The 144179-nt window shown below is 34.4% G+C and overlaps 1 protein-coding gene across 1 annotated transcript; it reads left to right on the plus strand.

Moving 5' to 3' along the window:
- Positions 1-22818: 22818 nt before the first annotated feature.
- On the plus strand, positions 22819-91653 carry GABRA4 (gamma-aminobutyric acid type A receptor subunit alpha4). The gene is made up of 9 exons (XM_079154079.1): positions 22819-23380; positions 23766-23884; positions 37838-37905; positions 38953-39173; positions 39335-39417; positions 41884-42027; positions 45059-45211; positions 51298-51557; positions 86032-91653. The coding sequence occupies exons 1-9, from the start codon at positions 23295-23297 to the stop codon at positions 86563-86565; spliced, it is 1668 nt and encodes a 555-aa protein (XP_079010205.1). The 5' UTR covers positions 22819-23294; the 3' UTR covers positions 86566-91653.
- The last annotated feature ends 52526 nt before the right edge of the window (positions 91654-144179 follow it).

Here is a 144179-nt window from a genome sequence, read left to right on the forward strand (position 1 = left end):
ATTGATAGATTGACTGATATGAGGACACAATGAGTTTTCACTTAGTGAGATGTGAAAGCACGATTTTTGTTTTTGATTATTATTATTATTATTATTATTTTAACCCTAATGGTGTTGCTTTAGTGGATTTTGAGTTCTGGAGTTTCAGTTTCAAATGATTTTTATTTAACCTCATTAAGACTTAAACTGAATCAATATCAGAATGAAAATCTTGAAAGTTTAAAGAATTTTCAGCAAAAATAAATTTTCCTTCTTATAAAGAATAATGTATATGCACTTTATAAATTATCAGCAAAGAAATAAGTCAAGAGATAAAGAAAAATTAACATTATTTTATTGTGACATTTGTCTTATTGCTAAGAACCAGAAGCATGAGAAATTGATTAATTAGAAAAGGTAACTTATTTTTAAAATAGCAAAAACTAAATAAAAACATGGAAGAACAGTGGGAAAAGTAGGAGATTCTATTTTGGACAGGAGAAAAGTCAATAATTCGATCTGAATGCCTGAATTTAAAAATAAATTATCTATTTGAGTTCGAAAACAAAACAACCAATTATTCCAATCATATTCTGAACCTCTCCTTAGCAACCTGTGGATGAACATCCCAGGGTTCCAAAGAATTGCACAAAATTTGACTGAGAGATTGGTCAGTTTTTGTTCATGAAATAATCATGAGGGTATTAAGCCACGAAGGCACTAGGTGTCTTCCATTATTCCATCGACTGTTAGTGGTCGAACTAGGAACCAGGATGTGTATGTGTATAAGAAACAAACAGATTTTATTTTTGTTTTCTGTTTGTAGTTATTCTTTTCTATTTTATATATTCCTATTGGTTTACAACGTGTTTCTGATGTCTTTCTTTGGAAGCCCTTATGTGGCTTCCTGCGGTTGCTGTCACAGTACAATTTTCACAGAAATCTATCTCCTGCTTGGCAGTATTTCCCTGATATCACACAGCTGTATTGTTCAGTTAAGAAAATGTTCATTTGTAATTTTTCCAGGGGCTTGAGGAAATACACAAGTATCACAACCATTGATCAAGGATCATTTGCAATGAGTGTAACTTCACAGAATCACAAGACTTTTCCCTGACAGTTATGTCCCATCAAGAGCATGTTGCCAAACAAGCCTCTTGACATGTTGAATAGTAATGCAATTGGGGAATTTAGCAATGTGACATAACACTCTCATGTTTAAGTGGAGAAGCAGTGAAACATGTAGAATCTGTATGGCACACAGGCCTTGCATCTAGTACCTCTGGCACAGAACCCCAGAGCACCACTATTCCAGATCCCTCATTAACCCTTCCTCCAGTCTAAAAGAGTATTAATTCTGGTATTCTCGATTTCTTCTTTAAAAACAGTCCATATCATTTATTAAAAGTGTACAAACAGAGAAACAACATGTATCCCATTTGTTTACAATAAAAAAAAGTTAACATTTCTAACTATAACAGGTTGAAGGAGCTAGTTAAAAATTGATACTACTCTCATCTAAGCCAAGAAACATAATTTTTGTTCATTATAGTCTCTGCATAAATACAAATTCCTCACCTACAGGAAAGTAAGAGATGTGCCAGGATGTGATTTTTCTTTCCTTTAAAGAATTGTTAAACAATTCTATAGCTACTAAATTGCTACTATGTCACTTTAGTGATCAAGTCAAATGATCATGATTCTCCAAAAATGTATATAACATCTTTATTAAAAGAGTGGAAACTTTTAATAATGGAAAAGTGATAGAGAAAAATAGGCTTGGATTTTCATTCAATACCTGAGAATATGACTTTTTTTTTATAGGACAAGATATGAAAGCAGCTTTTTCTCAAGAATCTTTGGTTATTGTAAATCTGCCTCATGATCAGTTGACTGTACCATGTTATACCTCGGGAATATGGGAAACATGGTCCTGTCTTTTTCTGTTATTTCTATTATTTCCCCTCTTTGTATTCCTCTGGTAGTTACACATACCCAGTATTTAATTAGCATTGAGCTACTTTCATATTCTGTATAAGCCAGAAGCAAACTTTTTCCATACTGGATCCTCTATCTTCAAGTGCTTCTCTGCTCATCTCATCCCTGTGAACATCAAGGTGCAGTCATCCTGAACATTCCAGCTGTTGTAGCATTTGGTTAAAACCTCTATTTGAATGTTTTTCTGATAATTATACAATTAACTCTCTCTACATATTTCCTGCAAGATTGTGATCTCCAAGAACAATGTCAATGATAGAATATAGCAAAAAATCCTAGTATATTATAGGAGCTCAAAAGTATGACTTGAATAAATAATAAACAAATAAATATGTAAATGGGGCTAAATGAATGAATAGAAAAAATAAATTCTCTTATTGATCATAAGTAGTCAACATATTGCCAAACTTTGGGCCCATATCTACTCATAGCTTATGTAGTATATTGATAAACAGTAGGCAAATCTCTGCAAATTAAGGAAATAATCATTGGCAATACTTTCTAATTAATTCTCTAAAACCATCAGGTATAATTTTTGCATTTCAGTGATGAAAGCCTTTATGGTGAAATTTCATGTGAGTCTAGATATGAACCAGAGGTAGCTTTTATGGTTTGCATATGTGGTGTCCCCTGACAGTTCATGTATGAGACAATGCAAGAAAGTTTAGAAGTGAAATAATTGGATTACAAGAGTCTCAACCTAAGCAGTGCATTAATCCACTGATATGGATTAGCTGTGCAGTAACTTTAGGCAGGTATTACTGGAGGAGGTAGGACCTTGGGGTGTGCCTTTCAGTTATATTTTGTCCCTGGTGAGGGGAACTTTATCTCTCTCTCCTTCCTGATTGCCATGTCCTGAGATGCTTTCCTCCTCCACACCATTCCACCTGATTTATGCCTCATCTTGGGGACCAGAACTATGGAATCTGCTATTAGTTTTTAAGAGTTCTCACAAAACTATGGAAATATTAAAAGTACAGGATAACAAATCCAGAATCAGATCTCATAATAATTATAGACATGATAGATTATGGAGGCATAAATAAGAGATTATAAGATTTAAATGCTTTTAGAATTGATCAACCTTAAGGAAAATTAAGAAACCTGGATACCTACTTCACAGTATAGACAGACATATCCAATGTGAGATAATTGAAAATCCTTGTAACTTTTAAAATTAAAATGAAGGTGGTGAGCTTTTTATGATAGTCATTTAGAGAAGGATTCCTTAACTAGGTACAGACAGCATAAACCATAAAGAGAAGAGTCATAAACCTGATACTTTCAAACTGAAAACTTCCACATGATACTTCATTAAAAAGTATAAAAATTATGTGCAAGGAAAGCATTTTTGCAAAAGATAATAACTAACAATAACAACATCAAAATAGAATCTAGAGTTAACTAAGTGTCCCTTGAGCAACTGAGGAAATGACAGCCAAATCAATAAAAGACCAATGATAGATAATACTAGAACTAAAGGAAGAGGGATTCAAATGACAATGAAATATGAGAAAGTTTCTTACAAATAACTAATTCAAATAAACTGATATCATCTTTAGCATTGATTTCTAGATTTTTTTAAAAATATGATACTATGAGTATTCCTAAGAATGTGGAGGAATGAAAACATTTAAATTAATTACTTTGAGGAAAAATTAGGCTTATGTGGTGTTATGGTTTGGACATGAGGTGTCCCCCAAGAGCTCACATGTGAGACAATACAAGGAGGTTCAGAGGAGAAAAGATTGAGTTGTAAGAGTTTTAACCCAATCAATGATTTAATCCCCTGATAGGGATTAATTGAGTAATAACTGAAATGGTAGGATGTGGCTGGAGGAGATTGGAATTGAGACATTGCTTTGAGGTATATATTTTATATCTGAAGAGTGGAGACTCTCTCTCTCTGCTTCCTGATCATGCCAAGATGCTTCCCTCTGCCACACTCTTCCTCCATGATGTTCTGCCTCACCTCCAGCCCCAAGGAATGGAGCTGGCCTTCTATTGACTAAAACTCTGACACTGTGAGCCCTCAAATAAACCTTTCCTCTCTTTAAATTGTGCTGGTCAGATCATTTAGTCTCAGCAGCGAAAAAAGCTGACTAAAACGTGGTAATCCTGGAAATAGGGCATAGTCTCTAACAAACACCAAAAAAGTCATTCTTCAGAGAAATTCATACGTAAAAAGTGACATGTTCAAGAATGTTTACTGTTCTTTATAGTAATGGAAAATAAAAAGCAAGCAATATGTCCATTGACAGGAAAATGAGCAAATAAATTGTGGCCTATTTGTAGAATGGAAAATTTTGTATGAGTCAAATGAATGAACTATAATTTGGGGACAGACTCTGTTATGGATTACCAGTACCCACAGGTTTCTTGACTTTTCTCACCTCCCTTGCAGTTATAGTGACCTTCTGACATGTTCTGAGAAATAGAAAGTGAAATATTACAGGTAACTTTTTGGCCAAGATAGTCAAATATCTAATGCACTGTCCCTTCTGTTCTTTTCCTTTGTCTTCCACTTCTATGAGGTGAAAAGGAAAGGCAGCTAAGATAGTGGAACCATGTGATTTAAGAGGCTCAGATCCATAAGTCACCATATGCAAAAAAGTTACTCAATATTTCATATGAGTAAAAAACTTTGAACCTTAGATAAGGATGAAATAAACAACTTTTATTTTATTAATTTAATAATTTTATTAATTTATTAATTTAATAATCATGACAACATTGAAACCCAAGTAGTCTCAAAAACATGACTTCAATTTTAAAAAATTTTCATGATACTGTGTATAGAATATTGGAACCATAAGAAATAATGTTGCATGCTATTTATTGTGTATTTACATATATGTAATAATAATACATAAATATGCATGGAGTGATAAGTTACTTTTAAAAATGGAAGGCCAACTGTGGAGGGGTACTTGGGAAGCTTCAATTATATGTAATGTTTTATCTATTTTTTTTGACAAAATTTTAGAATTTCATAGAGCTGAGCATAGAAGAGCACTTGGATGTCTGTTATTACATCTTCTGTCATGGCTTTTTTATTTTTCTCTTGGTATGTTGAGATATTTTTAAAAATCAACTTTCAGTGGTTGGGAGGAGTTTATATAGAAGCCTATACACTATGAATAGTTGGTGTGAAGATTTGTACTTACACATTCATCAAGCATGTAAAATTAGATTAAGGCATCAATCTTAAAAACTGAGAAAAGGCACTTTGTCACCTTTATGGAGAAAAATATATATTAATTGGAGAGTATAAACATATGAGCTGCCCTAGTATTGGAACAATCTGAAACAATACAGTTACGGCAAAGCAGTGTTTGGTCAGACCCATAAACTGTGGCATATTAATAGAACATACTTACCTTGGATGACATATATGCATGCCCACAAATCTTCTCCCTGGGAACTGCCTGGTTCCTGTGTCTGGTCTTTCCTGTTTCTCAGTCAAGCATGATTATTTGGTGCACCCTGACCTTATTCTGGCCCAATCCTGCATTAAATTTCAGCCCTAGGCAAGCAGGGCTCAAGTTAGAGGTTCTCATTTCACATGCATGCTGCTGCCAGGTTTTCCTAGCAGTTGCCACCCAGACAGTTCACAGTTGGGCTTAGCACCTCTGGAAGTCCCCTCAGCCAAGAGCAGGATCACAGGTCCAGGCCCAGCTCCCACCTAGGAATCCTTCCTGCAGCAACACTGAGAAGGGGAGGCCTCAGGCAAAATCAGAAAGTCTTAAAAGTTTGTCTTAGCCTCCAAACTCCTCTTTCACTAACTTTCTGACTTCATTTTTAGTTACCTTGACCTTTGAACTCCATCCATCATTGAAACTGCCAGCAAACTCATGCCCTCATTTTCACTTTGATTAAAATTTATTCACACCAATGTAACTCCCTAATGTTTTAACACCTTTAAGCTTTGTACCTCTAGCTGTAGAAGGACTTTCTCTCCATCAGTGGCAATGAGTTAAAAAAAAAAAAAAAAAGTGTCAGGTTAAAAAAATTGAATGTGTTAGTTATTAATACAGCTAACACTTTGTTAATGCTCAATATGTCCCAGGCACTTTTCAAATTGTTTTAACATGTATTAGCACATCTAATCCTTTTTAACAGTTCTATAAAGTAGACACTTACCATTGTCCTTATTTTTTAAATGATGACACTGAGGCCCCTATTGGCGAAGCAATGCTCCCAAGGTCAAGCAGCAAAGAAGTAGGGTAGTCAGGAATAGAACATTCACAAATATTCCATCTTTGTGAAGGAGGAATTGGAAACTTTGCTACAGAAAAAGAATATATGGTAATGATATAACTCACAAAAATAAGTGGTATCAAGAAAATGTGGCAACATTTCAATTGATCTTATTTATTTATTCTAATAAAATACAGATAAGCTCTGCTAGTCATATTTCCCTCATGATTGTGCAACTCCATAATTGCTGTTCAGTAACTCAAGGAACACTGGAACCTCTGTACTGCCATTAACTAACTGTGGGTATGATCTTTGTTGTGTTACTTAACATCTCAGGTCTTTGATTTCCTCACCTGTAAATCAAGGGTGGGAGGCAGGGAACTCTGATCATTCTAAAAGTTCTTTCTGCTCTAATATTCAGTGAAAGGAGCTGGTTAATAATTTTACTACATTCTATTACAGTTTTTTGCTCAGGTAACATGATCATCTGATCACACCCTAAATGATAAATAAGGATGGGATGACTTTGGTCCTAATGTATGCTGTTCAGTTTTGAGCTTTTATTCAACTGAGTGTGAATAAAAATGAAGTCACAGTTTTCTGTTGATGCAATTCTGTAAACTGTAGAGTGCTATTAAGATGTGAGACAGCTGGAGTTCTGACAAAGGGGTTGAGGCTAGCTAAGTTGGCCACATTGAAGTGACAAGCCTTTGAAACATTGGCACAAGAAAATGGGCTCCGAGGCAGTCATGGAGAGAAAAAAAATCTCAGACTCTGAGAGGCAGCATGGACAGGAAGGTAAGGAACAAATTGGTCTCAGTGAAGATTAGTGTCAAGTGTCTAAATTCTAAAATCAAGAATAGTGTGTCCATGGGAGGTTGAGGCAGGAAAATCTCAAGTTTGAGACCAACCTCAGCAATTTAGCAAGTCCCTAAGGAACTGAGCGAAACCTGCCTCAAAATAAAAAACAAAAAGGGCTGGCAACATGGCTCAGTTAATACACCCTTTTGGTACTAGTTCAATACCCAGTTTAAAAAAAAAATGTGGTCAGATGATCAGGGAACATCCTTGTGAGGCCAAAGAACAAGCAGGAGCCAAAGATTCAAGATCCAAGGTGACATATAGAGAACTGTACTGGGAAACTCCAACCAAGGAGTCCAGCAGTTATGCTTATGGAGATTGTACTGCCTGGGCCAGAAGAACCAGGAAATATTCAAGTTCAAATGCAGTTTACCAGCAAAAGACTGAGTCTCCAGGAAGATGGAGCAACTAGAAAGCATGTTCAGAATCAGATACACTGTAAAGGCAAACTGAAGTCTACTTCAGAACATTGTGAGGAGCTGCTTTAAATGACTATTCAGATATTCTTATAAATGAGAGATTTTGACCTTATCAATATTTCTTCATGCAAACTCTTATTTTTACTTTACCTCACTGTATGAGAGCCCAGAAACAATTGGTTTTCACTGTAGTCACTATGTTAAGAATGGAGATTGAACTTGATGCTTATGGGAAAGAAATGTCATTATAGTCCTTGCTACATTGCTTTTTACTTATTAAAAGGAGGACAAGCCAGTGTGTGCCACTCATGAGAAAACTTTCTTGAGTATGCACTAAGGCTAGAACTGGCTGAGCATCTGTAACCAAACAGCTGAATTATCCAGAGGTCAGCAGAAGCCTGGTTAAAATGTCAACTCTGATCCATGTAAAATATTCTCTGTTTATCAACAAGGGCATGAGTAACAGCATAGTATATTCATGTTTTTATAAGTCTACTGAATTGGAATGAACACTTCAGTTGCTTATGAAATGATGACTATCATACCATTCTTAATTTTTATTTACTTTCTAGTCCAGTCTAGAGACCACTTGGGGTCTCCATAGAATTAGTCTCTGGCAAATACATGGTGTTCCTGGGTCACACTACCTTAGCTGATGGACAACTCTGAAACCCTCCAACTTAAGTCACTCCATCCAATCAACTTCTCTATTCTTGCAACTGAATTCCAGAGAATCTTCACAGATGATTCATGATATGGATGGGCATGCTGTCTGGCACATGACCTTTGGTATCATCTGCTCCTCCCCACCATTGGGGAGGGGGGAGTGGTGCTATCCTCAGTAGTCTTAACCCTGATTTCTGTAACTGGACTCATTAACTCTCATGTTCTATTTTTGTTTCTTCTTTAAAAAATTAAAATTGATGCTTTTTCAAACATAGACATGTTAAGTTAAATATATCGTGTTGAGTAATAGTGTTGAGTGCATTTATATTAGGTGTTATTAATTAAAATTTTATGAGTAAACCTGTGAGGTAAGTATATCATAATGACAGTCTTTTTAAAATTCCAAGTATAAAGAAAAATATTTAACTTTTCCTCAAAGGATAGTCAATGTCAAATGCTTATAAGTGCACATTCCTTATTTTCTAACACAAACTTTCTACTCATTTCTTTGCAATCTCATAATTAAACAACATTTTGTTAATTACTTATAATTTCAACTGTGTATTTCAGATCCAGAACACTGTTCTTAGTTTGAATACAGAATGCCCTTGACTGTCTTATAGTTGCTATCAGTAGCTCCCTGCCCTCAAATCTCCCATGTTCTGTATTAAAATGGGTGACTCCCTCCCTACCCTGCCACTTTAACCGAGACAAAATTTTAGGAGCTATTTCTTGTCAAAGAATGCTAATTGTACCTATCTTACCACCTAAATATTTCTTGAATCTTTCCACTGATTTCTATGCCCATTGCCACTATTCTAGCTCCAGCGACCACCCTTACCTACGATAGTGAAGTGCTAACTGGCCTCTGTGCCTCTACGCTTTTCCTCACTCCTAAACATCCTTTACCCAGCCTACTATCCTCACCTCCCATCACCACAGCTAGTGATGGCATACAATGCAATTAGGATGTGAACACCTCAGTGAGTTTTAAGCCTCGCTGTGATCTGCATCCCACCTCATGAATACATGGTGTTCTTGCCTCCCATCCTATCTCTCAGCCTCTTGCACCAACTTTTCTTGATTCCCTAGAAAGATTTTCCACTTATCTAATTTCTATGGACTTCAAGGTTAATTTCACAATGGTCAGAGAATGTACTTGGTGTGATTTCAATCCTCTGACATTTATTCTGGTTTGATTTATACCCAGGTGCTCATGTCCGTGTAATGGTACATGTTACTTGAAAAGAGTACATATTTTATAGTTATTTGATGCAGCCTTCCTTCTCTGTCAATAATGTCCAGTTTGTTAATAGTGCTGTTAAAAGCATCCATGTTTCTACATTTTTTGGTCTATTTTTTTCCACTTGTTAGTGAGAGAGGAATGTTATAATCTCCTACTAGGACTGGAGATATTAGTTTTTTGAGTACAATGATTTGGTTGTAGTTTAAATGTGTCCCTCAAAGGTTCATGTGTTAGAAGCTTTGACCCAGTTTGGCAGTGTACAGGTGGTTATGGAACCTTTAAAAGGTGAAGCCTACTAGGAGGGCCTTAGAGCAACCTGTAACTTGCTCATGGAGGGAAGTGTGGCACCCCAGGCTTCCTGGCTTCCTGTTAAACACTGTGATGTCTCCCTCCTAAACAAACTCCCACCATTGTCATCTGCTCTGAGGTATTGCAGCCAAAGAGGCCCTTGCCAAACAAACCTGCATCCTAATGTTTGAAGATTCAGTCTGTAAAACTGTAAGCTAAATAAACTTCTTTTCTTTACAAAGTTAGCCTATCTCTGGTATTTCGTTATGGAAACAAAAATGGACTTAGTCGGTCAGTGCCCTTTATTTTTTTTAGCCATAAATTCAGGTAGAGACAAACTCAAAACAATTAGTATTCTGATGAGTTTATCTCTTTATTAATATGAAATATCCCTTTTCATCTCTAAATACTTTTTATAAAGTACTCTTTATCTGATATTAGTTTGGGAACAACAGGGTGTATAATTTTCCTTAAGTTATCTGTGTTTTTACATTTAAAGTGAGTCTCTTTCAAGTGGCTTATATTTGAACTTTTTTATTATTTAGTCTGACAATAATTATCTTTTAATTCCAAAATTTACTTTTATACTTCAGGCAATTATTGAGATATTTGGGTTTAAATCTATCATCTTATTAAATTTTCTATTTGCCCCAATTATCTTTGTTATTGTTTGAGTTTACACATGGCAGAATTCTGTGTTTCAAGAAGAGCCGAAAATGTTGAAAGCAATGTGCTAGTTATAGTCCTTATACCAAACTTGAATATAATGTATTGTGAGGGTTGGTCTTTGTAATTCCCTATTTTAAAAGCATTTTGTCTACAAGATAATCACCTGACCCCAATTCAAGTCATTGTGTTTAAAAATAAGTGAAGAAATTTGATTTTTCGATGATTTTGTGTCCATGATGTAAAACATGTTATATAGTCAGTGGATGAACAAACCTATAAAGGTCAAATTCTATCTTTACAGTATTATATGGTGAGTTTTTAATACAGTTTTCATTTATTTTTTGTTACTTCAAACTTTGTGGGAATATGCACTCTAGAGAAATTAGTTAGCATTATACTATGTCAAGTATCTTTCCCAAGAGCCAGATTTTTTTCAGAACAATATGACAAGGGTCTATCTGTGGTATTAGGATGGGCTTATAACATTTCTGAAAGCCATGCCAATAGAAAATCAAAATCTATGGTCACAAGTTGACACGTCAAGTAAAAGGAGTTTTTTTTTTTTTTTTTTGCAGTACTGGGGATCGAACTCAGGGCCTTGTGCTTGCAAGGCAAGCACTCTACCAGCTGAGCTATCCCCCCAGCCCCTTGTCAAGTAAAAGGAAAAAATATTTTCATCATGACTGTGTTGTAAGAAATTCAATTGCAGGGATTCCATTCTCAGTGAACATCAAAATGAGTCAGAAAAATAGTATCTGATTTTATCAAGCTAGGAAATATAAAATGAAATTATTGTTTATTACTAGATGAATTGAAATTACATAATAAGTCTCCCCAAATCAGAAACTTCCACGTTCAAGGTAAGTTAAAAAAATAAAATAAAATAAAAAAGAGGAAAAAGAAGAAAGGAAAAAAGGAGGAAAGAAGAAGCAAGAGAACTTTCATCTTCAGAGGAAAGAGTTAAAGCACTGTAAGTTGACTAGATGTTGGCATGGTTGTGGGGAAAAAGGCACACTTGTACATTGCTGGTGGAGTTGCAAATTGGTACAGCCACTCTGGAAAGCAGTGTGGAGAATCCTCAGAAAACTTGGAATGGACCCACTTTTGATCCATTTATCTCACTCCTTGTTTTACACCCAAAGAACTTAAAATTAGCATACTACAGTAATGTAGCCACATCAATGTTTATAGCAGCTCAATTCACAATAGCATGACTGTGGAACCAACCTAGATGCCCTTCGACAGATGAATGGATAAAGAAACTGTGATATGTATACACAATGGAATATTATTAATCCATAAAGAAGAATAATATTATGGCATTTGCAGATAAATGGATGGAATTGGAAAATATCATGCTAAGTGAAATAAACCAATCCCAAAAAATCAAAGACTAAATGTTTTCCCTGATAAGTGGATGATGATATATAATGGGGATGGGAAGGTGGGGGGATGAGAGAAGAAGGGAGAAACTTTAGATTACATAGAGGGAAATGAGAGGGAGGGGAATATGAAAGATGGTGGAATGGGACAGACATCATTACCCTATGTACATGTATGATTACATGAATGGTATGAATCTACATTGTGCACTACTATAGAAACAAAAAGATGTGTCCCATTTGTGTACAATGAATCAAAATGCAGTCTTTAAAAATAAAAATTAAAAAATAATAATATTTTGTTAAGATTAAAACAAACAAGCAAACCAGAATAGAGAGCGAATTAAATGAAGACGTACTTTGCGTAAGCTCCATAAATTTCAGTTTCTCTTCTTTAAGATTTAGATGGAAATATCTGGTAGTCATTACAGAATCAAAGAGAACTTGCAGAAAGAAAATTAAAGTGTTCTATGATTGACCAAAAAAGCAAACACTCCCCTCAAAAAAACCACTGTGCTTGTATCTTCAGTGAAGCTTTAACAAGCTGTCACTAGGTGGAGGTTGACTGTTAGTAGTCTACATTTATGAAGATTGAAATGTTTGCACTTCTTCAATACTAACTCTTTAATTCTTATTCCTTTCAGCACCAAATGGTTTCTTTTCAGATACTGTCCTGAAACCAGGAGTTTGCTGTATTATCAGCATTCATTGACATTTAAAATCTCACTGAATGTTTGCTTCTTCATCAAGCACCACTCTTTGTGAACCATTACAGGAAGGTTCCTGTATACAGGTCATTAACCTCAGGAACCACCAAGCCAGGTTGTGTCTGGCCTCAGACTACCCTTGCCTCAAGCTCTCTGTTTACCTAAGTGTTTGTCTCTACCTGCTCCTAGGCCTCTCAGTATCCACTATTTCTGTTTATGCTTTAGTGGAAAGTAAACATCCCTATATGCTAGGAAACTCTACAGAAATGCCAACACTATTAATTTTTAAACTTTCAAATGCCCAAAATATTTTTTCCCTAGAAATACAATTTCTAAACCAAGAAAAACCGCATGATATGGCATCATATACATAGTCATAGAAGAAAATGGGTTCTGGATTATACCTGACACATCTTATTTGAAAACAAATTCTAAAGTGATGGTGTTTTTATGGTGGTATTAGATGGGTTTGACATAATGTACAGGTGGAGTAGTTAAATGTGAGGTGTTTTGAATATGTCAAAAACATGCTGCTCAGCCCTAAAGTATACCTCTTAAGAGCTAAGGATGCCAGAAATTATACCTGAGTCTATCCTTTTTTGTCAAAAGTTTTTCTCCCTGTCCCACAGTACTGAGGTTGAACAAAGGGCATTTTATACTGGGCCACATCCCCAACTCCTTTCATTTTTATTTCAAGACAGGGTCTCACTATATTGCCCAGACTAATCTTGAACTTTCTGTCTTCTGGCCTCATCCTCCTGAGTAGCTAGGATCATAGGTGTGAGATACCACACCTCGCCAAATGTAAAAATAATGATCTCCAATTGCTTATTGTGCTCATGATCTTGGCATGCATGCGTTTTTATTTTCTCAGATTCAATTCCTAGAAGCGAAATGCCTAGAACAAAAGCAATGCACTTTAAATAAAAAGTTTTAAGTGTATTACCCTATTGCCCTATAATATAATTAATGATTTCCAAATTTGCTTATTGATATATGTGGACTGGGTCATGGATCAAATACAGTATAGCATTCAAATTCCTTAAAGCACATTTTATTTTTTGGGCTCACAGCCCTATTTCCTATAACTAAACTTCCTCTTAAAGGTAGTCAGGGATTAAACCAACAGAATAAAAATCTTACTGAATATAGAGTCAGAAAACTACATTCGAATTCTAATACTGGTTATTAGTTATGGAAACTTGGGTAAGTCAGGTATTCTCAGTGAGAGCCTTATTTTCACACTTAATATGATGTGGCAGATGTAGGTGATTTCTCTGGGTTTCTTTTTTGTTTGTTTGTTTTTAGGTAGGCTTTGCAATTCTATTAGATCAATGGAAAATATGAAAGGTCAGTATGGACATTTTATCTTCTCCAAAATCAAACTCTTTGCTTGTCTTAGTGTCTGTTAAGCCAAAAATGTGAGAGGTTTCCTTTAGTCTAAATTTTCTCAATAAAAATGAACTTCCTCCTGGATTCATTCCTTATATTAAGGATGTACTAAATGTGTAGAACTTGGGTCTTATAATAATAAATAAAGCTCCATCTCCACTATTGAGAAATGCAGACAACCACGACAAGAAACTACTAGGGAGTGGTGGACAGAAGTGCAGTGGAAATCTCTATGGGCAGAAGCCAGAAGCCTTACCGAGGTTGGTACAGGTTTCTTGTGTGAGGTTTCGTTTAAGATTTAAATAGATATAATATTTTCCAGATAGATAAAATTGGAAAGATATTTCTGGGGCAAATGGCATGTGAACATGCATGGTTGACTGAAAGATTTAGTAGATCCAGAAAAAGTTGTTATATTTAAAGTATTACTAAAAGCAAAAATAGTCTTATCTTTTTCTATTATAAAACAAACAGAAGTGATTTGGAAGTCTTCTGCTATTCATAAATCATATATATTAGACATTCAACTTTTGCCCATTATAAATCGTTTCCAATAAATAACTTCATACTGTACTTTTTATGGTAAGGAAAATCTTCCAAATCCTTCTTTGATCTTTATCCTCATGTATTTTTAATATTTGTCAATAATACTGAGGTTCTTTTCTGTTTTGAATAATGACATTCAGTTCCTTTAACTCTCTTTTAAAATCATGGTTAATGCCACTCCACGCAGTAGCCACCAGATGGTAATGAAGAGCAGTCTGGCTTTCTAGTTTTTTGAGTACCAAATACATCACTACCGTGTCTTGTTCAGGCTTCAAGGGTTTCTGGTAAGTTAGTGCCAAACACTGTGTGGATTTGATGGCAGACTAGTATACACCTGTGATACTTTGATTATTTAGTTTGTGTGCACCTGATTTGGGTATAGCTTCTGTACTGAAAACTTTAAAATACTAAAAAAAAGCTATATAAATACATACCATCCTGCTCTTCTTTAAAAGTTGTTGATATTTAAATATTTGAAAGACCAATGTAATTTTGTGTAGAATCATTAGTGAAAATACATGCAAACTTCAGGTTAATTTAGTGTTTTCTTCTGATTGTGAATATATGTGAAGTAGGATTTCTTCATATCACCAGTAAAAAAATAAAATAAAATAAAATAAAAATATCCAATACAAATACATATAATAGAATTGCAGAAAATGCATAATAAATTCCACATCCTTGCTTTTTGGACTTAAATTACCCAATATGCTCACTTACTGATGTTTTCCCAGAAGTTTATAAAGTTGTTTGTGATATTCTTGCAAAAGCTTAGGCTTCTTATTATTTTATAAAAATAATTTGGGAAAGGTGTTTTATTTGAATGTTTGTATTCTCCATAATTTGTTTCTTCTATTGTTAAAGTTTTGTACTCTCCAAAGTTTTTATAATAAGGATGCATTTTTGTTTGATTAAATAATTAAAGGAATGAGTTTCAAATACATTGACTAATTTATAATCTAAATAATGGCTCATGTATATCTGACATTTATAAATGCTTATATATCATGAATCCTTAACTGTATCACAAACTACTACCCATCTCAAAACAAAAAAAAAAACAAGATAAGGTGGTAAAAGATAAAGCTCATAGTTCTGTAGAATTTCATATCTTCTTTATTTGGGGGTGGGGCTGGGGCTGGGGATTGAACTCAACAACTGAGCCACATCCTCAGTCCCATTTTGTATTTTTTATTTAGACACAGAGTTTCACTGAGTTGCTTAGCACTTCACTTTTGCTGACGCTGGCTTTGCACTGTCGATCTTCCTGCCTCAGCCTCTTGAGCCTCTGGGATTATAGGCATGTGTCAGCAGCACCTGGCTTCATATTGAATTTTAGACTAACTCAGTGGCATCTGAGAGACAAGAAAACTTTGACAGTGAATGGACACATTAACAATAGAACCTAAAATACAATGAACGAAATTAATCTTGCATTCCCATATCACTTGTGTTAGGGTTCTCCAGAGAAATAGTCAGTAAGGGTACATATTTATTAACTATCTATTCATCTATTGAGAATTGAAGAAATTGACTTATGACTGTAGAGACTGTGTTATAGTTTATATATAATGTGTTCCCTAAAAGCTCATGTGTGAGACAGTGAAAGAATTTTTAGAGGTGAAATGGTTAGATAAAACCTAATTGGTGGATTAACCCACCAATATGTATGAACTGGGTAGCTATAGGCAGGTATGGGTTGTGCTGGAAGAATTAGTTCACTGGAGGCATGACTTTGGGGTTTATATTTGGTCCATGGTGAGCAGAGTTCCCCCCTGTTTCCTGGTTGTTATGTTCTGAACTGCTTTCATCATCTTGAAATTATAGAGTCAACTGATCAGACTGAACTTCTGAAACCATGAGCCAAAGTAAACTTCCTCCTCTATGCTGTTCTTGTCAGGTCTTTTGGTCATAGTAATACAAAGCTGACTAAACAGGCCAGAAAATCCTAAATATATAGGGTGGGCTGACAGGCTGAGATCCAAGAAAGAACCAACGGTGCAATTCAAGTTCAAAGAACATCTTGGTTGAATTCCCTTTTGTGGGGGGTTCAAACTTCGTCTATCAAGGCCTCCAACTATAGAATGAGATACACCATGGGCAGTGTGAGAGATCAGGAAGTTTTATAGTGCTTTGTTGCACAGCAGTAGAACAATACAAAAAAGTAATGCAATGAACTCCCATGACCTTACCACAAGATCTAGCAAATCAATATTGTGGACAGTTTGCTTCAGATAGACTTTTTCAATGAAATAAGGCTTAACATAAATAGTTGAAGCAGTCAGTGTTCCTGACCCATATTCCATTCTTCTTTCTTCCTCACCCCAGTTATCTACCATCTTGAACTTTGGTTTGTCTTTCCATGAGGGTTTTCTTAAAATCTTTTTTAATTTGTTCTTTTTAGTTATATATGACAATAGAATTTATTTTGAATAACTATAAAAGTGTGAAATATAATTTGTTCTAATTCAGCCCCCAGTGCTCCTTCCCCTCCCATAGTTCCCTTTCCTTCTACTCTACTGATATTTCTATTTACTTAGAGTTTATTTTTTTAATTAGTGTGGTGTGGATGGATGTACATGATGGTGAGATTCACTGTGGCATATTCGTATATGTACATAGGAATATTATGTCAGAGTCATTTCATTGTCTTTCCCTATCCTATCCCGCCTCCCTTCCCTTCATTCTTTGTCTACTCCACTAATCTTTCTTCTACTTTTTTAAAATTCCCCCTCCATATTTTGAATTAGCATCTCATGTAGGTTTTTCATCTCACTAAATTTATACCTACAAGCAATGCACAATGTTATTTTTCATGTTCTAAGTTTTGTATGAATGATTTTTTTACTGAAGCTATTATTATTCTTTTTGCTTAATTTGTTTACATTATATTCTTGGCATATATCCATATTAACACATATACCTTATTTTCTAAATTTTAATTGCTATATATACTTTGATTTGGATAAGGTTTGAGTGTGCCCCCAGGGTCATGTGTTAGAAATATGGTCTCCAGTGTGGTGATACAAGAGGTGGTTGATCCTTTAAGAGGTAGAACTTAATGCAAGGAATAGGTCACTTGAGGCATTGTTCTTCAATGAAATTAAGATAGAGTTTAAGATTAAGGTCTTTGTGGGATTCTGGTTAGGTATTGTGAGAAGGCTGCTATAAAACCAAGCCTGGCTGGCCCTTCTTTAGTCTCTCTGATTTTCTTGTGATCTCTCCCTTTCACATGCACTCCTACCACAATGCCATTAGCCATGATTTGATGCAGTCAGAGGGGCCCTCACTAGAATCAATGTGATGCTATTTGGTCTTTCAGTCTCGAAAACTGTGAGCCAAATGAGTGTCTGTTCCTTATATAGTACTCAGCTTCATGTATTTTGTTTTAGCAATGGAAAACCAACTAATGTAGCATAACACTCCATCTAAACAACAACATAGAGCATTCATCTCTCTGCTACAGGACATTTCCTACTGTTACAGACAATAAGGTTTATTTTAGGTGTTTGTTTATAAAAAAGTTTGAGAGTTTCAGTAGTCTATAAAATAGGCATGAAATAGCTTGGTAATATGGTATCTCTTGATACATGACACAACAAAATATTTATCATTAAATTGGGAATTGGAAACAAATTTAACAGCAAAGTTTGATTTGGGTCACAATTAATAATACATAGATTTCCCTCACTAGCCATTAGTATTAGGGACTAAAAAACAATATACATCAATTGATAATAGATGATTTTTTTTCAAGAACTTTGAAAATGTGTACACATGCAACACATATACATGAATGCAATTAAGAGAAAACTTATTCTAATAATTAGTACTTTGTATAAAACTTATGGAATATTTACATATAGCAATATTCATGATTATTTGGAGCAGTACTTCCAAATATACTCAGAACTCATTCCAGAATTCAAATTCTAATAAATAAAATAATGCTTCTCATATTATTAGCCATTTGCAAATAAGCCTACAAAGTATTTGTTAAATATATTACTGAGATTTTGGGACCTTAAAATGTACTTTTTCTACTTATAAAATATTGGGACTTTCAAATCAAACTAAAGTTGATATTGGAGAGCTAGTATTTTGTATTATAATTTAAATTAATATGGTATCTTGGAGCTCTTTTAGCATGGATATACTGTCTCAATGTCCAACTTGACTTTGGATAATTATAAAAATATTTAATTAATATTTTAAAATACAAACTACAATAGTTGATTTTCTAAATACCATGTCTAGAGGTTATTCTATAAGATACAAGCATCACCCAAACTATATTTCTTTTTCAAATAATCACACGGAAATAATTATGTTTGCACTAACTGCATGGTTAAAAAAACATTTTTAGAGCAATATCAACTGATATTATAAAATATTTCTTCAAGTAAGAATTTGATAAATTCCTTCAGATTAGAGAATCCTTGTAGGATGTAAATTTCTACAGCCATAATGGAAAACAGTATGGACTTTTATTTTATTTATTTCTATGTGGTGCTGAGAATTGAACCCAGTGCCTCACACGTGCTAGGCAAGTGCTCTATCACTGAGCCACAACCCCAGCGGAAAACAGTACAGAGATTCCTCAAAAACCTAAAACTAAAACTACCATATGACCTGGCAATTCCTCTACTGGATATGTGTCCATAAGAAATGAAATTAGCACCTTGTAGATATATTTACATGCTTTAGACTTATTGTAGCATTATTTATCATTGCCAGGATATGGAACAACCTGAGTATTCATTGATGGATGAATGGATAAATTGTGGCGCATATATATATATATATATATATAACATATATATTATTTATTATTCATCCATATGTATATAACTACATATATATGTATTCTTGATCCTTATAATAAAAGGTACTATCATTTGCTATGACATGATGAACCTGAAGGGCATTGTGCTAAGTAAAATAAGCCAAACACAGAAAGATGAGTACCAATGATCTCACTTATCTGTGGAATTTTTAACAAACTGAACACATAGAAATGGATGGTAGAATGGTTGCCCACGCAAGGTTGCACATGGGGAGGAAATAAGGTGACGTGACCTTAACGTGTACAAGCTTGCAGTTATTTAGGGTGAATAAGTTTACAGGTCTAATGTACAGCATGGTGACCATAGTTTACAATATTGTATTATATGCTGAACATTTATGTGCTCAGAGAGTAAATTTTAGGTGTTCTTACACCTCACACAAACGAATGTAACTATGTAAGGTGACGTATATGGTAATTTGGTTGATTGTAGTATTCATTTCTATATACATATATGTATCATATTGTACAACATAAATACACAAACAGTGAAAAAGAATAGAGCTAAAATCTACAACCGATGATAGTAGGATAGGCTAGCATACAAGTACCATTTCAGGGACAATGTCATTATAATAAAAATAAGGAAAGGCATAACCAGAGAGCATCATATCAGTTCTTATTCCCTATACAAATAAATGGGACAGAGAATGGAATTAACATAAAATAATCAATAATGCCTATATTCTTGGAATAGAAACGTTGCAAAGTCAGTCCGCTTCCATAAGCCTTCAGAATTTAAAGCAGTAATTAAACCACTATCCTCTTTAAATGGATATAATTGGTTCAATATTTACCAGAAAGAACTAACAGAAAAAAAGAATAGGTTGAACACTTTCAGATTACTATTCACTTTATTACCACTCAAAACATTTGAGAAATTGATGACAAATGGGACAGTGTAGCCACAAGTGAAACTTAAGGGCTGCATAATATAGAACCTGACAATGGACAAGCTCATAAAATGTAGTGGAGATGTTTATGACACATTAGTTTCAAATGTTTGTTCACTTACTTGTTTGAATGTTTCATTATGTGTAACATCTTTTATACTAAAGCATTATTCCATATAAGAGTTGTTCATAGTATGCAGATCTGGCGAAAGTTATAAAAACTCTCACAAGAAAATGTATTTTTTTTTACATGATAACAAGATCTCATGTTCATTTTCAGGGCATTTCTGAAGTGTCTGCTAAGACTTTAGCCATAAAACAATCTGTGTTATTTGCATCCTGTCACATCAAATATAAACCTATCTGTTAAATCTATAAAATGTGACTGGCCTACCATAATGATATTTGAAAGAAGTGTACTTGGACCTAATTCAAATTCTGCTAAACATAGCCACCAAAGACTTTCAGAAGGTATGGTATATTTTAACACTTTCTTAGTTCGGCACAGCTATACATCAGTCAGAGGAATTCACCCAAAGTACTGGCCAACATTAGTAGAAAGCTCATACAGAAAGCAAAAGCATATTTAATGATGTTTTAAACTTAAGGTAAATTAAAATTGCTTTGAATGCTGGATTGTTTAAAAGAAAACTCACATTGATAAGCAATGTATTTTTAAATAAGATTTCAGGCAGAAAAACTCAGTATATAACTTCATTAAGTAATACAAAGCTAGCAAAAGTAAAAGGCTGTGAAAAAATTAAGAGATATAAATACCTTTACTATTTTCTCTAACTAAACTATAAATACTATATATACTATATGTATAACATTCTTTCTATATATACCATATATACTATATATCATAAACCAGTTAATGAAAATATAATTAGAAGTAACTACACTTAAAGGAGGATCACCATTTCTATTTCAAGGGATTAGTTTCACATATTTAAAATTGAAAATTTAAATACATATGGAAATTATTTTTCACAAGGTCATTATTTTGTTGTTTATTTTTAATATGCATATTTTAAAAACATTGTATGGGAACATAGTTCAAAAAGACTAATTTCAATTTTAGGAAGTGTAGGAAAGTATTGATTAGAGCGATAAAATAAGAAGTAATATACTAATGATGTATTATGAACTTTTATGTGGAAAATATGTAGACAGGTGTTTTCATGGCATATCTAGTATTTCAATTCTTTTTCCCAAAAAAGAGCTTGAATTTCATCTGAATTAATAAGATGGATCTAGGACCAAGTGAGTCACTGATTATAGTGTTCATTCAGTATGTACTGTAACAGTGAATAAAAATTACCCAGCTTGGACCTCAAGGAGAAGAATGATACAGATACAGATGAAATAAGTAGGAAGTATAATAAGTTCTGAGAAGACAGCAGTGCAGAATACAGAATATCAAGGGAGCAGAAGCTCTATTACATGCTCTGGACATCCTTGGCTTCCCTTTTGGAAGAAAACTGTAATCAGGAGATTGGAACCAAAAAAAAAACCCCAAACCCTCTCTAAAATAATGTTTTCTATTTTATTCTATTTTATTTTGGGGGTACGGGGATTTAACCCAGAGAAGCTCGACCACTGAGCTACATCCCTGGCCCTTTCTTTAATTTTTAATTTTGAGACAGGTTCTCACCAAGTTGCTTAGGGCCTTGCTACATTACTGATGCTGGCCTTGAACTTGTGATCCTCCTGTCTCAGCTTGCTAAATCGCTGGGGTTATAGGCATGGGCCACTGCGTCCTGTTCCAATATAATGTTTTATATTGCCCACTAGTCATCAAAATTTGAACATATCATTAAAATCCTAAACAGAATAATTGATGTCTAGTTCCAAGGACTTAACATCATTGATCAAATGCAAATTTCCACATGCATCTGTATTAACGTGAAAGACACTTTCTCCCTTGAAATCTGTAATTGTTTTTAGAAGATCTGTTGGTACTTATTTTTATTCAATAGAATCCTAAAGGTATATAGTGCTTAGTTGTTTTCCCTTTCAAGTCATAAATGAACTAACTTGCTCCCCTACATTTTTACTTCTGTCTTTCTGTGCCTCCCCCGCAAAAAGTCTCACATAGATACAAGCTTTTTTTTTCTTTTTCTTTTTCTATTTTTTTTCTCTTTTCGTCCTCTCCCTCTCCCCATCTATCTTTCCCCTTTCTTCCTTCCTAAAGCAATCAATCTCCAGAAACTTGTCAACTTCATTCTGACAGAGAAGTGTTGCAAAAATTGAAAGTGATTTTGACCCGTGGTCGCTGTCTGCACCTCTCTTCTTCCTTCCAGAAAAGGATGGAACAGCAAAGTGGAGGCCCTGCGTGTGCTGGTGGGCGCCGGCAACGTAAGGAAATTTGGTATCTTTAAAGTAATAGCTTGACAGATGCCTTAACTGCAGTGAGTCCACTTAAGTTTGGCGAGAGTCGCCTAGGTAGTTGAAACCCCTATTATCAGGAGGAATCTCTTTTTTCCTTTTGTAACCACCGACACTCCTCCGCCCCCTAGCACCTGAAGGGGTGGGTCTCAAAGACTGTTTCTGCCCAAACTTGATCCCCTTTCCCCACTCACCACCGCCTCCCACCCGGATGCCCAGAAATCCCTGTCATCCCGCCCTTTCTCCACCTCCAGCACTGACAATGGGTACAAACAGGTCCTCGCACAACCTAATAGAGAGGAGCTTCATTGGTTAGATCCAAATCCCGGCGGAAGAGAGGAGGACCAGCCGGGAGAAGAGGAAGCCAAGCTCCGCTGTGGGCGGAGATACACCGGGTGAGGGCTTGCAGACCTCCAGAGGGGCGAAGGACCTAGGTCCTCGTCCCCAGAGTTACAGGTTGGAACAAACTTGCCTGGCTTTGCGTCGCAGACGCGTCCAAGTTAACCCCAGTACCTTGATGTGCTGGCACGAAAGGGTGAGGAGCGCACACATAGCCCTATATACACATTGAACGCTGAGAGAGAAAAGGAGGGGGCGAGGAAAGGCAGGTTCCGCCTCCCCTGGCCGGCGTGCACACACACGCCCACCGCGGCTCGGGCTGGCGGAGCGCGGGCGAGTGTGAGCGCGGGCGAGTGTGAGCGCGAGTGTGCGCACGCCGCAGGAGCCACTCTGCCCTCTCCTCGCACCCTGCTCAGGGCATCTTGAGAGCCTGGAAAACGTGAACAGGCATAAAGTATGGCATGTTGCAAAGATGGTTTCTGCCAAGAAGGTACCCGCGATCGTGCTGTCCTCCGGGTTCAGTTTCGCACTCCTGCACTTCCTGTGCCTGGCGGCTTGGTGAGTTCTCCGGGGTCCTGGGGGGGGAGGGGTACGGGGAAGGGGGAGAAGTAGCTAGCTTTTGGCTCTCTCTGTCCGCCCACCCCTCCCTGAGCAAACTGGAGCTTCTTTACTGTAAAATCATGGGCTGAAGCCAAGCTTTTTCTATGACCGCGTAGACGCGGAAAGCACAAGGGGCTCCTGGTGCAAGAAGAGTGTGGGTACAGGGGTGCGGGTTGCCAGGGGTGCGCTTTTCTGACCATTTTGGTCTTCTTGCATCCCAACCCCCAACCCTGCCTCTAGCATGGGGCAAGCGACTATTTCCCTAGAAGGCAAACCTGTTTCCACCTGTTCTCAGATGCATTCTTAAAATAATCCTTTCCGCCCCCGTTTTTTGCTCTTGCAGTTTAAACGAATCCCCAGGACAGAACCAAAAGGAGGAGAAATTGTGCCCGGAAAATTTTACCCGCATCCTGGACAGTTTGCTCGATGGTTATGACAACAGGCTACGTCCTGGATTTGGGGGTATGAACTATTTTAGATGCACAAGTGTGTCCTGTTTGTCCCTTCCTAATCGGTCTGTCTGTGGCAAAATCATTAAGTATGCTTTGAGTGCAAAAATGAAAAAATTCTCTTTCTGCCCCCCCATCCCCCTCAGCCAATTTTCCCTCTCTCTTCCTCTCCTCTCTTGGTGAGACCTATGACAAGAAGACCGCCCCCATCAGTACTTTCCCATCTCCCTGCCCCCTCAGAAGCTTTGCCTCTCCCCCACACTAATTACCTACCGACCTGACTGCAGGGTAGGGATGGTTGGGGAGAGGGGAGAGTCAACAACAGATTTATTTGAGAGCTTAGCTGAGATTGCCCTGCTCCCTGGGAACTGAGTTTCCCTCAACCTGGCTACTTGGCCCAGAGCAGGTTGCACTGGAGGCAGCTGATCTGAAGTCCCTTGTTCTCCCACGTGTCCCTTTCTCTGCCAAAAGCTAGGCCTGTGTTCTACCTAGGGCATGAATCTGGGGCACGAAGCTGACTGCTTTCCTAGGGAACCCAATCCATTCCTGTTCTCTTCTTTTGGTGAGGTGGCATTTGCTTCCCTCCTGAGATGTTGGTCAGAAAAGAGTCAGCTTTTTTCTTCTTTCAAATATATATATATATTTCAAATATATATATATATATATATATATCCCCTAACAGAATCAGCCATTAACAGTACTGTGGCTCTCTTTCATATTAATATTTTCTTTGCATATATAATGAGAACCTATGTGGCAAGCTTTGTGCTTTATCCTCAAACAGCTTCTCAGTCCAGTTCCTTGAGGATAAGTGACTTGCTAGGATCCCACTCATAGGGTGAGCCCACCTCTTCCAATGGCAAAGTCCTTGTTCTTTCTACTGTACCAATTATCCTTCAGCAAATGAATTGAATAAGACATAGACTCTAGTTTGAAGGAACTTATGTTCTTTCAACAGTAATAGTAGTACCAATAATAACAACCACTAATTTTGTATTTTTTAATTAAATTTTCATGTAGACCATGCATTTTTACAGATATTCCTTTGTACCTCACAGTAGCCCCAAGAGCAAGCCATAACTTTCTCCTTTTTACAGATGAAGAAATCAAGGCTTGAAAAATTAAGTAACTGCTCCAAGTTCACAGTTAGTAAGTGAAAGGGACAGGATATGAACCAAGATCAGTTTGTGTATTTAAAAATAAACCATGTGGATTGGGATGGTATTATATACAAAGTGGTGTGATCAATATCACATAATATTAGAAACATGGAGGAATTTGATGCTTCCTATTGAGGGTGTATAAGAGAGATGGTGGGAGACTGGAGAAGGTAAAAGAGCAGGGATCAGGACAGCAGTAGATATGAGGCAGGAGGAGTGTGGTCCCAGGTTAGAAAGAGTTGTTGGAGATAAAGTAGTTGGATGGAGTAGAGCTGATGATTCTTTGGAGTCTATCTAGGGTCATTCTTCTCACTTAACAGAAGTGGCAATGAGGACAAGAAAGGATTTAGACAAGGACACATAGCATATTAATGATAGACTGGGATTGGATCTTTTGAATTCCAAATGATTTTTTTTCTGGATTTTATTGAGAAAGTTATGGGAAGCCACTAAGGCATTAATTCAGTAGTTGTGTGTTGACAGAGATAAAGATGGATGAAAAGGATGGAAGTTTTTTTCTGGTTCTTTTCCCACTGCCACTCCAGGGATAGGTTGCCCACACTGCATTTGCCTTCATGCAAATCTGAAAAGAGGCTTCATTAGAGAAGTGAATCATTTGTCAAGGCATGATCTTTTATAAGTGACTGGGAAATTATCATTTTAGGTCAAAAATAGTTTTTATGGAGAATGTTTCAGATGATGTGATGCCATTTAAAACTATATCAATAAAAGGATTTATTTGCCCAGAGAGGTTTTAAACTTGACATTTCAAGTAAAAAAAAAAAAAAATTAACAAAAGCATCAACTCATATATAGTTTAAATATGCATCAGAGAACTGATGTACCTGAACATTAATGAAAGTGAAAAACCATAACTGGAACTATATGGTTCTAATAATTAAATGTTGAAAGTTAAAATAATATCTGTCTATTTGGTTTCAAAGCAGGTTGTAATTGAAAAGGGAGAAGGTATCCATTGGATATGGATTTTTTTTTTTAGCCATGTGCTCTCTCCTATAACATTATATAGATAATAAGAGGAGTGAAAACTATCTGTGTGAGCCAATTCTGGGTTTTGGTTAACTACAATATTGCTAGATTTCTCAAGGGCATTATTACTCATCTTACTTGTCATTGCCAAGAGATCTGCATTATTTACCTGGAGGTGCTTTCAAAGCTTTGTGGGAAGGGGTTGAATTCTCCCTACTTTGAGGGTTGCAGTTAATTAATGATTAGAAATTTACTACATAGTACAGTGTTAGGGTTTTTTATTTTTATCTTGCACTCTGCTCATAAATATTTGTGGTAGATGTGATTCATTTTTTAGAAATAGGTCATTTTCTAAATGTGTACTATTCCAAATGTGACAGATGAATAGTAATTATCACCTGCAGAAAATATATTATCTGTTTACATGAAATTGTAAATGTGCACCAACTGAAAATAATAAGAAGGCTCGTTGTTAGCACAGACTCTTGGATGCTATAAGTTTGAACCATTCTATGACATTTTATACTTTGTGGAAAGTTTAACATTTTATAAATAAGATGAAAACAATTCAGATTTTGACTGGTACACTATAAATATGGATTGACTTCCTGGTTCCTTTAATCCTACTTCTGCTCTTTGTGGAACATTTACTTTTTATCTGTTTATACAACTTTGCTGTGTTCCATTTAAAATAAAGCTAAAAGCAAAGATTTGAATTGAAATTGGATGGTTTGTGATTGCTCAGTAGGCCAGGCAGGGGTTGAAATAGATTTGGAAACTAAATTACATATTTTTAACTCAGCAGCACAGCTTGCAGTGGGGAAATAAAAGGAGCTGAAATGGTTCTCTTCTTTTCATCTCTCCAGGATCTCTTCTCCCTTGTCTCCACATTCTCCCATTGGGGAAGAAAAGGGGAAAAGGTGAGAAGAGAAGGAAGGAGGCATGTTGAGAGAAGCTGGAATGGGACTTCAGAAGGGATATGGCTCTTTCAACCTCTGATGAATCAGTTCCTATCATGCTGAAGTAGCTCGAACCTGCTTAGGAGTGACGCACAAGTGAACCCTTCCACAGAGAAGCTAGAGAATCATTCCTCTTTGTTCTGATCCACTTTCAGAACTGTTATCTGCCTTCTTAAAAATGCATAGCTAGGAACCACTGACAGATAGTTTGGGAATCTTACCCTAACTCTATTATGCAAGGTTGCTCATAATATAGTAGGACTTCACATTAGTGGGGTCCTTTACAGTTTTGAAAACATTTTCATATGCAATATTTACTAAGATTGTCACATTAACAAAGACATAAACAGGGAAAGCCTCATTCCTCTCTTAAAGAATAGGTTGGGACAAGATTCAGTGAATTGCCCAAGAACCCTACAGTGAGTAATAGATGAGGTTCCAAAATCCAATCCAATCTTTAAATCCTTAGGCAGCTGGTCTATTGCTAGATCCGTTTCTGAGGCTTTTTGCACAATCCTATATATCAGTAATTGAATTATCCTGAAAGTGCCTTCTTGTTACTCAGTTAAATAAATTCTTGAGATAAACAAAACTATATTTTCCCCAAAGGTGTGAAGTGAAACTCGGTTCTTCCTTCCTTTCCTGGTACTGGGAATTGAACCCAGGGACACTCTACCACTGAACTGCATCCCTAGTCGTTTTTTAATTTTTCAATTTTTCAATTTTTTTTAGATAGTCTTACTATTTGCCAAGACTGACCTTGAACTTGAAATCCTCCTGCCTCAACCTCTGTGATATCTGGGATTACAGGAGTATACCACTGTACCTGGTGAAATAAGAACTTTGATTCTAAACATTTTATAACATTTAAAATGAAAGTGAATACAGAATCTTCTATTCATTTAGGTTAGCTTGAAATACTGTCTTACAAAAATCAAGTTTTTCATAAAATATTTTCAAATGATTTATATCTCATACTCAAAATGAAGTTCCTGTATCATGTACTAGCTTTATTAATTGAATGTCAACAGAGAACATATTTTTGAAAATGCATAGACATAGAGAACATTTCAACTCCACACAGAAATGTAAAGCTTCATTCTCTTCTGATTCCTTTATTCATTTATTCATCTACTCATCTATTTATGTGCATTGAGAGCCTACTCTGTGTCAGGAGCAATGCAAGATTGTGAAGATATGATTCGGATCCAACATAGGCCCTCATAGACTTTATGGCTTAACAGTAGAGAGAAATAAAAATAGCAAAGAAGAAAATAGCAAAATAATGAAATGAAAATGCTATGGTAAAAGCTAATAGCATCTAAGAGAGAGAAAAGAATTTGGATGTGGGATCTATTTTAGATAGAAATGGTAGTCAAGTAAGTTTTTCAAATTAAGACCTACACATGGCAAGCATGGAAAATGTAGGAGAAAAGTTATTTTCAGGCAGGAAAAAAAATTAAAAAGCAAGTGCAAAGTCTAAAGGTACATAATAGAGAAGTGTCATGTAGACAGTGAAAGGGAATTGAACCCAGGGACACTGGGTTTGGTGTTTGATCTGCCCATAGTCAGAAAGCAAGAGCAAAACGTACAGAATGAAATTGGGATGCTGAGCAGAGTCCAGGTCATGCAAGACCATTGGGGATGGGGTAAAAAAAAAAAAAAAAAAAAAAAAAAAAAAAAAAAAAATTATTTCCTTAGTGGACTTGGAAGGTGTTAGAGTTCTTTAAGAGATTGACATATCACTTGGATAGTAATATGATCCATCTGGTTGCTATATAAGGAAAGGCTTAGAAAAAGAGGCAGGGCAATATTGGAAACAAGGAGACTAATAAAGAAGTTTTTGTGGGGAAGGGTAGGGGAAGTTCTCTCAGTTAAGTTGATGTACATGGAAAAATATAGACATAATAAAAATGGGCATAAGTGGAACAAGCTGGGGTACTTTTTATAGGTTTAATTGGACAAAGAATTGGTGTTAGACTTGACATGGGAGGTGGTAAACAAAAGGGAAAATTTTTAAAAGATTTCTTGGTTTCTATTTTGAGAAACCAGACGTGGATGGTATTATTTAAAGTTAGGGAGGATTACCCAACTTTTTGCTCTGACGAACTCACACTCTAGTGGAAGAGACAGAAAAGAAGCATCAGAGATAGGTGATTTATAGTGCTAGATGTTGGTGAACTGCCGTGGAGTGGTTCATTAAAGCAGGGGAGGAGGTTGCAGCTTTACCGGGGTAGTTAGGGAGAGTTTATCGAGAAGGTTCTATTGAACAGTGATCATAGGCAAGAGAGCATAACCCACATTTGGTGGGGTCTTCTGGAGAGATGGAATTCTAGGTGCAAACATGCTAAGCAAGGATGCCAGTGCTGCAGGGAGGAGAGAGAAGGTGTCAGTGTGATGAAAAGATGAGGTTGTGCAAAGCTTTGAATGCTAGTGAGGATGTGGCTTTTCCTCTGAGTCAGAGCAGACATGACTTGAGGAATTGTAGCAGGGGCAAGTCCTGCTAAAGACTCACTTTGCCTGCTGTGTTAAGAACAGGCAGTCAGAGGCAAAGACAGATGTGCATAGGTTTTTCACAATAATCCAGGCAAAAGATGATGAATACTTTGTCCAAGCTGGTGGCAGAGAAGTGTGTCATTTTCTAAGAAATGATTGGCTTCTGCCCATATTTTGAAATTAGAGTCAAATGATGACAGCTAGAATGTGGGATATGACAGAAAGGAAGGTGTGAAGGCTGACTTCAAAGTTTTTGACTTAAACACCCAGGAAAAATGGAGTTGTTAAATTATAGCAGAAGCAGACTGGGGCATGATGAACAGTTTATGTGCATAAGTTTCAGATGCCTACTAGAACCAAGTGGTGATGAACCTGGAATTTAGGGATGATGGGCATGTCAACATACATGGTAATTAAACTCAAAAGGCCAGAGAGGTCACCAGGGGGATTAGGGGAGATAGAGAAGAGGCTCAAATATTGAGCTCTGATGCTAAAAGGAGAGAAGAAGGGAAAAGGAATCTGTATCCCCAAAGATTGTGGAGATATGGCCAGTGAGGCATGACAGCAGGAAAACAGAGTGTGTGTGAGTAAAACAACAACAACAAAAAAAAAGGGTTTCAATTAAACACTTATGACAGATCAAGTAAGAAAAGATATGAACCTAAAATTGACCACTAGATTTTGCAGTGTGTGTATATTCAATAATTTTGGCAAGAACAGTTTTTTGCAGCTTGGTGAATGAGAAAGTCTGGGTACATTCAAGAGAGAATGAGAGAAATTTTCTTCAGGTGTTTGTATAGGAAGTAGAAAAATGGAATAGTAGATGCAAATAGTAGATCAAGAGAGCTTTTAAAAATGGGAGAAATATGATTACTTTTAAAATTGGTGGGGAAAATGCTATACACGGGGAAAACTGATGGTATTGAAAGGAATTTTTGTGAATATTAAGTATGAAAACTGGATATAATAGATGATGAAGTAAATAGGGAGGGAAGAATTTGAGGCAGTATGTATAGATTTTCTTTTTCATAACTTAAATATGAAAGGAAAGAGACACAGAAGGTTGCCTGTTTTAAGGTTAGAAATATGATAACCTGTTTGTATACTATTGGGAATAATCTAGTTGAGGATAATTTAATATTAGAGTGGAAGGAAGGGGCATCTGAAAGAAAGATCCCCTGTAGAAGACAGGATAGAATCTGGAACAAAACTTACCTTCTTATGTTCTCAATTTACCAAAACCAAACAAAATATAATTAGTTATATTATTCCTGGATTAATGCAGGAGTATTCAGAGGTGAAAAGATTACATTATGAGTGCTGTAACTGAATCAGTCTGCCCTAGTTTGAATGGACTGAATGGGTGGTAACCGTATGTAGGTAGGATGTGGCTGGAAAAGGTGGTTGCTGTGAAAGGGGCCATCTTCCCTGTGGCCTCTTCTCCTTTCTCCCCTTCTCATTTCAATGATTCCTGGTGACCATGAGCAGAATAGCTTTTCTTTGCCATGTCCTTCCACCATGATGTTCTGCCTTACCTTAGGCTCAGAGCCTTGGAGTTGACCGACCATGCACTGAATCTCTGAATAAGCCAGAATAAAAACTATCTTCCTCTAAGTTGTTGCCGGGTATTTCAGTGCCAATCACAAAAAAAGTGACTACCACAATAGTACTATCATTATATTTACAATTTCTTTAGGGTAAGGATATGAAAAATGCATTTGGCGTTTCCTGAAACAGGCACTGTGAAATACAGACTGTAGGATATTAGTAAATTGGTGGATATTTAGATAACACTTCATGACTTAATAGATATTTTTCAGATAGAAAAATATGACAGCTTGCACTTATTTCTCATTAAACATTGTTGCTTTATAGCAGGCCTTTATAAGTGTATTTATTCTAATAAGCCTCAGGTGTACATAAGTGATTTCTTGCATTAATAATCCTTGATTCGTGACACATTCTTATTGACTCACACATAACCTTCTTTCCATTCCTCCATCTATCTATCCATCCATCCATCCATCCACTTATTGAAATATAATAAATGTATCAACTAAACTGTTAACCAGCACAAAGAGTAGGACCTTGACAACTTTTATTCTGCTACGTGCTTCCTTCATTCTATCTTCCTCTCTTCCCATCCCAAAGTAACCACCACTCTGAATGCTTTTTGAATTTATTTTCAATTTATATAAAAGTTATCTTTTGTTTTTAAGGTATATTTTAAATGTTTAGTTGTCTTGAATTGTCTGTATTTAAACTTTTGATGTTTATATACTTACTTATGTATTGCTTAGATTTATTCTTATTGCTGCATGTTGTTATAGATTGTTCCTTTTGACTGCTGTGTGATATCCTATGGCATAGGAACCATCTTGTTTATCTTCTCTGCTTGGCAGTTGACTTTTTGCTTGTTTCCAAGATCGAATTGCTGTGAATATTCTGTCCAGATTTCCTGCTGTAAATGTTTTAAGAGGTTTTTTTTTTTTTTTTTTTTTTTTTTTTTTTTGCATACATATCAAGGAATGGATTTTTCTGGGTCTTCAAGTAAGTGGGAGTTCCACTTGATGAGATAACGCCAAACTGTTTTCCATGATGAGTTTTTAAAACAAAAGTCCCTTTTACAGTGGACATGAGATTCAGAATCCAAATATCCTTTAATGTCAGGGGAGAGTGTGTGTGTGTGTGTGTATGAGTTTCCTTTAGAATACTTGACATGATAATTTTATCCTGAAGAGATCTGAGTTGTTCTGAATTTTTGTCATGATCTAATGTAGTTAAGTATTCTTCTTCAGTAAATTGTTTTTATATTTTCCCACATTTTATAGTTGCTTTTCTATGCTTTTCATATTCATTTGGTGGCTTTAATTATTTGCAAAATAGACCAGCATAGAAAGATAATATGATAAAAGAAGCATTAATCTTCAATGTCTCTTAAGTAAAAGAAACTTCTGGAAACCTATAATGTTTTCTGGTTTCTCAGCAATATTAATGGATATCTGTTGTCATCATTTAATATTGAGGAAAGCTTTATTTTTGTATTTTTTTAAATGGTGGGAAAATTAGTGATTTATGTATATATTTCACTCGAGATTCATTGTTGTTTTGTCTCTTAAGTACTTGAAATCTCTTAAATTTTAGACACACTGGTCTTTTGGAGGATATAGGTGGACACATGGTGTGCACGACTGAAAAGCCAGGAATGTTTCCTCAGGTGCATAGCTGGGGAGCCAATGTAGAGAACAAGAATTGACTAGTTTTAAGATGAGGAAACTACCTGAGGGCTTCGTCATGATGTAACAGCAAATTTGATATCATTATTGGACATGAAAGTATGCAGTGATACCCTAAGCCAGCTCTGTGACTGCTAAAGTAAACAGTGAAAATTTATCTGATACTTTGTTAATTACCTTCACTCTTTCCCAGCAAATTAGAATCATTATTAGATGTAAGTATTTTCCTGAATTTGCTCTTGCTGGTCTTGGCTTTTTATTTCTTTGACTTGTTAAAGACCACCTTGCTTGCCTTACAAACAATACTTTACAATCCCTTAGAGGATTACAGTAATTCCCCTCACTCCCCCACTAAAAAAAAACAAAAAAACAAAACAAACAAAAAAAAAAAAAAACAGAAAAAACGAGAAAGAAAAAAAAAAAGAAGAAAAACAAAATTTCCCTATTATCAAAAAATAACAAAAATAACTAGGATTTTGTAAAAAACAAGATGTCTTTGACATTACACGAATGCATGTAAAATTATGGGAAGAAGACTTTCCAAGCTCAAAATTATCTGGTTTCTATGTAATTATGCTCTTAGTAAGGTTGATTTGAACATCCTAAACAGTGGTATTAGAGGAAGCGTCTCTAAGAATTATTCTTAATTGCATAGCGACCATTATTCATTGACAACTGATTTATCAGAAACCTATTACATTTAAGGCTTTGGATTGGTTCTGGGAGAGAATACAAATATAAATAAGACACAGTTTCTGCTTTAATCTGGAAATATTTTTAGCTTAACTGATGCTGCAAATGAATCTCATTTTTTCCTTTTGAAGGGTTTTAATAATCACTTTTGAGATGATATTAGAAACATAATGAAACATAGTTATTCAGTACCTAGTATGTGCAGAGCACTGTGCTAGTTGGGTGTTGAGAGAGGATTGAGATTTTATCTATGAGATCTGTAGACAGACTCAAGCAGACTGAAATAAGAATAATAGTAAAAGCATAACAAGTGCTGCAGGAATATAGTTTAGAAATTACTCATGAACATAACAGGAAATATAGGTATCACATATAGACTAGATACAAAATTCCACATTTACTTGAATAATTATTAAATTATTATTTAATGACATAATGCAATTTAGTAAAGCTAGAACATATTTTGGAGGTTGATACAAGAGAGTTAGCATTCTGGCTTTGGCATATAGTGTTTGTCTTCTTGTGAGCTCAGTTTCCAGATGCAAATAATTCTTATGATAATATCACTTTAAAGCATATTGTGAGGATTAAAAAATTTAGAATATGATAAGTTTCACATAATAGATCTTCAATGAATAGTAATTGTTATTTCTCTGCTTATTGTACTTTGAGGAGAAAAAAACCTATTCCCTGTCCTCTGTAAGCAGTTGCACACATAACTGCCCCTTGCTTTGTCCACTCTTTATCTCCACTGCCACCTCCCTGGTTCAGGCTACAATCGTCTATCAACTTGCCTAGAGTAGGAACTGTTCTTCTACTCTTGCCACCCTATAATTATTGACCATACAACTGCCAGCATGATTTTGTAAAAAATTTAATTCAGTCATATAATTACTTACTTTATGCCCTCTGTGGCTTCTCAATGATTATGGGATACAAATAAAAATTTTTTTACAATAGCCTCCAAGAAAAGTGAGAGCTAAACTGATATCAGAGGAGGAAAACCCAGGGAGAGAACATAGCAGGGGAAAAATGATTAACCTCTGTATTTACTTTTTGGGGCTGCCATAACAAAATATCTGAGACTAGGTGGCATAAACAATGGAAAATTTATTTTTTCACAGCTCTGGAGCCATAAAGGTATCAGTAAGGTTGTTTTCTTTTTTGTTTTTTTTAATTAATTATTTTTTTATTTTTTACAGACTGCGTTTTGATTCATTGTACACAAATGGGGTACATCATTTTGTTTCTATGGTTGTATGGTTGTACACGATGTAGATTCATACCATTCGTGTAATCATACATGTAATGATGTCTGTCTCAGTCCACAATTTTTAAGGTTGTTTTCTTCTAAACCCTCTTTTCTTGCCTTAGCGATGGCATCTGTTTCCTGTGTCTTTACATGTCTTCCTTCTGTGTATGTCTGTGTCCTGATCTCTTCTTGTAAAGACACAAGCCATTTTGAATTGCCCAGCCTTGTGACCTAATTTTTATGTAATTATCTCTTTAAAGGCCTTATCTCCAAAAATGGTGGCACTTCAGGGAACTGGGAGTTAGGACTTCAACATGTGAATATGGGAGTAACATAATTTAGCTTGTAGCAACCCTGTCTTTCACTGACATTTCTACAAGATCTCTTCCATGTAATTTTAACAGCAGTCACTGTGACATACGTATGACCTCAGGAATAGCTGATTTACTGCACCTGGGCTTTTTATTTGATCTTTGTAGCTTCAGTTTCTTGTCATTCTCTTCCTCCCTTACTTTGCTTCAGCCCTACTGAATATACTGAGACCTCTCCCACCTCTTAGGTTTTTCCCTTGTCAGTCTCTCCACCTGGAATCCAGTTCTCTCAGCTTTTCTTAAAGGCTCATACTTACCCTCTTGGTTTTAGGTTAAAAGTCACAGCTTTGAAGAAGCAGCACTGAAAGCAAATCTATAGTGGTCTTCCCAGTCTCTCTCTCACCAGCCTCTTACCCACTATCCCCTTAGAAATGATAACATTTTGCTACTTATTTCTTTACTATTTATATGTGACTCCTCTCTGGTAGTGTGTTAACTGTTTAGGGATGGGAACCCCTCAGTCTTGTGTCAGGGCCTAGCATAGCTGGTGTTCACACTAATGTTTTTTGAGTGTCCAAATGAAATTCCTTTACCAATCATATGCTTTCTGGATCTCACTCAATCTCAAAGATGCATGAAATCATATATGGCAAATACTGGATAAAGTCACAAACAAATACTGAGGTTGTCATTCTGAACACAAAACATTTTTCAAGAACCATTGAAAAAGTAGTATGTTACATAAGAATTTGGAGATACTTGTTATTATCTTGGAATGATGATAACCACAAGAATGTGCATACACCCACACACCTTACAACAAGTTAATAATGAAAATATTGACCTAGTTCTTCATTCTCCTGGAGTTCCCCCACTCCCTCAGGAATACCTATAATATTAATATGTTATAGGATATAGTGTTGTAAACACCATTCTAGAAAACAGAAGAACAGTATCTGTAAACAAGAGTTAAACTGAACAACCTCGCCTAGGAACTTAGAGATGCAGATTGTCAGGCCCCATCTTACACTTACTAAAACTGATCTTTGAAGTAGCTTTTGGTTTTTCAGGAATCTGGTCAAATAGTCCTTTTTTCAGGACATAATCAGTATTAATTGTTTGAAATCTATCTCCCTTTGCCCTGACTTGCAATGGCATGGTATTTCTTCTGTTCAACACTTTTTGCAGTTGTCTTTAAGGAATTAGAGTGATTTCTCCTACTCTTGAACCTGTTTGAGTGAAATTGCTGTCTCCTAGGGTTCAATACACATTACAAGCTTCCTGGATTGCCTAATTCTGGAACAATTTGACTTTAATGAGCTTATTACTACCATGTTTATTGTTGTGTCCAATTTCTAATTCAAATACAAATTTAATTAACTTCTCTGCTTTCCAAAGATGTAATTTTTAACAAGTAAAACTCATGAGAAATCAGCATGATCTATACTTTTTCCCTCATCATACTTAAAAAGGCTTTATTTTTCTTAGGATACTTATTCAATAAAGAATTTTGTCAGTCTTCTTCAATTTATCTTGTTTTGTGTTTATGTGGCCCAATCTTCATCCTTTACAGGGGAAACATTTGGATTCATTTTTATGAGGCTAGCTTTAAACCTAGAGCATTAATGATACCAATTGTTCTTTGCCTTATTTTGGCATAAATCCAATTTCCCAACCTTTATCCAAGGGAGATATTCCATCTTGATAGCAGATGTTATTATTTCCACTTATGGACTATCTAGCCTCTGGCCATGTAGTGTTAAAAACCATCATTTAAGGAAATGATGTTCAAAAGGGCAACAATTTCTATATTAATAATAAAATGCTATATTATCTATAATAATAACTATCAATATTGAACACATTATATTGTAGCAACTGGGAAAAGTGATTTACATATCTCAGTTAAAATTTCTAATGGTCATCTTTATCTATGAAGGTATCTATATAGGTAAAATCTTTACCTGTAAAGAATTCCAAGGTCATACACTCAAAGGTGTTAGAACCCAATCTGAACTTCAGAATTTCTGATGTTAAGCATCATACCTAAACCCAGATTGTGGCCCTGTTCCCTCAACTAAAATCGGTGTCAGCCATATTGTCCTCAATGGCCCCAGAACCAGTTTTACTAGGTATAGGAAAATTTCAGCAGTGACCATTATCAGGAGCATGAGAAAACTAATATGGAAGGAGTACTTTCATGAGTGAGTCACTATATTCAGCATCTCAGTTGAGCAATTTCATTTGATCTCCTTTAAGTCTTGCCTGATCCATGTGGTTCCTGCTATTGAGGGGTTAAGTAACTTGCTTAAGATTACATGGAGAATAGGAGGCAGAGCAGCAATAGGAGAGCTAGTCTTTGAGCCCAATCACCAGCGAATGGTGTGCTTATTGTTAAAGGTGACATGAATCATCTGAACAGTTTACCAGTATCCTGAACTCTTCAAAGATGCATTCTTTGCAGCCATTACAATTTTTCTCCTCTTCATTCTTGTGGCCACATTTCCTCTTTTTAGTAGCTCACTTCTTTCTAGAGGCTAATCAGATGATGAACTATATATATAAAAAAATAAAAAATAAAAAAGGCTAAAAGCCTTTGTGTCTTTGTGCTGCATGTTGTAACAGTGCCCAGGGGTGATGTATCTTTGTAGAAGCAAAGTCCTGGTAAGTAACTGGGGTTTCTTTTTGCCCATTAAGTAAACATTGATTTCTGGTTTGGTTTACTTTGGTAGAGACTCATTATCTCACAGAAAATTTTAGATGCTTATAAAAATAGATCATACCTGTGTTTACTCTTTAATTATCTAACTCTACTAGGCTGTAAAATTGGTAATTATTTTTTCACACATATTTACTTTACACCTACTAGGTCCTGTTACAGAAGTGAAAACTGACATATATGTCACCAGCTTTGGACCTGTTTCTGATGTTGAAATGGTAGGTATTTGGGAAACAATGTACCTTTTGGGGTTTGAAAGAACATTCCAGAAACAAGGCAATTAAAATTTCTTTTATGGTCCATCACACAAAGCTAGAAATTCAAAGAATAACCAAATTAAACTTAAAAGTTTACAAAGAGTATGACACTGAATTTACAATTCAGCCCCAACGTTTGAGTATTTGTTGATTTAAAGTCATTCTCAATGAGAGAACTTTCCTATTACGAATTCCAAAATGCAACCCAAAAATATGTAGTTTTTTTTTTTTTTTTTTTTTTTTTTTTTTTTTTGCTCTTTAGAAAACTATTGAGGAAAAGAAAAATTAGAGATTATAATTAGTTTTGGTGTGAGCTAATTGCATACACTATAATATAGTCCTTATTGCACTTGGTGTTTCGTGTTGGCCCAGTCCCTTGCTGCCCACCCCTTCCCTTCTCCTCCTCCCTTGCTCACATGCCTAAAGAGGCTAGAATACAAACATTGGTCAGGAAGAATTTGTTCATCCACCTGTGCTATTTTATTTTAAATGTATTTAGTTAACAGAACAGAGAACATACTTCATCTTTTTCCTGACCCTAGTCTCCTAATGATTTGAAATGGTCAGGTTATTTGACAAATTTTGACAAACTTTATCAAAACACTATTTTACTTCATCGTAAAAAAATGCCTACAATCTTATGATTAATCATATAATCATATGTGTTACACATTAACTGATTTTTGCTATCTGGTTTAAAGCAAAACACAAGTCTTATTCCCTGGTGCTGGTACTTTTATTAAAGGATAGTCATTATTACCAAATGATTAATATGTGTCATAATTTATTTCCTATAAGCATAGACAATGAAGGGATCCAGATGGACATCAGATACTCTAATTACTGAGAATCTTTTTACTCTATTGATTTAAGATAATTCCTGCTTCTATTAATTTCATTTGGGAAAGTCTTTTCTATGAGTGGGAAGAGGCTAGAACTTAATGCATTTTCCTGCATGTTGATATGTAGCCCTCTGTGATTTGAATATGTCACAAACTCATTTCCCAGGAGTACACAATGGATGTGTTCTTCAGGCAGACATGGATTGACAAAAGGCTAAAGTATGATGGTCCCATTGAAATTCTGAGGTTGAACAACATGATGGTAACAAAAGTATGGACCCCTGATACTTTCTTCAGGAATGGAAAGAAATCCGTCTCACATAATATGACAGCTCCAAATAAGCTTTTTAGAATTATGAGAAATGGCACTATTTTATATACAATGAGGTAATCAATTTTTTCTTTCCTTCCTTTTATCCTTTTTTTCTTCTTTTCTCCCCTTCCTACCTCTCTTGCTCCTATTCTTTTTTACTTCCTTCCATTTTAGAGATATATAGAGTTAATTTTAATAAAGGGTTGATTTTACTTAATTGCATTTTTTATCATAGACTCACCATAAGTGCAGAGTGCCCCATGAGATTGGTGGATTTTCCCATGGATGGTCATGCTTGCCCACTAAAATTCGGGAGTTGTAAGTTACAAATGAAAGTGTTTGAATTTCTGATTATCTCACACAAGTTGATGTGTGTTTATGTGTGTGTGCTTGTGTATGTGTGTTATTTTCTCATAATATAGCATTTAAATCATTATCCATGAAAAAATAATTGTTCAAGTTTTGATTTTTTGGAGACTGTTAGCTGGTATTATATGTAAAGAGTTAAAACTTCCCTTTTCCTTTCCCAAGACAAAAACCTACTTGTACAGATAGCTTGAATGGATTAATAGGTCGAGTCATAATAGGTTGGTGGCCAGTGGTGAAATTTAGGGATCTCTGAACTTCATGTGTTGGTGGTGTAACATAGAAAGTACAAATGATTTTTTTGTTTGTTTTAAATAGTTGTTGCAGGCAGAGTTGTTTAGTTGTTTGTAACAGATTTAGTAAAAGTCCAAAGAAGGCTCATAACTTCCTGGTATGACATCAGTTTAAACAAAAATCCTATCTTGGCTGAAGCAGGACACAAGAACAGTAGGGGGTGGGGAAGGTGGAGTCCAGAGATTATAGTGCCTTGTAGACCACATTAAGGAGTTTGAATTCTGTCCGAAAGTTCAGGGTCAGGAGTTTTGAAAGTTTTATATAGAGGTAAGTCTTTGATTGACATTTCATATTTTTTACTTTAGCTCTCCTATGGAGAATGGGTTGTAGAGATGCTAAAGTGGAAGAGAAGAGTTGGAGTCTGTTGTTTTAATATACGGCAAAGATGATGATGGATTAGGTTAGGATGGTATTAGAGAAGCAAGTATGAAATAGATGTATCTGGGAAATTTTGTAGTGATGAAGGAAGAAGGATGAGATGAGTGGATAGGAGAGAATATAAGATTCCTTTCTTTAAGCTCCTTTCTCTAAGATGGTAACAAAATGTGATTGCTCTTCTAAGGTCTGCCTCAAACATTCGATTCAATCAGAATCTACCAAAAATAGATGCTGGCTTTTACTATTGCTTCAGACTCTTAGTTGCACTGATTGTGAAACTTGCCTGCTGTTATCGTTGCTCATTGCTTAACTTAATGAGAATCGGCAGTCACTCTTCTTTTTATAACCCTAGTAATCATAATATTCAGTGGGCTAACTCGAAGCTAGAGAAAGTCATTTGCTCCCTGACCAATGAGTTAATGAGAGAAGATAAAAACAGAAAAATACACATAAAGGGTGATCTCATTGGGGTTAGTTTTAAAACCCCTTTGTATTATAATAATTTAAATTTTATACAAACTAGTTCTTGTCTAAAAAGGAAGTCTTTTCTGTCTTCCACCCCCTCTAATTCTCAGATAAAGCACTTTTCTGAGTGACCTGAACATAGTTGGTTCTCAGTCATGCTTTGTATAAAAGTAGAGAAATCATACACTAGTGACTGATGTTTTGGGACTGGGAATTTAAAAAGGAGGCACATCATACTTAGCAAGTAAGGGCCTTACATTTTCTGGAAAGAGAAAAAGCATGTTTAACTATGTTTACAATTCAGAGGAAAGAGAAAAACCAGGAAAGAAAAGGCTCTTGCTTAGCAAGATAGGATAGCTAAGAGAATACCTGATTTAAAACATCATCCATAGGACATCATGTACAGGGCTTTAAATATCTGACAAAGCGTGAGTATGCTTTAGCAGATAAATGCTGACATATTACAGGATAATGCTAAATGACACCACAGCCTCAGAGTGTGTTTTTCAAGGTTGCTTCTAAAGAGAATCTGTTTAGGTATGGACTCCTCTTGTAGAATTAAACAATTCCCTAAGACCTCCTGTGTTCTAGCCATTTTAGGAAGGTTTGGGGTGGGTGTGGGGAATAGCACATGATTCATTTTGGTTCTTTTGAACTTATTTGTGTGTGAGCCAAGCTATCTGTTCTGGGTAGACTGGTAAGCAAGCAGCTGGTCTCCATTTGCACTGAGCACCGAATAATAGAAAATGGGCTTAAATTGCTGCTGGGAAGAATTCGTTGAAGATAGAAGGGGAAATGTCCTGATTATAAGAGTTTAAAGGTAGTGGAACTGGTTGTGTAATTATATTCCCCGGAGAGCTTTACAAAGAGCATAGCCGGTTGTCACTGTAGAATGGTTCCCAAATAACATGGTATTACCCAGAGGCAGAGATGACCCCTGGAGACCTCATGACCAGTAGGATTTGTTTTTGTTTTGTTTTTTAGAAGCGGTTTCTGGTACATTTGAAAATGGCAGATGCATTAGGATGGAAGAAGTCAGTATTGGTTAAGCACTAGAAGAGAGAAGTATTTGGCATAGAAACAGTGAATCCTGCTGATTTTGGCTATTTTGTTTAATATGTATAGATTTCTAAATTGCAAGCATGTTTGAGTAAATCGAGTTGAGTGAACATTGTTTTCATTTACCCCATCTTTTTTGAGCACGTTGTGTTTTAAAGTGTTGACCATCAATGCTGATAAAGGAGAACCCTGGCGGTAACCACATTGCCTGCTCTCATTCAGATGCATATCCAAAGAGTGAGATGATCTACACGTGGACAAAGGGTCCTGAGAAATCAGTGGAAGTGCCAAAGGAGTCTTCCAGCTTAGTTCAGTATGACCTGATTGGGCAAACTGTATCAAGTGAGACTATCAAATCCATTACAGGTGAGATGTTTGATAGTTGCAGCCAATATGGTGTGTGGCATCAGCAGTATACTTTTTTCCTGGCTTCATTGAAATATGTAGTGTTTTCAGGAGAACAACAAAAAGTTTCCAGAAATAGAGTTGATGCATAAACCATAACTCAGAATTTCTTTATTTATATTTATAAACTTATTTCAGTTTAAAATAAATTCTGAGTTGGTGAAATGTGAGAAGTGAGTTGGTTTCTTATTCAGAAACAAAAAATCAGTAATCAAGTATGTTAAAACTATTTTCAACAAAATTATGAGACAAAACCTGCTATGTTGGTGCTTTTCAAAATCTCTTTTTTTATGTTGTCCAAGTTTATTATGCCACCCTCCCCCTTTTTTCTCAAAGTAAAAGCAAAATCTAAAGATTAATTTCAAAGCATATTAAAGACAGAAATTAGAATTGTCACTCAAGTGGATGGATGTCTATTATTGATGATTCTTTGTCTTTGGAATATGAATGGAAAGATTGTAGGATTTAGTCCTTATCTTATTTAATGGGGAAGAAGCAATAAGATTATTGCTTATTCTAAAACTCTTCCTTATTAAATACACATATAAAGGGACAATGTTTTAGTTGGTGTCTAGTCCAATTTTGTTCTGCTGTAATAAAATATCATGAACTGGATAGTTATAAAGAACAGAAATTTTTTTCTCACAGTTCTGGAAGCTGAGATGTTCATGGTTAAAGTACCATCAGATTCAGTGTCAGGTGAGAGCTTATTTCCTAGTTCATAGAATAGTATCTTCTTTCCTCACAAGAAGAGAGCAGGGGACTCACATCAAGAACTTCTTTTATAAAGGCAGTGATCCCATTCATGAGTCCCACCTTCATGATCCCAAAGCATCACACTCCTAATATCACCTCATTGATGATTAATTAGGTTTTAATATAAGAATTTGGGGGAAATGAATATTCAGGCCATAGCCACAGTTAAAATTCATTCAGCAGCTCCATCTTCCAGGCTCCTGAATTCTTTCCCTATATTGATTCATTTATTTCTCTTAACCACCTCATAAAGTGAATACTATCACCAACTTCATTTTACTAATGAGGAATATATAAATACAATGTATTTAAGTAACTCGTTTGAGTCATACAGATATTAAATGGCAAAACCAAAATTCAACACAGGCATTCTGGGTTCCAAAAACTTCAAAATGTTGTGAATGTCAGATCAGGATGTTAAAATTGGATTAGTAGAAAATGAATGGTTATCATCAGATCTAGAACAAAGTTGTGAAATGATGATGTATTTTTTGTTTTGTTTTGTTTTAAGAAGATAATAAAGCAGTGATGTGAAGGCATGAAGACTCCAAAATGGTCAAAATCGTACAGGCAGGAGTGGAATAGTGGTTGCCAGGGCCTGGGGGGAAGGTGAAATCCCCATGACTTTATCTTCCCAACCCTTGTCATGACTATCTTTTTGGGGACACCCTCTTACACATCAATTATGAAACTATACAGTGGCCTTCCATTATGGCAGTTTGCCCCTTGTCTGTCCAGGAAAAAGCTTTTTTTTAAAGATATTCATGTTCTAATCTGAATGTCAAAGGGTGCAAAATTTCAGTTGCACAAGATATTAAATGCTAGAGATTACCTGTATAGCGTAGTACCTGTAATCAATAATACTGTGTTAAGTACTTAAGAATTTGCTAAGAGAATACACATTAAAAGTTCTTTTCACACACACATACACACAAACATAATGAATAAGATGATGGAAAGAAACGTTTGAAGATGGTGGATAGTTTTGTGAAAGATTATGGTGATAGTTTTATGGATGTATACTTATTTCCTAACTAATCAGTCACATATAGTAAATCTATACAGAGTTTTGCATGCCAAACATACCTCAATAAAATGGTTTAAAAATTAAAAATTAAAATGGAATGGATATAATTGGTTATGGAAAAATAAAATCATTGTATGACCTCATGCTAAAAAAAAAGGTATTTGGCCTACTATCTATGAAAACTGCTTTGGGTATATCACACACTGCTATGAAATCAGTGGTACTACTTCTCTTCTAGATTCCCATGACCTTCATCTTCCCAATACTTGTTCTGACTGTCATTTTGGGGTCACCCTCTTCACATCAATTGTAAAGCTATACAGTAGCCTTCCGTCAGGATACTTTCCTCTTATCTGTACAGGAAACAAATTTTAAAAGATCTTCATGTTCTAATCTGCACCGGAATTTAAAACACATCTGTGGAGATGTGAGATTTCTGAACCTTGGACTTACAGTCTGTGAATAGACTACTGCTTCCTAAATAACTTCCTTAATGTGTCCTTTCAGATGTGATGGTAAAAATATTCCTCAACAGCTACTAGAAATGTTAGGGTATGTTTCAGTTATTAGTTTTTTAGGTTATGTTTCTGTGCTATATGTCTGTTTACATTTGTAACATTTAGATATACAGTTCTTTCCTAAAATCAAGGCAACCTTTCCCTAAGATTGTATGTGTATATGTGTATGAAATACACATAAATGGAATATGTATATATATTTGTATATTGTATATATGAATGAAATCTATATATTTCATTTCTGTCCAAAATTAGCTTTATATTTATTTGTGTGTGTGTGTGTGTGTGTGTGTGTGTGTGTGTGTGTGTGTTTCCATTTCTTTTCCTAGTGGGTTTTTGTAAAGTTGGGTCTAAATTCTGCTGTCAAAAAATGGTGAAAATGAAAGGTAATTGCTTTAGCCATAATAGGTCTTCAAAATAGAAAGCATTGCAAAAACTTTTAAGAAGTTATAGCCCAATTTAGTAAATTACTTAAGCTCTACACAAAATAAAGTATTTTTCTGAATAATGATCTTCAGTATCATCCATCCTCCTGCCATGAGGAAACTTTGTACTTCTTGTTTGTATCATGCACAAAGATAATTTATTTGCTCAGAGTACTGTTTGTTAGTCTGAAATACAATCATGAAACCATTGAATAATTACCTGCAGAATCAATAATGTGGTTTTTTTTTTCACGTTTTCTTGGCAGGTGAATACATTGTCATGACAGTTTACTTCCACCTAAGACGGAAGATGGGATATTTTATGATTCAGACTTACATTCCATGCATAATGACAGTGATTCTTTCTCAAGTTTCGTTCTGGATAAATAAGGAATCAGTTCCAGCGAGGACTGTATTTGGTAAGCGCAATTCATTTCTAGGATGTTTTTGTCTACATTATATAATGTTCACGATTTATAAGAAATATGAATAACTGTCTAAGAAAATTATAAACATGAATATATCAAGCTTTACTGAATACAGAATCACATAAGCTTTTATTTTTATCTAGCCAATACAAAGTAATAATGCTTGAGGAGATACGGGTAGTCTGTCACTTCCTCTGGGGCCAGAATGGATTTCCCTTGTTGAGAACCAGTCAGGTAAAGATGAGCTGTAGACTGCATATAATTTCACTTTTGGTAATATTCTTGGGCTCCTAGCATAATGCTGTGTAATTGAATTAAAATTATATCTAGGTGTTAAAATGAAATGCACTAAGAGCTTAAAATAAAACAAATAAAAGTCATGGTTGAATGAATATGAAAGCCTTAGAATAACTTAGCTTTTAATGAAGAGGAACAAAATGCAATTGGTTTACATTCATTGAACCGGAGGGTATTATATTCTGAGTTTATAAGCTCATTATTATATTCTATCTACATAACCTTTTTGTGTGAACCAGTATTTTTTTCTTTTAATTGTGGTCTCCTTCATATAATGTTCTAAACCATATAAAGTCCAGAACATGTGCACTTAAAGATTTTTGTAACTATTAATACATCTTTTACAGATCAGTCATGCTTTTACATCACAAAAAGATTTGTAATTATAACTATTTAATTTTTATCTTTCTCTATTATTTCTGCATTTATTGTGAGCTAAAGCATTCAGTGGTGGGATAAGAAGGAAAATGATCAGAATGCCTCTGGAAAAGATATAGTCCTCAAAAGAGATGAAGGTTTCCCTTTGCTTTTCTGTTTAGAAGCATCAAAGCCATGTGCAAGGTTTCTTCTCAAACAATAGCTGAAGAGATGATGATAAGAATTGGAGGAAGAGGAAACCTTTCATTCTACTTCTTTATTCTTTTAGAGAACTGCTGATAATGGTGTTTTAGTATCCTCGATGGACCTGAAATATTCTAGCAGAGGTATTTCCTCCATAGACAACCACCTCTTTTTAATCTTAGGCTCACCTAAGAGAGTATTTGTGTGTCAGTGGAGAAACTCATACCAATATGGAAGCAGGATATGATCTCAGCAAGACAGTGAGGAAGTATAATATCAGTACCTACTTCACAGAGTTATGAATGTTCAATTAATGAATAATTTCATACATTCTATGTATGAAAAAAATTTTAACTACTAAATATAGGTATGAAAATGAAAGAGATAAAACAACATATCTTAATATTGAATGCTAAGAGATCAGGGTTTAAAACCCAAATCTGCCACTTACCTTTTGGGTTCAGAAAATTGTGTTAAAACATCTCTCCCTCATAGACTTAGAGGGGATTTAAAGAGTTAAGAATAGTACTCAGTGCAGGACATCTGGAGTACTTTTTATATGTTAGTTACACTTTCCCATCCTCTCTTGCATAAGGGAGATTAATTTTTTTTTAGAATTGATTGTACTAGTTTTTTAAAGAAAATATCTGTATTTCTAGTGTGTACTACCAGGCATTCTGAAGTTCTTGGGTCTTCATACAGTATGTTCAGAGGCAGCCTGACTGTGCAGGAACTTTCTGCAGAGGCTAAGCACTAGATTCAAGTCCCTTAACTAATCCTACTACAAGAAAATTAATAATTCAGGACCTATACTCATTAATAAATTTAAAATCTTGTTTCTATGTTTCTATTAGGCTTTACAATTAAGGAAAGCAATTGTATGCATATTATCATACTACTTTTTATGGTTTTAAAGAACTAGAAAGAACATGAACAAAAATTACTATTTGCGATGAAGAGGTGACAGTATCAGAAGTATAGACTTGGGTTCTAACCCCAGGGTCTATCACTTACTGGCTATGAACTTTCAGTGAGTTACTATTGTCTGTTTCCTCATATGTTAAAAATGGACAAATGACTGTACTTACCTCATAGGGATGCTGTGAGGATTAAATAAGTTTGAATAAGGCATTTGAAATAATTCCTAACACACAATTTATATGGTTTAAATGTTGTTTATTAGAGTGACATTCCACATTGCCCTCTCTCTTGCTTGATTGGTTGATATACGTGGCTTTCTTTTTTTATTGACTGTAAAACCATCAGCTACTATCCTGTTTCCTTTGTCCCCAGATAGTAGAAATCCCCAGTGGTGGAGGGAGGAATAGCATTGTTTACAGCCATACTCAGTGTTTTCTATCTGAATATAATATTACAAGGAAACTGTGGTATGTAATGAAGGGATTAATATTACTAGTACCAGTGATGAAAAGATTTGCCATATACAATTGGGATTATCTGTTTTAACCTTCACAATCATTCAGTAAGGTGGGTATTGCTAATTTTTAGAGATAAGGAAAATAGCTTTAATATATTAAGAAGCTTGTATCAGTTTGCATAATTATAAGTGGTGGACCCAAGACATTCCTCTCTATTCCCAGTAGTGAGTAGGACTTTTCATTTGAAATTTGTCCCTGTTTGTGCCTTGTATCAAAATACTCCTTTTGATTGATCAAGAAAATTATGCCAATAATTACATCTTCAAAGACCTAAGGTACATCAGGGTGGTAATTATGACTGTTCAGTGAAGATTTAGAATGGCATTTTCCTAGGGAAGTAAAGCTGTAAATATTTGGGGGTATAACCAATCTATTTCATATGAGATTTAAGTGAACATTAATTCTAGGCTAGTATTTTTCTTCCTTAAGTCTCATTTCCCTCTTCACTCATAAGGAGAGGATTTGCTGGGTCAGAGTTGTCATTTAAGACCATGCAAAACCAAATCCCAAACGATCAGCAGAAACCTGAGAAGCAGAACATGCTAAATTCTTTATAAAGGACTTCTATCTCCAAACTTGTATGACTCCTTAAGTTTTCTAATTATTCCAGTGTGGTAAAACATTAAACACAAGTAAATGCCAGCTGGCATATCTAAATCATTGCTATTTCATTTTCTAGGAATGGCCAGCCAAAATTTCACTCTTGTGTACGGTCTTACATATCCTTTCTCAACTCCTGGGCCAGCCAATATGGTGCATATTCAGCCTTCTAAATGCAAGGACTGGCATCGGTACTTGAACGTATCAAAAAAATCATGGCTGTGAAAAGTCAGCAAGGCATTTACAACGAATGTACTGTCTTTCTAGATGCAAAGGAACTGTGAATTCTTAACTGAAGGACTGGTTTCTGTTTGCTGTTCTACTGGTGTTTTTTTAGTCAAATGCTCTACCTAAAGCCAGAGATGCAAGTGCTTTCTTTATATTTGAACTCCTGGTGGAAAGAACTTTTTAATGTCTAAAGAGATGGCGACCTTTAAACATTTAGCCCACTTTTTATGCCAACTAATTTCAAAATTTTGCCAACAGTCTTAAAATAGGAACTATAATACTTGGAGGGCTATTGCATAAACTTGAAAATCAAGCTGATACAAAACACTGAAATAGAAAAGAAAAGCAGCCACATACCCAGCCTTCTTTTTTTTTTTTTTTTTTGGTTATTGGTACCACAGCATCATTTATGTCATGAGCCTGTTAATCTGTCCTCTTCTAAAGAATTGGATGAAATTTTTGGATTCTTACCTCAATAAATGTCGTAGTCTTCTATTTACTCAATATTAGGAAGGGAATTTTTTCACATGACAGAGAACATGAGGACCACCACTTCTGAGCCTTAGGAGAAATTATTCTATGTAAATAAAGTTGAAGAAGCACAGGGAGTCTTAGGTTCTTTTTTATTTGAATGTGAATTTCCTTTCTGGTTATCACATTAGGGTCTCTATAGAATTTTCTAAGTACTGAGTAGTAGTCTTATTTAGATTATACTCATATTTTATTTCCACGTGCTTTCATCATCATTTCTATCACATTAGAAGAAACATTACTGCTCACATATCTCAGAAAGTTGGAGAGCAGTTTTGCATTCCAGTAGTCCATTGCATTTACATCAGATGGATGAGAAGAAACATTTTCAATTTATCTTTAAACTTTGAGGTTAAAAGTTTCTCAAAGTTATTTTAGGATTTATTCCTAGAGCTTACAGCCAGCATTAGAATGCTGTCATTTTTCTGAGACTGAAAATGGGAACTTAATTGTTTGAAAGTCTCTTTCAGAAACAAAGACCAAGAAATTCATGATCTTTTATTGTTAAATATATGTAGATATATTTGAATAAACTTATTTGAGCATTTATTTTGGGCTCTCGAAATGCTATAAAATCACAAAATATTCCATATGAGGGAATACGATCATATTCTCAAATTTCTTTCTCTGTATAGTTTATAGAATGTTTTTGAAAGATCTGTAGCTCATATGCTGCATGGTTGCTCCACGATTTCATGTCCTAAGCATTGAATATTTAAAAGGAGACTGAAAATCAAAGAAAATGGATTGGTGAGGAATTGGAAAAATGGGTTTTTATTTACTATGTATTTACCCTGTGCCTGGCACTAGGTGGAATATTATGTTAATCCCTAATGCTGTATTCAATGTGTTTGCCCTCAATAAGAGCAATAAAGTAGGAAACAAGGTTTACATATGTGGAACAGTAAGGGAATAGCATAAGGCAGGGCATAATTAAGTGCTTAGTCAAAAAGCCAGTATTGTCTCCCCTCAATCAAATATGGCTATCCTTTTATTGTCACACTGGTTCGCTATGTCTTCATTTGAGCGTGCATTATTTGCCTTTCAGCTGGGGTCTGCCATGGATTGGAATATACAGTTTAGATGCCTGCATCACTGTTGTCATCATTGCCATCACCACCACCATCATCATCATCCCTGGACACCTGGGTGTGTCAACTTTAGGACCTTCATAGGCATTGTGTAGAATAAGTTCAGATGGATGTAGTGAATCCTAACAGGATTTTCTGGGCTTAACTAGAAACATGGATTAGATAGACATAGATAGAAAAGGGGACAACTGTGGAAATGTTAGTATTCTTGAATAATGTATTGCTATATAGTACCAGTGGCAAGTGCAATTTTTCTCCTGAGCATGGTGGTCTACCTTGTCTGTAGGCTGAAGAGGATGTCTTCCGGGAGGTGATATTTCAGAAGCCTATTGATGGAAGAGAAATACCTCTGTTCTTGTTGCAGATATTTCCTGCCAACTATAAACAGAGAATAATGAGCACCCAAGATGTTTTAGAGGTCAAATTGCTCTAGAAACCTATTTGTATAGGACTATACTTTTATAATTTTAGTAAATTAGGTTCCTGAATAACTGGTAAATTTATTATTTTAATTTCATAGTTAATATTCAGTTGAAAACAAAGATATATATCATTTGTGCTTTTTCTGGCAGCAATTCTCAATAGCAGTGGATCATTTCTTACCTAGGAAATTCTGATGCTCCCATTTAGGAGTTTATTGTTCTCAATGTTCCATGCCTGGTGGAGAGTCACTGCTTAAATAAATCACTCTCTTGCTAGGTGTATGTGTTGATTCCATAAGTATATTGTCTCAGATTCCAATAGCAATTCACTGTGTGCTATATCCTTTACATACTTTTAATTTTTATAGCAAATTCAGTAGGTATCAATGAACTCATTTTGTCCTAGCTTCCTAGATATCATATTTGCCGAATGTCCTGTGTATAGGATGGCTTATATATGTAAAAGATGTGCTATTACCCCAGTGTCCTATTTATAGGACAATCTATTTTCATTCTTAAAAATAATAAAGAATATATAAGCTCTAGACTGTGATTTCCAACCAATTTTAATCCACCTGTGTCAATTTTATTGAAATATTTGCAGAATTGAAAACTTGGGACATAATATGGGTTCCAATCACATTGAGCAAATGATTAGAAGGGCCAGGAATTGAATCATATATGTTTCTCATTCCAAGCCTGTGCTAATTTCATTGAACCACTAGGACTCCAATCCTTTGTCAGCAATGGTATTGTATGAGATGTTCTTAACCTTGTTCCTCTTAATTCTTTTTTGTTTATTTTGTGTAGAAATAACAGCAAGGTGTTTTGTCTCTTTGTTTTTTTTTTTTTTTCCTTCTTTTTCTTTCTTTCTTTTTTTTTTTTTTTTTTTTTTTCTTGCCTTAAAGGAATAACCACGGTCCTCACTATGACCACACTAAGCATCAGTGCAAGGCATTCTTTGCCCAAAGTGTCCTACGCTACTGCCATGGATTGGTTCATAGCTGTCTGCTTTGCTTTTGTATTTTCGGCCCTTATTGAGTTTGCTGCTGTCAATTATTTCACCAATATTCAAATGCAGAAAGCCAAAAAGAAGACATCTAAACCTCTTGCAGAAATTCCACCTGCTCCAGTACCAAGAGAAAAGCATCCTGAAGTACCTCTGCAGGTATTTGATTTAATCTCCTTCAGCCTATGTTTTTAGCTCCTTGGTCAAATTTGTGTCAGAACTTGAAATTTGAGTGTCGATTTCTAAGTAACTTAAAAGTCCCGGAAAATATAAAAGTTATTTATGAATTCAAACTTTAAAACAGATTAATAGCTTAAAAATTAACCAGCTCTGTATGAGGTAGACATACTTGATGCTACTTTTTGTTTGAAAGTTCCCTTCAGAATGAAAAGTTTTTCACAGAAAGGGGCAAAACGACATATGTACTATTGTGAGTAACTTGTGAAGCTCTTTGAGTTGGTTGCAAAGGCATTTTAGTGGAGTTCATTGCACAAAGTAAAGTAATGGCTTGTAATGTGACCCCACACGAGAACTATCACATGGCGTTGGGAGGGACCTGTTTCCTGGTATTAAGTAAGAAAACAAAGCCAACAAACAGAAGACCCATAATTGTGGTTGATGTACATCCATAATTCAGAATTTTTGCTCTAATGGGATATATCTAATAGAATGTGGAAAGCCTAATAAGAACTACTGTAATTTATATTTGACTCATCAGGATTCTGTGATTTAAAAAAAAAATGATCATGGTCTTTTTCTACATAGTCTCTAATTATATAAAAGCAGCAAGATCTTCATAAAACAAGAAATCAAATGGGCATCCTCTCTTTTTCTTTCTGTTCCTCATCCCCCTCCCCCACTGCTCTGTGCTCTCTCTCTCCTTCTCTTTCACTTTGAATCCACTTACCTTTCTCAAATGAACAACCAAATGTCTGTAGTCACCTATGCACAGTGTACTCTAGTTGCCACAAATGATCATCTAAAAATCCTTTGAACTGAATATGCCAAAATCAAATCATCAACTTTATTCTCTTCAAATGACAGCTCAGTCCTTTCTTCTTTCATTCATTCGCCCACTCATTCAACAAATATATATTTAATGCCAGCCGTGGACCCAATTCTGTTTAAGAGTCTAAGAATCATTAATGTATCAAAATATCCCAACATATACCCTACAGAATGGAGTTTATGTTTATTTGTGTGAGTTGAGAAAGGGAGGCAATTAAAAAAATAGTAAAATAGGTAGTGTGTTAGATATAGATAGTGCTATAATAGCAGGACAGCACTAAAAGTCAGGAAGTATGGGTGCAGAGTGAGAAGGCTGGCATTCAGCGCTCAGAGAGGAGAGGACGGTTGAACAAGTGAGGTTAGGTGTCCACCCTGGCAGGGATTAACTGGTCAGGGTCCTGAAGTTGATAGCTCTGCTCCTACAGGGCTCTGGATTCTGGGTCTCTCAGAGTGGCATTGAAGCAGATAGGAAAATGAATGCCTTTCCACCAAGTTTAAATAGCTTACCTTTTCTTCTAAGTGAATCCATAATCAAAATTTTTCAAAATTATCAGAATGCATTTCATATACTATTTTCAGTTTAAAAGTACTGATGGAGTATGAAGTTTTATTTTCTTTCCTGTTCATAGGAAACTTACTGCCTCTTTGCCTTTTATTGTTATTTCATTTTGTTTTGTTGTGTTGAAGCTCTGGCCAAAGAATCCTATTTATAGCTTCTTTAAAAGCATGATGCCTTTGATTTATTTTTTATGGTTTCTGTTTACTTATTATTGATTCAAGATTTTATTTTAATTCCATTATTCTTCAAGTTAATTGTTATGCTTTTTTAGCTTCTTGAGTTTGCTTTTTCCTAATTTATTTTCACTGTTTCTTTTACTGCAGTAAGATTTTCTTTGCCTACAACTCTGGCAATAATCAATTTCCATACTATGATACTATATTTGTTAAATATTCTGTAATTATGTTGTTGCTTTACTTTTTGAGCTCAGAATTATTTGCGGATAATATCAACATTTCCAAGTGAGTTTTTTCATTTACTTAGCTTTGTTGTTAATTTTTTGTTGTGTTGCATATGTTCTGAAATATTGCATATGCAGATTTGAAAGTTAAAACATTTTCATTGTGCCCTAAGTCATGCTAAAAATTTATAAGTCCTTAAATCTAAAGGACTTTTTAGTTGTCATATCAATTTTACTTAAAGCACTATTTTTCACTTTTAATAAGTCACTTCTAGTCTTCAGTTTTTCAAATGCCAAGAAATACATGAAAAATTCTCTCATGAACTCTTATGTTTTGAGATTGCATTGACTTTTTTGCATGTGAACTGTTTTTGTTTTGCTATGACATCCAAAATTTAATGATTCACAACTGCTGTGTTTCCCTATCGGTCCATGAATACATCAAAAACACGTTATATTTTTCTCTCATATAATACCTTTCCTCTCAAAGTCAGTTTGGTCTGATTTTAATTTTTAAAATTTGCTTTCTATCTTTCTTCTCCTTATCCCCCTCCTCCTCTTCCCTTTCCCTCCTCCCCATCTTCCTTCTGCTCTTTTTTTGTGGCGCTATGGATTGAACCCAGGGCCTTGGTCATGCTAGGCAAGCACTCTATCACTGGGTGACATCTCCAGACCTGATTTTACATTTTTTTATTTCACTCTTTTGTAATATTAACCTTTTATATTTTTTGTTATGTTTTTATTGTTAAAGTTTTCCTTATTCTTATTTTCCCTTACGCATTTTCCCTTACATATTCTGGAGGCTACATGTCCTATTTTCATATGACTAGTGGTTAAAATTAAGTTTTAAAACAATGTATTTGAACTTGTGAATTTCTAATAATGTGAAATTATAAAATCTACTGACTGCCCCATGTAAATATCAACTCCTCCAACCTTAGGATTCCTCTAGTTCTAAAGCTTCTAGGTTTAGAATTGTATTTTTATGTGTAAATGTATAAACATCTGTGTTTATAAGGAATAGAAATAGTTCCCTTTTCATTTTTTCAAACTGATGAGACTTATTACACTGGTGATATGGTGAAACATTACAAATATTTAAAAATATCACTTGTAATCAGAATAAAACTATTCTGCAGAATTTCTAAAGGTGTGAAAAGAAACCAATAATCTTCATTTGCTCCCTGAAGCATATCTCTTAACTACAGCAATTGCCATAACTAGTAAATGCTTGATTGAGCTCATCTGACTGGCTAAGTTCATTCTGATTAAGTAGTTCCTTTCTGCAGCATGGTGCACATTCTGCATGCACATGGCATATCCAAGGTCAAGAAGATGAGATGTATTTGTGAAGGGCATAGAGTCATAACATTTATGCATTGGGAAAGACTTTAAAACTAGTCAAAATACTAATCATATGCCTCATGTCCTCTACATTGTGTGACTTTGTATGTGTTAGGGCAATTTACTTGATGAATATCTGTGTTCTAATTACAGTGATTAATGGGTTGGCCCACCTAACTTCCTGAGTCCAGCTCCTTTTCAGAGAACAGCTGGCTTTAGAGTGTCAGTTGCCATTGAATGGCTTTAGTATCAAGTTCAGATTGGAAGGTTGAGAACACATTAAACATAAGGGGGAGACTATGAGAAAGATAGATAAACAGGGAAGAAGAAATCAAGAAGGGAAGTTGGTTAAGAGCAAAAGTTTTCAACATATTATGGGAAAGAAATATTCTAAGAATCTGCTAAGGTTTGGAATTTCAGTAGAGACTCTAATCAGACTGCTAAAATTTGCTTATTCAAATGTGTGTTCCACTGTGTACCACTATTTGCTTATTTGAATGATGCTGACTTTGCTTAAAATGTGTTTGAGCCCCTCATTTGGAATTGACTTCAGAGTTTAATGATATTTAGTCATTCAGTAGTCCTTTGGGAAGCTCAGTAGTGGTTTGATTCATTGTCACCATATGTGACCTATGGACTGTTAATGACCTAGCAGAGGCTTATGGTGGCTGTTTCTATTCTCTGGGAATTGGAAGCTTATGGTTTATGGAATATTCATGAAACAGGAGAAAGGGCCAATTGGCAGAATGTAAGAACAGCTATCAGTAGCTTGAGTTATGTCTTTGGGTTTCTCAGGAGGCAGGGCAGATGTTTTGTATCTGCTCATTGTTATCTTAGTTCTGCCTTTAACTTTATCAATCTAATACTTAAATTGAACTCCATTCTTATGGCTTTATTCTTCCAAACCCTTACTACTTCTTAAAGTACTTACTCTTCCATTGATGGAGTTGATTTGGATGAACAGAATGGTTTGAAAAGTGAGTAACTATAGAATATAAAAAGAACGCTTTCTTAATAAAATCACATTGTAAAAAAATATTTGAAAATGTATTCTTTATAATTTTTTGGCCACAAAGTATGCAAAAAGCCAGTGATATTATTAATTGAACTCTTACTTTGTGTCAGATACTATGTGATATGCTTTACATGTGTTACTTAATTCTAGCTGACAATGTCCTTTACAGATGAAGAAACTGAGGTCTGTAGTTATTAAGTAATTTGTCCATGATAATACAGCTAGAAAATAAAACTTATATTACAATGAATTCAGCTGTGTCTGATTGCAGAGCTTGTTTTCCCAAACTCTATAGCATTTGACTGATGATATGTCTAAAAGAATAGATATTAGAATGCAGGTGTGTGTATATATATATATATATATATATATATATATATATGTATATTTGGTACATATATGAACAGATATAGATAGATAATGATCAGCCCGATACTGGGTCTTTTTGTCCATGTTCCTATGAATAATGAATAATAATAATTTCTTAATGTTTTCATCTGACGATAATAGGAACTTTCACAGGCACTTTATTTATAATTTAATTCTAATAATGTATAAAATATGTCCTCTTTTCATTCATGTTTTGCCAGTATGGAAATTATTAATTAAGAATTAAATAATTTGCCCAAGGTCTTCTGTCTTGTAAGTGAACCCCATACTTTTCAGTCTCAAACCCTAATGACTGATTAGACATGTTGGGTGAGGGATATGGAAGATGAAATAGATGGTGGTGGCATCATTCACTAGGTCGGGAAGAAAAATGAAGTACATTTGATGAAGAAGCTGATTAGTTCAACTTTTGGAAAGGGAGATTTCAAAAGCCATACATTTCCTCCTTTACCACAATGGTGGTAAGTTTCCTTTTTCAAATTACATGTACATATTTCTGTAATGCCTGTATCTCCTTTTCCATCTATTTAAATTCTTTTTCTCTTTATTTTTATTTCATTGTAGATATCCTGCATGGCCTTTTTCATTTCAAAGTGTTCATAGATTCTTATAAGGCTATGTGCAAAAAATAAAGATCTGTTTCCTCTGCTTTTAGTCTTTAAGATGACATAAAAAAGAATATATAAATAATTCAAGGTATACCTTACATTCCGTAATTCAAGGGCCCTCTTAAGAATCTCCTTTTTTACTATCCTCTTTTCAAAGTCAAACACTAGTCTTATTTTCCATATGGTGTTCTTTTCTGAGTGAGCTCCAGAATATCAAGGACATGGTCTCAAAGCTCCACATCTATAATGTGGAACAATAATAGAACCTTCTAGAAAGACTTAGAGTGAGGATTTCATTGCATCATGCATGTAAAGTACACAGTATAGTACTTACTGCCAAGTAAATGCACCCATGATTATTACTGTCCTTAATTTCATTAAATATTTTCGACATTTAAAGTATTCATGACCTCATTTGTCACTTTATAATATTCTCTCATATTTCCCTCAAATTGTTTCATATGTGAATGCTGTATTTGCCTACCTAGGCCATGAGTTGGTTAGTAAAGTGGATTATGATTTCATTTTATTTTCCCACATACTATACATACAGCACATGCTATAGTTTTTAGCAGTAACAGTTGTCTATTGATTGATTAGGGATCAACTATGGGAATCAGACAATAGGAAATGTGATACCTCTGAAAACCAGCATATTTGTCTCTAAGTTTCAAAAACATGTATTTTTATATAAAATTCATTTTTTTGCAAATAAATGTGAACATAAGGCAGATGTTAAGTAATGAGTTACAACTCAATCACTATAAGCTTTTAGAATAGCAATCATTTGTAGCCTTCTTTTTTTATCCTTACTATTTTATTTTTATTGTTACATAATAATCGTACATATTTATGTGGTGCAATATGATGTTTCATTTCACATATACATTGTATATGGATCAGGTCTGAGGCACACTTGTCGACAGTTGGAGTTAGCTAGCAGGCAGCAATAGAGAACTAAGGATACTGAAAATAAAGCAAAATGAATAACATGGACAAACTACACATGTAGCTGTGCATTATAAAAAAAGATCATTTTTATTGTATTTTGATCATCTTAGTCATACCACTTTCACAGATTAAATACTAAATACAATGATTTTCCAGCAAGCTCCACTCCATTCCTGAAGGGGGATGGACTAGGTCAGTTTCAGATTTTCATTTCCATCATTCTCAAAACTCCTCTTAGAAATGCTAGTCTTTAAATAGTTTAAGATAACATGCAAAAAAAAAATGATTTTTCCATTGGTTCCTATTTCTTTCATTTCTTAACTTACTTTATAGTCTTTTTTCTTGGCAGTTTGAAAAAGGACATGAAGCAGTACTGACAGTTCATTTGACATTTAGGTGTGCTTGTGACAGAAGTTTAATGACATTCTTTAAATCTTATATAAATAAGTGCCTCCCCAAACTCATACCTTTTTAAGTACAGAATGTTCTGTAGTTAGTAATGCTCTTTAGGCAGTGAGTGATTGTTTAATTGCACAATTATTAAACTGTATGATTTAAGTGTCACGAATACCAATTATGTTTCATCTTCAATCATGTTTTTATGTTAGTTTTGTTATTTTTTGAGGTGCACAGATATGATATGCTAATGCATGACAGCAAATCTCAGCTAGACAGTATACAAGCATCTACCAAGCAGCTATTGTGCACCCGCAAGGCACTGAGGATTCAAAGAAGACACAATGTATTAATTTAGTGACAGAGATAGGCTATTAATTTTGTGAATGACTATATTTAGTATATAAAAGTATGGTCCAAGTATCAGTTTTAGAATGATTCAAACATACTTATCCTAGTGTGAACTCATTTTAAATTTTTACTGCTACCTTACGACTGTTAAATACTGATCCCTTTATTAAATTACATACTGGAAACTATTGTAATCATGGAGTATTTATGGAATACCTATTATCATTACTTCATAAATATTGTACTTTGTTCCCTACTATGAAGGTAGTGGGGAAGATAGACATTGAGTAATTAATTTAAAAACAATGGCAAGCTAATATTCTGCAGAAGACATAGAGGTGGCACTGAGGAATTAGAATTAAGCTGAGGTATCAAATCAGTCTTTGAAATGCAAAAAGTGACAATGAAGGGCTGTCATTCAAAATGACAAGAGGAAGAATCAGTCAATTTTACTAGCTTATTGAAACTTTATTATGCATATTTTGATAATTATTGGTAATGATGTCACATGGAAAGAAAAATAACAAGATTAGCATAATAATTGAAATAACCTATTTCCTTTTTTAGAGGAGACAATGCCATAAATTTAATGTTGCCTTAGTAAGACTGGTTATATTAGCTAGGGTTTAAGGAAGAAGACAACTTGTCAATCAAGAATAATATGGTGGATCTTGTAAGCATATGTGGTATACCTACAGATATAAATGATGTAGATTAATAGTAAATTTGTTCATGTGTTTTTGTGTACTCTGTTTACAAATATTATGGCAAATGAAGAGACTATGAAACATATTTAGTATAAAATTTGAGAAGGTAGCATGTCACCAAGATCAGTATCTTGGGAGAATGCCCATTTATTGCATACCTACTATGTGCTATGTGTTGTGCTAGTTATTGCTTCACATGTGTTATCTCTAACCTTCACAACAAATCTTAAGATGAGTTGTTGTTGTGCACATAACTTAATGACTGAGAAAACTGAGCCTCAGTGAAGCATTCTGGTAAGTTGCCTAGATCATATGTGTAGTAAAATGGTAGAGTTGGATTTGAGCCCCGTCCGTTTGGCATCAGAAAGCTGGATGCTTTTAGATGCATGGTGCTGCCTCACCTAGAAATAACTGCAGGCAGACCTTAAGATATTTTGTCTGTATTCTCATTTCTCCAGTGCAGCTTTGATCATACAACCCAATACTTTCTTTTCCATTTCTCCATCTATTAAAGGATAAAGTCATGCAAGGCGATAGATTCCCTTCTAATTTAAACAATCAGTGTCACTACAAACTCATGCATCTGCTCTGTAAACTAATGCAGGTTTACTCTTTAATATGTATTTAGTTTAGTACACTTGTATTATCAAGAGCTGATTAGAAGGAAGGTAATTCTTTCTGGGGTCATTAAATGGGATCACATTAAATATTCAGGTTATTTTATGCTCATCTATACAGCAAAAATCCATACTACTCCAACAGCAGTAAATGCATCAACTGATGCACTAACCACATGCCATAGAGTATTTTAAGCATTTTATATATATTAACTCATAATCTTCACAGCAATCCTTTTTATAGATGAGGAAATTGAAGCCCCAAAAGGTCTAAGTGATTTGCCCAAAGTCACACAGCTGCTAAGTGACAGAGCCAAGATTTAAATCCGGATAGTCTGCATCCAAATGTATGTTCAAAAACCAGTACAGACTCCTGCCCTTCATTGCTGCTGACCTCTTCCCAGCCTCCTGGTACATACCTGCTCTCAGACTCATCCCCAGTTTTTCTAAAGGTTGTCTTAATGTTCACATTGTTGAAAGTGAAAGCAGTACTTGAAAATCTATCCCCTTTATAAGCAAGTCATATCCCTTACCCAGTAGTTTATCAAAGTCACAGGAAATTAATACACTCCAAATCTCCAGCTTGGCATAAAATAAATGTGGATTTTATTAAGGCTAAAAATCATAAATTTAATACAGTCAAGTAACAAACTATAGATTAACCAATTCATATTTTTTCATATTTTTTGACATTTTAAAACCTCGAAAAAAATTTTGATTTAGAATAACCTACTTTACATGCATCAGTATCAATATATCACTTAGGTTTTTGTTTATAACATAAATTCAAAAGAATCATTTTAAATGTTGCAAGAAAAGTTCTAAAGAAGTTCAAGAGGCAACTTTTGCCATAATGGAATTTATACTACATCAGGTGACAGAATATAAGAGGAACAAATGTCCTGTGAGAACCAAGGGATTGTAAAGAAATGTACTGACCTTTAGGATATGGGGCAAAGTGGAAGAACTCAGAGTGGTGTGAGGTGTGTGTGTGTGTGTGTGTGTGTGTGTGTGTGTGTGTGTGTGTTTTCCAATTTTTTAATTTGTTCTAATTAGTTGTACATGAGAGTAGGCTGCTTGGAGCAAAATAAGCCAAACCCCAAAAATCCAAAGGCCAAATGTGTTCTTTGTTATGTGGATGCTAATTCACAATAAGCGGGGTGGATAGGAAAGAAGAGTTACTTTATATTAGGAGAGGGGAGTGAAGGCAGGGGAAGGGTTATGGGGGTAGGAAAGATAGTAGAGTGAAACAGACATTATTACCTCACATACATATATGACTGCATGACCAACATGAGGTGTGTTTTATTGATAGCACCTGAAGGAGAGGAAATGTCAGCTACTCACTATAAATATCATTAGTTGGCATAGGATATTTATGGAGTAGCTTAAGGATCATTTTAGAATTGCAACATAATTTATAAACTACTAGCATATTGTTGGAATTTTTATTCCTCCATTTACTTTAATACTTCTCCAGCATATCTGGCACAAATTTCTTAAGAATATAGCAGGTGATCAAGAAATCCTACTTTTTGATTTTAGTCTTCATGTAGCTAAAATATTGAGTCTTTTGCCAGAGATAGCAATTGTGAATGAACCATACCTTTCCATTGGCAAAGTTTTATTATTAAGTATTTTTTAAAAGGTATTTCAAATTTTTATTTATTTGATCTTTTTCTGTCTATGTCAATAATGTGAGTGGGCCAATGCTTCTTTTTGAAATGGAAAAACAAATCAACTTCAAAATACACAACTCCTTTAAACATCTTCCCTCAACATTTAGTTATATTTTCCAGCAAGTTCTAGTCCCTAAGCTACCGAGTAAAATTATTCATTCCTTCTGGTTTATTTGACTAAGCTGCCAATTTTCCCTTTGCTATTTTGAGGAGCTAATTTTCCCACAACATAATATACATCGCTAAATTTCCAGCTTTTTGCTCAGCCTCAGATGATTTAGCAGTTTCAAGAAACATCAGTTTGGGTATGACTTATTTCATTTCACTTAAATGAATTAGAGGACATTATGTAAGAAAAAAACGTCTTTGGTAAAAGAAAATTATTATGTATTTTTTGTAAATTTTCCAACAATTTTAAGAAGAGAGTACTTTCCATTTAGATTGTAAGGCGAAAAATGCATTCCTTAATATTTTCTGGGATCTCTAATTTCACAAGATATTTGTCCTGCCTACATTCTTTGCTTGAATAATACACCATATGCTTTCCCAAACTGTCTTTTGCTGCCCTTATTAGTGATCCTGAATTTTCACCTTCCTCTTACTTATTCTATAACACTTATTCTTTCTCTTTCAATTTGTAGCATTTAAGCTTTGACTTTAATTTTTATAACTTTGCTACTGTCAGATAGATGATCGGTATGGGAATTTCTATATCCTTTCTAGTCTCAAGGTTCTCAAACAATATAGTCCAGTGAATCTTTCTTCTCTGTCAGGTTCTCCCATTCCTTTTCTCTCTCTTTTGGGCATTGGTTAGCTCAAACAGATCTCAGGATTCAAAGAGGAGAAAGTCAACTTCTCCAAAACAAAATGGATATATTATCATTTCTAGTTTAACACAATATAAGTACATGTGAACAATTGGGGTTCATCTTTTGGACAGATTTAAAAAGGAAGCATTTCGAAATGATGAGCTCTGAGACCCATGTTTAGTGCAGGCCCTGACACCCAATATTCATTGACTAAGTCAATGAATGAAAGAGTGAATGAATGCCATGTGTTTCCTGACAAAATATTAATTATAACTGAAAAGTCCTAAATAACAGCTATATCTTAGGAAACTCCCAAACCCATTCCAGTAACTGTTAATTTTTTTCTGAGATCCACTCAGGGCTTTGGGAAAACTGAAGAAAGCATGTATACCTCTTCTGTTAACCCCAAACTACCTGATTTCTTTGGGAACTCTATGAAGCAAGTAATATTCCTGTGCATAATTGCTGTGCCTGTGCCCTTTGGCTTTATTGTGTGGGTTATCTCTGTTTCCCTGTACAGATGGGTAACTGATGGAAGGTGACAGTAGTGCTTACCTCTGATGCTCAGATTCGACGTGGAACACAGTGCATGTTCCATGGTTCGGTGTGAAGGAAGAGTGTAGTAGATTCTTCTGAGAGCTGGTGTGTTTGGAGGAGCTCTGATGAGGGCATAGTGTTTGGAAAGTGGGAAAGGCAATTCCTGTGTGGAGATCAAAAGGTGCTTCTCCAGTGAATAAACTGGGCAACCATTTTGTGGGAGGGCAGTGATAAGTAGACATCATGGATTGGACACTTGGCCTTCAGAAGTCGCTCCTTCCATAAAGAAATGAGCCTGTGATTTTTTTTTTTTTTTTGAGATAAACCAGGTGTTATTAGGTAGAACTATATGAAAATGCCATTATTGCTGATCAAAATGGCTAAAAAAGAATAGGTGGAATATGATCTTTAGATGTAAAGATGAGGCCTCATTCTGACTTATGCTTTCTTTTATCAGGTATTTAATGTTGATAGTAAAATAATATTTAAAAATAAAAATTGTCCCAGTGATGATAATGACTAAGGTTTCTAAGTTAGGCAGGTAGTTTGTTTCTAAGACAAGGATGTTGTTGTTGTTTTTTTTTTTAAATTTTAGATTCTGGTTTATTTTTAAATGAATACTAATTTCAAAAAGTAAGATTTAATCCAGGATGTTTAAACTGAGAATATGAAAACTGTGGAGCTCTGCTCCTCAGCTTGGAGCTGTCCAGAGCAAATCCTTGCCTGGGCATCTATCCGGATGTTCTCTGTGGGATTGTTTTGTTTGTGTTTCTTTCTTGCATATATTTTATTTCATTTGACTTGAAGCAGTAGAGATTTGTATAGATTGTGAGCTTCAGCAAGCACTCTCCCTTGTCCTTAGCTCAGTATTGCTGCATCTGCAAGCAAGAAACTCACTTTGCTAAAGCCTTAGCTGATCCTGGAAAATGTTAACATGCTGTCTGTCTAATGTTTGCCAATGGGCTGATCTAAAAATGGCACCCAGGAGGTTACCTATTATCTGTAGAACAAGACTACTTTGGGACTTAAAATAGATTATGGTCAATGGGGACCTGATCTGCTGACAGAAAGTTATTTTAGTATCCAACAGCAATTTATAAGAATAGAATGAGATTTTTCTATAATGAGCTATGTTTGTTTTCTTTTAATTAAAAACTGAACCCCTTCTTTAGTAGCTTTCAGTATTTAATTTTTCTTTTATTTTTCCCACAGTGTCTCTTTATGATTTGCATTCACTTTTAAAATAAAATAAATTGTTTTTGCACCTTTGCAATGAGTAATATTAACATTGCATAATGTTAGCATTGTATAATACTAGCTTTGTAACACAGTCAAATTTACTTTATCAGAGTCATCACTGCAAATGTTTGTAAAGCAGTGTATCAGTGTATCACTGAGATCAAATATGACACGACTTTAAAAAAATGACCATTTCTTAATGAATAATATATTTTTTCTATATGATCTTCAGATTTCTAAATAATTGAAAATGCATTTTTTTCAACTAATATACAATGAATAGGTTGATCTTGTCATTGTTTGCCTCTAATTGCCCAAGTTTATGACCACTGTCCTTGTGGCCTACCCAGTAAAGCATTTGTTATGGACAGAAGTACCGTAGTGGCTTGATCAGTGGATTAGATAGTCACCCTCTCAGAGAAAGATCTAAAAGTCTGTCTTCTTCTAGCCCTGAAAATTTGCTGAAGTATTTAACCCCAAATAGTAATCTAGGCATATATAATTGTAATAGGCATGCTTTCATGGGGTTAATGGTTAAAATGACAATTAATAGAGGATCTCAGGATCTCATGAGACAATTTTAGATAATTATTGTCTACAACTAACTTCCTGATTGCAGTCCAGTCATTTTGTGGCCATTAAGCATGACTAGATACTCACAGTTCCAGAAATCAAGCATTATGAAGTTTTTTAGTTCCAAAACATGCACATGAAAATGAATAGAGAGAGGCAGAGAGGGAGGGAGGGAGAGGGAGAGAGAGAAAGAGAAATTCAGATCTTTATTGTGCTGCAATATTTGTGCAAGGCACAGGCCAACTGTTCTATAATGTAAGACAGATTAAGTACTGTTGTTTTATTCTCAGGGACTTTTTGTTAAACTGTCTTTGTCATTTTGGGGGAAACAAAAGGACAGAGAAAGGAGTAAAATTTGAAGTGGAAACAAGTAGAGAGAAATCACAAACACAAAAATGAGAAGAGAAATCTTGAATAACATGTCCTTTCTTCTACCTGCTAGAATCTACCTTGTACATTATCTAAGCCCTTCCTTTTCTATGTCTATTCCATAAAGCAGCAATGGAGGGTATCCTAAAGTGCAATCATAATTGTTGTCCTGAATGAGAATATATGCTGGATTTATATTAGGAGGAGATAAGTACGAAGCCCAGTGTTACATTCTGGAGAGAGCACTGTTGCTTGGATTATGGTACTACACTTGATAGGCCTGATTTAGCACTGTCTAGAGCAGCCTAATTCATTATAGAGCTGTTCGTCTCAGAAATTGTTACATGAAATAAAACATTACATATGCTCATTTCAGGCTAATCTACCCAGCACAGTACAGTGAGCACAATCATATACCCTCAGCTATGCAAGCCATGAGATATAATTTTTTGCTTTTCTTTTACTAGCTCACCCTAATGTTCTTCCCTAGTTTGAATGCTCTCTACAATTTGATTATTGTGTTTACTCCCCTGTGTTCTTTCTTCGTGTCATTAATATCCTATTTTCTGGCTGAGGGTTTCTTTATTTGTGATAATAGTTTGATAGATTTTCAAAGGATAAGCAAATGTGATTATTTTAATGGTTATGGTACTGATTGTATGTTCAGTTGAGATCTTCTGGCTGTTTCAATTCAGGCTGATGGGGTTCATGTCAAGGCCTATCTACAGTCATTATTAGAACAATTTTAAAGAATGAAGAAAAGATAGAAACATTAGTCAGAAGTCTCTTGATATATTGACTATAGATGATGGAGTGAGATGACAAGATTACAGCTCCAAGTGGGCTCCATGAAATGACCCCTTCTAATTGCCATTTGCTTGGTGCTACTATTTCCAGTACACAGTAGGGTGTTCCAGCTGACATTCCCAGCATCAGCCACCAGTCATGTAAGTGAGGATTTCTTCAGGGTGACTCCAGCCCCAACTCCTCTGATGAAACCACACTAGACAGCCTCAGTGAGAACTCTCTAGCTGAGTCCAGTCAACCTCTGAACCCATGTAAGATGATTTAAAATTATTGCTGTTGCATTAATCCACTGTTTGGGGATAATTTGGTTTTCAGTCCTACGTAACTCAGAAACACCTGTTTTTAAGTCAGTCATACATTTATATATTGACTCTGCCTCTTGCTAATGGGGTGATATCATCAAGAGTCTTAAATTTTCCCAATTATCTTTGTTCATCCTGCAAAAATTTAATCTGAAATACTGCTGGTTCTCAATAAATATGAGTTTCCCTACTTTCCTCCTTCCTGCCTTCCTTCTACTTCTTCTTTCCCTCCTTTGCCTCCTTCTTCCCTTCCTTCCCATTTAAATTCAACTGAGTGCAGCTGCTTTTGTGGTCGGCCATTTCAAACTGGAATATGTTAGTGCCAGGTGTGGATTTAATTGGACCTTTACTTAGAACACAGGCAGACAGAATTCAGGATGCATTTTTTTTTCAGTGAAAACTGCTGAATCACTGGTTCTAAAATCAGCATAAAATATGCTCAGACCTTCCACAGTGTGTGATGTGATCAAGTGCCTTGGGCAAATGGGGTAAACAAAATTTTTAAAAAGGAATGTTTCCATCAGTTCATGGTGAACATTATCTGAATTCAGTTCGGGCGAAAAAAATATCTTAAAAAGCTAGATAAAGGAAATGAAGGCATGAGCAACATGTTATTTGTAGGAATGACATACATTATCTCCTTGGCAACTGCAGGGTGGCATGCAATTTGGCAATCTATGTTGTGTCATCTTGGATGCCTGGAAGTCACTGTTTCCTACAGAAACAAAGGAAAGAACAACATGAGAAAAAGAGTTCTGATTTTAGTATGCTAGAAAAGTATTTTAAAACTGAAGGACCAGCAGGCTTTCACAGTACATCTAGAATGCCAAATGGCATTACATTTATATTTATTAATTGCACATTCTTTAGAATATGAATTCAATTCAAAAAACTTTTGGCCCTGCTAAGCTTTTTATTTATGCTTTGTGATCAAATGATGATTTAAGACATTTGCATGGAACTTTCAGTGCTTTTGAAAACCTCAGGGTCTCAAACTTATACCCTTTCATTTATCCATTCATTCAACAAATATTTGTTAAATGTTTAATTTGTGTCAGGCACTGAGCTAAATATTGAGGCTGTGTATACCTTTTACCTTACTTGTGTCTTAAAACCATCCTATCATATCAATGGAATATTGTACTTTTCTTTATTAGGAGTGAGTCAGTAATTTAGCAAGCATTCACATAGCCCCAATTCAGAGACCCTATTATACTGAGAGCTCAGAGTTAGGAAAACTGAACTGTAGTGCTCCACAATATTTGATAGGGTGCAAAACAATTCTCATAATGCCTTTTCTTTAGTCAGTGATTTCTCAGACCTTTCATAGGTATGATCAGCTTGTTTTCATCAACAGCTTCCAAATAAATGACTCCAAAATATTTATAATGGTGATTCACATTCCATATAATTTCATTTGATAGGTCATTTGACTGAAATGGAATGTCTTAAATGAAGGAAATGCAGTTTGTCATATAGCTGGCTAGAATCTAAAAGTTTCTACTTTGATGATTCAAAGAATCATCATTCCATAAGGAATCATCCTTATGGAATCATTCCTTATGGAATCATCATTCCATAAGGAATGCCACAAAGGCCTCCTGAAGGGTTACCAGGGGACTGCTTATCACTGCAGGAGGAGGATGTGGCTGGTTTACAAGGGATGGAAGCATCACATCAGTGTTGGGCCAGAATCATCACTAGGCCACTGGGATTTTTTTTTTTTTTTCCTCCAGAATAGTGCTGGAGTAAGGATTTCAGGTTTACTGTGGAGCAGACACTTGTGTTCAGTCATCAGCTCTTCCCAAGGATGGTGTTACCTCCCACTGATGCACTTAGCATTTCCAAAGTATTGCTTTTACTGTTTATTTTTCATCCATTTCCAACCTCATCATAGTAGAAAGTGAGGTATTTATTCACTTTTCTGGGGTCTCTTAAGGAATGACTTCAAGGCCGATTGCTAACTTCCCCCAGACTCTGATGAAAGTGTCTGCAGGCTGACTTTCTGATGTGATTTCAGGTGTTCCTCTAGCTCAGAAGAGTAGAAGTCATATGCCTGATTTTATAATTTTAGTGTTAAAATTAACAACCAGATTTCACTTCCTGAAATTTTCTCCCATAGGGGCTTATTTTACTATGTCCTCTCTAAGAGCAGTATTTCAGCTTAGAATTTTCTTGGGTTTGTGGAGATATTCATGGAAGATTTAAATAGCATTGCAGCTGTACAGAAAAGCTGTTCTAGTGTGTGCTTTGAAAATCAGCTTTTCAATAAACGATAGCTTTAGAACTATGATTGAGAGGGGAAAAAAATCAGTCTTGTTAAACAAGCTATTGCAGCTACTGGCTACATGTTCCAAGCAGTTGGAAGAGGAGACTCACATTTCTCATCATTTGCTCTTGGAGAGGCAGGTTGGTGCTTGTGGGTCTCATGCCTTTCCTGAGTGGCACCAATGGGCAAGGGGAATGTGGAGGTTTATCCAGAAGGGACCCTCTAATGCTCAGTAGCAATACTTATCAACAGGCAGATGTGTGAAACAGGAGAGGAAAAGCATTTCATTCCAGTTATCAGTTAAAAGTCCAGGATTGACTCATTAAACAGTCCATTAACTACTGTAGTGGCCCAGGAAGTATAATCTGGATAGAATAAATGACTGTCATCTGGTTTTCAAGTGGATTTAAATGTGCTGCTTTTGGCTATATCACTTTGCCAACTACATATCTCCTGAGACACATTGTGTGAAACTCATTTTTGCTGTTTTGAGTATACAAGAGGGGATGGTTTTGTTGTTGATTTATTTTAGTACAGTTTGCTCATAATTTATTTATTACTTCTTCATTTGACTTATTTTTTTATTGAATATTTCCTAGTGTTTGGTACTGTGCTATTTGATGAGGAAGGGAGGCTTAAAGAAACTCACAGCTGGGAAGGGCGCTGACCCAGCATGCTAAGTGCCAGAATACAGAGAACATTAGGATGCTGCGTGAAGATATCAGAGTCCTGATTGGAGTGTTTATGGTGGGGACTCTGATGGGGGTGGTGGAGTGGCAGGTTAAACTTCTCAGAGGAAGCAATGTTTAGATTCTATCTTAGAAGATATAAAAGGGAGGCAAAGAAGATGGAGGAAAACAGACAGTAAGAAGAGAATGTGCTGAGACCCAGAAGCAAGGGAATATGGCTCACACTGGTTGAATTTAACCAAGACATCCTGGTTAGAATCCATTTGGGTTGCCCCCAAAACTGACTCTGTTGCAAGTAATTGCTCGCAAGCAATTTATTTTTGAGGTGATCCCAAGAAGTACTATGAGTCAAATCAGAGAGAAAGGAAGAAAAGGTGCTCCAGTGTCATTAATGAACAATTTTACTGCTGTGTCCTCATCCTACTGGAGACCCCCATATATGATGAATAAGCCTCAAAACTGTCCATTGGGTGACAGGAAGTTGGGGTACTAGTTTACCATCTCTTGTCTCCCATTGATAGTTTCACTTAAGTTTTCATTGAAATTTCATATATTTAAGGTATACAGTATAATATTTTGATATATATGTATATACTAAACTGATTACTTGTCAGCTAATTAATATATTCACAGTTTCACAAGTTACCTGATTTCTTTTTCTTTTGGTGTACACATAGTGAGAATAAAAAGTTTTCTCTATTAGAAAATTTCAAATATACAGCACAGTTTTATTAACTAAACCAGGTGAGAAATGTTGAATGACTTTACAATGACTGTGGAGAACAGTCAGATGGGAAAGATATTGAGAAAGCTGGGAAAAAAGGCAGAACGAAGCAAGAATAACTGAAGTTTTGTGACTTGGAGAGCTACTGGATAGCATGCTAATTTATATGATCTGGAATACGGCAGGAAGGATATATTTATTTGGACAAGTATATTTTATTTTACTCATTGGATAGAAATATATATGTCCGTATATTTGACATATAAATATGTGTGTACAGATAGTTGATAAGAGCAAGAATATCAATTCTCTAGGAATAGTAATTGTTAGCTGTTCCTCAATTTGATACCATCAGGGCCAAGAATAGTGCCTGGAACATAAGTAGACATTTAATAAATATTGGTTGCATATTGAATATATCAATGGATAGATGGAAAATGAATAAGTTAAAGTTTGGTGTGCGTTTAGGATACCTGTATTGTGTCCTGCTGAATATATGGGTCTAGAGGTTAGAAAAAAATTGGAGGAAGTAGATATAAATTTTATGATATTGACATAAAGATTGTAATTAAAGCAACTGGACGGCTCATTCGCTGAAGATTGAGAAAACTGATGAGCACCAATGTCATGGCAAGTTAACATTTTAGGATTATACAGAGGAAAAGCATCCCACACTAGAGACTGAAAAAGGTAAATGAAACATCACTATAATGTGGAATTATGAGAAAATTTTTCAAAAGTAAGGAAGTGATCAAGAGTGCTGAATGCTACTGGATGTACATTGCAGATTTTACAAAGTGCCACCTGGAAAAAGCCAGAAAAATTTCAAAGGAAGGATTGGAGAGGAATTGAAAATGACTAAAAGAAGAAATGACATGCAGAAGTGAAAACAGTAACTGTAGATAATTTTTTCCCAAACTGGTAATGATAAGAGAGTAATAGGTGGAAGGGACCAAATATTTGAGAAGTTTTACGAATTGCTGTTCTTCTTTACTTATTTACAATCTGAAAGAAATTTTGTCATGCTATATTTTAAGAAATTACAAATATTTTTTAAATGACTAATATGATTAAATAGAATAATATTCCCAGGAGTCTTGGTTTTATGCCTCTCTTGAAGCATCTGTCAATCCAATGGAAACTTTGAAATGGGAGCCCTTCATGATCTCTTCCTACAATTGACAGATCTGGGCAGCTTGGGTTTTAGCTAGTGATTAGCATTGCTCCAAGGAATGAAGCTGATTATCTCCACCTAGGAATAGTAAATAAGATGAATTTTTAACAGGGTACAGTGCATAGGTTACCATATATTTCCAACATTTTCTGTGGAAAGTTACAGTTTTCATTTAACATCCAGTTCTGTTTAAAAAAATAATAATAATACAGTGAATATCTGAGTTTAGAAATAACATAAACTTCTATAGTAATATTTTATTATCTATAATAGAATGTGATATGTTAACACAATAATAATATTTAACAAGTATTGGTCATTGACTATGTGCTAAGTGGTGAATTAAGCATTCTGATGTTCTCCACCAGTATCTCTAAGCAGTAGTTGTCATTATCCCTACTGTATCTCAGAGGAATTTGAAGCAAGGATAGGCCAAATAACTTCCTCCAAGGTTACACAGCCACTTTTCAACAGAGTCCAAATCTTGATCAAAATCTCTGGTTCTGACTTTAGTTTTTTTAACAACTATTAATACTGCCATATAAAAATGATAATGAAGGATAATGATATTTGACAGCTTTAGGTTTCAGGATTTGTTTTGTAGATATTGAAAAAGGGCACATTTTCCTTGCTGCCTACCAACTATTTGGGTCTTCTACTTTCTGGCCTGCCTGGCTGAAGTGGTTATCTTGGCAGTATACATTAATGTGCTGATGAGCCATTTGCCATAAATTGCAACTCAGCTACTGGTTCAATTCATGCTAAATTTGCAATCTGCCTTTACTGAAGTGCAAAATTGGCTTTCTTGTCATAAAGTGGTAAAACATGCAAAATAGTCTAATACCTTATTTTCTAGCTCAAGGAAGATTAGCTGGGCTCTGAGAAAGTTTTTAAATTTTTTCACTTTGGATGAACAGCTGTTTCCGCACGAGAGCCTTGTTAAGTGTTGAATGGTTTTGATAGTGCCCCATTGGAAATTAGAGCTGATACCATGGAACTTACCACAGGGGACAAGTAAATTATTTCCTGGAGAACAGCCAAATGGCTACAACTATTCAGAGGGTTGCTACTTGATAATAATATAAGCATTATGAAATGTCACAGTAGAACGTGAATTTGTTCTACTGACTTAATGCACTGTTTTACTGTAGGTGGAGTAGATCTGTAATGAATTGTGTTAACAGAATAATTCAACCTATACTTTCTGACCAATTTACTAGGCTTCCATGCATAAAGACTAGAGATGGCAATTGATTTTAAACATAAGAGTTTATACAAATAGATGGCTTATTGAGTCTTCTGCTGCATGTTCATGTGTACATGCCTGATCTTGTACATCATTGGACACGTGCATTGCTAAACTTAATGCAGATATTTATTGGTAGAAAATTTTACCATTAAAGACCCATTTTCCAAGTTGGAAACTAGAGCTGGTACTCAAATTGACACTGTCTTTCCATCATAAATAGAGGTGAAGTGGCAGTGTCCTATGTACAAAGAGAAAAAAAGATGATTCCATCAGTTTTACCTTATCTTTTAAAGAGCAAATTTTTAAACACCTTTTTTTTTTTTTTTTAAGTGTTTTGTTTAAACTTAAGGGAGAATTTTGTGGAAGCAAGTTAAAGAACAGTTCCTCTCTTGCAGAAGGCTATCATAAAAATATGTTTGCTATATAGAAGTTGTAGGATTTGAGTGGTGATGTTGATTCATTTGAAGACAACTTGAAGAGAAGAAAGTTTCTTCAATTAGGAAAAAACCACTAAGCTAAATTGCATTTGTTGTTAAAATAAAGTGTTCTGTAAAATAAACCATCAAAATGTAGGCCTATTTCTCAATATTTAGGTTTGAATGTAAAGAATACTGTCATACAAAATCTTTAAGGACTTCATGGCAATGAGCACCAGAGTAGGAAGAATATTATGAATGGGAATAAAAATGATCAGTGGGAAAATCTAGAACACTTTTCACAGATTCTAGCTGGAGGGATTATATAATCAGAGTAGGAATTTTGTGGGATACAAAGAATTAATATCAGTGTTTGACTTATAGTCAAAACTACATACATGTAAATCATATTTAAAGCAGGAAAACCATGCTGTTTATAAATGTCACTTATGTAGTTTGGAAGTTTGCAGACATATCTTGTGACTTAAAAAAAAAGTCCCCTAAATATATGTGTTAGCAGTTTCCAGCAGCCTCCTGAAGTGGCTTGGAGTATGAGTTTAGGATTCAAGTCCAACACATTTTAATTGGGTAACCCTGGGAGAGGTACTCAACTTTTCTAGTCTTCAGTGTCCTGATTAGGAAAATGAGAATATTAATAGTCTCTCATGAATTGTTGTAGGAACCGGGTGAGATTATTTGTGAAATCCACTTAGAGTAGTGCTGGACCTCTCATAAGTGCTCAATACATTGTAGAGAAACTAATGAAAATTCAAGGTTTTTTTTTTTTTTGTCTGAAAAGTACAGTTATTAGATTTTAATCAATTAGGGTATAATATAAAATATTGTCTTAATTTTTTATTTGAAGAGAAAAATAGAGTAAAGAAAGAAAGGGAAGTTAGGACAAACTCAAAGAATCTCAAAGTTTTTCTTGACAAGGAAAATTTTTGGTCTTCTTTATCTTTATAGTACTGAAAGAAGTCTTGGAAAATTGTTCCCACTACCACCAGCCACTTTCTTCCCTTTCCACTTATCCCCTTTTACCAGACTGAGCCTTACCCATTCCTGATATCTTCACCTAAGTGTCAGTTTCACAAAGAGACTTTCCCTTTACTCAGGCTAAGTAATGTACTCCCTGCTTCCTCCTGCTTTCCTTTATGGCATTTATTGATTATCATAATGTTTCATAATTCCTGGAAAAAATTTCAAGGGCTATAATATTTCTCCCCTCTGTATTCTCCAAGTACAGAAAAATAAATTGAAATAAAATTAGTCACTCAACAAAAATTTATTGAATGAGTAAATGAATGGGTTGAAACAATATATTGCCTATGATGTTAATTGTGGATATTTTTTACCCACTTAATTTTTATAGTAAATTCCAACAAATATGAAGACTGAGACTTGAGCATTTTTTCCCTAAAATCAGTTGAGATTATTATCGATGTTTAGATTCAACAGCCAAACAATGGCGAGAATTACAAAAAAATTCAGTGAGGTTGTCAATTCATGAAAAATTTCCTTTACCATGCATAACTGCACTTTTACAAAGGGACATGTCTATTAGTGCTTGATCTGTGAGTTTTTCCCCCCAGCTGAAGTATGCTGAGAACCCAGTCTTGATAAATGATTGTCTTTTAGACAGTGCCCCTACTGTCTGCTGATGCAGATAAATTTGTGACATAGACTTTTGCCATGCCAGCCTTCTGTAGGATTGGCATAGTCCTGAATCTTTCTGTGGCTATTTATCATACCCAAATTTCATTATGATAAATCATATCAAGTCTACATTGAAAATAAAGCATTGTTCAAATACTAATTTTGAATATGTTTTTTCTGAGTGTTTTGATGTTGAACCAAATCATTTTCACAGAATGATATGGAGGTTTTAGAGGGAAATTTATTCAGCCACCAAAGTTAGCATTTAAATATCTAGTAAAATTTCATTTTAAATTTAATTTTTATTTTTTAAATTTATTTTTTACTTGCATACAACTTAAAAAATGAACATATTTTTGGGTACCATATTAAGTTTTGATACATATATACATTGTGTAATGTTCAAATCAGTGCAAAAATATCTATCTGCTCAAACATTTATCACTTCTTTATGTCAAAATCGTCCAAACTCTTTCCTTCTAGCTTTTTCAGATGTACAGTATCTTATCATTTTTAGTCACCCTACAATGTGTAGCAGTAAGAAATTTTTGCAATGTTTTATCAGATATCTACATATGTTTATTCCATTATTAAGGACTAGAATATCCTTAATATAAAATGTGACAAAGAAAAGTTAAAAGTTTTGTTAGCAATGATATTTTCAAATATTAAATGAATAAGTGTTGTAAATGCCAATACACATACTTAGTCAGACATAAAAGTTATAATCTGAAGAGGTAAACATATTGAGGGGAAAATGTTGACTAATTTAAAAAAGAACTAGAGTGAGTCCAAACTAGAAGGTTAAATAAAAGCTCCAGTTAACTATATTTTTCTGATTTGGGTAAGGAGGGATTAAAAATTATTCTAGAGATTGGTGGAGGAATCTTATATCTAGTCAATAATGACCATTTAGGAGGAAAATATAGGTGCCCCCTGGTGGATATGAAAGTATTTTCTTTCATCAAGGACAGGTAAAAATATAGAAAAGATATTTAATGTGTAATTATTGTCAAAACCATCTGTTTCTCTGCATATCTTGTGTCTTGGCTCTACCAAGGATTTTGTAGTTAACACAAAAGTATACCCACATGGTGAAGAAAAGAATGAGAGAATAAATTAGAAACGAAGTGTTTGAAAGGGGAGAGAGCTGCAAAGTTGTTCAGATTTTATTTTTTCCCTATCAAAATGGTAACATTCACTATTTTAGAATGTTTAAAATCTGCATTCTGAATTTAATTTTAATGATATTAGATGATTCTGTTAATCTATTCAGGCTGATGTGATAAAATACCATTAACCTGAGTGATTTCAGCAACAGAAATTCATTTCTCAATTCCAGAGGCTGAAGATCAAAGTTCTGGCAGGTTTCAATTTCTGATAAGGGGCTCTTGTCCTGACTTACAGGTGGCTGCCTCCCACTGCATCTTCAGACTGTGGATAGAGAGATGTCTCTGGTATTTCTCCCTCTTTAGTAAGGACAAAATTTCTACAAATTAGAACTTTACCTTTATAACTTAATTTAATTTTAACCACTTCCTTCAAGGTCCTCTCTCCAATACAGTGACATGCAGAGTTAGAACTCAACATATGGATTTGAGAAGAACAGCATTCATTTCATATATAGCAATGATTAAAGCATTTTGCTGTTTTCATTTATCATCTTCTTTGACATTTGTTGCCTTCTGCCTTCTCTCATCTGATGGCTTCATCACCTCATTTCCACTTCCAAATTATATGGGAAAAAACCCTTTTGACAACTGCAATTGAAATAAGAGGAGAAGGAAAAAGAGTGACCCTGTAGTGCCAGACCAATGTATTCAAATACATTTCTTTTAAATATTACTTCATATTAAGGAGGTGGGTTGGCCATCATGGGTTACCAACATTGTAACTGTGAACCAATGCTCCGGGTATGGCTTTTCATAGCATGGGGTAATGGATATCATCTGGTGGGTTGGGATTACAACTGTTCTCCAATCGTTGCTGTTTCCCTGATGACTACTTTCTAGATTTTACTGATAGTGATAAAGTCCCAAAGAGAGAAACAGGGATCGGTCTGATATAGTTTACACAACCACACCTATTTTAGACATTGAAATACTGTGCAATGGTTTGTCCTACATGGAGCATGGCATATGGTTGTTCTACCTAGTTCAGCTAAAATCCTGTAAGTTGAGTGACAGGTGCAGAAGAACCACTCAGTGGAAGTCAACCATTGTAGTTTTTGATATTGCTATATTTTCCTGAAACCCTTTTCATATTTGTTTATGCACAAGTTATAGGATTTACTCTATAGTGTTAGTTCTCATGTTTATTACCAATATTCATTTCAGTATTTTATTTCTTTGTATTTATTTCTCATTTCAGTTAGTAATATCCTTTTCTTGACTGAACTTCACCATAGACAGTTTTTGACTTCAGTGTTCATCTGCCTTTCTGATTATTAGAAATGATCATCATATTTTATAGGTATATAAAATTCTCTCCTAAAATTTCATTTCCTATAATGATTCATTTCTGAGTGATATACCTTTTTGTTTCGGAGGCAGAGCCTTATCATTTGACTTCAGCTGGGTTTTTTCCTAATATTCATTTGATATTAACCACATGCTAGACATTATGCTAAGTGCTTTAAATGCATTACCTTATTTATTCATTTGAGGAAAGTACCATTATTAACCCTTTATTAATCCTGTAGCCAGAAGCACTTTGAGTTTCAAAAGGTTAAATAACAGCTTGTGAATAACAAATTCAACATTTGAATACAGATCTGTCTGATTTGGGGACCTATAATCTAACCATTTAGCAATGTTTTCCAATTTCTGATCCCCGGATCACTGGCAATAGCAACTGGAAACTAATAAATGAACTTTTGCAAATAGGGCTTGAGACTTAAGAGTGTTTAAATAGCTCCCAGATTTTTCTTATAAACACTTCAAATGACTAGAGTACTATTTTTTCCTTATCTAGTAGAAAGGATTCATTCATCTTAGTGTTTGGTTTAGAGAAAGTGGGGTTGAGTCTCCTTTGCCCTCTTCCTTCTCCAGGGTTCTGTTGGCAGCATTGGTGAAAGTAGCTTCTGTGCTTGATCCATGTAGCATTCTGGAGAAATCTACTTGACCAAGCTGAGAACTTCTGTTCTAACTAGTGAAGTCTCCAACAAAACAGTTTCACATTGAAACCTTATATTTAGTATACAGAACATGTACAAATAAAAAGAAACACTAGGAATCACTATGAAACACAACTAACCACAAAAATCACTCTCTCAAAGGAATCCTAATGTTTTAAACCTTCAGTTCTAAATATGTAAAGGCAAAATGAATGAATTTTTAAAGATCTCTTCTTTTGGTATTTCCAAATTGAATGCATAAATTTATCCCAGGACCTAATATTGAAAATAATATTTCTATAGCTTATGGAAATACAAACATTGAATTAAAGGCTAACATGGGAAGGAAATGAAATACAATAAATAGGGAACTCAGCATTTTCATTTCTACAATTTGGAGCTCAATATATGATAAAGTCCCTTAGTAAATATTTATGAAATATTTATTATGTTTATATGGAGGTTATGTTTTTCATTTCTACATAGTAGCACTTTCTAAAACTGCTATTGATAGTGCTCAGTAAATCATTACCTTGGGGTTTAGTTTCAGCTGTTCTACCATACTTGTTTGTTTTCTTTTTTAATAAGATAGGTGGCTACCCCTGAAATTCTGTCTCAATGGTCTTGAATAAATGTCTTTACATTATTGGATTCTTACTTTTTTGTATATGACTCATTGATATTCTGGAAGATAAACCTGTTCATTATTAGCCTTGTTAGTTTTTAATTTAGGAGAGTTAAATTACATTTTATTAAACTTCATTAGCTTCTCAAACAAGTGATATGAAAGTAACTGCTTGCATTCTGCAAATCTGATCTTAGTCACTTTATCTCCTTGCTGCTAGAGTAATAAGTTGAGATGAATTTTTTTTTCTTTTTTGTAGTTTGATAATACTTCTTTAGAAATTGTGTCAGATCATAGTCATGGTTGACGAATTGCTTGGATCTGCTTTTATTTGCCTGTTGATGCTTTAATTTGTTGGTAATGTTTAAATCTGCCACCTCACATCTCTATCCCACCAGTTTCTTTGCTTCAGGCTATTGTGACTAATGACAAAATGATTTCAAACTAAATATTTTTTTTTTTAATTCAAATGAGGCTTAGGTGCCTTTCCTATTTGGAACCACTAGGGGTTTGTTGAATACTAATGGAGACTCTGAAGTCTCAACACTCTGTATGAAACACAATATCACTCTGACTGACACATTAGTTGTTCCAAAACTTGAAGGCTATGTAAATATTATTCCTAGTGAGTTCTGTGCCAGCTAGGTCAACAGATTCCTCAAATTTTTTGTGGTTTGTCATCATGGAAAATGATAGCTACTTTTTGCATTCTAGACCTTGAGACATAAGTACAAATATAACTTGGGTATCATTTGCCTATTTAGCAGAGAGCACAGAGTTAAGTCTCAAATCAGTCAAATTTCACTTTCCTTTATGGAAGGAATAATATATAAAATACTGAAACTTGTTAGGTATTCTCAGTCAGACTCAGGATTGAGTCATGATAATTTATATGCCTTGGGCACAACCTGCAATATTCTAGCCATCTGCCCCATAAACAAAGAAATAATAATTTGGAGACTAGATAAAAAATCATAAAAATTTGAAGAAGTATCTTGATTCTGTGTTATATCCACATCAATGCAAATTATCAAGCATGAAATTTATTCCTACTGTGTGCTTTACCCTACAATAATTTATAAAAGTCTTTATATTATAGGACCTTATTCACACTTTTAAACTGAAAATATAAAGATTTGATCTTTGTTTTCAGACAGTAATCTTAGTGACATTGTTCATACTACCTCCTTTATTCCCATGAAGTTTCTTGCTTTGTCAATTCTTCTGCTAATAATTTTAGAGCAATATTGTCTCTTGCCTGGACTCTCTTTTTTCTCAGTATATTCTTCACATCTATGTTTATATTTCTTTGCTGTTTAAACCTAATTAAATAGTAAATAGTATCAGAGTGTAATTTTGACTTTCTGGGCACAGTGGCACAGACCTGTAATCCCAGCAGCCCTGGAGGTTGAGGCAGGAGGATTTCAAGTTCAAAGCCAGCCTTAGCAACTTAGTGAGACCCTATCTCAAAGTAAAAAATAAAAAAGGAATGAGGATGAGTCATACCCATACCCCCATGCATGCCTGGGTTCAATCCCTGATAACAACAACAACACAACAACAACAACAACAACAACAAACACACACACGTGGCTCATACAAATATAGGATGAACATATGTGAAATATTTGCTTGATTCCTTAATTAGTTAAGGAAACACATGGAAAACTATCTTAAAACTTTTTGAGAAATGGTTACCTGTAAGCATTTTTTGAAAAATGAATACTAGAATAAGATTGCTAAATTAAATAGAGAGGTGCCTAATATACATGGCAATAAAGCCATAACTTGTCTTCTCTGCTAGACAAGAAGTTACAAGTTAGCGTGTAAACTTTGAAGAGTTTGGACTGTAATCCAGTATTAAACACCAAAATCACACTTGGTTAAATTATCCTAGAGACTTAATAATCCCTGTGTGGACTTGTTAATTAGTGCTCCATTATGACATTGAAAGGATATGCTGTATTCTTTTCTAGTATCTCAGTCATGAATATTTTTTATTAACCATATTCTTGGCTATCACAAATACTTTACTGACTCAAATTGACAGGGATACCTTTTATGTTCTTTAAAGCTTCTTGCACACTTGTGAGTCAAGAGGCTGTTCATGTGGCAGGTCAGACACTTGGTATGTAACTCACTGACTTCCAAATAGTCAAGTCCTTTCTGCTCTTATTTTCCTCTACTGTGAAATGAGGAACTGGAATAAATGATTACTATAATCTCTCCCAGTACTGAAATATTGAAATTATTGAAAAATGGAACTATCAAGAGAAAATACCTTGGTCCTTCAGCTAGTGTGTGAAGTTAGGCAACAGCACCCCCTAAGGGTTCTCTCTTAGTTCTGGGCAAGTCAGCCTCATTATCCTAGAATGTCCCAGAAACTTTCCCTCACAAGTGAGATTTGGAAACAACTCCTATTGGGACCCTTGATTTAATTAGTCTGTATATGTTTTCTATTGCCACAATAGTATGGCTTCACAAACCACTATACTATGTCCTGTACTTACAGCGGATATTGCTTTTGCTCTTATCTGTGGATCAGTTGAGAAATTCTGTTGATATCAGTTAAGCTTACATAAGTTGTCCATCTCTCTTAAATGAGACACACTTGCATGTCTGCTGATAGCTAGCTATTGGATGATCTGTGATAGCCTCACTGGATTTCTGCTCCAAATGATTTCTCATCCTCCAGTAGACTGCCCCAGGTCTGTTTTTTTTTTTATAATTTTTTTAATTCTTAAATTTGTTTTAATTAGTTATACAGGACAATAGAATGCATTTTGATACATCATATATAATGAAGTATAATTTCTCATTCTTCTGATTGTACAGGATGTAGAATACCAAGGGTTATGTAGTTATAAATGTATACAGGGTAATAATGTCTGATTTATTCCTATTCTACCTATTCTCACACCTCCCCCTTCAATCCCCTCTACCAAATCTAAAGTAACTCTATTCTTCCCTAGCCCCCACTCATTGTGAATTAGCATCCACATATCAGAGAAAACATTTGACTTTTAGTTTGGGGGATTGGCTTATTTCACTTAGCATGATATTCTCCCGCTCCATTCATTTACCAGAAAATGCCATAATTTCATTCTTCTTTAAGGCTAGATATACCACATTTTTTTTAATCCATTCATCTGTTGAAGGGCACCTAGTTTGGTTCCATAGTTCAGCTATTGTGAGTTGAGCTGCTATAAACATTGATGTGGCTGTATCACTCTTATAGGCTGATTTTAAGGCCAGTGGGTGTACACCAAGGAGTGAAATAGCTGGGTCAAATAGTGGTTCCATTCCAAGTTTTCTGAGTAATCTCCATACTGCTTTCCATAATGGATGCACCAATTTACATTCCCATCAGCAATGTATACCTTTTCCTCCACATCCCTGCCAACATTTATTTTTGTTTGTATTCTTGATAATTGCCATTCTGACTGTGGTGAGATGAAATTTTAGAGTAGTTTTGATTTGCATTTCTCTAATTGCTAAAGATGCTGAACATTTTCTTCATATATTTCTTGATCAATTGTATTTCTTCTTCTGTGAAGTGTCTCTTCAGTTCCTTAAGCTCATTTATTCTGGGGTTATTTGGTTTTTTTGGTGTTAGTTTTTTGAGTTCTTTATGTATCTTGGAGGTGAATGCTGTATCTGAGGTGTATGTGGTAAAGATTTTCTACGATTATGTAGGCTTTCTCTTCACATTATTGTTTCCTTTGCTGTGAAAAAGCTTTTTAGTTTGAATCCATCCCATTTATTGATTCCTGATTTTACATCTTGTGCTTTGGGAGTCTTATTAAGGAAGTCATTTCCTAAGCTGACAAAATGACGATTTGGGCTTCCTTTTACTTCTAATAGGTGCAGAGTCTCTGGTCTAGTGCCTAAGTCTTTCATCCAGTTGGAGTTGAGTTTCATTTTGTTACATGTGAATTTCCTATTTTCCCAGCACTACTTAATGAATAGACTATCTTTTCTCTATTGAATGTTTTTGGCACCTGTGTCTAGTATGAGATAACTGTATTTATGTGGATTTGTCTCTGTGTCTTCTATTTTGTATCATTGGTCTACATGTCTGTTTTGGTGCCAGTGCCATGCCAATTTTGTTACTATGGCTCTGTAGTACAGTTTAAGGTCTTGTATTTTGATGCTTCCTGCTTCACTTTTCTTGCTAAGGATTGCTTTGACCATTCTGAGTTTTTTATTTTTCCAAATGAATTTCATGATTGCTTTTTCTAGTTCTATGAAGAATGGCATATTGATTTGAGTGGAATTATATTAAATCTGTTTAATGCTTTTGGTATTGGGCATTTTGACAATATTAATTCTGCCTATCCAGGAACATGGATGGTCTTTCCATCTTCTAAGTTCTTCTCAATTTCTTTCTTTAGTGTTCTGTAGTTTTCATTGTAGAGGTCTTTCACCTCTTTTGTTAGATTGATTCCCAGGCCTGTTTTTTATGGTGGTGGCAGTGTTTCAAGGGAGAGTAGAAGCAAGCAAGAAGTCTTGAGGTTAAGACATGGAAAGATACACCATCATTTCCACTACATATTGTTGGCCAAAAAAAGTCATAAGGAAACTTGTGGGGACATGGACTGTATCTCCTGATGAAGGAGGAATGTGTACATTACAAAGGACATGATGTAGATATTAATTGGTGCCATTTTAAAACCAATCTGTCATATGAAACATTATTCACAGGATTTTAGGAAGTTCCAGAAGGGTAATAGGATAATGGTCTAGAAAGCTGAACAACTTAGATATTTTTGTACTTTGTTCTATGGTTCAGTTAAGTTCTGGAGACAGTTTCATCTTTTCTAGTCTTGCTATTAAAATTTATGAGGTAGCACCAGGGCAATGTTTAGAGCTATTTTATACTATACTGAGGTCAGGACCTTCTGAGTACTCTACCAAATGCTACATGAATGTTGATATTTTCCAGTCTAGCTGGTGGGAATTTTTATGCATTATTCCTGGCTTAATGAAAGCATCAGATACTGTTTCCTCAAATCCTCTAAGATGGTCCTTTTTTAGACTTGGGTAGTTACCTCACACTCTTACACTGATCTTGTTTCAGCAAAATACCAAATGGAACTCCCTTTAGAATTTTGAAGCACTACTTTATTCTGCATTCTCTCTGTTGCTTTGTCCTCAGAACTCTGGTCCTCCAGTCTGTTAAATCCATCTCCTCAATTCATGGAATCTTCCATTTTTTTTCTGGATTCTCCTTTCTTGCACCACAGTATGGAAACCTTCTCAAGTTTGTTTCTTCTCTATCAATGATTATTGTTCTAATACCTAGTGTCTTAAAAAAAAGTTGTTTTGCATATTTTGTCTAGTTTTTTGGTTGTTTTAGGAAGAAGAGTAAAATTAGCCTCCGTCACTCCATTTTGGCTAAAACTAGAAGTCTTCAAATTCTTAGAATTTAGTCTTAAGAAAGATACAGGTTTCTAAAGCTCAAAGACAGCCAAACTTTCAGTGAACAAAGACAGTATGGAAAACATCAGATTGTATTTGAAAATATATATAATTCTCTACTGTGTGTCCAATTCATTCTTTTTCACTGTCTTCCCTTCTCTTTTTAGGATACTTAGCATTTTATCTCAGTTTGACCTTTGACTATACTTTGCTTTTTGTTTTATTTGTATTGTTTTTTGGGGGTATGTATGTTGTCTTGCAAATGTTAGTATTCACTTTTTAAACTTTAGGGATATACCTTATCCTTTTTATTTTTTTAACCATGCAGATAATATTTTAGAATTAATTGTAATGAGCTATGCATTTCTATTAAAAGAGATTCAAAATCTGAGGATTGATTAGATGTCATTTATAATGTGCTATGTAGAGGAAAAGTGCAGGACAAGTAAGTAATGGTTTCTAGTTTTTAGGTTGATGTCAATTTTGGTTTCAATTGTCTCTACCAAAATTAGGTGCCATATGTTAGGCTACAATTTCTCATTAGTTCAGCTGCAGCCTGCTTAGAAGACTACTCCAAGCTGACATGAAGAATGCTTTCTAAACCTCTCAGAGTCTGCTTTGGCTCTGCGTTTTGTGAGACTGTTTTTCTTTCCCAACTCATCGACCTTGAAATCATAATTCATAAGTATATGTGGTATGGATGGAAAATTTTAACAATGCTCAGTGAGTGTGGTACTGAGAAACATATTTGTAGACTAAACCTTCCTTTCTAAAGTGAACTCTCATCAATTGTATACAATTTATCAACTTTATATATTATCCATGAATTGTCCTCTGAGGCTGGCTCCTTCCAGTCCCCTGTTTGTTAGCTGTGCTTCTTCTTTCTCTCTTCTGTTTTTCTACCTCTTCACCCACCATTTATTTCACAAAATGGTAGGGATAGAAGATATAACCTTACTATAACTTGAAATAAACATAATCAGAGAAGATAAATTATTGCAAAAAAAATTATACTATTTTCTAAAGTCAGACATGTTACTTAGGGACCATCTGAGCTATTGCTTTACTTGATAACATGGACAATCTATAGTGAACTATACAGTTATTTATTGTGTCCCTTGAATTATGAGAGGAATTGATTTTAATGGTTTACAATATAACTTTACTCAAATATAGCCATGTTCTACAATTAAAATAGTTTGAAAATGGTGAATTACATTTTGATTTAAATGCTCTTTATTTGTCAATGGTATGAATTCAGATATTTATGCAGCCATTTGTTGAGGCTATTTCAATGTCTGGTACAATCACTTATTTAAAGTTAATATTCCAGTTGACACATGCCTGTAATCCCAGAAGCTTGGGAGGCCAAGGCAGGAGGACCCAGGATCCAAAGTTCAAACCAGTCTCAGCAACTTAGTGATGCCCTAAGCAACTTAGTAAGACCCTGTCTCAAAATAAAAAAAATAAAAAGGACTGGGATGTGGCTCAAAGGTTAAGTGCCCATGGGTTTAATACCTGGTGCCAATAAATAAATAAATTTTTGAAATAAAATAAAATTAATGTTCCTTTGTATTTTCACTATTAGTTAATTGTGATGAAAACTAAAATATGTCAGAGTTTTAGATTTTTCACTAATGTGTGTGATTGCCTAAGATTCTTTCATGAAAATAAATTCCAGGGATTTGGAAATTAAAGTATTTAAAGTAAGGAATGTCATACACAGGTGTTTTAGTTAGCTGTTAGTCTCTTGTGACCAAAATACTTGACAAGAACGACTTGGAGGAGGAAAGTGTATTTGTGGTTCATGGTCTCAAAGGTTCAGTATGTGGTTAGCTAACTTCATTACTCTGGACCTGAGGTAAGGCAGAATATCATGGGAAAGGTATAGCAGAGGAAAGCTGCTCAGCTCCTGGCAGCCAGGAAGCAGGAAGAGGTGTGGGGAGAGACAGGGACAAAATACAATCCCCAAGGGCACAATCCCAGTGACCTACTTCCTCTAGCCATGCCCCCCCCTGCATGCAGTTACTAGCCAATAGACTATTCAAATTATTAATTGGTCAAATAGATTAATCCACTGATGAGGTTACTGTTCTTGTAATATAATAATTTCACCTTTGAATATCCCTGCAGTACCTAACACGTTAGCTTTTTAGTGCACACCTGATATCCAAACCATAATATTCATATAGATGTTACCATTGTTATTTTGTGCAGGTCAAATAAAGTTCTTAAACATATATAAAAACATATATAAAACTCTGAAAGGCATATGACATATTATAGAATAATTATTTGTAATAAAACTGAACAAAGAATTTGTATAACTATAGTTATATACTTTTAAAGCTAAGTATAAATCTAGTTTATAGTAATAACAATCTAGTCTTCTTTAAATATCTTAGTTCTATTTATAGATTGGGTCATATTTTCAAATAGAAGATATTGATTCATACTTTCAAATATATACTTTTTTGCTGCATATTTTAAAACGTTTACATTAAGCTGAGTGGCTATAGCAGATTAATGAAGATTTCTTTTGTGGACATGACTTGTGTGTTTTCATTCCTTTAAATTTTATAGAAATCTACAAAAAGTTACATAACCAATTAAATTTTTAAACTACCTTTTCAGAATACAAATGCCAGTTTGAACATGAGAAAAAGAACAAATGCCTTGGTCCACTCGGAATCTGATGTTGGCAACAGGACTGAGGTGGGAAACCATCCTCGCAAATCTGCCCCAGGTGTTCAAGAATCCTCTGAAGCCACATCTAAGTCGTACTTAGCTTCCAGTCCAAACCCATTCAGCCGGGCAAATGCAGCCGAAACAATATCTGCTGCAAGAGCACTTCCATCTGGTCCTTCTTCTACTCCTAGTCGAACTGGGTGTGTGTTGAGACAAACTTCAGTCGGATCTGCTTCTACTCGTCGAGTGTTTGGGTCAAGACTGGAGCGGATTAAGCCCACAGTTAACACCACAGGGGCTTCTGGGAAGTCGTCGGCCTCTCCTCCTCCTCCTGCTCCTCCACCTTCTGGATCTGGCACAAGTAAAATAGACAAATATGCCCGTATTCTCTTTCCAGTCACTTTTGGGGCATTTAACATGGTCTATTGGGTTGTCTATTTATCTAAAGACACTATGGAGAAATCAGAAAGTCTAATGTAATTTTGTTGCTATAGTAGTTTCCTAAAAGATGATGAATATGCAGACTATCTTTTTAAATGTTTTTAAAGATAATTATTCTTTACTAAAATAAAAATTCTACAAAATTTTTCCATTTAAAAAAATACAAGCCAGTTATTGGGAGAGTTAATTAATTCCTCAGTGAAGAGAAAGTGAACCATTTTTCTTTTCAGAAAGAGGGTTTTAAAAGGATCTATTCAGCATTCAAATTAGATGGAATACAGACCATCCTGGAAAAAGATGGAACAAGAGAAATAGGCCCGTTAGAGATATGTGGTGCATATTTTTGCATTGAAATTTGAAAACAGACTATGACACTTTTAATACCCAATGAATATCAACCAGCCACCCTAAATTTCCCAGCGGCACTGCCCTTAATCAGAATTGTTTATTTGATGTCATATGCAGTGACCTTTGGAGATTCTCTTAGAACCTGCAAGAAAAGGATTTTCCCTGTTAAATGAAACATCGGTGAAAGGAAAATGGAAGAAAACAAACACTGATCAATAGTGTGAACCCTCTGCGGAGTCAAAAACAAAGACGTAGACCAGGGAAAATGTGTTTCCTTTCATGTGTTGGCCAAACAGTACTTAATGGTTGACTTGAAATTTTGTGCTTTGAGCCAAAGTTTAACTCCTTGTATGAATTATTTTTCACAGTAGCTCATTCAGGTATGTACTGTATTTACTCACTGCATACTTATTCTGAGCCTAAAGCCTCTTGTGTTCCAGGCACACTCCTAGACACTGTCTCCTAGGAAAGCTCTGTCTCAGTTACCTACAATATTACTAAAGTAGTAGAACAGTCAATGCATGCTGAAGAACTATAGCCTAGCAGAGGATTTTGCATTCTTTAATGAAGGAAATTTAGTTAGAGTCTAACATCATATCCAAAATATTATTTCTCCTACATTGATAGAGGATAACAGGTATATTTGTTCACATAGCCACTTTGAGATAAGTAAATGTTAGTAAAATTTCAGCAAGTGGTTTGCAAAATATAATGAAAATGTGGTACAGATTGCTCATAAGTGACAAAAGCACCATGTATCTGAAAATAAAAATCTGGGCACTGTAAGACCTAATAGGTTACCTGTCTCAAATTTGATAAGGGTCACCAAATTTGATCAGAATTACAGAATATTCAGAAATAAGAACTCTAAGCCTTTTTAGATTCTTTTCCCAACGTGGATCTGTATTAGCTGCTGAAATGCTAATCTTTGGACATTTTTGTGTCCACAGTTCTGTACTTTGAGCTAGATTTTGTGTTTGTTTTCCGGGAGTTTTGGTAAGGTTTCATAACGAAGGTGAGTAATTTACGAGGAAAGCTGCAAAGGAAAGAAATGAAAAAAAGTTCATGGCCACAGGGTGTGATCCCCTGACACTGTTATGCAATTCAACAGAATTTTCATGTACTGACTTTTCTTTTTTATTACATAGCATAACAACTTAATTGAATTTCTTGCAGCTGTTTTATGCAGCTCAATTCAGGTCTGTTGGGTTTCTTTGGCAATAGTGTTACTTCCAGATTTTCTTCTATACTTCTTTCTATCTGCTCTAGGTGTGTGTGAATGAAAGTGTTGTTAGTGTCTGGAGGAATGTTTTGATAGAATAGCCACCTTGCAGACAAGAGCTCTTATTTTTTTAGAAAAGAAATTACATAAATTAATTGGCATCAACTTTTTGTTATTGTATTGCCTTGTAATAGTTGTATATGAACCCTGTAAACTGTCACAGATATTAATTGTGAATCATATTTGAGAATTCCTTCTTGTCTATATCTAGGTATTTCATAGAATCAATACATTTTAAGGCTGAAAGATGCTATAGAAATCATCCAGTCCAAATCCCTCATTTACAAATTGATTTTAATAAAATAAGACCCAGTAAAATCTGTATATATGTAAATATTTAATAAAGAGTACTTGCACCAAAAAGCTTATAAATTATTTTATGAATGTAGATTACTGGCCTTGAGGTCAGTGCTTGGAATTACGGTTTGAAACTCTAATCATTCACTATTCTAACAAAATGAGTTTATTTCCTTGGTAAGGAAAACTTACTCTGCTTTTTTATTCCTTTATTCTTAATAAATATTTTACTGGCTTCCTTCCTTTTTTAAAAAAGAAAATTCTTCTTTAAATTTTGTAGATTTTAAGGGGATAAAAGTAAATAACTTTAAATTTGTAGATCAGAGATCCAGATGAACTTACTGTTTTTTTTTTTTTTTTTTCTTACTCTAGTATATGAAGATTTAAAAATAAATCAGGTGGCCAAACAAATAGGACAAACTTAACCAAGAATTCTTGATTGTTTATTCAAAGAATAAATTGACCAGAAAGCCTACCTGTTAGTACAGAAAGGGACTGTTTCACTTTCATGCAATGTTAATAATAATGTGTGTTTCATTTTCTCTAAATTCCATCAAATTCATTCAGTGATTTTCACTTTTATCATCATTTCTGCCTTCCTAATAATTCAGAGGCACATAAAGTAAAACACTCCTGTGAAGAGCCAATGAATCTTCATCATTAGAAAATCTCATGAGAATACTTTGGGAATTCCCTAACTCCTCATAATTTTTGAAAAAGAATAATAGTACTGACTGAGAATGGGGCTTTTGTATATCTGTCTTCTAAAGATGAAATTCAGAATGGTTTCATTTATACTAGTACAGTATCTGTATCCAGTTTTCAAATCCAAGTTGGCCACTAACTGCAGCATAATCATTTCATTTCCTCCAAGCATGACTAGGTATAAAAATATATTTACATGATTAAACCACAGTTAAAAATGACTTGCATTTGTTCATACACAGAGTCCTTAGAAAGCCTACATTTTAGATTGGACCTCACAAATCTTGAATTAAAGTAGGCAGAGTAGAGTCACCTTCTTTAATAGATAAAATGAGTCACAGAGAAGTTAGTGACAAAAATAAAAGCATAAAAGCTGGAACGAACTGTTGAAAGGTCATTTTTCAATCACTTCACCTTAGTAATGATTTTGTTTTAGGCAGTACAAATAGCAAAAGTTGTTAGTGCTTTATTTTATCCATACATTGGTAATTCTGTATGAAGGGCAAAATCTCCACTCTCTAGTCCTCTGTTTTCCAATGATCCCTTCTTCTAGATTTGTGAATCATCTCTAGTGGAAAAGCACTGAAAAGATAGGTCACTTGATTTTATTCTGCATGTATTGTGGTTTTAGACAAGTCAACCTCTCTTGAACTCTTAGTTATAACAGGGAATTTCTTAGTTATAACAGGTAGGGGAAGAATTAAATAATATTGAAGAGTTTTTAAAGTGTTTAACATTCTCTGACTTTCATAGTAAAGGCAGGCATATCCTTGCAATACATACACTTAATATTTTGAGTCATAAATAGACAAGTATTGGAAAAAAAGTTTCTGCTTAATAACATTAAACTATGACTTACTTCAAAATAAGGTGTCCTTATAATCAAAAAAGAAAAACAGATTCTTTTGTTGTTGTTGTTTTGGTACCAGGGATTAACCACTGAGCCACATCCCTAGCCCTTTTTATTTTTTATTTTTTTATTTTGAGACAGGGTCTTCCTAAGTTGCTTAGGGTCTTGCTAAGTTGCTGAGGCTGGGTTTGAACTTGTGATCCTCCTGCCTCATCCTCTTGAGCCACTGGGATTATAGGGCCTATACTACTGTGTCCAGCAAGATTCTCTATTTAGATTGGGTATTTTCATCATGAAAGAATATTGGTTATTGCATATTCCTGGATTTTTATTCATCTTTATTTAATGGGCTTCTTCCCAGTATTGGGTACCATACTGGTTTTTAGGTATATAAAGACAAAATTAGTCCCTTTCTTTGGACATAGTCACAGTCTAGCAGTGATGATAGATGTACAGACAAATAGTTAGGGAGTACAATTAAGTGCTTCAATAGTATAGAGAAAGGCAAAGATTAGGGTGATGCTCACCTCAGGTACCAACATATATGGGGATCTCAAAACCTATATTAATCATAATATTTAATCAATATTGTTTAAAAAATAAAAATTAATGCAAAAATCCATGATAAAAAATATACAAATTTTAAGATCAGCATTAATGTTTCTTTTTTACCTCCAGCTCTAATATTTCTCAGCATAGCACTGATGTAGATGATGGAGAAATGATATTCTTAACTTCATAACTTTACTGATAAGGAAGAAAATAAAGTGATAACAGAAGGTTTCACAGAGATGATATAGGAGTGAAATTTATAGAATAATTTGGTGTTCTTCTGACCCCCACTCCACTCTACTTTCATAAACAAGCAATAAATGAAAGCACATTTCTATCACCATTTGAAGCCTGAGACAAGATGGAGATTAGAAAGGTCAAGGAAAACTTAAACTACAAATAGTTTGGGATGGGTAGAGGGAAATCAGGAAAGCATGAATCCAGGGGAATCAGAGTTGTTATTAGAAAAACCTGGCACTGTGGGATTAGGGAAAATTCTTCTGAGAATTGCTAGAAGTTGGACATGACTCCTATTATCGTGACACTTTGTTGAGAATTTTGTAGAACTTTAACATTCTTGTGTTTGTGTTTTAGAGGAATTATCCGATTGCTCTGTGGATGGGAAGCCCACGAATCTAGAGTAGTGAAACAACTGAAATCTTTCATTTTTCCTTTTTAAATTAATCTTTACCTTTCATTTCACCTTCTTTTTAATTCCAGTGATTTCTCTGTACTTTTTAAAATGAAACATGATTACTAGAAATAAAGGCATTCACAATTTTAAAACAATTTCAAAATTCCACTACCCAGAAATTAACACTTTGTGAATATCATGTCATATACCTTTGTGTAGATATGTTTGTATAGAAGAGTAGATTAATTAAAAGACAATATTATAAGTGTAAGAGCCAAATATGCCATATGTGCTGCTGGTTAAATAATAAAATAATTGACTTGAATTTATCTAAATTTAAGATCAAAATACCAAGGCGAAACTGAAGAAGTTGTTGATGTTTAGATAGTTTTCTTCAAAGCAAGGTATTTTAGGGGCTCTATACTTTTTTAATCCCAGATTTCAACCTTTTTTAGGAACCTTTTCTCCTTTTTATATGTCTGTATATTTTTTTCTTTAGAAATTCTAATTTTGTTAAATTTCTTTTTATCTCTGTACCTATTCATAATTACTTTTTATCTTAAGATTTTTTTGTTGAAAATATCCAAATGAGTTATCAGTTGTTTTGATTTTATTTTATAACTTCAAATGTGATTTTAACATAATTTTTTATTTCAAGAATTCTTTTGCTCTATCATTTCATTTTTTGTCTTTTCTGCTGTTTATTTTCCCTTTATTGAAGACATTATGTCTTCTTTGAACTTCTCACTCTTTCTATTAGTGGGATCATTTTTTACCTCTGCCTTTTTTCTGGGTTGGTTTCTTTCTATTAATCACTGAATGCAGTCAGCTATTTACTGAACTACAGTGTGGGACGTGGTGGGAGGGTGAGTCATATCAACCCACAGATGCTATTTTAATTTCAGATGTCAAGCCCACCTCCCCAAATCTGTTTTATCTTCTTCCCAGAGACCGTATTTTTTCTCTATTTTTGACATCCAGAGGTCTGTAGTTCATGGTGTAACTCTCTCAGTTTTACTTTCCCTAAGTCTTTATGGCTGGTGGTTATTGCTCCCTCTCTCTCCTTTCCCCCTTCCTTCTATATAATCCAGCAGACACTATCATATGTAGATAATTAGCCATTTATTCCCCTCTACTCCCATCTTGTACCATTTGGGAATATATAATTGAATTGTATGAAAGAAGATTTTACTTTTCTCTTGCCTGCATATATGCTCTTTCTCATGGCAACTCCAAATAGATCATCTTTGGAGGACATCTCAAGATCATGACACTTTAAAACCTATATCCTGCCCAAGATATGGACCAGTCAACTTGGTTTCTCCTATTAGTTCAAGTGTCTCCCCATTGGAAAGCTACTTATCATAGTTTATTATCAATTACTAGTTAATTGCGGAAATGGTTTTAATTTTTTTTCTCAATTTTTCATCACTTTTGGGTTTTTTGTTTTGTTTTGTTTTTGGTAGGCCTTTATAAGAGAGGAGTGAATTGTAAATGCTTTTATTTCATCATCTTTAATGAAACCACTATCTCTCATTTGTATTTCCATTAGATCAGGGGTTGGCCAGACTATCTTTTACTGATATGATAAATCAGAGCTAAGTGGATTTTGCCTACATATCAGTTATCACTGGAATCATGCATTGAGGCTGGATTAAATCTGGATTAAATCAGCCATGTGATACATCATAATACCGGGAAGGATCAAGAACTGATATAAATACCTCCTAAATAAAAGGAAACTTTTGTTTTCCTGGATAATATTTCTGTAATCTTTCTTAATTTTCCTTATGGGCATCCCAGAGTTCATTCCTGTGAAATTGCTTTCCTTTCTTTTTCTTTTTTCTTTTTGTTTTCCACTCCTAGGCTTCAGTTTTCAGTCATGTATTTCAATCTCAGTGCTAATTTTGGTACTCCACTTATATTTTCCTGTCCCTCAGTTTATTGATAGATCACTGAGGTGATAATTCTTTTCACTAGCAAGACAAACAATTTTAATGTACTTTAAAATGATGATAAGTTTAGTGGAAATTTACAAAATGTTTATGTATTCTTGATAGTATAGATTTTCTCTATCACCAATAGAAAATAAGTGGAATGCATATCTTTAATATAAAAGAAATGTTGAATAAAATATTAATGCCCTCTTTTTGCTAGTGACCAACTTCTTTATTTCAAATGGAAAAATGAAAGTATGAAAGAAAGCATAAAATTTCAAGAGTAATATTTTATCAATGAATTCACTAATTACATTGAAAATACTAACCTGAGAAAAATAATTGCACAAATGTATTTGAAATGTCAGTAGATGCTCCCAGGCTATGGCAGAATTGGTCATAAAGCATACAGGATAAATTAAATATATTCTGCACTAAGCACTAAAATTTAGTACAAATTACACTCATTGGATTTTTCTACTATATATGCTTCATCTAGTTTTCATGGAGTTTTGTTTTTATCATTTCCACTCATCCTGTATAAATCTAATTGCTTTAAGATATAACCTATTTTGGAAATATCTTCCTCTAATGCATTTTCTATGTAATCAAAGAGATTTTCTATGTAATCAAAGAGAATAAGCAAATACTGTCAGTAAAATATTATTTTAAATAGAGATGATGTAGATTGGTATTGACAAAAATTTCTCCCTTATACTTTATGTAATGTGTATGAATATAATGTGAAGAACAATTATTTTTTCAATATGCATCTACATCATCTCTTTAATGGCAATATTTACTGAATTCATTTTTTAAAAAGTTTCCAAATATGTCTCATTTTTATTCTTACCATAGTATCATTTAAAAGAATCTGGCATATACATGGAAAAAAGTTATGGTGTTCCATAAGACATTTTTATTTTGCCAATTACATAATATTATTTTAAAAGGCAAATTAATATGCAAATTATACATTTCCACTAATGCTCATACTAATTGTTGCTTGGAATTGAAAGAAAACACAATCTCTTCAGGTGAAGGAAAAGGAACTCTGATGAAAGAAAATGAATATTTTTTGCAGTTAACCTTTGACATATTCTGTTTCAGGTTTTTATATTTGTGATCTGTAGTCTGCATTTCTTCTTTGCCAATATTGCAGATACAGTGCAGAACGTTGGCTTGCCATTTTATTGATTATGTATATTGTGTTCTACTGCAAGTATACAATAAATCAGAGCTTTCATTTTTCAAGAGACAAATTATTGTTGGTTGATAAGGAAAGTTGCAGGATTTTAAGACAGTTTTACTGTAAAATGAATAAGAATCCAGTTTTCATTAAATATTGACATTGAATAGCCAGAATATGAAACATAAGGTTAAATTTTCCACTGTTATATCCTTAATGAAGGGAAAGCCCTAATAATTACATTGATGCTGAAAATGCTGAGAACCTGAGAAGAAATAAAGATTTTCTTTGGTTTTTCAGTTGAAGTGTGGCACAAACTGAGGAATATAAATAAAGTTAACTCCCTTCCTCCTTTTCCCAAATAATTCTAAATTGTTAAGTTGAATAGTTGAAAATATTCCTTAGGACAGAAGAATAACAATAATGCATATGTTTTCATGTCATAAAGAAATGTATTGTCCTCCAAGCTTCTTATTCTTTCTGAATCAGAATAGCAAATGTAAAATATGGTATTTATAATGACTCAAATTTTGGTTAAAGATACAGGTATTTTAATTTCATGGAGAATAGGATTTTCCTACAAAGCATAATTTAAGCTTTTAGCAATCACCCCCTGAAATTGGTGATTTTATTCTTGGTAGAAGGATTACTATGGTCCATTATATCAAGGAGCAGAGCACATTGTCATATGACTTTACTTTCAAAATTTTCTCATAAAAGGGATATTATCAAGTGTTGTTATAGTATTTTAAAATAATTTATCAGGAAATGATTTTTTAAATGTTTCTATTTAAGCAGACTTCCCTTGCTTCTCAAAGCTAAAATGACCACTCATGGTAGTAAACTTCTTGTGCTCCTTAAAACGAAGTTTATACCCAAGCATAGTACTGTGGAATAATTCAGGTCTCAATTTCTCACTGGAAAGTTATTCTTTAAAATAGTAAGGATTTAAATGTCAATAAAATTTAATTACAGATACTTTGTATTTTAAGATAAATATGTTGGAGCTAAATTCTGGAATCATTAAAATATAGAACATTATATCTTCTAATGTTTTTTTTTCTATTTAATTTAAAACAATAAACAAATATCTTTGGAATATTTTTGGCTTAAGTACTATTTTTTCTGCATATAAATAGACTTCTAATAAATTGGTCACAGTATTGTGTCTGACATAGTTCACTTTTGAAACCCTATCGCTATCCTGAATATTCCTAGTTTTCACTGACCTGTAATTGTCTGAATGACCAATATCAACTAGTTTGAAGTTTTGTCAAGTTTAATAGCTGGAACAATTCTTGCTAGGTAACATGGATGAAGAACACTTACAGGGTCCATGATATCTGATTTGACATCATAACACTTTCAATTTGTGGTTTTTGACTTATTAATGGGATATCAAGTGTGTGTCTGGGTAGATGCATGTTTGTGGGTGTGTGCATGTGTGCTTGAATCTGTGTATTTCTGATGGATTCAACCCAGAATTAATCAAATATTTCAATCAATCTGTGACTTAGTCCTAATTTGGAAGACCAAAGTAAATTTCTAAGAAATGGAATAAGATTAATGTATAATAAAAATACATGAGCTCTTGCTTTTCAATATTTAGCTTGGAGTATTAGTAGCAATTATTTTGATGTGATAAAGCATTTTGAACAGTACAACTCTCTTTAATGAAATTTTTCTTTTTGTTTTTACATCTTATGATATGCCATGGAACATTTTGAATATAGTATGCTGATACAACTGTTTCCTGAAGGAAAAAATTCAGCCTTTTGATATATCTCTTAAAGAAGAGAAAGTACCTGAAAGGAAAAATGTGGACCACAGACTGTACAATACACTGTCCTATATGTACACAGCATTAAAACACAATGTAGAAAATATTTTTGTTTTCACTTGTTGTATGATATTGGGGAAATTCCCTCAATATTTACTGTATTTGATTGATTATATATGATTTCCTACTCTAGTAAGATAATTTTTACTAAAATTTTAATATTCAAATACATGCTTATTTGTTTTATATATGTATGTATATATATATGTATATGTATACACACACACACACACACACACACACACACACACACATATATTTCTGAAGGTCTTATTGATTACAAGATCTTTTTTCCAATTGAATTAGCTCAAACTCCCTGCCTCTCGTTTCCATTGTTGATAATAGAGAAGTATAGCTAATACAGAAGAAGTTGAAAGTCAAAATTTAAAAACTCAAAGTTATCCACAAATTGAAGCATAAACAGAGCTGTAGGAAAAATAAGCTAATGGAAGACTTGATGGTAAAATAACCTTTCAAACTGGATTAAATCATTTGCTTAAATTATACTGGTTCTATTTGTTTTATTTCAATCTTCTATGAATAATTTCTATATAGCTCATTTTGGAGCAATGTAATAGTCAAAGGTCAATTTTCTTTTTGACTAATTGGAAGCCAAATCTCATTGCTGGTCTCTTGATTATGAAAATAAACCTTGAGGTGGTTCAGTAATTGTTAACTTGTTTACGATGTTACCTAATCTGTATTACCCTCCCTGAATTCTGCAAATTAATGTCTCACAAGAAAAACTACAAGAAATTCTTGCTATTATATTCTAGCATGTTTTGCTGATGTCAAATACAAATCCATCATGTGAATTTTTAAATGCTCTCTCTTTTATTCTGGAGAATGTAAAATAATATCATGCATTTTACATTGGTTTGGATTACATTCACGTTTAAAAAGTCTTCAGGGTAACATTTATCAACTCGGCATTCTAAGAAAATGGATTCATGATTCTGAGTCATGAGCATTGAAGTAAATGCTAATCAATGGGATCATTTATTAAGCAAGGTTCACATGTCTGCTTCTGTAATATTGTTGTCAACATGTCCCACGAGTATCTATCATTTGAAAACCAAACAGAACAAGATGTGAAGAGCTCTTAACAGAGGAATATACCTCAATTGGCCTGTTATGCTAACATTTGGACTGTGTTTCCACTACTTTCTTGACTTTAGTTTCCAACATTTTGCTTACTCTCTCCTTAGTGTAAACAAAACTCCTTCCTTTGTAGCTTGTGTTGTTCCTACCAGTGCCACAAAGAGAAATGATTAAAAATCTTCTTCTCCCCTTGTCTTGCAAAATGGAGGTGAAGCCATTTTTCTATTTTTATGTATTTCAAGTTCATGCTTTTCCAACCACTATATCATATAATACATAATCCTCCTTCATAAGTGAGAACAATATATTCTTCACTCATAAGTAAGATTAGGTCTAATGTTTCTTTCAGCCAAAAAAGCAAATGTGAAGGGAAAAGCTATTGCTCGTTATTTTGAAAAAGATTGCATTGTGAATAGAATTATACCTTCTGGCCACTCTAAGAATAAACCATACATAGAACTGAAAATGCCCTTTAGAGACTGTGCTAACTGAATTATTCAAATACCTTCCTCAAAGAACAGATTTAAAATGCTGGCATTTGTCATAAAAGTTGAGTGATACATAATCCATTTTCCATTACACAATTACTTCTTGCATTACTACTCAAGGGTTGACCTTATTTTGGCTTTTTGGTCTCATCTCTTCAGATCTACCTATTCTATATGATGATGTCAGAATATTTCTATTGTACACTTGTGTTCATTTCACACTTATCTTGGAGTTTCTGCTGATTCTCTATCACCTGAGAGAATACAATATGTATTCTTTCTCACAACATTCAAGGCCCAACACATTCTAACCCTAGGTCATTTTTATTCTTTCCTTCCACCTAGGACTAAATGAAATTCTCTGAACATATCCTGCATGGCCATGAGTTGGTGTCATGTCAAATAAATGTTTTACCTGTATTATCTTTCTTTTGTTTTTGTATTGCTGGCATCCTCTGGTAAATTGCAGTACTTATAACCCCACTGATAGAGAACATCTTTGATTCTCCTTGTAGAATTAATTCATGGCATTTCCTAAACCCTCCACATTTCTTTTGTGGGGCCTCTAATATGAAATTATGATTATTTGGTACCATATCTTCTTAATTTCTAAAGTGACTATTTGGATTAAGGATGGATAAGCATATTTTTGAATCACAAATTCACAACTTTTTATTGCAAGTTTAACATACCCATTTGACTGAGACAAAGACAAGATCAAAACCCCAACTTTTCATTGATTTCCTGGGTTCTGTTACCAATGTATTCTGTTTTAAAATTATGTTGTTATTTCTGAGCTATTTGCACAAAAGCATAGACATTTAGTATGGTACTGCTGGGGACAAAAATCAAATTGTTGCTGATCTAATTATTTTTATTTTGTGCTACTTTTTAATGTAGATACTTACAAAACTACACCATTCATTTCCCCTACCTGATTAATAAAAGATGACTTCCTTAGAATACAAATTTAATCTTTTCATCATTACGTAATAATAAGTTAAAAATAGAAATTAAGCTGTGGAAATAAAAAATAGAGTAGGGGTAAGACTATAAGGATCTAAGGTGTAAGAAAGCAAGATTAAAATTTTAAGTTTTTTTTTAACATGATTCATTTTATATATTGTCCAAATATGCATTCCTTTTTGGGAATTCTTAACTCCTCTTAGCCATAAACACTTCAAGAGCAAAATAGATGTGATTGTGTGTTTTCTTTGACTTTCAGTCTTTCAACATTAATCTTTAGACTGTGTAGTCTATGCTAATAGTATTGTATCAGTGGGAAATCATATGAAAGTGATTCTTCAGGTAGTATCTGTTTTCCTTTTTTAAGAGGGAGTAGGTCTGGAGTTATAGAAGTATTTGAATTATATGCATATGACATAGGTATTATATCCTAGATATTATGGCTTGAATTTAATCAAGTTTGTAAATTTCATATATCTTACTAGCTGGTAAGGTGAAATTGAAAATGTATTTGATGCCTTTGCTAAATGTTAGCATAACTTACTAAGCAAACATTCACATATACACCCACATAATACTGTAAATACTGCAGTCTGAATATGTAAGGTGACAATATAGTACCTTGCTTACTACCAAGAGGTAGGTTGCTATAGTGGTGGTCAGGGGCTATAGACTCATAGTATCACTTACTGGTCTATAGTTTTAGGTATATTTTTAAATCTTATTTCTGCTTAGGTTCTTCATAAGTGAATTAAAGATAAACACTTATTTGAATAGTGTTTTTGATGTTTAAATTGGGTGATGCATTTGAACACATTTTGAAAAGTATCTGATACAAAGTTACATGCTCAATAAATATTGAGTATTGTTCTAGTTATCTATTGCTGCTTTAAAAAACTCCTAAAATAGCTTTAACCAAAAATGCATTGTTTTTTCCATTGGTCTATGAGTTCACCTGGGTTGTTCTCACTTGGGGTCTGTTAGGTGGTTGCCGTCAAATGAGAGCCAAAGATGGAGTCATAAGTTTTTACTTGATAGTGTTCCAACAGCAGTGACTCTTCAAGATCTTTCTCTCCAAGTGGCTACCTTGGGTTTTCTCATGGCATGGCAGGCTCAGAAATCAAACTTATGTGGCAACTGGCTTTCCACAGAGTAAGCATAAGCATTCTAAGTGAGAGGAGGAGGTAAAAGCATGTCTATTAATGCCCAGCACACAAACAGGCAAGGTATTACTTCTGCCATATTTTATTAGTCAATGTAGTTTCATAGTCCACTCAGATTTAAGGAGAGGGAATATAAACCTCATTTCAATTGAAGAAATATTAAAGGATTGTGCTTATCTATAATCATCATATATACTGACATTATTCAATGAATTCAAATGTGCTGACATTATTCATTTAGTGAATGCCATCATTTCACATCTTGGCATTTAACAAACCTCTGTGGAGTTTAGTTACCTTGGCCCTATATTATCCACACTGAGGTCAAAGATCAGTGATCTTTGAATAATTAGCCTTAGAATTAATACAGAATTATAACCCATACTATTATCTCCCTTTGGCCTGTGTTATTTGGTGAATTGTTTTTCACTGAAACTACTTAATAGTCAAATATCAATTCAAATGAGCAGATATAGAACAACCATTTATACTTGAATAAAATCTGTAGAAGATACATGTCTCTACAATTATAACAAAGTAAGTCTGAAGAACTGGGTCACAGATGTTTCTCTAAGAAGAAACTAGTGGTCATTCTGGTTCCAGTACAAAAGAATTAACAGAGCAGAGGGGCTTCAATTTTGTACCTTACCTAAACACAGCAGCACAACTGAAGTCAAGGGACTCTGATCCATGGGACTGTGACAGTAAAATACCTTATCTTTCTTGCTAATATTACACATGCTCTTAACTGTCCCTTTAATTAACTAATTGACTCCAGAGTTGACAGTGATCTGGCAAATGAACCAACTGAGAGGCAATTTGAAACTAGGCAAATTTGAATTTCATTTTTGAGGTTCAATTTCATAAATTTAGAGTCTATGTAAATAAGCAGTTCATATGCTATAAATAGAGATATCAGTTCTGTCAAATAACTCGCAAACCATGGGTTTACAAAACAAAAACAAAAACTTGCCAGGAAATATGAAGTAGAATCTCTTATATGTGGATGGTCGGGCTATAGGGCTGTGTAGAATGGTATCACAAATTAAATACTTTTACAAGCTCTAGAATAGCTCATTATTTATTTTTTAAATAATTTTTTAGTCATCAATGGACCTTTATTTTATTTATTTAGATATGGTGCTGAGAATTGAACCCAGTGCCTCACACATGCCAGGCAAGCACTCTATACTGAACCAAAACCCCAGCCCCCTAGATAATTTTCATAGACTTAAACTTCTTATTTCATGAAAATTTCTCTAAATTCCATTGGTTGTTCTATTTTTACCTAAATGGAATTACAGAGTTTCAGTATTGTCAAACAGAGTACACAGAAATTTAAAATTAATTTCCAAGCATATTAATTTACTTATCTTGGTTTCATAAACACCATAAGGTATGCACAAATAACATGCTTTTTAAAGTCCTTTTTTATTTCCAATTCTTTTCTCCATATTCTACAAATACTTCCCTATTCCTACCTCTCCAAGTCTTTTTAAGTGTCTCTTGAGAGGTAGGGCATATTCTTCTCCCTTTCTGCTTTCTTCCTAGTTCTCTGCCTTATTTTCTCCTTAGATCCCATTAAGAAGAAAATAGCTAACCTGATAATTGAAAAAATAAATCTCCTTTAGACATTTTCAACCACTCCATTCCTCAACATGAATTCTTGCAAGAGATCTACCTGAAAAAAAAAGAAAAAAAAAGTGACAGGGTTGGTATTCTGAAGATGGGGGAGGGGGAATAAAAAGGAAAATAAGCACAGGATGCCCTTTCCACTTCTAAGATTAAGCTTTGAAAGAATGTGAGAGACAGGGAGGTAAACAAAATCTATATTTTGGTAGACATTAGAAATCTTGTCAGATGGGACGGCTTTTCACTCCTTTTTTGGAGAGTTCTGGAGGTGTCAAACTTACAGAAATATACCACACAAAAGAAAGTTTTCTTTGTTTCCTGGTATATTGTCTTAATAGATTATTTATTAGTTTTTTTAATTGTTAAATAGCTTTCACATTTACATTAAAATAAGTCAGAGTGGGTTTATTAGATCTTGACTTCCTGTACTTCTGCTTCTGATTTCTGGTATGGTCTTATTGAGGTATCTATGAAATATATTCACCATACTGATATTAACACACAGTCAAACTAGACAACAATAACTTATTTCTGTTTTCCTGACCCTTGTAAACACAACACAACAAATACTTTTCTATTAAGGACAACATGTAGCACACTTACTAATAAAAAACAAAGCAAGATGACCTGGGACATTTGGCATCTCAGGAGAGCTACAAAAGCTAACTCCTTCTGGTCTTAGGTCGTGGTGGGCAAAGTATCAGATGCTGTTCCACTTATTGTCCTCTTGGGTTACCAACCAACTGTGGCTTGGTCTGTGTGTAGACTTTTAAGATGCAATGGCCCTCCAGGGCAAGGATGCCAGTAAGTGGAGTTAGTGAAACATTATAGATTAAGGGCACATGAAATCTTCCTGGGTGATTGATGCAGACACATGCAGCTCTCAAGCTCATATACAGTAGTATGAAGGCCCTTTTAATAGTGTTCCTACATTTATTGTACACTATAAATGCATATTTTATCATCAAGTAAAACTTCTAATTTTGCAATAAATCTTTCCAGGATCAGTGATCTCAAAAAAAGGAAAATGTATGTTAATGAGATTTTAAATTCCAAATTTTTGTTTTTAAGAATGTTGATAAATAAAATGTAATATACAAAGATAATGTCCATGTTTTCATCTACCATGAAGACATTGAAATATCACAATGAACACCAAATGACACAAATCTACAAAAGAATCATCAGCACCTACTTCAAAAACTAGTTCCTTTAAGAAGACTGTACTGGAAGACAAGAAATTAACAGAATAGGAGAAGGTACCTGTACATATAACACAGTGAAATAAATTTTCCTGTAGATCAACTGACTATTCACCTAAGTTTTATTTTTAATCACAAGTTTTGTAGTGCATGAATGTGAGAAATGGTAGTTGTTAATGCTTCACAAGGCCAGTTTTATATCATTATTAAATGCTTCAACCAGAAAATATGTCAGGTCACTTCCAATGCTTATTTCTTTTCTCATTTAATCATGCAATAGAATAAAAATTTGGAAAATTCAGTCTTCAAAAGTAAAACATATGCTATTATTTTGAATGTTGATTTTATTTGGTTACATTACTAGTAATTTAGAGTATCTTAATATACTTAATTTTTTTCATATGTACTGGTGATTGAACACAGGGCTTTACCACCAAGCTACATCCCTGGCCCTTTCTTAATTTTTAATTTGAGACAGTTTGCGCTAAGTTGCTTAGAGCCCCACTGAGTTCCTGAAGCAGGCCTGGAATTTGCAATTCTCCTGTCTCAGTCACCTGAGTTGCTGGGATTACAGGTGTGTGCCACCACACCTGACTTAATATACTTAATTTTAATATTTTATCCTGAATTTTCTATTAGTGCTTTCTGTTTACATTTCTATCAGAATGTTTTCCCCCTATTTGATTTTAATGAATTCTTACACAGCATTAATGTTAATCACATGCTTGTTTCAAGTGCTTTTCCTGGTTTTAGGATTGCTTTTATTATTTTTATTCTTTTGAGATACATGTTTCCTTTAATTCTGTGTAGTTACATTTACATTTTTTCTTTTAGGTTTATGTACTTTCTTTTACAATTAAAAGCACTTTTCTAACTAGAGACCATATATATTTTTGATGTCTTTTTTGATGAATTAATCTTCTACACATGCTTTTTGAAATCTCATTTTTCCCTTCTGTGGTACTATCAGCATTTGGCTTTCTTCTTAATTTTTCTATATTTAACTGATATATAAGAACACAAAAGTGCACATATTAATTGGGTACCATGTGATATTTCAACACTTGTATACATCGTACAACATTTAAATCAGGCTAAATATACCTATCTCCTTAAACATTTATCATTTCTTTATGGTGAAAAATTTCAGAATCCTTTCTTCTAACTTATTAAAATATGCAGTACATTTTCATTATCTATAGTTACCCCACTGTGGCATGACCACACAATAACTTCTAACTCATAACTGCATACTGATACCCATGGCTCAAACTTTCTCTATTCTCCCCTCTCTCCTACTTCCCACAGCCTCTGTTAACCACCATTCTAACCTCATCTTCTATGAGATCAATGTTTTAATATATCACATAAGAGTGAGAACCTACAGCATTTGTCTTTTTGTGCGTGGCATATTTTACTTTACACAATGATCTCCAGTTTCATTCATGTTGTCCTAATAATAGGATTTCATTCTTTTTTTTTTTTTAAGGCTGAATATTATAGCATGGTGTAAATGTGCCACTTTAAAAAAATTCATTCATTGTTCAATGGACACTTAAGTCGTTTCCATTTCTCAGTTATTATGAATAGTGCAAGAAACACAGTGATGCAGATGTATCTTCTGTTAGGGTCCGATATCGACTGGTCCCCGATATCGACTGGTCCCCGATATCGACCGATCCCTAGAGTGTCAAAGTGCACACACGGTAATGCTAGATACCCAACAAGGTTTTATTGCAAGCTTGAGCCTGGACTGCAACCAGCCTCTCAGACCATTGCAATGGCTGAGTGGGGAGTAGCCCTGAGGGGTGAGAAAGCCCTCTATTTAAGAGATTTCCAAGCATTCACACACAAAGACCTGTATGCTATTGGTTAGCATTTGAACAGCTAAGCATTAGTTCCTCCTCTGGTTGGGTCCTGCCAATCTATTTGATTCTCATTGGGTCCCGCCAGAACTGAACGATCCTAGAGGAAGAAGGGAGGAGGGAAGGGGTAAACTATGCAGGAGATAAGTCGGGGTTAGGCCCCCCTGTCCTTGATAGATAAGGTTTCTAGGCAGCTGCACATTCCTCAGACAAATATCTCTTAACAACCTCGATAAGCACGGGGGCCCAGCAGTCCTGTTTGTCCTGTATTGGCTCTTGAGGGTGCAGTGGCAACTGCCTGCGTCCTGGTGATTAAGACAGTTAGCTGCACAGATATCACCCTGTTCTCAACACTTCAACATGCCAATTTCATTTTTTTCGAATATATACTAGTACTGGGATTGGGGGATCATATGGTAATTCTGTTTAAAGTTTGTCAAGGAAGCTCTACATGTTTTCTATAATGGCTGTACTAATTTACATTCCCACCAACAACATGCAAAAGTTCCCTTTACTCCACAATCTTGTCAACACTTGTTATCTTTACTCTTTTTGATAATGGCCATTTTACTAGAGTGAAGTTACATCTCATTGTGGTTTTGTTTTGCATTTCTCTGATCATTAGTGATATTGAGCACATTTTCATATACCTGTTGACCATTTGCATTTGTATGTGTTCTTTTGAGAAATGTCTATTTCCCATTTTCTAATAGGGTTTTTTTCTTTTTGCTAATGAGTTCTTGGAGTTCCTTATATATTCAGGATATTAATCCCTTGTCAGATACATAGCTTAAAAATATTTTCTTCCATTCTGTATGTTACCTCTTTACTCCGATGATTATTTCCTTTGCTGTGGAAAAGATTTTTGGTTTATGTAATCTCATTAGTCTGTTTTTGCTTTTGCTCTTATGTTTTGAGAGCCTATGAATGTAATTTTATAATCAGTACAGAAAATATTCATACTAAAATTATTTGCAGTTTAATATAAAATTAAATTGGGCAGAACACAGGCCATAGCAAAATAAATACTCATATTTAATTAAGAAACCAGTGGAATAAGTATATCCTTATGACTGACTATGGTATACACATAATTCATAAATGCATCCAAATTACAATTGAAATACAAACTGTATTTTTAAAAATTCACAGTGTTATATGTTAACAATTAAATTAATCAACTAAAAACTTTTGTGATGATGTAGAATTGAGTACCAAAAACAAAAGCAAATACAACGGCACAATTTCTCTCTGTGCTACTTCTAACTAGGATTTTATAATATTTCATCATTTAAAAAAACACTATGTGGATGATGATACATAATGAGAGGGGTGGGGAGGGGGTAAGGGAAGAATTGGGGAAGGATGGATTGTGTAGAGGGAAATGAGGGGTGGGGATGGGGCAGGAGGAAGGAAAGATAATGGAATGAAACAAATATCATTACCCTCTGTATATGTATGACTACACAAACAGTGTGACTCTAATTTGTGTACAACCAGAGAAATGAAAGGTATACCCATTTGTGTACAATGAATCAAAAAATAATACTAAAAAAGTGAAAAAAAATTTACTTAACAAATGAAAAAGAAACACTGTAAATAAACTTAAATGGTCTAAAAAGGTATTGAAATTTATTACACAAGACATAAATTTTTGTTAAACTGTATTAAAAATCATTTGGAAATTTTAATCAAAGAATTTAATCTTTGTGCCAATAAAATTCATGTTTTGAAGATTTTCCAGATTTTAGTTATTGTAAACAATGTCTGTGACACAAGAAGATATTTAAATTTACCCCTAAAAATCATGGAATGTGATGAATATATTTAATTGACTCAACATAATAATTCAATTGTGAAGCTCCATAATTTTGTTTTGGAATATTTCAAACTTATATGAAGAGATCTTTCATAGGTTCTTATTTATAATTTGTGTAAATTGGCATTCTTAGATAAATAAAATTTAAATGGTTTTTCAATTTGCAGGATCTAAATTTGGTAAAACCTTTGGAAGACTTATAAACAATAAAAAGTTCATAAAGTTTGTCTTGTACAAATTTTGCTAAAGACAGGTACTCTAAAGAGAGGAATAAAAAAAGTATTTGTAAGAATATTTGAGGTGCAAAAATTATATATTTCAAATGAAAAAAGAAAAATGATATTTTCTGCTTAGAATATCTCTGAGCTTATATTTCAATTTAAAATAGTATAATTTACAATGAAATGTTAATTGAAGATAACAAAAAATTTCATGTATAACAACCATGTTATATGTAGTAGTTGTCTGTCAGCAATTTAAAAAATCAGAAACAATGTCATATAAAAGCGTATTCTTTAGAAAATATAATTGACCCAATTATAAGGACAATTAAGGTTGAAAAACTAAAACACCTCAGCAAATAGCAAGAATTAATATCCTATTAATAGAATTTTGGGTTTTTTTTTTGGTACAGGTGATTGAACTTAGGGGCATTCAACCACTAAGCCACATCCCCAGCCCTCTTTTGTATTTTGTTTAAAGACAGGGTTTCACTGAATTGCTTAGCGCCTAGCTTTTGCTGGGGTTGGCTTTGAACTCGTGATCCTCCTGCCTCAGCCTCCTGCCACTGGGATTATAGGCTGTGCAGCCAGGCCCAGCCCCAATGTTATCTTTAATTTTCCTCTTTATCAAAATGGATTTTTAAAAAGCTTTTGCTTCAATGTATAGTTATGCTATTTAGTTCTTAGTAATAGTTTCCTTTTTTAAAAACAATGAATTTTGAACTGCACTCTTTATTGGCCAGCTAGTATAAAAATCCCCAAATTACATGGGTTCAAAAAACAATCCACATAATTGCAATTAATTCAATTGCCCCTTTCACTTTCAACAATTCAGAAGAATATTACATGATGGCCAAAATTAGTCTCATGATATACCTAGGAGAGGTCAAATGCACTACAAAATACTTATAGCTTGCTTTGGGGTTGTGGGCGATCTTAAATGTTCCCTCCAGATCAAGTTAGATAAAAATATAATTCAGAGAAAGAGTTCATAGGCTTGCCAAAAGATTGTTGTGATATAAAAATTGGAGATCCCAAAGGAGAGACTTTGTATTCTGCTCCAGACAGGAACTATATGCTCAGTTGGCGGTTGCCTTCATTATTGGGGGACACATATAAGACTAGCACTCTTAATATCTCCTCTTTTTCCGGTGGAGGTGGCAAGGAGTCATCTGATTGGTCAATTTGGAAGGAGACCGTTGGCACACGTGACCAGCTCCTCCCTTTCTTCTTAGGAACGCCACACAGGAATTGCCTCCTTTACTCCACACCTTCAGGCAATAGAACAGACTGACCAGAGTTGCTGGTCCACCATCTTCTTTTGCTGCTGACATTGTTGGTAAGTCTGACTAATTCTGGCGTCAGTCATCAGTGATAAGCTACAATCTTAAGTAATGGCTCAAGCAGTTATCTGGAAATATTTTATTGTCATTAGTGCTTCATTTTTTTTCATTAATTTTTTTTTTTTTCCCCCAGAGGAATAAGAGAGACGTTATGTTTTGGACTTTCACACACTCTTAACCTTTAGGACACGGAGTAGGAATAGAAAAGGAAAAGAAGAGGAGTTCTATATGGCAAAGTCATTTGTGGAATTTTGTGCTCTGGCATGGCTTTGCACTTTCGGCAGAACTAGGCTAGGCACTGACTACGTTTTCAGTTGTAGTGAGTTGCAGCGATGGTGATTTTGTCCACAGAGAGTGGCTATTGTATTAGCAAATATTCCTTTCTGTAGGTTTGCCTGCCTTGGGCTTTAAGAAAAACAAGCAAGTTTTGAGCCTCGCAGCAAGCAGAAACTGACTAGGAGTGCTGAGACATCCTTATTATATGGGTCCTAATTAAATAATTGTTGAGGCATGGCCTTGAAATCTGCAGGCATGATTTTTCTTTGGAGTTGGTTAAAAAAAAAAAAAAAAAAAAAAAGGTTTGATGATAGAATCTTTTTGTGTATAAAACTTAAAATCTCAAAGTGTTTATACTATCTCCAGCAGTATTTTCCAGGCGTGTGTGGGTGGCATTGAAAGTTTGCTCATATTCTGATTTTCTTTTATATTGTCTTGACTCCCTTCAGAACCAAGAGAGGGAACTGTAAAATAAATCTGAGTCATTTGACTTGTATATAGATTTAAAATTTGTTCCAACCTTTTGATCTCAAGTTTTGAAAGATAATTTTGTATTTTGGCAATAATCTTGATCAATGAGATCCAGACTATGATTCTAGCCATAAGAATTGTGTATGTTATCAAATTATGAAAATAGAAATCAATTTAAAAAGAAATGGGACATTTTCTGAGAAAAGCACATGCCTTCTTCTGAAAGTGAGGATGAGAAACAATAGAATTATTCCAAAAACTATTGCTACTAAAGCAAGTAAAATGGCTGATGATTGGAATACTCCAGGTCTGGATTTCAGTTTTGTGTAGAAATTTGCTTCATTGTTAATGTAGAACAATAGAATAATGTTAAAAATATTAAAAGAGGGTAGAGCTAAGGAAAAGGGTTTTTTTTTTTTTTTTTTAGGAAACAAGAACTTAGAGGACAGGTTTAACTGAAGTGACATAGAAAATGAGTGTTGAAAATGAAGTCGAATTAGACATCTGTAACAGAGATTCAAGGGGACTGAAATGGTATACAATGGCATGTTTAAAAAGAGAGAGATGCTTAGTTGTTACTAGGTTAAAATAAGGGACTGGCCCTCCATTAATAAAAGAAAGAGAAAGAGAAAAACTCTTAAATGAAATGATTCCTTCAAAGAAACTCAGAAAGTAAGAAACTATTGAGAGATCATAGATAAGGGGTGATATTAAAAGCAATAAGAAATGTTTCATAAAGATTGGGGAAGACTAGGAAGCTCTCTAGAGTAAACAAAGTATCATTAGGTGATTTAAAAGGTAATACAGCCATTGTAGTTTGAATCAGATATAATTTGTGCTTTGGAGATATGTTCCCAAGAATTAAGAGCCAAGAAAAGGCTCAGCAAGATGAGTCATATTGTAAGAAGGGGACAAGAAAGTATCAATTCAGATTGGATAGACAGGATATGGATCTGGTGGAGAAAAGTTCTTTCATGGAAATGTTTAACCCAGGGAGAAGGAAAGGTAGATTGTTTGAACAATAGGTGCTTTTATTAAACTCATACTTGTTATTTTGTTGTTGGTAGAAATAAGGAATTTAAGAAACATAGGAGTATGCTAATAAAAATGGAAGTTCTAAGAGGGAAAGAAAAAGGAAGGCAAGTTATCATTTTCAGCAAATGGAATAATCTGTTGGAAAAGAGATCAATTATTAAGCAGGTTAAGCAGTTAGAAATTCAACTTTTTAAGATTAAATAGTTAAAGTTTTAAAACTTTCTGAAAAATGTAGAAGGATAGAAGAAAATGAAAACTAGAGGCATATTTCTTGCTGCAGAAAAATATGTAGCAGAAAAAAAGGCTGTTCAAGGTTTGAACAATTCGGTGATAAAAAGACAGTGGCCTAAAGGAGCAATGGAAGAAGAACTAGTCCCCTAGGGGCTAGGGCTTCAGAAACATCAATTGCAGCTTCAGTTCAGGAATCCTTTGCAAGTGATTTTTCCAGCCGAAACAAATGGGATCAGACAGAACCCTCCCTAAGAGGCAGGTTTCATCAGTTTAGCAATTCCATAACAAGAGGCAGTGGAAAGAGCCACTATGGTATAGAATTGAAAATAGGTACTTACTGGAGATAGTAGACTTTTTTTGTAGGATGGTCTTTTCCAGTGGCAACAGAATACTAGAAACTGGGAGCTCCAAAAGGGAATGGAAGTGAAGAGGTATTATAAATATGTAAAGGAAGAACATGTTCCTTAAGTGAAACCTGGTCATTTTGATTGTAAAATTTTCTGAAAAACAGGAATATTTCAATTATCACTTCATACCAGTGACAGTATGCTAAGTTCATTTTCCTCTCAGATATCATGAATCCATAGTGTCACAATCAACTTATTGATAGGAATGTTTGGATCGTGTGCTACTCACATAAACAGACAAGCATCCTGATGAGTCTGAAACCAAGATTATTTCTGTGTCCTCTTATTCCTTTAGATATCATCTGTCCTAATTTCTAAGAATACAGTATTCCTTAGAATAATTTTTCTTGAATCTGTGAATAACTTTGTTTAAATTTCATGGGTGAAGACCCAATTTTGTTTATGTATTTTTTATGTTGTTTTTGAACCATACATCCACATAGTTAAGAAACTAAAGTGATATAAACAAGTATACATTGATAAATCTTACTTCTCTTCAGATCTCTACCCATCCCATGCAAACTTTTGTTTCAACAAACTTCCTATAAAACTTACTAAGTACTTATTACTGCCCTGAGTATTCTATTTTGTACATGTTAACTCATTTGTATCATGTATCAAACCTGAGGTAAAAATTCCTATAATTTCTACATTTAAAGATAGGTTCAAAAGGATTTTAATTCATAAGTAGTAGAAACATACCCAGAGATCTTGGCTTCAGGGACAGAAGTACATAGGTAAACCATTTAGTAGTTTCTACTGTTCTATATATTCCTTCTGTGTCATGTTTGTAAACATAGTATATGTCCATATGAATATATACTCTTAATTTTTATTTTTTTCTACAAATCAGTGTGCTACTTGTTTTTTCCCAAGTTAACTGCATATTTTAGAAATATTTCTATACCAATATGTAGAGAACTTCCTTTTTAAAAAGCTGCATGACATTTTGTTATGTGAATGTATTATAATTTAAACAATTCCATGTTAATAGACACTTGATGACTTTCATTCTTTTGCAATTATAAATAGTGCAATAACAAAGTTGTATATGTCATTTTTGACAGACATTTATAATAGAAATACCTAGAGGTAGACTTACTAGATCAAAAAATAAATGCAAGCTTTGTTTATATGTTACCAAATTCTTCCCTGTAAGTGCTGTACCATCATTTTTCCTGCTTACAGTGTGAGAGGTCTGCTTCTTCATAGCCTCATCAACAGAATATTATTTAATGTTTAGATTTTTGATAACCTGATAGATGAAAACTATTGTCTTGTTTTAATTTTTTACTTATTATTTAACGATAAAATGTGAATGAGTTGACTTTCTATTTTTGTAAGGGCCATTTTCATTTCTTTCTCTGTGAAATGACTCTCATGTTTTTGCTCATTTCTAGGGAGCTTTTAGTGGTTTTTTTTCCTCACATGCTTTCTGGCTACTTTTTGTATATGTAAGGAGATGGTTCTATTTTTTTTTTTTTTTTTTTTTTTTTGATGTGGGCTTTAAATATTTTCCTGCAAATGTGTCATTTTTCTTTTAGCACTGCTTATTTTTCTAATGTAAAACAATTTATCATTATTTTCCTTTTTGTATTCTGGATTTTGAGTCATATTTAGGAATGTCTTTCTCATTTCATATGTATAAATGAATTTGATTTAGTACTTTCATGGTTTTATGTATTTTTATTTGTTTTATATGTATTTTATTTATATCTGATCCATTTTTTATTTATCAGGTGTCATATAATGTGATATAGACTCAATTCACCTTTTTGTGGGCTGAAATGTAGCTACTTGTCTTTCCTATACAATTTCTGAATTCCTGAGAACTATACCATTCCAGGCATTGAGGATCTCTTTGAGAGAAAGCAGAGGGAAAAAATTGGGGGAATATCTTTTTCACATTCACTTAAACATTCTGATGTTAACATCTTCAAGGTGTAACTCACAGTGCAAAAAAATTTGACAGCAAACTTTAATTCCTTTGAATTTTAATGTTTTTTTTTTCATATGAACTTTTTAGGTGATTTAATCTTTACATTTTCATTTCTCCTTGAGAATATATATAATTTAACATACTTGTTTTCTATGGCACATCTCTGTAATGTTCAGTTTTTTTGCATAGAATTTCATAAGTCACTTGATCTCATTTCAGGACCTGTGAGGAATTTTGCTGGTTGATTGAGTGGTCATAATTTGGATTAGAAATAGAATTTGGAATACATTTTCAGCCATAATTATAGAATGACTACCAATTTAATTTAACAAATGTAGTGTTTTGACCTATTTTCATGATTCAGAGCTTAAAAATATTAACTGTCAAATGTGGTCTTAGAATGCTACCCAAATTCATTGGTGGGGTAGATGACTTATAAAGTTAGAAGCAGTGATGTCTTGATAATCAACTGATTCCCTTCTCTGGAGGAGAATTGCTCCCTTGAGTGATTATAAGTTTAATGATTTAGCCCAATGGTTTAAGAGAACAAAGTTCTAGGAAACATTTTTTATGGGAAGAATTGTAAAATGCTTTCTACCACTTCTGATATTGTTTTTTATATGAAAAATCCATCCTCTTCACATGTCTGAACTCTTGACATAATTTTTTTAACTGGATATCTAAGGGAATTATAGAATTATTGGATTTAGAAGTAACAACTGTGACCTTCTCCTCTTGTTCTTGGGATTCATTTGTCTTTAAGAAGTTGCTCTGCTTTCCCATTTTACAGAGTTAAGGGGTGAGAAGGTAGCTCAGTGATAAGTCACTTGCCTAGCATGTGTGAGTCCCTTGATCTGATCCCCAGCACAGCAAAAACAAAACAAAAGCCTATACAGGAGTAGGAGAAGGATTGTCCCCATACTATATCTCTGAGATTGAATGGAAGGTCTTTCTAATTTTGGATACAGTACTAGAAAAATTGTTGTTTTTCTAGATAGATGTATCGCCAAGGTTGCCCAGAGAAACAGACCTAAGAAGATATTTATTAATGAGAATTTTTTTGTGCCATTATGGAAGCCAAGGAGTTTCAAGACATCTACTTAGAAATATGGAAAGCCAGGAAAGCTGGTAATATAATTCATTCTGAGCCCTAAGGCCCAAGAATTAGGATACCAAGTGGTATAATTCCCACTCCATTGCCCCAAAGAATGGGGACATTGCTGGTATAAATTCTTCAGTCTCAAGTCTGCAAGACCAGAAGTTCTCATGTCTGAGAGCCAAAGAAGATGGATGCCCCAGCTCAAGAATAGGGCGAGCAGATTCACCCTTTCTTTGTAATCATTTTGTTCTCTCAGTCCCTCCATATATTGGATGATGCCTACCTACATTGGTGAGAGTGGATCTTCTTTTCTCAGTCTACTGAAAATATTTAATTTAATTTAATTCTTGAATGCTTAAAATATTTTTAAATGAAATTACAGTGAGAAATCACAGAAAAGACTGAATTTAAAAACAATAACGAAGTTTCATGCTAGGCTTGATCACAGGAAGAAGTTATAGTGAAATAATATTACATGTTATGTACTCAGGTTTTCAGAACTACCGAAACTGTAATGTTCACATCATGTTGGTTTTTAATGTTTATGTTAATCTGTTTGGGCTGCTGTAAAAGATAACAAAAACTGCATATCTTACAAATAATGGAAATTCATTTATCACAGTCCTGGAGTCTGGGAGACCAATATCTAGGTGCTTTAAGAGTTGACGTAGGGCAAAGACCCACTTTCTCATAAATGATGTCATCTTCCTGTGTTCTCTCAGGGCAGGCTAAACAAACAAGCTCTGAACTCTTGATAATTAAGTAGTCCCATTGATGAGCGTTTTTCTCTCATGATTTAATCATCTTCCACAGGCCCTGTTTCTTGAATATCATCACTTTGAGTTTAGGATTTCAACATATGAGTTTTAGGGACACAAACATTGAGAACATAGCATTGTTTGTCTTTATTAATTTTATTCTTAATTTGAGATGCTCTGTGTGACAGACTTCTTTAATAATTTCACCTCCTTCCACCTTTATCCTCACCCCAGGTCTTACATTTTGGGTGATATGATGAGAACAAGGTCAGTTGTTCTATACAAGTACCCAAACTACCCATCATGAAGAAGGTAAAGGAGGCAGTTATCCCCACTCAAAGGGCATCCTTAGACCTTTTTGTTGTAATTGTTGTATGTTGGGGTATGTGTGTGTAGTGTGTGTGTGTGTGTTTGTGTGTGTGTGAGTGTGCACATTTTTGTTTTTTATACCAGGATTTGAACCCAGGGGTGTTTAGCCATGGAGCTACATACCCAGCCCTTCTTATTTTTTTTTTTTTTTTTTGTTTTGAGACAGGCTTTTGCTAAGTTGCTTAGGGCCTCACTAAGTTGCTGAAGCTGGCTTTGAACTTGTGACCCTCCTGCCTCAGTCTCCTGAGCTGTGGATTACAGATGTGCACCAACATGCCTGACTGTATTGGGTATTGCTATGCTGTGCACTCTACTCCACTGCACTACATCTTCAGCCCTAGTGGAATAACATAATTCTCTGTGTCTCCGGCCTACAGTTGTCTCTGTGTCCTGAGTCTCTATTCCTTTTTGAAGTTTAAATATCTAGGAATATCCTAGAACTTCTACTAAGTACCGAGGTACTTATTGCAGTATATGACCTTTTGATTTGAAGAGAGCTGAGTTTAATATTGGATTAGAACTGTTCATTCTTTCATTAGAACTACAAATTAATTCTATGGTATGTGAAAATTTTTCTAAGAGAAATGAAAGAAAGAATTCTCTGACTTTATAGTAAGCGCATTTTCATGTTGTAGGAGGCTTGGACTTTTTCTAGGAACAAAGAAATCCATATATTCATTACATAACTTCTTGTTATTTCTGTTGGATAAAGTTGTTTATTATACCTGGGGCATAGCAAATAGTCCCCATGATGGGTATTATAATAATATACTTATTATTTTAAGATTTTAAAACTGCCTATATTAGTGTTTCAGAAAGAATCATTAAAATGGAAATTACTGTTAAATTATTAATTTCACTTATGAAATGAATTTGTAGCTTAAATTTAGGCTAGATAGTGCCTATCATAAGCCTGGAGACCTACAGAGAAGTGTGTACAGTTTCTCATGGAAGGCTACTTTAGCTCCAACTCACTCCCTGTCTCTTATCCACCCCCGCCCTTATTGGTGAAAAAGCACCTCCCCACAAATATCACATACACACAGGGGCACGCACACATACACATGCACCCACAGAAATGAAACTGATTTTTAAGCCTGCCTTGAAGTGCAATTAAGTTTCCATTCTCTCCAGTGCTTTATTGAAATGGATTTTATACCTACCAAGACACTGAGACTTAAATCTCTTGTCTTTCTAGTAGCTAAATTCAATAATCAGGAGATAAATTCTATTCCATTTACCTTTCTTAATTTATCTTTTAGATTCCATTAAGTCTCAAATTATTTTTATTTTCTTTTCAATACTATGACACATTTTTAGAGAGGGTACATAGAACTTAGCTGGAAAGATAACACTATTACAGATGGAATTATTAGGATATAGTATAAAATAGGATTTTATTGTTAAAAGAGAAGAAGAATCAATACAGGCTTGTTGAAGTAATTTGTAATTTTTATTGGAGGAGAAATCACATGTTGGATCTAGTTCATATAAGAAAGAAGACAGTTTATCATGTATAGATACTAATATGGACTAGGACCATTTCTTGAATGTATTTTGTTAACTCCTTTATCCATGTATAGTAGAACAATTCAGTGATGAGCATGAGGTGATGTGATAGACAGCTCTGGCCTTTATTAATTTGAGTATAGTAAGCTTACAGTACACTGTGATTCATTGATTAATTCAGTGATCAGTGTACAGAAGGATATATGCTAGGAGCAGTGAGCATATCAGATTATATCAAAGAATTTAAACTGGTTGTTTTCAGCAATGTGGAATCAACATAGTTTTTAAGAGAAAAGTAAAAGAATAAAAAAACAATATTTCAGGAAAATTGATCAGTGGTAAATAGGAGAGAAATTTGAGTCAAAAAGATCAATTTAGGGAAATACTGGAATAATCTAAGAAATAAGTGATGAGAACATCTAATGTAGTTTTGGTTCTTGGAATTCAGAAAGTTGAAATTCAGAATTCAGAAAGTTGAAATTTCTTATAGACCTAATTTATGAGTGGGAGGAAAAAGATATTCAGAACTAATTATTTTGGAGAAGAGAATACTAATTTGGAAGGGAAATGGACAAATTAGTTTTTATTCATATTTGAATATTGGCCAATGAGTATATCTAGGAAAAAGATTGTTCTAGATATTGAACATATGGTACTGAAATGGTAGGCAGAAGTAGAGAAATATTAGAGTTCATCAATATAAAGGTGATAGTAGTCATGGTAGTCACAAGAGTGAGTAAGGTCTTCAGGGTGTTTTGTTTTGTTTTGTTTTGTTTTGTTACCAGGATTTAACCCAGGGTTGCTTAACCACCGAGCCACTTCCCCAACCCTTTTTTATATTTTACTTAGAGTCAGAGTCTTGCTAAGTTGCTTAGAGCCTTGCTAAGTTTCTGAGACTGACTTTGAACTTGTGATCCTCCTGCCTCAACCTCCAGAGCTGCTGGGATTATAGGCCCAGTAGACCTTCATGTTTTCAGGCCAAAGAGTAGTCTTTGGAGACAACCAACAGGGGATTAAGAGAAGAAACAAAGGCAGAGGTACGAAAACATACTGATATAGTTAAAGAATCTGAAGAAATAGTGATGCAAAAGTCATGTAGTCAGCATTGTGAAATTTTTATGCCAGGTTAAAGAAAATTAGGTCTTTAGTGAGAAATCCTCACTAATCTGGTTTGCAATATTACCCAGGGTGGGGGTAGGGTATGCAGTAGACACCTGAGCTCTTTTGCCCATGGCAGTATACAGTTTAAACCATTGTCACCCATTTATTCAGACTAATTTGTCAGATAAATTGGGAATTGGCTACTTAATTTGAGCAATAGAGAGGGTAGAGAAGTAGGAATGTAGGTAGAGATGAGAAATCAGTACTGAATTGGTAGCCATAGTGATACTGTCTTGGGGGTACATGAGGCAGAACACTTGAGAAGATAATGGGCTAATTTCTAAATTAGTATTTTCTGATCCTACTCGGTGCAATGAAATAATGTTTCTTAGCAGAACCCTGTTTCTTAGTAGAACCCCAAGCGTTGTCTGTTGATTGAAGAAAAAGTAAAGATGACTCAAGAGAAATAAATACTTGTCTAATTCTCCTGATACAGAGGGAAAGAATCCCACTGAACACATGTTGTATTGATCCATTTTTACATGGATAAAAATGAGAAGAAATCTGTAGAGATGTCAACTCATTTTTTTGTTTTAAAACCTGAAGCAAGGGTGGTGGCCGGGGAGAAGGGAATCAGATCCTTAATTTTACAAAAGAGCTAGCAGTTCATGACAAGGTCCACAGCCTGAGTGACCTGTATTCCCAGACAGTTGACCCTGTCTTGGCCCTGTTTGTTTCTGGTTCAGTTGTCTGTGCCCCTGGGGTAAGGCTAAAAGGCTAAAATAGAGGACAATTGGGAAGCCAGCCATGGACTACAAAATAAGCCTTCAATTGTCATTTTAATGGGCCTACCATTTCACCTTAATTTAATTTCCCTACCTCCAAGAATATATCTTGTTTTGCAAGTTCACAAGCTGACACATCATCCAGAGAGACTATTTATTTTCCCTATCTTCCTCACACAAAGGCTGAGATTATTCTTGCAACAGTAATCAAGATCTTCTGTCTTTGGGTTGCAAAGAAAATGCATTCAACTGTACTTGAAAGAGAAAATTGAAATTCGGCTACAGATGATAAAGCACATTCTCCTTCTCTTTCAATTTTGTCTGCTCATATCAGCTGAACTGTATTAATAAAAGCAAGGGGTGCCTGTTGCTAGCTATTTGGCAAAAAAGACAGCATTCAATTGCCCAAAACTATGTATTAGGTGTGTTGAGGTTTATTCCTATTATAGAACCTTGTGCTTTTAGTCCATTTGTGTGTGTGTGTTTGTGTGTGTGTGTGTGTGTACTCAAGTGGTACAAAATGAACCAGTAAAACAGTTCCTAGAGGAAGATTTTTCCACTAGCTTTAATAGCTGAGCAACTGTGAATCTTCCAGAAAATGATTAAATCTCAAGTGTAACTGGCTTGACTATCTGCCTGTTGTAACCATTCAGTATTACTGGCATAATTGTTTTAGGAAGCAATCCAGTAGACTTATTAGAATGCATAAAGCTAGCTTTAATTATTTATTGCCTTTATTCAGTTTGTAATTCATGATATGACCACTGGGTGCATTTACCAATACCACAGCCATCACAATAATAATAAGCATCCAGAAATAAAAGTAGGTTGGCACCTCTGAGATAGTGATTTCCACAAACAAAGAACATACTGTAGGTTTTTCTTTTTTTCCCCACCAAACAGTCTCATGGGCATGCTGATTGTGAAACCATAGTCAAACTTAAAGAAATGCAAGGGTAAGGACAAAATAGGAGTTTGTGTCATAAAAATAAATAATTATTATTCAATAAATTATTCTTTTTAGCCAACCCTATAGCAAAGGCCAGTAACACAATTTTAGCCAAAATTGTGAAGTTGGAATCATTTATTTTCAGGTACTTCCAGACTCCTTTTTGTGTGCTTAACGTTATCACCTTCTCTAGAGGGCCAATTGATATTTTTCCTCAGTTCTTCAAATTTATTTAATCTCATGAGGGGATAAAATTTATTCTCACTCAAGTTTAAATGACAAAGGTGATGAAGATGTGAAATAAAGAACTTTTGAGACCACTCAGCCCTGATTTCATATCTAATTTTAATCATTTTCTAGGGAAGTGATTTTTAATTAATAACTTTTCCCTCAGGGATATCAGGGTTTCTGTTTCACTTTTTTTTTTTTTTAATGGCATGTGTGCATGCAGCTTGAAGTTTATACAATTTGGAGGGCATTTAAAAAAAACTATAAAAAAACTATAAAAAACTATATATATATAAACTTAAGTAAGAAAGTAAATACCTTTAATTAATTAAAATGACAAATACAACAAAATCTAGAAAAATTAATTTTTAATTAACTCTAGTACCATCATAACTTTTTTCTTTTTTCTTTTTTTTTTTTTTTAATGTGTGTGTGTATCTGTGTGTTTGGTCAAATAGTCTTTGATTCCTTAATTTTATTGCATCTTCTCTGGAGAAAAGAAATGTAATTTTGACTGGCAGATTTGTTAGGTTGCAGAAGTTTTTTCTACTTTACCATTCATTTTTGGAAATGCTGCATCTTTGACTTTACCCACAGGATTTTTCCCAGATTCTTTCTTGTCCAGGAGTAAGAACTGGAAAACTGTAGTATTTTGAAAAGCCCTTACATTCTCTCATCCATGCTATGGCTGCCACAATACCAGTCCTGCTTGACCAGATCCTTACCACTCTGAAAACAAAAAGATGAGCCACATTAAAAAAAGTAATTAAATCTTTCATTTATTCATTCATGTTTGAATGCATTTATTCAACATTTATTTAGTGTCCCCCTCCCCCCCAGCTTTATGTTGGACAGAGAATAAGGAAATAAAGGAGGCATTTTTTTTTATTCTCATACAGCTCACAATCTAGTGTAAATGGAGATTTTATAACATAATCTGAATAGTTCAACGCCAAAGTATGAAAACGAAGATGTTTTTAAACAATGTGAATATCAAAGTGAGATAAAGGCCTATGAAAACTCAGTAGAGGATTCCAATTGCATGGTATAATGGAGAACATGTGTGTAAGCATCTTTTAAAGCATTTTTCAGTGAACACTAATCTTATAAGAGACTACCAAACAAAAGGATTCTTTATAGCCAAATAAGTTTGGAAGACATTTAATACTATATCACAAAGATAATTGGAATACTCTTATTATGGTTAAGGCTCTAAGAAGACCTTCACCCAAGAAATCCATTTAAGTATGCAGACATCTTCCAACTTTGATCTTGAAAAATGATTTCTGTAACAATGAAAATACCCTACCAAATATAGATTATGGTCTTGGAAATACAATCACCTATTCCAGACCTTATTATTTGAAGATATATGCTACTTTGATTTTCTCTTCTCGTGTGTGTGTGTGTGTGTGTGTGTGTGTGTGTGTGTGTGTGTGATTGTCAAGGTTGATGTGGGAGGAAGATGAACATTTGGGTAATCAGGAGTTAAATATCACTGAATAAATTACCTTTTCAAATGCCTCAGCATCTATCTTCCATATAAGATGATGGCAAGTCCCCATAGTAACTAGTATTCAAGGAATGCATATCCACACATGCTTCAGTTTCTGTATCATGGCCAAGCCAATGAACATCTTCTATAAAATGTGCCATACAATTATCAAGAACACAAGCAACAATAGGTGTTGGCGAGGATGTGGGGAAAAAGGTACACTCATACATTGCTGGTAGAGTTGCAAATTAGTGCAGCCACTCTGGAAAGCAGTATGGAGATTCCTCAGAAAGCTTGGAATAGAACCACCATTTGATCCAGCTATCCCACTCCTTGGCCTATACCCAAAGGACTTAAAATCAGCATACTACAGAGATACAGCCACATAAATGTTCATTGCTGCTCAATTCACCATAGCCAGATTGTGGAACCAACCTAGATGTCCTTCAGTTGATGAATGGATAAAGAAACTGTGGCATATATATATATACATATATATATATATATGTATACATATATATACACACAATGGAATATTACTCCGCCATGAAGAATGATAAAATTATGGCTTTTGCAGGCAAATGGATGAAATTGGAGAATATCATGCTAAGTGAAATAAGCCAATCTCAAAAAACCAAAGGACAAATGATCTCGCTGATAAGTGGATGAGGACATATAATGGGGGGTGAGAGTGGTTAGCGTTAGGGTTAAGGTTAAGGAGGATGGCAAGAATGGAGGAAGGAAGGACTGTATAGAGGGAAAAGAGGGGTGGGAGGGGTGGGGAAGGGAAAAAAATAACAGAATGAATCAAACAACATTACCCTATGTAAATTTATGATTACACAAATGGTATGCCTTGACTCCATGTACAAACAGAGAAACAACATGTATCCCATTTGTTTACAATAAAAAAAGTGCCATAAATTCCATCATGGATAATAAAAATGAAGGTACATGATAGTAATTCAAAAGATGTCTCCCTCTACTATTTACCTACTAACTTGTGTTACATTTCTGATGGGATTGTCCTGCCAACTCTATCAAAATGTCAATGAAGTCCAGTCACAAATCAGTGCAACATTGCTTTCATTTTCATTTTAGTCTATACTATAATGTATCACAATGATACTGATGGTCCCTGCAGTTAACATTTAAGTCAGGAAGACTTACTGATGAGCTACTGTGGTTAATAAGCCAGAGTCCTCACCTTCTCTGGAAAAAATGTGATCTCTCTTCTTCTGACATGAGATAAGTAGATTGTTTTTGAAACCTGTGGGTTATACTCAAATATAGTTCTTAGAATTTGTCTCTCCTGCAGGATGCCCAGCAATAGCTAAAAATATACTTAACTGAATAGGGTAAAAGAGAAAGGAAATAAATGGATACATAAGACGTCCATTGCACAGAGCTGGAACAAAAGAAAGCCCACTTACATGTGAGACTCATTTTCTCTTCACTGCATCACAATAGCATGCCTTCAATTTAATTTGGTTTCATAATGCTCACAACCAAGCCCAGCTTTCAGGATGTTACCATGAAAAATTTGTGGTCTCTTTCAGCTTGTGCTTATTCCACCGTCATTCTCTAATGACATGAAAGGGAAAAGTGGAATAAAAGGGAAGAAGCAAGAGTGGGCTAATAGTCAAACAAAATAATCAGTAATGGGTGTGACATTCCACTACATAGATTTTAAAAGATTATAGAAAATTTAAAGTGAAGCTATGATAATATCCATTTGTCAGACTCTGAGATCAAAAATAAGAAATGGAAATTTTAGACAGTTGTGTTATTAAAAGTACATCTTAGACACTTTGTTCAGATAACTTTTGGGATATCTTTCTCCTAATTTTCCACTTATCTTATTGTTCTTCCTCTTCAGCCCTCTGTTAGATCCTTTTCTTCATTCTGAGCCCTAAATGTTAAAGTCCTAGGACTCTGTCTTTTGTCCTTTTTTCTTCTTTAGATATGTTCACTCATTACATGATCTGTTGGGCCTGAATCCTTACCTTGAATTTTGATTTATGTTCAGGGGCCTAAGTTTAACATATTAAAACTTGAATTTTTTATTTTCTCTGCCAAATATCTCTCTTCCAGTGTTTTCCTTCAATCATATGGTAACTTCAAATTGCAATTTCCATTGACACTCTTGTTTCACATCCCATGTCACCAAAACTGTTGGTTCTACAACTTTTGAAATTTATTTTCAGTCTGACTGTTCTTCATTTCCACTGTCACTACATTAATTCAATCCATAATTATCTCTAGCCTGAACTCTTACATTACCTTTCAATTTCTTAAACATAGATTTGTCTCCATTTAGCTTTGCTTCATATGGCTAGAAAGATCTATCTAAAATGTTACTATACCATTACCTGCTGTATGAAACCCTATGATGACTTTCTCTAATACTCAATTAAATACAGAATTTTTACTAGTTCCCAAAAAGCATTGCAATATATCTCCAGACTACTGTATTCTTACTATTTTCAACCACTTCTGCTCTTCATCTAGAAATTCATATGTTTTGCTTTCTGACATCTTTTGGTTTGTGCTAAAGTATGAGCTGGTCAGAGACGCTTCACTGACTATCCTGCTAAAAGTAATGTGCTTCTTTTACCTTTTGTATCTGTAGTCAAATCCATTACAATTGCCAGCCAGTTGCTGGATCCAGCTTTTAGCAGTTATTCTCTACTAGAACAGAAGCCAATCCTTGTGATTATGAAAATATGATATATATTAAGGAAGGTGAAACTTACTTTTCTGCTCAGACATACCAGAGTATCATAAAGCATCAGGACTTATCCCAGATTCAGCTTACTGGCGGGCGGGGGGGGGTGCATAATCTGTTTTCTTCTTCCTTCTGATAGATCTATTATTTTTGGAGTTGGGTTCAACTATCCTTGCAGGTTAGAGGTGTTGATGCTTAAGTGAATTTCCTACCATTTGTGATGCTGGAATTTATTTTTTTTTTGTATAAATATTTTCCCTCATAATAAAAGTAATACACACTAGATTCTTTAGGAAATATTGGAATAATAATAGTAGAAAGTTGCAGGAAAATAGAATTCAAATCCTCAGAAACCATTGTTAACATTTTGATGTATTCCTTACCAGTTTTATTTTGGAGTTAATGTGCATATGTGTTCACATAGTTGGGGGAAACCAACTGTTTTGGACCACTATTTGTATTCATAGTCCTTTTTCCTGTCATAAGTAAACTCAGGGAATTTGATTTTTTAACCTCAAATGAGCTGTTCCTCAGAGGCATTGCTTTTACCATCACTTTATTTTTTGTTCTGTTCTTGTCTTCTTTCTCATAGCTTTCTAGCTTTCTTTCTTGATAATAATTGAGAATAATGCCCATGGCAGCCTGGTATATATTGCTTCTCAGTGTTTCAGTTTTTTGGTAAACACTGGAAAACAGAATTTAATTAGTGAAAATAGAAGTTAAAAATGTGGGAGAGTATCAATTATTTGAAGAAGAGTGGAGTGATGCTGTGGTATCAGGCCTGGTTAGACATGGGAAGAGTTGAATACAACACCGTTTTGGCACAAGACCTAAATCCAGAGAACACATGACAAAAATACAGTAGGACTACACTTCAGAATCTAAGGCCAGACCAACCAAGGATGATAGTAAAAACCCTACCTAGGGGGATGTAAAAATAAGTATGATGGGAGAAGGAAGTATGGGAAATATTTATAAGAATTTTTAAGTTGTTCTGTTGGATGAATCTTTCTTCCTGAAAATTTTTAATTGATACATTATCATTATAGGAACACTATATAATGATACATTGGGAGAGAATCAGGTATAAGATAGTTTGGTTGGTTGGTATGAATTGTCAAATAAGACTTGATTATCTTATATATCTATGAGACATTTACTTTTTAAGGTAGTTTTTATACATAATCTTAGATGAATCTTTTAAGACCTGAGTCTGGGATCGTAGACAATGTGCAGATTAAGGGTGTGAAGTAACCTTTTTTAAGAAAAATTTTCTCACAAACATGGAATCCATTAGGACTAGAATAAAGTTCTGGTTCTTAAATGAGCCTGTTTGCTTTTTCTCTGTATATCCTTAGACTAGGAGGACATGAGTCTCTTTCTGTGGAAAATGCATATGAAAATCGCTTAAAATGCTTCTTAGAAAACAAACAAAATAGAAAAATTAGGAACAGACTGGATTCATTCCTTCTCTCTCTCCCTTTGTTTGTTTTTTCCTTCCTTTCTTCCCATTTGATTTTTATTAAGCCGCCTACATGTGAAGCACATGTAATGGTTCTTGCTTTTTAGAATTGTAAAACAACAATAACAACACACAAAAAAGCACCAATTATATTTTTGTGTTGCTAAGATGTCTACCTGGAGAACAAGGCATATCTGTAATATTTTTCTCCGCACCAATTAACAGTTATGTCTAGTAGGTGGTCTCCTTCATGTACACATGGGGGTTTTCTTTTTCCTTTAATCAATTGTTCTTTCTATCTGTGAAGAGGCGTTTCCTCCTTTTGAACTTCTGGTTTCAACAGTTTACTCTATGGAAGACCAAAAATTGAGTTTCTGACTCTTCCTGTTTGAGAAATAAATTCATCTTTACTTACTCTTTTCTTTCATTTTTGTTATAGTATATATCTTGACATTTTAATTTATTACTCAGAGCTCTTTTTTATAACTTGCTGTTTTTCATGAGTCTGACTTTATCATCTGTATTAAATTCTTTAAAAACAAACTGCATTTTTGAGCTTATAGAAATTACAGTATACAAATAATGTGAATAAATATATATTGGCCCCAAGGACTAGTAATTGCACTTGTGAGAATAGATAGATTCTTTTTACATATTATTCTGGAATGGAGTTTTTTTTTTTTTTTTCCATGTATTTCTTACCACAGAATTTGACGTGAATCATTTTTAAATTGATCCCTATAACTTCAGCTAGGCTCTCCTGAAGTTTAATGACTTTGGAAATTTCTTTGTCTGTCTATGGCCTCTGGACAAGTGTAGATTAACATTATAAGTTATCAATCTTTTTTCTTCCTAAATCCTTACTTTACACTTGTATCTGTTGAAAATATTAACTCACCAGTGGCCAATAGATAGTAAAATGTCTGCATGGTAAAATTTTTGATAGTTAATTCACTGCATTTATTCCAACAGGAAGAATTCTCTTGACCTGGAAAGCCAATTTAGGAAGTCTCCTTTAGGTAACCTTTGTACACTGTTTTTTGGTGAATGGGCCACTGATGGTAATATGTGATCCCAAACGACACTTTCCTAACAGTTCATTACCTTCTCATATATTACAGGTTTCACCTTCATTGGAAGAATTAAATATTGAGATAAATGGGGAAAAAAAGACAAACCCTTTCTTGTATAATGAAGCCTAATTTTGCTGCTTCTAGTCTAGATTCTAAACTCATTGAAGGGGAGAATTGTATCATATTTGTCTTTTTATCTATCCTAACATGTGATGTCAGTCATAGAGGCATACTGTCCTGCCTGTAATCATTGGTTAGAAGATTCTTCTTGAATAGAATGGGACATGTGTACTAATTTAGCAAATAAAACAGTAAATTGCTGTACAGATATAAATACACAAAAATTGTGGTATAAAATAAACGAGTATACCAAGCCAAAGAAGGTTATATATCATTTGGAATTTGTCAATATGTTTGTTAATTTAGTAACCTACAGCATAAAAAGTTTTATGTATATGTTATTTTTCCTTGAGAGGAAGTGGTATATTTTAAAAATTTCATATTTCTATTTCCTGATACATAGCTTTATGTATAGTAGTATATATTTGGTGTGTGTTGTATGCATGTTTTATTTTCCTTACCAAAATGTAATTTTAAAATGCATAAAACTAGTGTTAAATGCACATTTATATCATGAAGTGCCTTATATATCATTGCTTGCAATAATGTTATGGAAGGAATGGGAAACGGCCCTAAGTTAAAACAAGATTTGAATGTAATAGTATGAATAATAATGTATTACTAATGGTAATATATTCTAAATTATCAAATTAAGGAAAATTTTTACTTGATTTCTATTATTTAGTATATTGGCATTTCAGTCTTAACATGATGTATTATGTTAGTCAGCTTTTCATTGTTGTGACAAAAATACCTGAGACAAAAACTTAAAAGAGGAAAGGATTATTTTGCTTCAGGTTTCAGAGGTTTCATTTCATAGTGGGCCAGCTTTATTGCTTTGAGTCAGAGGCAAGGAAGAATATCATGGGTATAAGGGTATAACAGAGAAAAACTACCTTATAATAGTACCTAAGCCAGGCAGACAAAGGAAGAGTCGTGGGACAAGATAAAGTCCCCAAGGAATGTCTCCAAGGACAACTCCCTTTAATTGCATCCATTCCTACAGTGTCCAGTGTCTACCACCTACTAAATTATGAATACATCAATGAATCAATCTACTGATGGAGTCAGAGCCCTCATTTTTAATCATTTTCTCAAAGCCATACCTTTGCACATTGCTGCACTGAGTACCAAGCTTTTAATACATGAAACTTTGGCAGATATTCCAAATCCAAACCATGACATATATGTCTTCTGCAAAATTATAGACTAATTATGTTGAGGAGGGAAGGATGGGGAAGAGCATTCAAAATCAGGGAATTAACAAAAATGTAACAGTTCTAACAAAAATGCTCATGTAGTCTATATATATATATATACATATATATATATATATATATATATATGGCTTATGCTCAATGCACAATAAACTTTAAACTTCATCATGAAGATGAAAACAATTTGATGGAAGGGAGTGTGAGGAAAACTTGAGATTGCTAAGCCAAGGAAACAAGGACACAAAGATTCAGATAAACCACTCAATATACCCTTCCAAGACAAAGCAAGAACCAGGGAAAAACAAAGGAAGGAGGGGGTAATATGGTAATATTAATACTATAATAATATTTATAATATTTCTCCTCCTTTTTGGGTTCATCTGCTGATTCTTGGTATCAGAAAACATTAATGTGCTGAGGGAAAAATCATGAACTAATTTTATTTCTGGTTATACTAATAGTACTCCATAACTTACTAGTTACATGTGATCTAATTTGTATTATATAACTAGATGTCCAGAATGTATTTTATTGCTTCAAAAATTGAGGTAAAATGGAATGGAACTTTCTGATAATAATGATAATTATTTTTAAATTGTCTTATTTTTATAGATTGTATTTTTATTCATTGTACACAAATGGGCTACAACTTTTAATTTCTCTGGTTAAATACAGTGTAGAGTCATTCCATTGGTGTAATCATACATGTACATAGAGTGATTATGTTTGTCTCATTCCATCATCTTTCCTTCCCCCTCCTCTTTTCCTCTCCTCATTTCCTTCTCCACACTGCAACATTCTTCCATTCTTCCCTTACCCCCAACTCCCTGTTATGTTTCAGCTTCTACTTATCAGAGAAAATATTCGACCTTTGATTTTTGGGGATTGACTTATTTCACTTAGCATGATATTCTCCAACTCTATCCATTTATCATAAATTCCATATTTTTATTCTATAATTTTATTCTTTTTTATGGCTAAGTAATATACTAGTGTGTATATATACCAGATTCTTTATCCAGTCATCTATTGAAGGGCATCTTGGTTGGTTCCACAATCTACCTGTTGTGAACTGAGCTGCTGTAATCATTGATGTGACTGCATCACTATAGTATGCTGATTTTAAGTCCTTTGGGTATAAACTTAGGAGTGGGATAACTAGGTCACAAGGTAGATTCATTCCAAGTTTTCTAAGGAATCTCCATACTGCTTTCCAAAGTGGCTACACAATTTGCAATTCCAACAGCAATGTATGAGTGTGCCTTTTTCCCCACATCCTCACCAACACTTATTGTTGCCTGTATTCTTGATAATAGCCATTATAATTAGAGTGAGGTGAAATCTTAGGGTAGTTTTGATTTGTCTTTCTGTAATTTCTAGAGATGTTGGACATTTTTTCCTTTATTTGATCGCTTGTAAATTATAATGATTAAGGGTATCACTATAGAACAAATTAAAAATAAAACCATGTATATTTTGGAGTGAAGGCAGATATGATTTTGAATCATGACTGTGTAGCAGTTGCTTCATCTTGGGCAAATTATTGAACCTCTTAAAGAGTCAGGTTTCTATATTTGTAAAATCAGAATAGCACTCTTTAGAAACAAGTGAGAACAGGATGTTATATAATTTATCCCGTGATATCTTACAAAAAATGAAGACTCAAATCCACCTCTTCTGACTTCTAGTATGTGACACAGAAATTGTCATTCTGTAGGTACTAATAAAGCAAGACAGGAATTCTCCATACTGGTTCTAATATCCTGTTTCCAATGATGATGTTAAGGAAAAATAAGCTTTGAAAATTCATTTTGAGAAGAGATTATTTACATTTTGAAGTGAGACCCTGGAAAGAACTTAAAATTTAGATAATATAATTAAATGCTTAAGATATCTAAGTTGATAGAAATTTACTTGAGAGAAAATTTTAGTACAAAAATAAATACACAAAGGGAATTATAAGAAGGTCAAATTACACAAGTTGATATGCATGTAAATCAAGTTAGGTGACCCGGGCATCTACCAAAGTACCAAATCTACAAAGTAATATGCAGAAATGTGATAAATAAATGATAGGCATTATCAAAGCAATTGGAGGCAATTAATGATGTCTTTCGCATAATTAAATATTTGCTTCTAGGATTAAAAAAGGTAATACAAAATGAAGCAAATTTAATTCGGGATTAGCACTGAGTACTACATAGAATTCAGTCTTGAGCATAAAATCAACTTTTTTTTTTTCACCAAATGTTTAAAACATAGATATTTTTCACTACTAATCAACAACAAGGGGAGTTAATTTTGTATCCTGCTACTTTGCTGAATTCATTTATGAGTTCTAGAAGTTTTCTGATGGGGTTATTTGGGTCTTCTAAATACAGGATCATGTCATTGGCAAATAGGTAGTTTGAGCTCTTTTCCTATTTGTATCCTTTTATTTTTTTTTCTTTTGCTTAATGTTATTCCTATACCTCAATGATGAATCAGCTGAAAAAGAAATTAAGAAACTATTCCATTCACAATAGCCTCAAAAAAAAATTGGGACTCAGTCTAACAAAAGAGGTGAAAGAACTCTACAGTGAAAATTACAGAACACTAAAAGAAATTGAAGGAGAACTTAGAAGGTGGAAAGATCTTCCATGTTCTTGGATAGGCAGAAGTAATATTGTCAAAATGGCCATAATATACAAATTCAATGCAATTACAATTAAAATCCCAATGATGTACCTTATAGAAATAGAGCAAGCAATCATGAAATTCATTGGGAAAAATAAGAGAACCAGAATAACTAAAGCAATCCTTAGCAGGAAGAATGAAGCAGGTGTCATCACAATACCAGAACTCCAACTATACTATAGAGCAATAGTAACAAAAATGGCAGGGTATTGGCACCAAAATAGACAGGTAGATCAATGGTACAGAATAGAGGACACAGAGACAAACCCAAATAAATGTAGTTTTCTCATACTGGACAAAGGTGCCAAAGACATACAATGGAGAAAAGATAACCTGTTCAACAAATAGTGCTGGGAAAACTAGAAATCCATATGCAGTAGAATGAAACTAAACCATCTCTCACCCTGCACAAAACTCAACTTAAAATGGATCAAGGATCTTGGAATCAGATCAGAGACCCTGCACCTTATAGAAGAAAATGTAGGCCCAATACTCCAACATTTTGGCTTAAGAATTGACTTCCTCAATAAGACTCCTAAAGCATAAGAAGTAAAATGAAAAATCAATAAATGCACTGGTATCAAACTATAAAGCTTCATAACAAAGGAAACAATCAGGAGTACAAAGAGAGAGCTTATAGAATGGGAGAAAATCTGTGCAACCTGCCCCTCAGATAAGGAGTTAATTTCCAGAATATACAAAAAACTCACAAAATTTAATACCAAATAATTTAAATCAACAAATGGGCAAAAAGGAACTAAATAGACACTTCTCAAAAGATGAAATATGAACAGTCAACAGATATATGAAAAAATGTTCAGCATTTCTAGCAATTAGAGAAATGGAAATTAAAAATGCCCTGAGATTTCACCTTACTCCAACCAAAATGGCAATTATCAAGAATATAAGTAACAAAAAATGTTGACGAGGATGTGGGGAAAAGGGTACACTCATTCATTGTTGATGGGACTACAAATTAGTGCAACAACTCAGCAGTATGGGGATTTGTCAACAAACTAGGAATGGAACCACGATTTGACTGAGTTATCCCACTCCTTGTTCCAAAGGGTTAAAATCAACATACTGCAGTGATGCCACCATATCAATGTTTATGGAAGCTCAATTCACAATAGCTAGGCTGTGGAGCCCAATTAGGTGCCCTTCAACAGATGAGTGAATAAAGAAATGTGGTATATATATCCACATGGAATATTACTCAGCCAATAAGAATGACAACTTTGTGATGTTTGCCGGGAAATGGATGGAACCAGAGACTATCATGCTAAATGAAATAAGCCAATCCCAAAAGCAAAGGTCAAATGGTCTCTGATAAGCGGATGCTAACCCACAACAAGGGATGGGAATAGAAGTTCAGTGGATTAGACAAATAGGAATGAGGGGAAGGGATGCAGAAGGTAATAGGAAAGACAGTAGAGTGAATCTGACATAACTTTCCTATGTACATATATGAATATACCACAATGAATCTCAACATCATATACATCTACAAGACTAGGATCCTAATTAGAATAAGATATATTCTATGCTTGTATAAATATATCAAAATAGATGCTACTGTCATGTATAACTAAAAAGAACAATAATAAAAAACAAACAAGGGGAACATTACCTTAATTTATTTTATATACAATTATAGATTTTAAATTATTACTCAAGTGAAGGATAGTTATTAAATGTATGGGAGAAATTAACTTTTATTCTATGCAGATAAAAACAGGCTAGCCAAGACTGTATGTGCACCCTTCAAGAAGATGACAAAGAGTGCTATTTGATTTGTACTCTACCATACAAGCCACTATTTCAAGTAGCATTCAAATTCTTGTTTTCTTTTAGGATCTACATAATGTCTTTTGGGACTTTGCAAACTTACCTGCATACTACGCTGGAAAAACCTCAGCTTAGAAAATGTCCTGTTCAACCTGTGCTATATAGTAGAGGAAATAGCAGCCCTAGATTCTCTCTTTGTCAGGACTCTTCTAGAGATAATAATAAAAAGTTACCAAAACCATAATTTGAATTATAGCCCACGTTCATCTGGACTCATTAAAATAGTTTGTGGTTTAGGATAATTTATCAGATTTATGAAACTACTTGCATAGTTTGTAATGTCATGTAACCCATATAAGTGTGGAGTTGAGGAAAGAAATCAATCTGTGTCATTCCTTAATCTTTTTGTCTTTCAGATGAGGCAGGAGTATTATGATGAATAAATACCAAGAGAACTGATAATCCATTCTTTCTTTTGAGAGATTTGAGCTAAGATCTCAGTTCATATAATTGTTATTTATAATATACAGAATTTATAAAAAAGAGAGCTTTGGTTGTCAAAGAAATAGTTTTGTAAGCCTATATGCACCTAACATACTAAAACATTTAAGTAAAATTTTTATGCACATTATTCACTCCATTGTATTAGAATCCCTTCTTCAGAACATCTCTTGATCAGTACTTGTGTTGATAGGTGAAGAGGAGAGAAATTTAATATTTAATAGAAGTGGAATTTCCATTAAGAGTTGTGTTTCGTTCCTGGGCCACATTTTAGGACTGCTTCATTTCTTCAAATAAAGAATGGGTATTTTCATGATAATGTTTATCTATTCTAATAGTTTTTGTGAGTATTGTGGTTAGCAAAAGTAAAATTAACCTACTATTTGTGAATTTTGACCAGTTATCACTAAGCTAGACAACTTACCTATTTGATGATTTTTAAGAAATAGATTTGGTACAACTGAAATTTTACTAAATTACCACTTGTATTGAATAGTGATTAAGTGTAGCAACTTTTCATAGTACAAACAGTGGGGACATTTTTAAAAAATGTATTTGTTCTGATTAGTTATACATGACAGAATGCATTTATGCGTTTTGATAAACCATACATAAATGGAGTATAATTTCTCATTTTTCTGATTATACATATTGTAGGAGAATATCGGTCATACAGTCATAAATGTACGTGAGGTAATAATGTCTGTTTCACTCTACTATTCTTCTTGCCCTCATACCCCTTCCCCACCCTTCACTTGCCTCTACCTGAAGTAACTCCATTCTTTAACAGAAAATTCTACTCCTTCTTAATTCTTGCATAAACCTTTTATGCTCTAGTTTATGTTACTGTACATATGGATTCATATTGACATTTTAATACAGTTTAATGATTTTCAATATATTTATTTTTAATCATTTTTTTAAAATTCCAATCATACAGAAAAGTTGGAAGCATGGTATAAATAACAGTTCTGCTGCAACCCTTTTGTAAATTGCTGATTTGATCCCCTATCTTTCTCAAATACTCAATGTATAATAAACCTTACAGATCAGAACTTGTTTCCCTCATAACTTTGATATCACCATCCAGATAAAGAAATCAACACAGATAAATTCATGTAAATCCGATTCTCATCAAGTTTTGAGACACAATAGTATCTCCTAAGTATCTTTTATAGCAAAAGACTCCAACCCAAAATCATATACTGTATTTATTTGTTTTATCTCCTTTGAATTCTTCAGTCTATAATATTTCCACAATTTCTCTTTGACTTCTGTTAACTTGTGAGGATTTCAGGTCAATTATCTTGTAGAATGTTATGTTATCCCACTTTGGGTTTATCTGATGTTTCTTCATGATTACCTTCAGATTAAGCAACTTTCACAAGAAACTGTAAGAGGAATGCTTTAAATTTTGTTGTATCCTACCAGATAGTGCATAATGTTCTCTTGCCCCTTTCCTAAGGATGTTCACTTTGATTATTTGATCAAGGTGCTATGTTAGATTCTTCTACTATAAAGTGACACTTCTTTGTACTTAAGTGTGGGAAGGTATTTTTAAGCTGTGTAAATGTTCTGTTTCTTATAAATTTGTTGTTTATAAATTTTAATCTACATAATATAACAACTTTCTATTTTAATTTTGGGCTCAAATTGTTCCCAGTTTGGCAAACAGTAACTCACTTAACCTTGCTTATCTGTTCTTACAACACTATTTGAGTATTACCTTACTTTGTGGATTATCTTCTTTCTCTAGCTTAGGCCTAGAATCAACCATTTTTCCAAATAGCCTGATTCCTTTTAATAAAGAATGGTTGAAGCTAAGGTCTAGGATTAGGTGAACTAATTGCTTTGTAGAACACAGTTTCCAGACCCTGCAGTGGATAGATCTAGGGAATTTAGTTATTTATAACACACACGTGTGCATAAACACACCACACACACTTAGGTCAACAATTATTTTAATCTATATAGTGAAAGCCTGGAGGTCTTATTAGTATATACCCCATATGAGTCCAAAACCAAGTTTTCATTTTGCAATTAATTAGTGGTACTTCTTAGATGATACCAGTATTGTCATTAAGAGGAACCTGAAGGATGAGAATTACTACTCTGTGTCCCCAACTCTAAAAGCAAGATATCTTTCTATTGACATTGTTTTTTTTAAATGTTGTGTTGTTGTTAAACAACAATGCAGAACAACAACAAAAAAAGACTTGTAAGTGGAAAAAGGAATAAAGTTTATGCAGCATAATCTAATGAATCACAGTTTAGAAAATATTAAGGGAAATGAAAGATGATGGCCTTAGTTCATTGTATCCAGAAGGACTAAATATAATTGCACCTTAATAGGAAGTTGAGAGTCAATCAAAAAAGGGTCTAGTATATTGTTTGCTTATAATTATATTGAAACATGAACTCAGTGAGTAATATAATCTTGAATCTTAGCAGAGAAAACATCCAACTAGCTGAGACTACATTTCTGACTCCTTTGCTAGTTGGGTCTATGTGGTTAAGTTCTGGCCAATTAAATATAAATAGAAGAGATTGGAAATTTCTGGGTCATGTTCTTAAGGGTATGACTGGACTTTAGTTTTCCCTGCTTGCCTTCCCATTGCCTAGAATGTGTATGTAATTAGGGAAGCTGGAGGAATCAGTTTGCTGTGAAATAGAAACCACATTTTAAGGAAGACAGAGTAATAACAGTAGGAAACTGAGTTCCTGACTGTACATTCACTTGGACTGCTTATATTGGGATTATTATGTGTAAGAGAAATATATTTATGCTATGTTTAAAGCACTATATTTTGGGATCTCTTTATTTTTAATTTTATATATTTAAGATGTACAATATGTTTGATACATACACATAGTGAAATAATTACTATAGTTAAGCAAATTAGCTTATCTATCATCTTTCATAGTTATCTTTTTTATTGTGACGATGGCTTTATATTTGCATTATAAAAAATATTAACTATTGCCTTCATGTTGTATATTAGATCTCTAGTCTGATTCCTTCTACATACTGAAAATTTGTATGCTTTGACTTCTACCCTTTTCCTCCATTTCATGACCCCTGCTAATCACCATTCTACTCTGTTTATTTGTATAGACTTTATTAAATGATTTCACATGTAAGTGAGCTCATGCAGTAATTTTCTTTCTAGCTTCTTTTAATCAGTATATCCTTCCAGGGTCATTCATATTGTAGCAAAATAAGAGGATCTCTCATTTTTAAGGTTGATTAGTACTCCATTGTAAATATTTTTATTCATCTATTAATGAGCATTAAAATTATTTCCATATCTTAGCTGTTGTAAATAAGAGTGCAATGAGCATAGAGGGTGCAGATATGTATCTCTACAAGGTGCTGGCTTCATTTACTTTAGGTATTTACCTAGAAGTGAGATTTCTGGGTTGTATGGCAGTTTTATTTTTTACTTTCTTGGGGAAACTCTATACTGTTTTCCATAATGGCTATGCTAGTTTATATCCCCACCAGTGTACAAGGAATTCCCTTTTATTTACTCTCGTGCTAGCATTTATTATGTCTTGCATTACTTTTAATGATCATCCTAATAGATATGAAGTAATATCTCATTGTGATTTTAATTTGTATTTCTTTAGTGATTTATGTTAATCACCTTTTCATATACCTATTATCCTTTTTATGACTTCTTTTGATAAATGTCTATTTCAGTCTTTTTCCCATTTTAAAAAATTGGTTCTCTTTGGTTGAGCAGCCTAATCCTTAAGATACATGTAATAGTTATACCAGGATCTGGTGTACATTAAAGTTTACAATCATAATGTCCTCCTGTATCAAAGAAGAAAAGACTAGTAGAGCACATCACAAAGAAGTGATATAAAATTTTTAAAGACATTGAAGTCTTTATATCCAAAAAATTTCCATGGTAAGAGATAAAACATTGATTTTGCATTCAGATGATCTTGAAGTTATTAAAATTGGCTCTGAAACCACAGGATAGTTACTTAACAAACACAAAATTTCCTCTTCTATGATATGTGATTACTTTCTATACTGATTTCTCACCACTTTCCCTCTACTTCACATCCCAGCATGCACCAAGTTCAGCTTAATTTGCCCCTTTAATCCATTTCTGGTTTGTTTTGTGAAATCTTGGTGGAAATCATTTTGCCATCTATCATAGCAGTAGTGGTACTGAGTTTTGAGAATTGTTCAATTTTTGTTATTACTGATTTTAGTTCAAAACCCTAAAATCATAAACTCACAGTGATGGTTAAATTCCAGACTCTTTGCAGATTTAATTATGTCAGGATAGGTCATATTTTGGATATAGCAGGAATTTTTGTCTAGAAAATGTCGAATATCTATAGTCTTCTAATAAAACTCACGCTTGTCAAAGTTTCACAAAGATTTTCAATCTAACAATAAATACTTGAGAATATTTTAACATTTGGATTTATATTCCAATTCTTTCATCTAACATGGCTAATACTGAAGTTTTTAAAAAGTTTTCTTCAGAGAAAAAAACAGACACTTGGGTTTGAAACCTGAAAATTGAGAGGTTATCTTTCCTTATTAAAGAGATTCACAAAAAAATTATTTAAACATCTCCATCCAGTATGTTGAGCCTACAGTTTCATTTATAAAAGTATTTACTCTTACCTTTCACAATTACATGGATTTCCCCCATTAATATGTCTTAGACAATCATTAATCTATCTTTGAGAATAGTACTTTCAGTGTAATTGTATTTTGTACACTCTTTTTCTGTTGAAAGCTTATCATATTGAGTTCATTTTGCATCTTTGAGTATGTAAGAACCCAGAAAACCATGCCGGACACGGGAATTGACATAAGAGGGTTTATTAAGCAAACAGAGTGTCTCCCTGCAGGGTAAGAGAGAAAATGAGAGGAAAAGAGAAAGGGCATGTGCAAGAGAGAGTGTGAAAAGCTGGGAGGAGAGAGAAAGAAAATAAGTAGGAGAGAGAAAGAATGAGAAAAGATGGCAGAGGAGCTATCCTTAAGCAGTTGAATTCTACCGGGCTAACAGGGGACCAATAATGGAGAAGGATACTTGCAAGCTGACTGATGAACCCATAGCTAGTTAGGATGTTCACAGACTGACAAGTTGTTGAGAGGCGGGGAAATGACTGCAGTGTAAAGGGTGGGGGAGCAGCATTATGTTACAGAGTATATGTTGTGTTTCTAGCATTGAAGAAAGCAAAATGGGTACTAAGAAATTGCATTGGAAATATTTGTGCCCTCAATCAATTTATAATATATTTGAATTGACATTTGATTTGTAGGAGAAATAGTGAATCATAACATAAATTTCATTGAATTACATAATCAGATGTTAGGTATAGTGTAAATTTGGAGAAAAATGTTACCAGTTGGTGTGAGTAGTTCAGAATTTTTATAGAATTTATGACAATTTAGGTGACTTTGGAGAATAGGTAGAATTTGGACAACTGAAGATATGGGAGAAGAAGGGAAGAATGGTAGGAAAATCGCTAAGAAAGAATAATCATCTAGCATGGGGAATGAATGGGAATTTATTTTGATAGGAGCAAAATTAATTTGGGAAGTCTTAGGATATTAAATTGATAACTAAAATCAGAGACTGTTTCCAAGGCCTTGGAAACCTGTCTGGGTTAAGGATTATGGGCTTTTATCCATAATCACTAGAGCCTTAGTAGAATCTCGAGTGAAATTGTGGCATAATGAAAGCAGTATTTTAGAAAAGTAGTGTACAGGATGTGTGTAGTGTGGATTGGAGGTGGCAGAAACTGTCATCTAGTCAGTAAAAAAGAGCTGAAATAGTGCAGGTCCTAGAATTGAGCTATGATACTAAGATTGAAAAAATGAAAACAGTTATGAATTCTTTCCTAGGACAAATGATAATACAGTGACATGAAAGGAGGTGAAATATTAAACCTGGCTTCAGAAGATATTGAGTCAAATGAGTGGGCAGTCCTTTCTCTGTTTGAAAGAAATATATTAAAATTTAATTGCTACTCATTGAACTTAAAATTAATTTTTTCCTTATTTAGTAACTATTTTGCTTCATATTCTCTTTAAAATTTGCAAAATTCCCTTTGAAAAAGCAAAACAGAAAAATTAAAAAGAATTGGTAATGAATAGTTAGAAACACAGAGTAGAAAATATTTCTATGTGCAAGAGAGCAATTTCCCATAGGTAAGTATGTGCTCTAGATAACTTATATAGCCTTAGTACCCAGCTACAGTCCTGGAAACAAAGGGGGAGGTATGAAGTATTTTTAACAAGTGGTGCTGAGAGGCAGGAATGAGCCTGTAATTTTCAGAGAATACTTTGGGCAACAGTCTGGTAAGAGCAGGTATATTAGGAAGTGAGCACATTGATTAAACTGTATTATGATTTTATATCTAAAATATACAACAGAAGCAAAACAACCAGAGTAGAACTGCACGTCAGTCTTACAAAATACATAAAAATATCAGTGTTGAGAGAAATCTCCAGAAAACATCTGTTAAACTTGCAGATATTTGGCCTCATTTATAATTTTCTTAGTATTTTAAAAGTATTATATCTAGTCTACATGGATAAATAATGCTGTGTGCTTTCACAATGCATCAGGGACTATTTAAAACCTAGGCATCAAAACATAAACTTGATTTTAAAATATGATGAATGTAGCTGAGAATACCTTCTGCTCTTGGAACAAAAAAAAAAATATGCACAAGAGAATCAATGTGATGGGCCATATGTTCTTTGGTAGTTACAGAAATGGAATATAAAATGAAGACTAGATAAATTTCTGTTTCTTGTTTGTTTTTAGTTTTGCACAATAGATACTGCAACTGAAAAATTTATCCTCAGTACAAATTTCAGGGTAAAATTCTATTCACTCACCACTTCATTCCTTTGGGATCCTCTTTCTTGTATCTTCACTGCAACTGAAAACATCTCAGCTTTGCCTGAGGCATATTTTATAGGTCTTAAAAATATCATGAATTTAAGTAAATTCTGATTTTTTTTCTGCCTTTCAGCTGTGTTGCTTTTACTTGAATAAAACAAATTTATATGGTGGATTTTGGTTTTACATTGTAAATGATGCATTCAGTGTAGTCTTCACAGAAATCTGAACCAAATGTCTGTTCTTTTAATAAAAATCACAATAGAAAAATAAGCCAGAATTCCCAAAGTAAGGGACACCATGCCTCAGTTTGATTTGAGACACAAAATGATTTTTAATCTGTAAGAAAATGTATTTTTGGTATTCATATTTTATTCCACTTATCCAGTGGATATCAAATTCAATATCCTGATAATTTGATCAATGGAATATAACCATAACTTGTATAAAAAGGAAAATAATACCTGTAGTAACAAATGAAAATAGAGAAATTAATTAAGCTCTTACTGTATTCAAAATGCTTTCTATTTTGTTTTCTATTAAATTAAGACCAAAACCCTGTGAGGGAAGTTAGACAAAAAGTCAGTCAGTAAGTTGTTCAAGGTTACAAACTAGGAAGCAGTGAAGAAGTGAACTCAAACTCTATGTCTTGTCCTCTGTGTTCATTTCTTTAACTGTGTACTGTAGAACTACTATATTGACATAATTTGTGAAGAATTGCCTTTTCAGAGTTGAGATTAAAGTTCTGTATCATGAAAGTCTGATAAAGGGGTTTGGAGTAAAAAATGTCATTAAATCTGTGAATTACAATAGTAATAGCTACCAGACAGAAAGCTTAGGTCATTATGTTTAATTAAGAAAGCTTTAGTTATTCTTCCCCAGCATCATTTACCAGATGAGGAATATAGAGCACAAAGATGTGAAGCATCTTTTTTTAGGATCACAGTGATCACAAGTGTCAGATTCAGCATTTGAATACAGATCACTGACTCCTCAAATCTATGCTCCTTTTGATAGAAACCTATAAGTCACAGAAATCAGTAAATCAATAAATGGCAAGGGGAGGGTTGAAGTAGTGGGAGAAATCAAACCAAGATTAGGAAAAATGAAAGAGGTTATACTTGTGGTTAAGGCAGTAAGAGAAAGGAGGAAGCTTAGGGCTGAAGTCTGTAGATCAAAGTCAGGCAACCTCAATGGCAAGAGGAAATCACATTCCTGGTGAGAGATAGAAGCTTTCAGCCATCATTGCCGTTCTAGGGAGTTCAAGGGAAATGTTTTGGTCAACTTTTTCCCTGCTGCGACTAAGAGATCTGACCAGAACAACTGTGGAGGAGGAAAAGTTTATTTGGGGGTTCAGTATTTCAGAGATCTTAGTCCATAGAAGGCTGGCTCCATTTCTTCACACTTGAGATGATACTGAACATCATGGTAGGAGAGTGTGGTGGAAGGAAGCAGCTCACACCATGGTGATCAGGAAGCAGAGAGGGAGAGTTTCCATTCTCCAGATATAAAATATATGCCCCAGTCTCATTCAGCCACACCTTACCACTTCAGTTACCCCTTAGTTAATCCCTACCAGGGGATTAAATCGCTGACTGGGTTAAGAATCTTACAACCCAATCATTTTTCCCCTGAATTATCTTGCATTGTCTCACACGTGAGCTTTTAGGGGACACATCATATCCAAACCATAACAGGCAAGAAATTGTTCATCTAACAATGCAGTCTTCATCACACTCAGCCACGTATGTTAAAGACAAAGCATTATCCCAGTGTTTAGAAATATCAGGTATCTCAAGAAATCATACACAACATGGACTCAGAAACTATTGGGCAAAGCAAACTTTACTTCTGCAAAAGGGTGTGCTACCAAAAAGAATCTGGCAAGCAAGCACACTGGGCAGGAAGTCTGCCCAGGTTTTTATCCCTAATGCAACACTGCCTCTTGCTCTGATATGAGGAGTTCGAGGTTACAATCTACACAATTGACTAATTTAAAATTGGGGAGTGCAAGGGGGAGGGCTGTAGTTTTGATTGCACTACCTAGTATATTTACAAGCATGATTATTGGAACACTAAGGACAAAGGGAGATATATTGGGGGGCTCAAAATGGCTACATTTCAACCTTACACTTTTGTGACTTTAAAACAGCTTCATTTAACTACACACTGAAATTTAAGTGTTTTAGAGTACAGAAAAAAGAAATTTTTCTTACCTATTAGGAAACTCAGACTGTAGATTTAACTTTGATGGAAAAGATAACATTAATCTTACACTAGGAAGAGTATTGTCCATCCTTAGATCTAAGTCTAAGGATGATTCTGCCAGCTACTGGTTAAATAATCAGAGGGTAATCACACAACCTTTATGAGCTGTAAGCAGCATTGATTTTACAATGTTTTGGTAAAGAACACTCCATGATGTTTGGGAAATGGCTTATAAAAGTGGTCAGTTCTGTCCTACATTTTAGGCTGTTTGGACTAGTTACCTTGATTTCCAGCCTTTCCTTTCCTTGTATTCCTTAGAAATAAGATATTTTTACATCAGTTACTGAAGACTAGGGCTCTGATTGTCAAACATCGTAACCCTAACACTCAAATGCCTATGTATATGTGTACACACACACACATATATACATTCACATACCCATGACACTCATCAGAATTTTCAGCAATTAGTGGGGAGTAGATGTGTACCATTCAAAAATGTCTCCTGTTGGCAGAACTCTCAGATAATCCTCTGCATTGTGCCAACCTAAACCAAATCAAATAAGTAGGTCACATTTAACTTTATAAAGGAGCATTTTGAAGCTCTGTAGAATTCTTTCTATATCTTTTATCTTCCTTTACTTTAAGGTTTAAAATGTATTCCTTATAAAATAATAATCTATTCATAAGTGAAAAATGGGCAGAGGGACGCTGGACACCATGCCCACTTCCTAACCTGCTGCTCCCCAGCTTCTTTGGAGGCTGATGCACGCATTTTGAAATATTCCTGAGGGTGTGGCCACCATCATTGGGGGGCAGCTCCCTTCCTGAGACACCGACATGAGACTGGAGGCCCTTTGACAGATATTTCAATTTACTTACTTACATTCTACACCCTTCACAATCCTCTTCGTTCACCACTAGAAATACTATAGCTAATAATTGAACTCATCCTGTTTATTACAATAATGTTAAAGTCTTTATAGGAGCTATTGGTTTAGGGCGGCATATTTTTTGTATTGGGTGCTGCTAATATTGATCTCTCCCTCAAAGGAGAGGTACTGGAAAATTAAAGGTTCACAGTAAGCCTGCAGGGAGGAAACTCCAACCTCAGATCTTCACTGCTAGAGGGGAATATACAAAATATGAAAATACAGGGGAAGAAAGTGCCCCTAACAAACCAAGATGCTATTTTGATAAAATCTAATGACAGTATGGCAGTAGAAATAGCAGAAAATGAGTTTAGAATCTGCATAATTAAAATGATCCCTGAAGCAAAAGATGAGATATGAGAGCAATGCAGGCAATGCATGGTCACTCCAATAAACAGTTAAAAGAGCAAATGAAGGAAGCAAAAGAACACTTCAATAAAGAGAGATTCTGAAAAAACAAACAAACAAATACTTGAAAAGAAAGAAACAATAAAACAAATTAAAAACTCAATAGACAGCATCATCAACAGAATCAATCTCATGGAAGATAAAATCTCAGACAATGAAGACAAACTATTTAATTTTTAAGGTAAAGTTGAACAAACTAAGAAGATGTTAAGAATTCATAAATAAAATCTCCAAGAATTATGGGATATCATGAAAAGACCAAATGTAAGAATTATTGGGATTGAGGAAGGCACAGAGAAACAAACCAAAGAAATGAACAACCTGTTCAGTGAAATAATATTAGAAAATCTCCCAAGCCTGAAAAATGAAATGCAAAAATCAAATACAAGAGGCTTACAGAACAACAGGTGCACAAAATTATGACAGATCCACACCAAGGCACATTATAATGAAAATTCCTCTCATACAAAATAAAGATAGGATTTTAAAGACTGCAAGAGAAAAGAATCAGATTACTTATAAGGGGAAACCAATATGAATATCAGCAGATTTCTCAGCCCAGACCTAAAAGCAAGAAGGGCCTGGAACAATATATTTCAAGCTCCTAAAGAACATGGATGCCAACCAAGACTCCTATACCCAGCAAAACTAACTTTCAGATTTGATGATGAAATAAAATCTTTCCATGCTAAATGAAAGTTAAAAGAATTTACAAATAGAAAGCCTGCACTACAGAACATTCTCAGCAAAATATTTTGTGAGGAGGAAGTGAGAAACAACAATACAATTCAGCAAAGGAAGGAACTACCTTAAAGGAAAAGCCAATCAAAGGAGAAACCAAATCAAGTTAAAAACCAGAAAGAAGCCAAAATGACCAGGAATACAAATCATAGCACAGTAATAACCCTGAATGTTAATGGCCTAAAATCAATAATCAAAAGACATAGACTAGCAGATTGGATTAAAAAGAAAGACCCAACAATATGCTACCTTCAAGAGTCTTACCTCATCAAAAAACACATCCACAGACTAAAAGTGAAAGGATGGAGAAAAACATACCATAAACATGGTATGAACATGCCATGAACATGGACTCAGCATTATCCATTCTTAGATAAAGTGAACTTCAAATCTAAGTTAGGAAAACAGCCTCTGGGACCAGGGCAGGGCAGCCAGAGACCTCTCCAGGCGGCCCTGCCCCCTCTGGCCACAGGCTTTTTCCACAGGGCAATCCAAGATGGCAGACTAGAGAGTGACTGCATCTCCAGTGGCTCCAGAACCCAGGATTCAAGAAGGGGAGGTATTGAGAGACTCAGACTAAAATAGAGCCACGGGGTGAGACTCCCCCACCTGGTGAAGCTCGGCCCTGGGCGGCAGGCCCAGAATCAGGTGGCTTATCAGAGTAGGGCAGGGCAGCTAGAGTCTTCCCCAGGCAGCCCTGTGCACTCTGGTGGTGGGCTCCTTCAACACGGCAAGCTTCTCCAGCTTCTTGGAGCAGGCCCCCCCGTGAGTGCCTTTCTGCACAGAACCAGCTCCAAGTCTCTGAGCCAGCGTGGCGAGCTCT

Source organism: Sciurus vulgaris (assembly GCF_902686455.1).
Source record: "Sciurus vulgaris genome assembly, chromosome: 9".
Taxonomy (NCBI): domain Eukaryota; kingdom Metazoa; phylum Chordata; class Mammalia; order Rodentia; family Sciuridae; genus Sciurus; species Sciurus vulgaris.

Excerpts from the sequence above, each read along its gene's own strand:
- GABRA4 (XM_079154079.1), top strand. The coding sequence starts at position 23,295 with ATGGTTTCTGCCAAGAAGGTACCCGCGATCGTGCTGTCCTCCGGGTTC. Across the intron at positions 45,212-51,297 it reads TCCAGCGAGGACTGTATTTG|GAATAACCACGGTCCTCACT; the intron begins GTAAGCGCAATT and ends CTTGCCTTAAAG. Across the intron at positions 51,558-86,031 it reads ATCCTGAAGTACCTCTGCAG|AATACAAATGCCAGTTTGAA; the intron begins GTATTTGATTTA and ends CTACCTTTTCAG.